Below are 101,267 nucleotides of genomic sequence, written 5' to 3' on the forward strand. Positions count from 1 at the left end.
ACCAACAGAATCAGAGAGCTCTTGGGAAAAGTGTTTATAATCCCTGCTGAATGGAATGGCTGAGTTCCCCTAACTTGTGATGCCATAATAATATCAGGTCTGGTGTCTCTAGTTCCCATAAGCAATTTTAACTGGATTCTTAAAAATGTCAGAACAGCAGGTTGGCCTCAAACATATGAGCTGATTTTCAGTTGCTCTGGGATGCACAAATCCTGTTGAGGGCAATGGAAGCTGCACCTTTGAAAACCAGACCAATGAGCACACAGAACAGCTGCAGACATAGGACCAATTAAAGCACAGAGTCACTGTCCTGCCTTGAGGCAGACCCGTTCCATCCCTTGTTCTACTGGTTCACAAAGACTATCATAGCATCCAACCCACGGATTGGTGTTGTTGGGAGGAGGCACCCTAAGTACTGATCAGGCATAATTTGGCTCATAGTCACTCTCAGTAGCCTCCTGTCCTGGTGCCCTTTTTCAGTATGGGTGGCTAGTGACATTTCACAGTCCTGGAAATGTTCCACTTGGAAGTAACAATTATTGGGAGTCAGATGTTTTCTCTGATGTGACCTTGTTTATGTACAAGGCACGTACAAATCCTGCTTCTCCAAATGCAAGAGGAACCCAAAACAAAAGGGGCAGTTTCTTAGTTTCCTGTCCAAAATCTCTTTAACCAACAGATACAAAAGCTTTTCCCCAGAGTCACTCTATGCTCACAGGCTACTGCTTGGCTTTCTTGCTTTTTTTCTCTGCCTCTATCTCTATTTTTATTTGTTGTCTCATAAACACACACATGTACACCTGGTCCCAATACCCGGTGGAAACCTCTCTGCACCCGGTACTAGTTTCTGGAGAGGTTCTACTAGGCCTTTTTTTAGGTAGGACTCCCAAAGCACGTCTTACAACTATCATAGATGAACAGCATGCTCACACAGTGGTTTGAATGAGGTTTTTAACTCTGCCCATAACAACTTTTCATCCAGCTGAGAACAGTTTGTAAAAATACCACATAGACAAACCAGTGACAGAGGTTATAACATCTGCACTGGTTTGGACACAAGTATTAATGAGAGCCTGCAACCTGAAAAGGCTGATTAACAAGTTTAACCTGAGATGCAGTAAGTGCTTTGGTTAATGAAAATCAGGAGACGGATACTGTCAATGGCAATATTGAAACTATCTGGTTTTGGTGCCATCTCGGTCTCCCTGATCGCCAATGTAAGGGACTTCCCCACACCAGCTAACAATGGGGATTGAATTCAAGGCCTTAAGAGTTAAAGCGTGAGCCTCTACTGCTTTGAGCTGCGGCTGCAGTTCTCAAACTGTGGGTAGAACCCTCAAACTATGGGTTGGAGCCCCATTTTAATGAGGTCATCTCAACCGGCTTAGATTTGCTAGGGCCTGCCAGGGCTGAAGTTCGAGCTCCACCAGCCTGGGCCAAACCCAAACCCTGAGGACTTCAGTCCTGGGCAGCAGAGCTCAGGTTACAAGCCCTGTGTTTGGGTCTGAAGCCATTGAGCTTCAGCTTTGCCCCATCCTCTTTTCCTTCCCTCCCCTCCCTCCATCCTGGGCAGTGAGCTCGGGCTTTGTCTTTAGCTGCCCCAACCCCAGGCAGCAGAATTCGGGCAGCTCAGGCTTTAGTCCCCTCTTGGGGTCCTGCAGTAATTTTTTGTGTCAGAAGTGGGTCACAGTACAATGAAGTTTGAGAACCCCAGAGCTAAAGGATTAAGTTATCTACATGGCAACCGCAGTGGCCTTACAAACCTCTAATGTGGACCAACCACTAGAGGGAGACAAAGAGCCACAGTCTCTTAGTCCAACTTGGCCTGAGTCACCCTACTTCTAATGTCTGCGCTTCTAAAAAGCCTGAAGTCCACTTCTGCCACTTTGCTTTCCAGCCATAACTCATCTCTTTCTTCCGGCCTCCTCCTTTTTACTCCAGCATCTCCTTCCTACTTCATGCCTCCATTGACCCATACCCCTCCTTTGCTCCTCTGTGCTGTCCTTCCTTCCTCCTCTCCTCATTCCTTCACTCTCATAAACCTTCATATCATCTCCACTTCATTCCTCACCACCTATGCAACTGTGGGGAGACCTCTCTTAGCCCTGGTCCACCCTGCAGTCCCATCATCTCTTTCCCCCCACACCACCTTCCCTGCCCATTGCAGTCTGATCCCGCCAACTTTGTATTAACCCTGTTGTACCCATTCTCCTTCCTGATTCCCTGAAACCCTCCCACCACTCCATGACTTCTTTGTCTCCTGCTATCCTCCTTCCCCTCATGCAACCCTAGGTCTCTCCATCTGACTCAGCAACTGTCACTGCATTTTCCTTGGGTGCCTCTTCATCTTAAACTGCCCTGGCCAATGCCACTGGGTTCTTCCTGTCATCCCCCTGCCACTCTTAACCCTTCTCTTTTTCATTCTTCCTTCCTTCCTCACTGGCCATCCCACCATGCAACTCTTCCCTGTCCTCCCCCTCACTCAGGCATTATCTGCCTCTCCACTTAACTCTTCTTCCTCTGTTTTTCTGCCATCTTTGCTGCCTGACTGATCCACTTTCTTCTTCTCACCTCTGTCCCCCTCCTTATCTGTGGAACTTCATTTTCTACCTTGACAACTTTCCTGGTCCCACTGCTTCTCCATTCCATGTGCTAGTGTCCTCATCATCTCTCTCTACAGCCTTGATTTGACTCCTCCACTTCTGGTCTCAAGTCCTCCCATGACTCTCTCCTGATCTCTGAACTCCCCTGTTGAGATCCAGGGTTTGAATTCAGCCCGTCTTTGCCAACCGTAACCTTGAGATCCAGATCTGAGCTGCCTCAGAGTTTATTCATCTCCTGGCATTTATGGCTCAGGCCTAACTAGAATTGAAATATCTCTTCTGAAAATAAAGCTACATAACAACGGGAGTCCTTTGCTTGTGCTAGTTCAGTTAAATCATGCAGTTGAAAGAAGTAGAAGGATAAGTTCCCTTACTCAAAGCATTCCCCACTGACCTCCAAATATTCTTGAGAAGAAAGCAAGGCAACTCATTATACATATGAGCTGATACACGCTGTCTGGGTGATACTTCAGTATGAGAGTGTAACAGTGTAACAGTTCATGATGCATAGAGTGATGGCGCACACGTAAAGAAATAATTCCATGGTGGTGAAATAAATCTTATCCTTCATTATCAGTAGAATTTCGGTCTACAAGATGGATGGCCCATACTCTACAACTTGCCCATCCTTCTTGCGTGGACTATGAGCAGTGAGCTGCATATCACTGACAGCATTTTTTCCACTCAAGTGCTGAGAAAATTTTTCCGTCAGGCTATTATGAGGCAATGATTCTCCAGGGTTGGCATTTAGTGTTTTATCTGCAGGGTACTCAAAAATATTGATCAATGTGTAAGTTGAAGTTTGACATCTTCAAAGAGTTGGGTGTACTTTGGCATCGTGCAGTGATTCTCAAAACTCATTCATCATGTGGAACAGGTTTACCAGACAGATCTTTCCACAGACTGCTTCCCATCTCATTTACAGTCCCACAGGCTGCCATCTGGGATCCCCTAACATCCATGTGGCAACTATGGTTATTAAAAATATCAGTAGTAATGCAATTAATAAGCTTTCTTCTAATGCAATGCAGCAGCCAGAATCCACAGTAGGCCAGTACCACGTCCAGACTAGCATTTGGAACCACTGCCCTAGCTACACACTGATCCACAGCTTGCTAATGGAAAAGTTGAATATTGCATGCACACACACAACCATCATCAGTAGGAATCAAATCTGGGATCAAGATCACCAAAGTCACATGCCTGGAACTAAAAAATGCCTTTGGCTGTGAGACAGCTGTAGACACTGATGGCGAATAAAACCCGCCACTAGGGGGAGACACAATCACATGCCCTAGGGTGGTTTAGTCTACTATGTTAGCATTAATTCTAACCGCACTGGGAGATTGGAAGGAATTGGGAGGTTTAAAGCAAAACTCTCAGGGGTTCTAGTTCTAGGGCAAACAATAAAGTGATATGGGACATACTTGACACATGCCATATGTTAACAGGAAAGGATAACCAAAGGTCCATCTAGCCTGTCTTCTGACAGTGGCCAATGCAAGGTGCCCCACTGGGAATGAACATAACAGGGAATCACAAAGTGGTCCATCCCCTGTTGCCCATTCCCAGCTTCTGGCAAACAGAGGCTAGGGTCACCCTCCCTGGCTAATGGCCATTGATGGACCTATCCTCCAAGAACTTTATTAGTTCTTTTTTGAAAACTTATTCTGTTATAGTCATAGCCTTCACTATGTCTTCTGACAAGGAGTTCCAGACTGTGCATTGTGTGAAAAAATACCTCCATTTGATTTAAATCTAGGGCCTGTTGAAGATGGTGGCAAACCTCCCATGCATGCTGGGTGTCACAGCATAAAGCCAGCTGCTTCTGGCTAACAATCATCAAAATCTATTTTTTCTAAGGAGGTGTGGCAGAGACTTGTGGGTGTCAAAAGTCAAAATGACTGTGCTCCATATCTTGTGTACTCACTTGGATGTTACACAGCCCACGATCTTCCAAGGCCTACTGACCTCAGCAAGTTAATGAAGTGTATGGCTACCCTGCCATTTTGTTGCAGAAGAGGATATGCAAATCTCGCTCTCATTTCAATATCTTCTTCCAATTCTTTTTGCGGAAGAGGTTTTGCCAATAAAAAGCCCCATGTAGACAGGGCCATTTATCGGGAAAAAATCTTTTTCACAAGATCCCTTATTCCTCAAAAATCGAGGTTTACAGGATCGTGCAAAAAAGGGTTTTTTTTACAACAAATGACCCCATCTACATGGGACTTTTCATCAGCAAAACCTCTTCTGCAAAAAGAATTGGAAAAAGATATGCAAATGCGAGTGTGCTTTGCATAGCCTCTTCTGCAAAAAAGTGGCAGTATAGCCATAGCCTTAAGGAGCCAGTTAGTCAATAGGATTTGCGTCCATATACCTGGCATAGTGGAATGAAAATGGGTTGGACCTGACTTAAGCCCATGACGTGCACAATGTTCTCTAACTCCCACCTTCAGGCCCTGGAGGGGAAGAATGTTCAGGGGCCCAAAATCTCCCACACTTATATCAGTCAAACTCTGTTGAAATCAGTGGAGATGCATCAGAGGAAGATTTGTGCCAATGGATGGAATTTGTATTTAGTCCTATTGGTGACTCCCGCTGTCAATAGCAGAGCACAATGCTGGCTGCATCCTGCTACGGTTGTAAGCTCTCCAAGGCAGGGACCACCCACCAAAATGGGGGTTGTGCCTCTGGCCACTACTGTGATGCAAAAAATACATTCTTATTTTGCATGCCAGGTGCCTGACCTCTGTGCCATATTTGCCAGATATTCCAACGCTGGCCCCATTACCCACAGAGCTGGACCTTTCCACTCCAGTTCAGTTGATTACATCAAGCGAAGCAGGAAGGGGATGATGGAAGAGATTGTGATCAAGGCCAAGCAAAGGTTTGGACAAGCTTAGGTAGGCCAGGACAAGCCGCCCTACAATTCACTGACTAGTCCTGTCACTGAATGCAACGGTCTCATTTTGGCAAGCTCTATTTTCCATGCAGATGAGCCAGGATGGATTTGATTTAAATCAAATTGAATTCAATCGTGATTTAAATCACTAGTCAGGAAAACTCGACTTAATCATGGTCTTCTACATAAAAGTGCCTTCTAGTAAGAGAAGGGTACGGTAGATTTCAAATCAATGAAGGCTACACTCAGAAATAACCCCAAGACTTCTGGAATATGCTGCTCAAACAGTTTCACTTTTATTTCTACTGCCTGTCCCTCCCTTCTCACATTTATCTCCAGATTTCTTCTCCTTGTCCAGATGTATTCCACCCCCCACCAATCTTCTATTCATTCAACTTTTTGAAACTTTGCACTTTTAGAGAGGTAAGGGATTGACTCTGTGTACACAAGTTTGCAAAGGGACAATACGGTTGAGGTCTGTTATTTCTCACCTCTATATATTCATTTATTTATTTTTATAAAAAATCTGATTTAAATTTAAAAAATCCATTTTAAAAAAAAATTGATTTTTATATACCCTGCGCTAATTCTGAGTTTGGTTTGCCAAAACTTGGTCCCAGTCATTGATCCTAGGCAATAGCTGAGCTCGCTTCGCCCCAGTAGTGCAGGCGGGAATCCTATATACCTTGCTGTGCCACTGGGGGCCTGTGTGGCAGGTGGCACTTGTGCTGCAGTAGGTTCCACCAGGCAAGGGCAGTTTGGAAATGGGGATCACTGCACCCATCCACCTTTGGGAAGTCTACAGATGAAGAGAGCTAAGAATCAAGTATTATCTCTACATCATCTGGGTTGCTACCTAAGCTTCATAGGAGCCCAGCAAGTGGAGACTGCTGAGGAGATGCATCGAGTCAGATTATCCCTCATCTGCCATAAACACTCCCCCACCCCAACCAGGGCCTGTGCTGGCTCATAGCAGGGTTCGTTCTACAGAACACTGGCAGATTTGCCCAGCATTGCCTGGGTGCATCAGGGAAGAGGCCTGGCCGTGTGAGGGGGTGTAGGAGTCAGGACAGGGCCTTGGAGATGTAGGGGGGAGGGAATGCAGGATGCTGGGGGAGGATGCAAGAGTGAGGGTTAGGGATGAGGAGGGGCTCAGGACGGGGGTTCCATCAGGCATGAGCCTTTTCTCTCCAGCCTCTCCCCAGCTGCCAGGAGTGTTTTCTCTTCCCTAGTTCAGCTATGGCCACCAGGAGCATTTTCTCTCTCCCTATTCCTCCCCCCCCCCCCGCACCCTGTGGCAACCAGGGGTCTTTTTTTCCCCACCCCTCTGGCACTGTAGCCAAGGGCCAGAAGGGGGGGAAGGGTTTGGGGCAGGGGGCCTACTTACCCAATGTGCTGGCAGGCAAGATGGCAGAGCCCCAGCTCTACTGACCACTCCCTTGGTGGTGCGGCTACCCCCAGTGGACACTCTGAAGAATAGCTTTCCTTGCAAGCTGGCTGCCTCCAGTGGCCACTCTCATATCACGTCCCTCCGAACAACAGGCCCTCCCTTTGCACGTTATGGAAAACCATGCGCACTAACTAAACGTGTGTTGCGGACCCATAACTGGACCCGTAACGTGTTGCAGACACGTACGTCTATTTCAGTCCAAGCCTAACAGTCCAATCCCCTGGAGCCTGGCCCCATGACTTAGGACCCTCCTGGCTCGAAATGCCACTGCAGGTTGGAAACACTGCAGAGAGGAGCTTGGCAGGACACACGCCTTCCTCATGCTCCTGTTGAGAAGGGTTTTTGTCTGTACCCTCTCTGAAGAGCTGATGTGCACAAAAGCAAATAAAGCAGGAAACGCTCACCCAAGTGTGGACTTTGCATCTAACACCTGATCTCAATTTTTTTAGAATCAGGCTCTAAGAGACTCTAATGTGGCAACCTGCTGCCACATGGCCAGGAGATGCTTTCGGAGCTGTAGGCAGGACCCTGGCCTTTCAGCAATACAGGTTCAAATGGCACCAGGGAAGTGTTGATCTCTAATGATCACTAGGCTCTCTGGGACAGCTTCTGGTCTCACTCAGATTAACGTGAACTCACTCGCTTGCCCAACACCAGTCCTGATTTACAGGCATTACTCAGACCAGAACATGCTCCAAGTGTCCATTCTGTGCTGTCTCTTTTAAGCTCTTCAGGGCAGCGGCTTTGTTCTTCCCTTGCCGCTGCTTTCTCTGTTCTTAAGCACGAGGCACGCCTCCAGCACTATAGATACTGGGCCAAATCCCAAGGCCTTATTCTGTTTTGACTTGGGCAAGTCCCACTGCACTGAAATCAATGGGAGTTGCAAGGGCTTGCAGAAGGGCTGGCGGTGGCCTCAGGAATGCTGAGGATGCTGTGATGTAAGCTTTAGTTCACATCCTTCTCTTAGTGGCTTTTCCTGTTAGACTCCACCCCCTCCCCATAGTAGAAGTGACACTCACGGAATGACGATGTGCTGAAAATTACCCTACTCTGCAGCTTACACCCACCGTGGAATTTGTATCATCGTTTACATCGCCTCTGCCCTGAGATACTGAGGCAGATTCTAATCTAGTTTCACAGCTGCAAATCTGGAATAACCCCACTGACTTCAGTGAAATGGGCACTGGCATGAGTAGAGCAGGCTGAACTGTTCACAGCAAACAGCTTATTAAAGAGACAGCGTCTTTGTTCTGGCTGTGTGGGGATGTTATCTTGGGATCCTCAAACAATTTGATCAAGACTTTTTGCATGTTCTCTGCTCTGATACTATGTCTTATAGCAGTGGTTCTCAACCAGAGGTCCAGGGGCTCAAAGTGAGGCTGGAGATGACAGTATCATGAAACAATCCCAAAAAGCTCATATTCATATGGGACCCATCCTAGGAGTGACATCCCTGTTAGCTGGCAATAGCCAGAAGACTGCCATCTTTTCGTTATGGTCCAGCACTCTCAGCTGTAAACTGCCTTCACTCCTGTTTTCCGTCTTTTCTTAATTGTTAGTGTGTTTTTAATTCTTTCCTCTCTTGATCTGCACATATGTATAATTGTGTGTTTTAGTGCACACACCACTTTCTGCTTCATGAGCATTCAGGCTTTACATGATTGAGTTTGCAGGTGATCATCTACTGGACGTGAATTAAATGGATTTTGTTGGCTTCTGGACATCAGTTTCAGGAACTGTCACTGTATTTTTGAAGTGTGGCAAAAGAAAAATCGTCACAACTCTTTGATTTGAAGCGAAAATTAAATCAGAATAAACGTTTGTAAATAAATGTTATTGATAGCCTACATAATCTTAGTATTTCCTTAACTTTTTTCATTTATTGATATGAAAAGAAAGCTGCTTTTCCTATTCATGGTGTAATATACATAATCTTCACTTGTTTTCCTGTGAGAATATAAAGTTTTGGTATTTATATAGGCCACGTCCTTTCTGTGAAAATAATAAATTCATTTTTATAGTATGTGGCCTCTTATATTTGACATAGCTTAAGGCCTCGGAATGTCATAATCCAGCCCTGCTACATACTGTTTTTAGCGCACTAATTTGATGAGAGCTAGTATGAGTAAGTCTGTAGCTGGAAATCACAAACCTCCCACTCAAAGTATAGACATACCCTTAGTCCCACTCATCAACCATGGTCACTGAACCTTTCCAAATAGGCATAATAATGCATGAGCATATTCTCCATCAAGACCTGCTTGGGTCAGCCTAAGAAACATCCTGACACATCAGCTATTGCATGTTCTTATATCAACTTGTTTCAGTTAATAAACCTGGTGTCATCTACCCCTTGTCCCATCCCAGGTTAATTTCAAAAGTCTCTTTTGAAGTGTCGACTAATAATGGACTTCCTCTCTCTTTGCTCAGATAAGTTCCAAGTAAAGATAAGTACTAATTTGTGGGCACCTGTTCTTGGCAGAAGCTAATGGCCTCTTCCCCTGCTTCCTTCTTAGGCATCCCTGACTGTCTCAGCTGAAATCCTTTGGATGTAAATTAGGCTTCCATTGCCTTGGCGGAGATGTTACCTGGCATCCAGGGTTCAAAGATAAGAAGGGAGAATGCTAGGACAATGCAACATTCTGATTTTATTCCTTCCTCCACAAACACTGCACACACTGAGCAAGTATTTTGGAAAGTAGAGGTCGCTATGTTCCTAGATAGTTCCCTGTACATCCACATAATACTGCAGTGGACACTGTCATACCATCCCTTTCAGCACATTTAAGATAAAAAACTAAATATGAATATCCCAGCCTGCTGCTGCACTGAATGTTCTATGACATGGCCTTAAAATCTCTCTCTTTGCGTATAATGGGAAGCCTTCCTTTTGCCTACTCACAGATATTCAGCCAGTTGTTTCAGGGGAGAAGACAGAGATGCCTGGATAGACGGTATCTAGTCCTCCACAGAAGACAATTCTCAAATATACTTCAGCTTTTAGCAATGTCTTTGTTTAGTCAAATGATTTCCCAATGCTCTGTGCAAGCAGATTTCAGCCCATGGCACCAGGCTCAAAGGGTGCTGCAGTGGGGACAGAGCACTAGGTGCTGGGGACTTGGGTTTCCTGGGTGAAATTGACCAAGTCATGCTTTCTGTTCCTCAGCTTCTCAACCTGTAAAATGGGGCTAATAGCTCAGCCCAGCCTGTCTCAGGGTGTTGTAAGGACAAATAGTGTTCTGCTGGGAGAGGCTAGTAACTGCTAAGATCACAAAAATCTCTTTGAGCCTGGGAATGAATGCACCCTGAAATTAACATAATGGTCAGGAGTTAATCCGACATTCCACCACCACCAGTGGAGATAAATGGGAGTTGTGTGAACCTGCTCAGAAGAAGCAACAGAGAGCCCGCATGAGGCTGTTGGCCAAAGAGGTTTGGAGTGCTCCTCCTTTTGTTCTTGGTTCTTCCTGCACTCAGAGAAGCAGGACTTCATACATTGATTCCTTGTCAATAAACAAGATCATCTGCACTATCTCTGTGGATGCTCTGGGGCCAGAGCACTCAAGTTAAAAAAAATAGAACTGCAGCATTCCCTCTGTTTTTCCATCTGTGTGCAGAATAATTTTTGTCACGTGCACAGAGGCATGTGTGGATGTGCACCACCAATAGAGATACGTGCTGCTGGTTGTGGGTGCTCTGTCAATCAGCTGGGTGGTACCTAAATCGCTATTGGGTGCCCAGAGCTCAGGTTACAGGGAACAATGGTGCTCAGCGCCCATTGGCAGCCCTGCGAATCAGCTCCTCTCTTCCTATCCACTCCCAGCATCTCCCACGTGCCAGTGGGCCCTGCTGATCAACTCCTCCCCCTCCTTCTCAGCACCTCCTGTGATCAGCTGTTTTGAGGTGTGCTGGTAAGCAGAGGAAGAGCATGAGCAGGACAAGGCAGGGTGAGAATAGGGTAGAAGTGGGGTTTGGGGTGGGGACCCTGCACCCCTGAGGAAATCACAAAGTCTGTGCCTCTTAACCAGACTGCACCAAAGAAAATACCAGACTCCACCCATTTCAACTTCCAGCTAGAATGTCTCCAGGGCCAGGGCCATCCTTAGGATTTATGGGGCCCTGTGCAGTACTAGTAAACTGGTACCCTTATGCCCGATGGCAGCCCAGGGTGGGGGAATGACAGTTTTTTTAGAGATGTGATTTTATAATATTCAGCAACACACTAATGAAATATTTGTAAAAACAAATGTTAAACTAAGGTCCTGTCACTCACACAGTCAATTCAGAAACTGACAACATAGACCTGGGGTTGGCAAATGTCTGTTAAATAGCTTCATTGCCACTCAAATGGCTCTTTCACAGGTTCTGCTAATTGGTCTGTCAGGCTTTTCCACTTTTAAATTAATTAGATCCTCTCCAAAGGAAACAACCACAGAACAGGGATAGGAAGAGGCGGGTGGGTGGACATTAAGACCCAGTGGTGTTCCAAATTTCCAAGTGCCCTACGCAGCTGCATATTTTGCATATGGCTAAGGATGGCTCCTTCCAGGGCCCTGAATTTTGACTGGCTGCTCAGGCCAAAAATGGGCAACAGTGTGTAAAAGACTGCGAGAGGCTCTGTTATCACCTTAGCGGGCAATGTATGAAGTCCTGCTTCTGCAAACATTCTCGCAAACACAGACTTGCATGTCTGAAAGTTCACAGAGAGCGAACAAGAGGGGTGGTGAGGACTTGTCTTAAAGCAAATCGGCGTTTTTCCTTTTGCACGTCAATGTTTGTGCATACCTTTCGCCACTGTTTGCCCAGCTCTAGGTGGCACAGATAAGCCCACCAGGAGCTGCTATATGTGTGGCTTCTCTTTATGGCTGAGTCATCACTGCAAGGTTAAAAACAAACTAAAGAGAGACAAGGGGGATGAGGTCATACCTTTTATTGGATCAACTTCTCTTGGCACCAGAGACACATTTTCCACTTAATACAAAGCTCTTCTGCAGTTCTCTCTCACCAACAGAAGTTGGGCTCCTTTGTCAAGAACAGAGAGGCCATTGTTCAGAGGCAAAGCTCACAGGGCTCCCACAAAGAAGTAGGCGGAAGCCAGCTCTCCCCGCTTTTGTCTCTGTGATGTGTTCTCATTTTCCCAACAGTGGCCCCATTCTTCCATTCGCTCCCTGCACGGCCGGGACAGCGCAGCCTTGGACAACAGGCAGCCTGGCCTAAGCTCACAGCAGAAAAAGCAGCTCCTCACTGCCCTGCCAGCTGCACAGCAGGACCCCTGTGATCTGAATCCTGCATATCCCCTCTCCCAGGGCCATGGACCTGGAAGGGTTTAGACAAGTGTGGCTGAGAGAGACAGCCTGCTGGCTCAGCTCCTTAGCACTGGGCCGAAACTGTGCCCCGAGGCCGGAGCCAGGAGCTTGGTGGCAGCCCCCTGGCCAGGAGTAAACAGGAGAACAGGGGTGGAAAACCAGTGCACTGAGCCATTCTTCTGGTTGTTGCTAAGAAGCCACGCTCCGCATCCAGAATCCTGGCCTCTACCCCAATTCTTGTCTATGTCATGTGACCAGCACCTACAGGTGGGACCTCACTGGTCTGGCACCCTGGGGACCTAACTGGTCCCAAAAGAGGGGATTTGCCAGACCAGGGAAGGTCCTTCCCCTCCTGAATGTGTTGTTACCAGGCTAGGGCTCCAGCCTGGCCGTGCTGCCGTCTCAGCCCTCTGCCAGTACCATGGCTAGAGCTGTGCAGCCACCTGGCCCCATAGCTGGGGCCAGAGTTCTGAGGCCAGGGTGGAGGGACGGGAACGGAGCTCCGCAGCCCAGGCCAGAGCTCCCTGACTGCCGCTGGTGCTGGAGCACCCCAGCCACTGAAGCCAGAATGAAACCGGAACTCAGTGGCCAGGGGATGGGGCCAGAGCTCCCTGGCTGCCGCTGGGGTTGGAGCTCCCTGGCCGGGCAGGAGGTCCACGACTGCGGCCAAGTTAGAGCTTCCTGGTCACTGGGACTAGGGAGCTCTGCTGGGGCCAGAACTCCCTGCCATGCCATCCATCCTCTTCCCCAACACATACGTGAGGCTCCCAGCTGAGTTGCCGGTGCCCCTTACAGTGCTCCTGCCCCGCCACCAGACCTCCCTCCTCCTGGGCTCTGTGGTCCAGGAACATGCACGGACGTTGCTGGAGCAGGGAGGTAGAACCTGTAACTTGCTGCCATTCCCTGCAGATCAGAAAATGGCGGCCTCCCTTCTCTCATTTTCCAGGGCTCCCTCCTCCCAAGCTTACCAGCTTCTCTGCCTCCCTTCACCAAGATCTTCCTTCTCTAGGCTTCCCAAGAACTCCGGTGCTCGCAGTCTCTCTCCACTGACACTGGAGCCCAGCTGGGATCCACTGATGCTCTTTTGTCAATGGCTCCATCCCACCGCACAGCGGCACATTTTGGAAGCTGGAAAGGAAATGGGATAAGCTGCCATTTTGGCAACCATCTCTCGTCTCTCATCATGCACTCAGACTATAAGCTCCATGGGGTAGGGACCATCTTTTTTTTATGTGTGTACAGCACTTAGCCTGATGGGGCCCTGAGCTGTGACTGGGGTAGTTCTAGAGCAGGGCTACTCAACACACGGCCCGTGGGCCACATGCAGCCCACAGTCCATTTGTTTGTAGCCCACAGGTGGGAGCCAAAACAAAAAACTTGTCAATATAATGTTGAGATGTGGTTTAGTAGTTAAATTCTTGGACTGTCATTGCTCATTAAAAGTGCTGTCATATGAGTGGAAATGGGGTAAATATTGCATTTTATAATATCAGCAGAACTGACTTAAATAAGGCATGCATGTTGTGTAGTCTTGCCTTAACCTTTGTATTCATGCCCGTCAGTGTGAAAGAAGCTATTTGCATATATTTGTATATTTATTCGTATGTATATGCAACCATACTTAAGTTGCAGCCCTCAGCATGTGCTGTGAGTATCATTGTGGCCCCTGAGGCTTCCAAAGTTAAGTAGTCAGGTTCTAAAGACTACTGCAATTCCTACCTCCACATTTTTTTTAAAATTGCACTTTTTACACGAAAGCTTAGATGAGCACTGACAACAAAACGGTTATCTGACAAGTCATCAAGCAGCTGTTTTACCAGCACAGCCAGGCTCACGGAACCAGTTAGTCTGCAAGATCAGAAAACTGATCAGCCCTGTTCAGGGCTGTTCCGTTCAGAACTCCCCTCTGCCCGGGAGAGACTAAGCGCAGGAGGGCTGGAAAAGGCCAAAGACTTAATTTGGTGCTTAATTTGGGCTAAGGCTTGCCCCAGCACCTCAGGGTTTGGTAGGTCAGAGCCCTGGTACATCTGGGCTTGGTGCATCAGTTGTGAAAGTATAAAAAACTGCTCGAGCCCCAGTGCTTCTTTCGTTACAAATAACACTGCCAAGCAGGCTTTCCCCACTGCGCCTCCCTCCAGCCCTGGCATCTTCAGAGAGCCTCCTGGTCCCACTGCTCCACCTAGTCATCCCAGTCCCGCTGACCGCACACAAGCTGAAGACCACCAGGAAGACCTCCGTAGGGTCCCCGATAGGCCATGGACCACACTGGGACAGCCACCAGTTTTGCGATATGTTAACCTTTGACAAAGCTGACACACAAAAGCACCTGAGTTTTCTTCAAACTCCCGCACCCCTGTCAAAGGCCTTATCAAGACGGAATTAGCCCCAATATCAGGACCTGACAGCCCGTGTGGGCCTCAGCCAATGCTCAAGCAGACGTTCCACTGATTTGGAATAATGGCTCAGAACCCAGCTGCTGAGATGAGGGTGATCAAGTCTGCTTACCTGAGTTTGCATGGGGTAGGTAGGTGGGCAAAGTTGGACTAAGACAGTGGTCACCAACCAGTAGATCAGGATCTATCAGTGGATGTTGGAGCCTCTGACAGGTGATCCTGACTAGTTTGGCCAGGAAGCTATCAAGTGCTGACACTTCAGTTGCCTCTCCACCTTCCGTCATGCTGCTCCTGCCCTCTGCCTTGGAGCTGCTCCTTGGGAGCCTCCTGCTTGCTGTGCAGAGTATGGGAGGGAGAAGAGCGGGGTGCTGATGTCAGGGTGTCCCTCCTCCCCCCATTCCTGTACCACATCTCCACACAGAGAGAAGGGGACGGAGGGAGCTTGGCAATGCAAATCTCTGTCACTGTCACACACTGTGTGTGTGTCTGTCATTCTCACAAACACGCACTGTCCTTCCCGCTCATCTCCCAACCCAACACATACATGGGGGGTTGTTACCACTTTTACTGCTTGCAAAGTGGGTTGTTTTTAGTTTTTGACTGGTCTGTGCATTTCATAAATTGCTGTCTTATGCTTAAATTTAATTCTTTGAGTAGTGAGTTCTAAAATGTCTAACCTGTCATGTCTGGAGTATCTGGAGTAATTATCCCTATGGCAATTGTGTTCCTGGAAGTGGATGGCATGTCCCTGCAGCCCCTGAGAAAGTCAGATGGAGGGCTCATGGGGAAGGAGCAGGGGATGCAGAAGTCAAGGCAGGTGGGAGGTGCAGGACTCAGGGCAGGGAGGGGGCTCAGGACAGGATGCTGGGAGCTGGGTGGGGACTTACCAGGGCTGCCTGTGGCAGGAAGGGTGGCGATGCTCTGGTGACAACTCCTCCCAAGGGGCTTGGGCTACGCTCCCTGGAGAATGGATCCTCCTGGGAGGGCAGGTTCCAGGTTTGTGCACTTGTCATGTGAGGGCTGGGGCTCTATGGGCCAACCCCGACCGCCAGTTGCCCCCTTTCCCCCAGCCTGGAGCCTGTTTGGGAGGGGCAGCCTTTGGCCTGCAGCTGCTCCAGGGGTCTATGCTTGGGGCAGTGTGCACCCTGTCCTGCAGCCTCTCGGGGAGGGCAGCACCCTGCCAGCTGGCCCCACCCTCCAATGCCCCTCCATGGCCTGCAGACTGTCAGGGGTGGGGAGTGGAGGCTCCATGGTCTGCCCTGTCCTCCAGCCCCCACCACTAGAGCCAGCCAGCTGTCTGGGGCAGGCCAGACTCTCCGACCACTGCCTCCCTCCAGCAGACCCCTGAAGGCTTCCTGGGGGGGGGGAGGCTCTGGGGGCTCCCTCTGGCTTCTAGTGGCCTCCTGCAGTCTAAATGGGGAGGGACCAGGCTCTGGGAGCTTCCCCCTCCCTCACAAGTCACCCCACCACATCCTGCTGGCTCTTCTGTGGGTCTGGTGGCAGGCAAGATGGCAGAGCCCCAGCCTTGCTGGCCACTCTCTTTGTGCTGCAGCTGCCCCCAGTGGCCATTCTCAGTATCGCGTCCGTCCTCTCTGTGCCCCTCCCTTTCACATCACACCACTCTCTGCCCCCTCCCTCTCCATGCTATAGAAAACAGTCCCATTCCCAGTACGTCCTATTTTCCAGGCACAACCAAACCACAGAATCACAGAACACTAGAACTGGAAAGTTCCTTGAGAGTTCATCAAGTCCAGTCCCCTGGCAGAGCCAAGCACCATCTAGATCATTCCTGAGAGATGTCTGTCTAACCTGCTCTTAAATATCCCCAGAGATGGAGACTCCACAACCTCCCTAGGCAACTTATTCCAGTGTTTAACCACTCTGACAGGAAGTTTTTCCTAATGTCCAACCTAAACCTCTCATGCTGCAGTTTAAGTCCATTGATTCTTGTCCATGGCCTTCATTTAAGTTAGGGTAAGAGAAAGCTGCATACCAAATTTGGTGGTCCTAGCTCTTACAGTTTAGGAGGAGTTCTTGAACAAAAAATAATTGACTACCCTTTGACTAGAGCTTATAGCGGATGAACAAGTCATGCGGAGAACTGCTGTGATGGGAGCATTAGGCATGCACATGATAAGGCAGATGCCTGACCTCAGAGAACTCATTTAACCTCTGTCTAAGCCTCAGTTTCCCATCCATAAAGCAGGGATCTAATACTCACCTGCTCCTGTGGAGAGGCTTAATTAATGTTTACACAGCCCTGTGAGACGGTTATAGAGAAGTTCTATGGCCCTGCAGAGGGCTGTTATTAAAATAATATACCACACAGGGCCAGTCTCTGATCTCCTCTGAGAATGGACAAGAAGCACCTGTGGGAGGCGCCAATCTGTCAGCCAAGCCACCAGAACACAACACATATCACAGGAGCAAAAGGGAGCCTTGTGCTAGCTCACGTGTTGCACGGGCCTAGCACGGGCTGTGTGGTAACACAGCCATATGCCCAGCTGGCTTTACAGGCCCAAAGAAATGCGGCCACCTAGCATCACAGTTCAGCAGAGTCCCAAGGGAATTTCTTCAGAGCCTGCTCTTAAGTCCTTATTGATTTTATGATGGACCAGTTTCTCTCTCGCTCATGATGAAGAATGCACACAACAACAACTGAGCACAGCAGTGCTGCCGCCTGCAATAAGGGTGTATGTAGCCCGGGGCTGCAGAGATGGAGTACCCACTGAGTCCCATTTCCCTGTCAGACCAGTTTCCTATGAGTTATGCTTGGATAGGGCCTGATATCTCAGGAACTGATTTTTGGAACCAGCGATAACCTTGGACTCTTTAGAGGAGAAGGGACTGAAACAGCCTCAGGATTTCAGGGGATTGCTTGCTTGCGCTATTCTGTCTTCACTCTTCGCTCTGTGCGTGTTTCTGCAGTTCACTGCACGTCTATACATCCCAATACCTTCCCCAAAATGCCTGGCATAGGCTTTGGCAGGAAGGTGGCATGTTACCCCATAAGGCCCATTACCAAAGATCTACGAACACCGTGCCAAGCGTTTATTGAAATAACTCTGAGACCCAGTTCTGAAAACATGCTGCCACTCCGTACGAAGCGGTGGCTGGAGCCCTGGGCCCTTCTGTGTGGCTCTGAGGGCTGCAAGGAGCACTCTGGGTGGCGCTAAGGACTGACTGCCTTTGGTCCTGCCCCTTCTGCCTGAGTCCCCGCCCCTTCTGGGGTACAGAGCTGCCCCCTCCCACCTTGCCCCACTGCCCTTTCCAGTCCTGTTAGAAACAGGGAGTGAAATCCTGACCCCACTGACATCAAGGACAAGACTCCCTGGGGCTTCAGTGGGCTCCAAATGTCATCAAGGGTCTCAGAGCTATGAGAAAAGTGTGACCTACACAAATCCCTTCAAATAATTCTTTAGGAACTCAAGAGCTCCTCCTTGGCCCCTGGGATCATGTGGCCCCCTGAAGTCTGGACAGGGGATGCGGGAAGCTATAAAGGGGCACAACCCCCGTGCATAAAATAAGGATGCTTGTTTCCTTCACTGCTCCAGAGGCATAGATAACAAATCCCATTAGAATGGCAACCAATTCTCTCTTCCCTTGCTACCCAGGTTGTAAAGGCCTGATTGCTAGAGGCCCCATAATTCCAGAGCAAGTCAGCAGGATTAGCAGGCATGCAGCTATGCAGGAAATCCAGCCCAGCATGCTCAAAAAGCACATTTTAAATTGCAATCAACATGGGCAGCAGGTAATGTAGGCAAGGGAAGGCATTGCCTTCCCAAAACTGACTACCTTCCCTGGCTGCTGGGGAAGGCTGGGACCGCAGGACGGCAGCCCTGGCCCTCCAGGTGGCCAGGAAGGATCGGACTTGAGGGCTGGGGTTGGGCGGGGTTTGGCTGGGGGGAAGGTTGTTGAAGGGGTGTTGTCTTGGCAGAAGGGGTGTGGCTTCAGGCAGAAGGAGTGGAGCTTGGGCTTGCTGGGTCTTCCCCCACCGCCCATGGCCATCAACCCTCTGGACAGCTGTGGGGCCTCCCAAATCCATTTTCTTCTTGCTAGGGTGACATTAGGAGGGAAATTCTGACCGGGTATGTCTACACTACCCTCCTAGTTCGAACTAGTGGGGTAATGTAGGCATACCGCACTTGCAAATGAAGCCCGGGATTTGAATTTCCTGGGCTTCATTTGCATAAACTGGGCGCCGCCATTTTTAAATCCCTGCTCGTTCGAACCCCGTGCCGCACGGCTACACACGGCACGAACTAGGTAGTTCGGACTAGGCTTCCTAGTCCGAACTACCGTTACTCCTCGTGGAATGAGGAGTAACGGTAGTTCGGACTAGGAAGCCTAGTCCGAACTACCTAGTTCGTGCCGCGTGTAGCCGCGCGGCACGGGGTTCGAACGAGCAGGGATTTAAAAATGGCGGCGCCCAGTTTATGCAAATGAAGCCCGGGAAATTCAAATCCCGGGCTTCATTTGCAAGTGTGGTATGCCTACATTACCCTCCTAGTTCGAACTAGTGGGGTAGTGTAGACATACCCACCTAGAGTAAGAGAAGAGAGTAAAACAGACCAGGCACCCTCCTGCCGCGCAGCATTCTCATCACCCACATGCCCCGAGTAAGTCGTGTCTGGATGGCTAAGTCAATGCCTGGCTGTTTTTTTCATTATAGCACCTGGGTAAATGTGGGTGAGTCTATATTGCTCCTTACCTGATTTAATTCTGCATGACTGCTTCAACCTAACAGCTCCCCGGCCCATGCCGCTATGTCATTGGCACTGAGCTCCGGTTGAACTGCTTGCCTTGCGGCACACCTGAGGAGCACACCAACACACGAGGGGCCCATGCCCTTTGGCGGGGTTTATTCCTCACACAGGTATGCACAGCGCCGGAGGATATCACTCCGTTTGTTACCCAAGGAGTCATCCTGCTGTGGTATCAAAGCCCTGGCCACAAACACTAGGGCCAGGCTGCTAATCACCCAGGATGGCTTGACATTGCTCTAGCCAGGTTATATAACCCTCTTACGTAAGCCCGCTGTTGTGCTGCTGCAGTGGGAGGAGAACTTACAGCTCTCTCATTCAGGTTTGGTTTCACGCCCTGGGCAGTCCAGGGAAATATACCACACGGGTCTGTCCAGTGTGCATAGCAAAGGCAGCTCCTCCCACTAGCCTCGGCAGCGGAAGGAATTCAAGAGCGGAAAGTCCTTCACTTCCCCTGGGGCATGGATAAGCAGCCCTCTGCTCAGACACAAGCTCTTCGGGTCAGTGGTTGATACTTTGGCAACCCCTGGTCCTTTCGTGCTTGGGGAGAGAGCAGAGGAGGTGGGTACAGGCAAAACAATCTTCCCTAGGCCATGCCTTGCTCAGCGAAAGGGCATAAAGGAACAAGACGGAGCAGGCTCCTTCCCCGGCAGCGGTTTGCAGGATGCTGTAGCAGAATCCTACAGGACTGGATGGAGTTTTCAAGTTTAACCCTCTCCTCCTAACCTGTCTATCTCTCCCTTTCTTCCCCCCCGATGCATGCCCTAGCTGCTCACTTCCCATGCAAGATGCCATCCTAATCACTGTGCTGAGGTGGTCAGAGCAGAGCGCCCATCTATGCATCTCTCCTGCTGCGGCTCTCTGCAGGCTGGTCATTTAGCTTCTTGCCCCACCATGGAATGCATCATTATTATTTTTAACCCCTTGAGTACCGAGGGGGAGGCTGCCCTTACATTTGTGGTCCATTACGGGCTGCTCGGCTGCTACTGTCCCCCGTTACCCTCTCCCAGCCATCTGTCTTGTGGCTGCCAACAAGAATGAAATAAAAAGCTTTTCTTTTAAACTGAGCAGTAGGGACACATTGGAACCATGTTGACATCTCCCAGCAGCTGGAGCGGTTCTGAATTTTGCAGCTTACGTCTCTGTTGGGGACAAGCATCTGAGGTGGCTCAGCTCTCAGTCTGTTTTCACTGAAGGGGCAAAAAGCCTTCAAAGCAGGGTCAAAATACTCCACACTCCTAGTCACCTCCTCCACCTTTCCAGGGGTCAAAACCTCCAGCATCCTTCCCTGAGCCACTTTGGAGACCGTCATGGGCCTCCACCATAGAACTAGGCAGCACATTGAAAAGGGAAAGGTGGCAAACAGCCTGAACTAGCTTGTCTGCCAAACTCAATAGCACGAGAGGCACCGTGCAGAGGATATCAGTCACTCCCATGTTTCATAGAATCATAGAGCTGGAAGGGACCTCAGGAGGTCATCAAGTCCAGCCCTCTGCCCAAGGCAGGACCAATCCCAACTAAATCAACCCAGCCAGGGCTTTGTCAAGCCAAGACTTAAACACCTCTAAGGATGGAGATTCCACCACCTCCCTAGGTAACCTATTCGAGTGCTTCACCACCCTCCTAGGGAAATAGTTTTTCCCAATATCCAACCTAGACCTCTCCCACTGTAACTTGAAATGATTGCTCCTTGTTCTGCCATCCCTCACTACTGTGAACAGCCTTTCTCCATCCTCTTTGGAACCTCCCTTCAGGAAGTTGAAGGCTGCTATCAAATCCCCCCTCACTCTTCTCTTCTGCAGACTAAACAAACCCAGATCCCTCAGCCTCTCCTTGTAGGTCATGCACTCCAGCCCCCTTATCATTTTGGTCCCCCTCCACTGGACCCTCTCCTTCTCTGGATCTGCTGGCAATGCGCCTCCTAATGCACCCTAATATGCCATTAGCCCTCTTGGCTACAAGGGCACACTGTTGACTCATATCCAGCTTCTCATCCACTGTTAATCCCAGGTCCTTTTCTGCTGAACTGCTACTTAGCCATTCAGTCCCCAGCATGTAACAATGCTTGGGATTCTTCCGTCCCAAGTGCAGGACTCTATACTTGTCCTTGTTGAACCTCATCAGATTTCTTGTGGCCCAATCCTCTAATCTGTCCAGGTCACTCTGGTAGATCCCTGCCCTCCAGCGTATCTACCCCTTCCCTCTAGCGTAGTGTCATCTGCAGACTTGCTGAGGGTGGGATCCATCCCTTCGGCCAGGTCATTAATAAAGATGTTGAACTCAGCACGTTACCTCAGACAACAATTTAATGCGTAAAAATCCAGCTGCCGTGGAATTCCCCATCTGCAGCAAAAGCCAGGGGGTCTGGCTGCAGCATTTTGGCCCATTGTAGATTCCAATTGGATGCCACCTTACCAGAAACAGAGGCAGGAGCCCCCCAATGGAAGGACAGATGCATCATGGGCAGAGCTCCAGGACCACTCAAGCAAAACACTAAGGTCACTTCCTGGATGGAGAGGGGTCCACGTCCCCCTCATTTCCCATTGCTTTCCTCACCATTTGGCTTGCCCACTACCAGATTAAGGGCAGACCAATGGGTCTTGTTGAGATTACAACCCCCCACCCCACTCTTGTGCATTGCAAATCAAACACCATGGTAGCAAGTCAGACATCTCTGAGACTTAGCCACCCCCAGGCTCTGGGCACAACCGTGGGAATCTACATCCTATGATGCTGCCAATTGTGGCCACATGACGTAAGGCCCGAGCAGTATCAGGAAGAGGAGGTACGTGCAGCAAGACAAAATTACATCAGAGCCCGGATTCCGTCTGAGCAAGTCATTGTCTCTTTATCCTTCTTCCCGTGCTGATTTCCAAGTCTCTTCTGGGGTAGATGGGGGGAAAGTCCCTAAAGGAACAATATCCCTTGGTCTTGCCTAATTTTTTCTTCCTCTTTCCTCCATTCCCTTGCTATTCCTCACTAGCTCCCTCCCCTCATCCTGCACTTCTAGCAAATCCTTCCCCGCTCCCAGTTTTGCTCTCTCATTCCTCCCTCCCCCCACAGTCCCAGTTCTCACACTCCCTATGCCTCTAGGTTCGGGTAACAAATGTAGGTACTTCCCATCCACCGGGAGTCTGGGGGTTCCTTATTCCCCTGGCTTTGCTGCTCCATTCGGCTGCCTGAAGTGCAACAAAGCAGGAGGGGATGGAAGTTCGGGGGGTAGGGGAGAACCCACCTGAGAAAGGCTTTAGATCTTCCAGATCTCAGTGTACAAAGTGCCGCACTGGGGCACGGGGCCGGCAGGTCTTTGGGCTCTAGCTTCTTGGCAGGCAAAGGCAGCATGAGGTAAGGAATCACTGAAACACACAGGGAAAGAGGAAGGCCAGTGCCAACAGCAGCATGACTGGAGAGCACTTTCTCCCTTTATGATTATGGCACATACATGCAAAACACGTTAGCAGAGGGGACGCCTTTTTGCTCACCAGCCTACAGGCAAAACAAGCCAGTTTTGTCAATGTGTTCATAGATGGTGGCCAACTGCCAGATGACGCAAACCACACAGAAACCTATGATTTCGTGAACGAGAGCCTGAGATTCACAAAGGCTCACTGAATCCCTGCAATCCAGGCTCCCAAATCTGTTATACTGAGCACGCGGTTGCCTTAACACGTGTGTGCCCGGTGAACAAACATGAATGAACACCGGGCCAAATTCTATTCTCAGCAACCCCGAGCTGTAGTGTTTTTATAGCACTTCTGAAAAATCCCAAGAGCCAAATTCTGCCCTCAGTTACACCATGCAGGTCCACTGGGGCTAATGGAGCATACACAAGAGCAGAAGCAAGTTCCCCGCTCTTTGCAAAATACTGTAAAAAATAGCAAATTGTACAGTACCCCAGAAGGTAAAACCTATTCTCCATTTTGCAGATGGGGAAATCAAGGTACCGGGAGGTTAGGGGACTTGCCCAAGGTCACAGAGTGAGTCAGTGGCAGAGCGATGGATTAGTGCTCCTGCAACAGGCATTATTCACACACTAGGGGGTGGAGCCAGGCATCAGAGGGAGGCAGGGATCTTAGTAAAGAGCAAGGGTGATAAAGCTGCATCTGTCAAAGCTAACTCTCTTCTGGGTCCCTTTGCTCTACCTGCCTGGTGCTTCACCACAACTCCTCAAGCAGGTTTCTGGAGCTTCTGGTCGGCAGGGCATGAAGGCTGACACCCATTCCTCCTCCTTATTCCCTGGCTGTATCTGAACCACTGGCCACCGCAGTTCTTCACAGTCGTAGCCACTGCGCCACAGCACACCTGGGAAGCCAGTGATGGAGCAAGGTCAGTGAATAGGAGGTTTCTCCTACTTACTCTCTTTATTGTTGTTGTTGTCCTTTCTTAACGCAGTCGGGGAGGTTGCAGACTCACTGACAGGTGCAGTCACTAGGTCTGTCATGCAACAGGACATGCTAAAATGATCTGCTATGCTTCTTGTTTACACCAGTGCTGGGGTAATTGCACAGCCTGCAGTGGAGTTCCTCCTGACTTACACCAGAATGAGGTGAGAATCAGGGTCTCCGGCACTGATTTGCCATTGCCCTACACCACCTGTAGCTGTTTACAGGTGCACTGTGCGTTTAAAGCTCTGCCAGGGATGTGAGGATTCTGACTTACGAGTGTTTCGCAACCATTTTGCTCAGGTGTTAACAACTCCACAAGGTGCATGTCAAAGGGGACGCAGGGCCCCACTGTCATTCTATTATTGATCTTTCCAGGAGTTTGCAAAGTTTGTCAGTTTCATCCAGAGACTCCCCACATGGGGGCGCTCTGCTCAAGAACATGGCCACCTGGCCTGCCATTATCTATCTGACATGCTGTGTGGAGAAAGGAGCAGTAACCGGGAAAGGTTAATATAAAAAAGTTAAGTTGCCATATTTGATCAGGATAAACAAAAACTCATTGAGCCAGAATCTGATCTCAGTCATGCACGAGGAAATTCAGAGAAACTCATTCCAGGGTGGGGGCATTGTTCCCTTTTCCACTGACTGAAATTCCTGCTCCTCCCACGAAGGGCTGAGTCCGCTGGATTTACCGTAGTGGCTGACATCACCCTCTGGCTCAGTGGCAGGCCTGGGGTTTGTATGGCTCAGTGTTGGGGGGCCTCCAGGCTGTTTGGCTCAGGGTTTTATCTAGGAGCTTTCCCCTCAGCACCGAGGAGCACTGGCTGTTCCTCTAGGTCAGAGGTTCTCAAACTGTGGGTCAGGAGCACCCCAAAGTGGGTCACAACTCCATTTTAATGGGGTCACCAGGGCTGGCCTCAGACTTGCTGGGGCCCTAGGACAAAGCCTGAACCCCACCTCCTGAGGCAAAGCCCCACTGCCAGGGGTTGAAGCCCGGGGGCTTCAACTGTGCCCCACCCCGCCCAGAGTGATGAGACTCAGGCTCTCCCCGCACACCCGCAGCGTGTAGGCAGGCTCGGGCTTTGATCCAACTTCCTGGGGTCGTGCTGTGATTTTGGTTGTCAGAAGAGGGGAGAGGGGTCGAAATGCAGTGAAGTTGAAAAACCCTGCTCTAGCATAAGCAGTGACTGAAGGGAGACCCAGCCACCTGCCAGAACTTAATGAGTGTGAACACCAGAGGCAGAGGGGAGCCACTGAGGGTGGCAGCATACGTAAGAGTGGAAGGGAATTAACAGAGAAGTTGAGGCCGACTGTCAGGAAGCGAGGTGGATCAAGCTGGGAAATGGTATCCAAGGAGAAGAGGGGAAAGCTCCAGGCATTAAAAAGGTGGACTGGACAGAGCACTTGACAAGTCCTGTACTGAAAGGCAGAGGTTTGTCACACACAGATCACAGCTTCGCTCCGTGGCACTCATTAAAGTCAGGCTCCGCTACGCAAAAACAATAAGGTCAATGGACTAGAACCAAAGCAATGTGGTACATGCCCAGATTAGCAGTGGGCGGCTCTCTGAAGGCCTGGAGGCTGCGCGCTCCGGTTGGGCGAGCGCTCTTGTTATTCAAATGCCAGCACCCGTGGGCACTCTGGCAGAGGCCAGGGACAGATCTCCATCTGTGGTCACATTGTCAGCGATCTGCTGCAGTCTGTGGAGCTGTGACAGTTCACATGGACCCCAAGGATCCTATGGTCTGAGGCAACATCCTGCAGCATGCTCCCTGCGCCCATGTGGAGCCCCCATATTTGAATGGGGGGTCTGTCTGGGTTTGGGGTGCATCCGCCTGGAACTCTTTGCAGGATCAGGGCTTAAGAAACAAAACCAGGGACGACAGGATACAGGGGAAGGCCAGGATCCTTATCCCAGTTAGCAAATGCTTTTGAGCACCCTGCAAAGCCCTCCTCTCGCATCCTCAGCCCATCCCTCCCTCTCTCTAGCTGGTAGAAGGTTTGCTTGGTATCAGGCTGCTAGAGCTACTCCTCCACACAAGAGCCAAGGATCTTTAGTGGGCAAATCCCCAGATCTCTCCAGGAACTGGCTGGCTCCCTTATCTCCCTGCAAAGGTGATCAACTGCCACTCGCAGCGAGACATGCAGAGAGAGCGTTGCCTGGCTCCTCACAATGCAGGAGTTCAGGTTCCAGGCCTGGAATGGAAAACATCATCACTGGGACGTGTAGGGCAAAGGATGGGCCCAGCCGCAGCTGAGATACAAGGGAAGGAAGGTCTCATGAATGAACTGGAGGGGCCGAGGGTTCTTTCCTAACTCCCAGTCTGTCTGTTTGGTCAAAGAGGCTCCCACATTGCAGCCAACGTGAAGCAAATCCTTCTGGATGCCGTGGCAGGTGATTAACCTGTGGTACTCACTGCTGCAGGGCGATTAGCCAGGGTTTTGTAGGAAGGCGGAAGCAGGGAAATGAATAAGAGTAGCATGTGCAATGGCATTACAATGGCTATTAATCCCACCTGCTGCAGGGCAAGAGCCCCTGGTTCCCAGCCATTTTCTATGCATGGCTATTTGCTTTTCGCTCCTTCCTTCTCTGTGCTATATCCTTCGCACCAGGGGCATTGTCTTCACATAGGTCACTGTTCCAAGCACAAACAATAACAGCTTGAAGACAATGTAGGGCAGGGTGATTAGGTCAGGAATCATGGCTCACCCTGCCTAGGGCCGGCCCATTCTCACCACACCCTGCCTCTGTTTGTGATAAACTAAGGCTGGAGTGAGACTCAGGTATTCTCTGTGCAGGGTCAGGTTAGCTTTAGAGCCTCAGACTCCTCTTCTCTGCTGGCCGCCTGTGTGAGCAGCTCCCTGTGCAACGTGAGCATTCATCCACAAGGAGCTTAGTCCACACACACTACCCGAGCTATCCGGATATTGTACTTGTGTGAGCCCGCCCCTGCAGTACCCAAACACATCACGTGCATCAGAGAATGGTTACAAGAAGGGAAACTGAGGCACTGAGCGATTAAATGACTCATGCAAGGTCACACTGGGAGACAAGAAACAAGAATTGACTCCAGCTGTCCCAAGTCTCAGTCCAATGTCTTCACTACATGACTGTCAAACAGCTGTTAGACTGTAACAACTACCGTTCCACAGGGGGACACAGAAGCAGACAGTATGGGTGCGTCTAGACTGGCAAGTTTTTGCACAAAAGCGGCTGCTTATGCGCAAAAACTTGCCAGCTGTCTACACTGGCTGCTTGAATTTGCGCAAGAGTACTGACTTTGTATTGTACAAAATCAGTGCTTCTTGCGCAAATGTTTTCATGCTCCCACTCAGGAAAAAGCCCTCTTGTGCAAGAATACTTGCGCAAGAGGGCCAGTGTAGACAGGGAAGAACTGTTTTGCGCAAAAAAGCCCCGATGGCTAAAATGGCAATCGGGGCTTTCTTGCACAAAATTGCGTCTAGACTGGCCATGGATGCTTTTGTGCAAAAGCAAATCTTTTGCGCAAAGGCACTTGCCAGGCTAGATGTGCTTTTGCGGAAATACTTTTAATGGAAAAAATTTTCCGTTAAAAGTATTTCCGCAAAATCATGCCAGTCTAGACGCAGCCTATTTGTGCACATAGATTCGGATGCCTCAATATTATCAGCCACTAGGGCCCTGTTATTACCTCTACGATGGGTGTTGCTAATTGGCCTGATTTAGATCGCTTGTCAGTGAAAGACAGGATGTGTCTCTTACAGACCTGCCGTAGCAAGACACGCTTCCTGCACCACAAATTATCCTCAATTCTTTGTGCCTCTCCGCAGATATATTAACCACCCTAAAACACAGCCAGCGTTGGCTTAATCCCCCATGCCATCTGCTCTAGCAGCTCCCCTTCACGCAGTGCTGCTCCTGCCTTTGCCCACCCTGTTTTGGGGTCCTCATTCAAATGCCAGCATTGGCTTAATCCCCCACACCATCTGCTCTAGCAGTTCCCCTCCACACAGTGCTGCTCCTGCCTTTGCCCACCCTGTTTTGGGGTCCTCACTCAAATGCCAGCCTTGCCCAGCCGGTAATTGTAAGCTAACTAGATCAATGACTCAGTGCCCAAGCGGTTACATTACTAGGAAGCTCTGCACACACCTGCTGAAGTTGCACCACACAGGAAGATCCATGCGCTGGAATCTTTTTTTAATTCCATTTCCAAGTGATATCGTACATGATGCGTTTGGTGACGAACGTAGCCAGGGGATTAGTAGCCACAGCACGTTGGGCTGCCGGCGCCACCCAGCAGGCCTTGAACCCTTGGCATTAGTGCTCAGCCAGGGCACTATGAGACACATGCTGCACCCAACTGTGCAGATGCATAAACCTCACTAAGCAGCATCGGTGGGGGGGGATGGAGGGAGGGATTGGAGAATGGGAGTGCAAGGGACTCCCAGCCCCCATGCAGCATGTGGAGCGGTACTGGGGACAGGGATGCAGAAGAGACACAGCCAAGTAGGGCATCATCTCTGCAGATTCAGTGACCAAATTCTCGTATGGGGATGGGGCTCAGCAGGCGTCGGGGTGGGGGTGGGGGTGGAGGGGGTGACACTGAAGCTCCACCCTTAGCTTTGGTGGTGGAAATCAGGGCCCTGCTCCAGCAAAGCACTTAAGCACATACTTAACTTGAAGTCCACATGCCCCATTGAAGTCAATGGGACTATTCACCTGCCTACGTGCCTGGCAGGACTGGAACACAGGTGTAAGGGACCAGGATTTGGCTCAAATGTCATTAAGTCAAATATGTGAACCAGTGTCAACAGTTTAAAAGCTTCCTCCTCCACCCACCCTCCCCCGATTTATTAGAACAATCGCTGGGAACCTGCTGAACATTTGAAAAGCACAGTCCTATTTTCAATGAACTAGTTGAGCAAACTGCACCATATAATCAACCCGGACTTCCCTGACTACCCACTGGCTGCAGCAGGGCTCCATAGATTGTAATGTAAACACAGTTATCACTGTAATGTCTAAGGGGTTTCCTATTCCTGTTTGCCAGCTAGTCTGCATTGGAATCAGAGAGATAACCCAGAGCAAGGTGGGAGGAGTTGTGCTTCTCTGTTGTAGGGTGCAGCCTGCTTTGTCTCTCTCTGGTTTCTTTTTATTCTTGCGTGTTATCACTCTGAATTCTAAGTTATAGAGTCATGTTCTGCTTCAATTACCCATCCAAGCATTTTATGCTTTCATCAGACTTCTCTCTCAGCATGCCAAGAAAATACCACATGGGCCTGCGATCCCACAGCATGGTGCACGCTGTGCTGTTACAGCCCCAAAAGAGCCTGTAATAAGGACGTTGCAGGGAGATCTGAGCTATTAGAAGTGTAAAAGGCATTGTGCATCCTCCTAGCCCTGTCCCTGGAGGTGAAGGGAGTAACATCTGTGGTGTATGGGACCAAGCAATGTCCCTGTCACAACACAAGCTCCCCACCCCCTTCACTATGGCACAAAGTATACAGGGCAGGAGCTCCACTCTCCTCTCCCTCCACCCTTTCACCCCCTCCCGACCCTACCCCAGAAAACACTCCCGACAGCCTGTGGGCTGTGCTTGCCCTTGAGTGCCTGCAAGCAGCTACAGGATAGAGCTAGAGACAGTTTTCTGACCAAAACGAAAGTCTTACCAGAACTGTTGACTTTGAGATCAACCTTGTCCACTGACAGGGCATGTTTGTTGGAGGCATCAGCCCAGCAGCATAGGGTTAGTAAAACACATGACTAGACTCTCTGTCTGGGGATGCCAACGGTGCTCTTACAGTCATCTCTGTCGGAGAGACCAGACCCCATCCAGCAGTCATGGCACAAAGCAGAGCCCTTTGTCTGCCAAGGTCACTGTGGGAACACACCCAGGAGAGTGCTGCTAAGTAATTCGTTGACTGCAAACTGCAGTAACCATGGAGCACTGAAATGGGGCCCTAGCTCTGCACTAAAGGAGAATCTCTGTTGTTGGCAGTCTGTGCCCTATGACACAGCACTGGTGGGACGATCTCCAGCAGAGGGCAGCGACAGGAGTTCTAAGCTAAAGCTATAGTTAATGTGGATCTGGACTTCTAACACTCCTATCATCTGAAGAAGTGGGTTGCGCCCACCAAAGCTCATGATACCAGCTACCTGTTTTGTTAGTCTTTAAGGTGCTACTCGTCTACTGTTGTTTTTTTAAGTTTTTCCTCAGTGAACTTGTTATCAGAGATTTGCAGGCATGCTCTAAAACAAATTTACAAACCCTGGAGACCTCTACTAGGTGAGGTGCCCCTTGTGCCAGGCACTATACAGACACAGAAAGAAGGACAGCCCCTGCCCGTCAGGAGCTCAAAAAGGCACTGATGCCCACTCCCACAGTAACAGTTTTAAAGCAGGCAGCGATTCAGTGCAGAGACTATTATACACAGTTCTCCCAGCTGAAGCCAACACTGCTTTGTCAATTACAGGGGAACAACCTAAAGAGAAAATAAAACATCTCCTGCCCTGGACTGGCCTAGACTAGCACACAACTGATCCTCAGGAGCCATCTCCTGTCACTTACAAATCAATCAGTGGCTTCTGACTACAGGCAGCCAAGCAAGCACTGCCATTCTAGCCCCCCTGAACTCTGGGAGTGGTTGTGGAGCCCGGCTCTTTGTGGCCAATTGGCCACAGCTGCTGCTGGGCAGCTTTCTGGCTGGGAGCAGCAGTTGGGAACACCTGGAAGCAAGCAGGCCAAACTCTTCCAAAGGTACATTGGGAACTGCTCTGGGCTAATTGTGGTCTTGACTCATACCAGGGTAACATCATAGAATCATAGAACTGGAAGGGACCTTGATAGGTCAAGTCCAGTTCCCTGCCCTTATGGCAGGACCAAGCACCGTCTAGACCATCCCTGATAGATGTCTATCTAACCTGCTCTTAAATATCTCCACGGATGGAGATTCCACAACCTCCCTAGGCAATTTATTCCAGTGTTTAACCACCCTGACGGTTAGGAAGTTTTTCCTAATGTCCAACCTAACCTTCCCTTACTTCAATTTAAGCCCATTGCTTCTTGTCCTAGCCTCAGAGGCCAAGGAGAACAATGTTTCTCCCTCCTCCTTGTGACACTCTTTTAGATAGTGGAAAACAGCTATCATGTCCCCTTCTCAGTTTTCTCTTTTCTAAATTAAACAAGCCCAATTATTTCAGTCTTCCCTCATCGTTCATGTTTTTTAGACCTTTATTCATCATCACAGGCATTGGTCCAGATCTACATCAATGTGAGATCAGAATCAAGTTTTGATCATGCAAAGTCCACTGATAACTTAACTGGGTTAAACTCAGCCTGGAGTGAGTGGGTGAAACTCCAGCCACTGCAGGTTGTAAGCCAGAGCTGGATTTGGCCCAAGGAATTCAGTCACCCACGTACCTCTGTGGAATTCCTCTTACGGCAATACAGAAGATAAAGTTGTCTGGTGAAACATGCCCAGCACCTCCATGCCGGCTGCCCTAGAGCAGGACTTGACACATTCCAATCATTGTCCACCAGGTCAGCCAACGTGGCGGGAAAGGGGGTAGCTGCCCTGGGGCCCAGTGATTGAAAAGATCTTGGAGCTCCTGGCTGCTGCTGCTGGAGCCCCAGGTGATGCTGCAGGGATAGCTGAAGGAGGCTGGTACCAGCCCCACTGCTTATAAGGGCCCAGAGCTGCCCCCCCCACACACACACACATTGCCCAGGGCCCGTGAAGTCTGTCTGCTGCCTTGTTGTTCACCTCCATTCATGATCTTCCAGAAAGATGTCTGCACTCTGAGTGAACAGAGGAACGAATAGATTTGTGGGAAGTCTTTAAAATTCCTCGGGATGCTGTGTGTTCTTATAGGGCACTGCCTCCCAAAGCATTTCGACTCCAGGCTCTTCCCCCACTGCTAAAATGCAGCAATCTCTGGGGGTGGACTGCACCTGCCCTTGGCAATAGACCCGCATTGAGCAACACACAACAGGTTAGAACAGGAAGCGAACCCCCAGCTGAATCTGCAGGGAGGGGGACAGTTAAGTAGGCAGCCCGGATTTCCCTAAGTCAATAGCTAAGCGGTAGGAAGTAAAAGAAACTGCAGATAAGGCCCAGGTGATTTGACATAAACCTGTGTTAAAATAACGGCTGGGGACTGGTGAGAAGGATTCCCTGGCATTTGGCCAGGACACAAAAAGTGCCATGATGTCTCCAATGAGCACAAGTTGTTAGGACCCCAGTTTTACATCTCATTTCAAAGGCGGCACTTCCAGCAACAGTGCAGATGCTGTCTCAGAGCTGCAGGAGGTCCAGAATTTCTCTACAGATCTCCAGGGTGGGCAAATCATCCCCCCACTGAGACAGAAGCACACCACCTTCCAGGAACCCAACAGGCTTGCTGCAGTAAGTTTTGCCCTTTCAGCAACAGGGGATACTCTGATCAGGTTCCTATTTTCCCTGGGAAAGTCTCCCAAGTACTGGCCAGCCCCCATCCCACTTAGCTTAGGCAGCTCAATGCTGCACAAATGCACAGTTTTGAAACTGGCGCTGTGGCAGGTATCCTACCAGAGCCTGCCCAGTGGGGATGCCCACATGATATTGTGGCTGTGTGGTTTGGCAAAGATGAATATAATCCTCTGGGAAAACCAAGGAGCCAACTTTCCCACAGACCGCCAGGCCTCATGTCAGGCCCACCTCAGCATCTCTCCCTTAAACAATCCCATTTCACCGCCTAGGAGCTAGTGCAGCAAAACCAGAAACTCCACTCGGCTCCCTGACAGGCCTCCACAGCAGCAGACACCTTGGTGGATGACAGGGCTGTTGGTGCTCCCAGTCCACTGCATGCTGGGATGGCTCTGCACCAGTGGGAAGTCAGTAGCTAAGCAGTAGGAAGTAAAAGAAACTTCAGATAAGGCCCAGGTGATTTGACGTAAACCTGTGTTAAAATAATGGCTGGGGACTGGCAAGAAGGAGGGGGGGTCGTGTGGAGCAAGGAGAAGCAGATCAGGAAGTGCAGCTCTGTGGGCAAAGCTTGGTTCCTTTTTTAACCCTGACGTTTAACATTTCCCACCGCACATGGCAGCGGCCCTCCGGGTTGTGACAGTCCCCAGGAGGGGCCATCTTGCAAGGGAATCTCAGTGAAGATTTCCTCACAGCATTTACCTCAGTCCTGAGGCTCTGGCCCCTGGCAAAGCCCTCCCCAGAGGCTTGAGTCCAACATGGCCACACCACTGAGGGACCCGCACAGGCTGCAGCCGCACTAGGCATTGCTGGGAAAGTTAAACAGGATTATCCTTCATTTACACTGGCTTGTACCCACAGGATTACGCACGATCAGTGTAGGAGCTCAGCTGCTCAGGCCCAGGGAAAGCATTTGAGCCTTGCATTGAGCTTTGAGTCCCACAGCAGGGCACCAGTAGAAGAAGGTGCAGGTGGTTTTATTATTTTTTTTATTATTGGGCTCAAGGACACAGCTGGAATTGGTTTCTGTCTGGAAGGGCAGTTCATTTACAGGTGTTCCCAGGGGTGTGCCCACAGCTGGCCTACACACTGCTTTCACAAGCAGCCTCTCCAACAGGACTTCATTGTTCCTGGTAGGCAGCATCTGACATGCAATTAGCTCACATGAACACTCCAGCTGACTTACAAGCCACACATACAAATCAAAGGAGGCAGCATTGCCTAATGAATAGAGTGCAGCTGAGGGACCTGGGGTCTGTCCCCATCTTTGCTATTGGATTGCTGCATGACTTCACTGCCCTCTGCCTCACTTTCCCCGCCTGAAGATAAAGTTGCTTCCCACCTTTGGAAAGTGTTTTGAACATCCCAGATCAAGAGTGCTAGGTAAGAGCTAGGAATTATTAGGAGTCATTGGTGCTTCCTTGGAGTCAGGGTGTCTGTCTACTCTAGCAAGTGTATAATTAGCTAGCAGTTAGGAACCCCCCCGCCACACACGCACACACACACATCCCCCAATCTCCTCCTGTGAGCTAAACCAGGGACTGGCTTTAAATTGCATTGGCAACAGAATCTTTTTTACTGGGGGGGAGGGGTTATGGGCAATGCCCCCGAAGCAACAATTCCTAGAGGAACTTAAAAAACAACACTGGTCCTGTAGCACCTTAGAGACTATTATATGTATATATATAGCTAGTATCATGAGCTTTTGTGGGCACAACCCACTTCTTCAGATAACAAATATGGAGCCAAAGATATGTCATCTGAAGAAGTGGATTGTGCCCACGAAAGCTCATGATACTATATATATATTTTGGTTAGTCTCTAAGGTGCTACAGGACCATTGTTATTTAAGTTGTTTTAGTTACAGACTAACATGACTACCCCTCAGAGTTCCTAGAGGGACAGAGATAATAAGCTGTTCAGTTCATGGAAACTTCAGGACCAAATCCCGCTGGTTTCACTGCGTATGTCTACACTACACACTTAGCCCAGGTGCTAATTCAGAGTTGAGTCCAGATCATCCCCCCCCTCCCCTTCTCCACTTCTGTCCACACACATATCAGTCCAAATTGGTCCACAAGCACTCAGGGCCAGATCCTAAGACCCTGCTGAGGACGTGGGTCAGAGCCTGAGTCCCACTGTGACTTGGGTCTGTCATTTTGCAGTGTGGATGCAGCTCAGGCTGCAGACCAGAGTCAGAAGGGCTGAATAGTGTAGTATATGGATGTTAGCATAGTTGTAATACCCACATCCAGCAATTGTAAACCTGTTGTACAATGTAGTGGGGACGCTCAAGTGCAGACTTGGAAACACCTAGTCCATGAGCTCAGGTCCCACAGACCCAGGACTACCATGCAGCATAGGCATAACTCTGCTCTCTCCCTCCTGGCCTTCAAGAGAAGTAGAGATGGGCAGCAGGGTTTGTCCCTAGCCACTCCAGTGTGTGCATGAAGCTCAGAGGGTTGAGCATCATAAAAATCCAGATTCCAGAATAAATCCGAAGTGGCTGGTGCTTGCTGAAGGCTGGAATGACACTGACCCCATGTAGGGTCCTGCATTGCACGAGGCTGCTCAAAGCTGTTGGCTGGCACAGATCATCCCCCCTCACTCCCTGGCGCCTGTGCTCCAGACTGTTGGATCCCCTAGTGCTGAGACTCCATGGAAAAGTCCAACATTATGTGGTTTGGGACTTAGGTCAGGCCCATAACAGTGCTCGGGAACATGTGGGTCTCACACACATTGCACAGACTCTTGCTTGGCTCTCTTGATTCCTCCCCCGGTACGTGAACAAAGGACACCAGGGATTTGCTGGGTTCCTGGACACTCACCCCATTATGGGCTACTGTCTTCTCCCCATCTCATGATTGCTCTGCTTATTGCAGCCTGTCTGGGGAGCCCTGAAATGCTTCCCCACCAGCAGGTCCCCCCAGTGGGTGGAAACACTGAGACCATTTAGCTCCTACACTTGCACAAAGACACTAAGTCCCAAGCTGTTGTGGGCTGGGCCTGACGAGGGACTCAGCCTGAAGGTTCCCTCCCCTGTCGGTTTTCACACTCTGGGCCTTTCTGCCGCAGCTGGGAAAGCAATTTCTGAACCATGTTTTGGAAAGCAGGGGAGTGTCATCTCGCCCTCAAGCAGTGTTTTTTTCAACTGGAGGTCCATGGGCTATGGCTAAGATTTCCAAAGGGGTCTGCAAATTCAAAGAGGCTGGGAAGCTCTTGAACAGTCTCAGACTGTTAGTGGAGCAGCAAAGCTTAGGCAAAACTCCCAGAGGCCTGAGAGAAGAGTCTGGTCACTGCTATGGACCAGCTCTCGGAAGAGCAGGAAATCTCCAGCTGGCATGGGAAGGAAGTTTCTTGGCCGGAGCGAAGCGTATTTGTCCTGGTGGAGGCTACCCCTCTTGTTTCCTTTGCTTCTTTCCCAGGAATCTGCTGCATTGTTACTTGAAAGATCTCAGTGTTCATTGGCACCGTTGTGTTCCTGGCAGGCCACTGGCCTTTCTGGCAGCTCCTAGCCCCTCAGTTCTGTGCCATCCTTCCCAGGACCCTGCTGCTGCCCTGCTCTCTGGGACCGAGATATCCCATTAGCTCTGCAGCGCCTCCCAACTGACAACCTCTACTCCTTTGCCCTCTAAGCTGTTTTACTTTTGCAACCACAACAAAAAGCTTTTTCTCTCATAAAATCCACAGGGAACTTAGCAACAAGGCTCAGCTTATGTGATCAGCAGCTAAGTACAATTTAAAGCCACAGCATCTGGGTATGTCCCAAGGGTGGTATTCGTGTTTTTACATTGCCTAGGTCACTGGTGGTAGGCTATCTTGAATAGTGCCAAGTACTACTGTCCTTAGGGTATTATTTGTGGTGTGTTTTTTAGGTAATTAAGGGCACCTAGAGTGTATTTATAGTGGCTATAGGTACTACTTGTGTAAATCGAAATGAACAGAGACAGGCCCAAATCAAACTCCAGGTCTGAACACCCCTGAATTTACGAGAGTCCCAAATCCTCCCTTCAGTTCCAGACAGGACAAGAGCTAAACCCAACACCCTCCAGATCTAGCCTGGCATTTGACATCCTGAGCCATGTGCCATGCCAGCTCTCTGCTGTGACTCAGTGGGAGTGATCACACTGTGCGAAGCGCTCACAGACCAGAGGACAAACAGGCGTCGGCGCGAGGGGAGGGTTGGAATCCAGCAGCAGAGTTGTCCAGGTGAGGCTCAGCCACATCCTGGCAGAAGAAGAGCTCAAGAGGCCTTCGCTTCAGGGAGGCTGGAGGTCTGTCTTGCAGAGGGACCTACTGCAGCACATGCACATCTCAAGGATTTTACATGGCACAAGCGTTTCATGTGCCAGGGCCGTGTGGAAGAAGCCGCGGGGACACAGGGCAGTCAGCTCCACAGTGGAGGGGCATGAGTACAGCATTGTCCAGGTCCCATTGTCTCAAGATTACAACTGGGATTTACTACATAATCACCCATTTTCTGTCTCAGTGGGCTGGAAAGGGCATGGTGACCAAAGGAGCAAACGCATTGTTTTAAAGGGTTACTCCTATCCTTTGCCATCCAGCGACTCATGGACAAGCAGGCTGGGTTAACCAACATGGGAAGGGAATCTCATTGAGGCATAGGTGTATGTTCACAGCTTGCATTCACGCTGACACCCCCCCCACACACCCCCTCCCTAGCTTCCATTCTGCAGAGGTTTGTCTGGTTTTAAATGCCAGTGTAGCTGTCAGTGTCTGCCAGCAGGGGGAGCGGTTGCATTACTTGTATGTAAATCTAGAGCAGTGGTCCCCAACCATTTGAGGTTGCCGGGCACCAGGGGGCGTGGCCGTTAGCCTGCCGGGCGCGCCCCCCCTCCCCATAACCGCATGCCCAGGGGCGGGGGGGCGGTGCCCCCCCATAACCACACGTCCCCCCCAATAACCACGCACCCCCCCCATAGCCACGTGCCCGGGGCTGGCGCCCCCTCCAAGTGCCGTGCGCCCGGGGCCGGCACTCCTCCAGCCAAGCGCAACGCGCCCGGGGCCAGCACCCCCCCCTCCAAGCACCGCGCGCCCAGAGCACGGGCGGCCAATCCACGGCGCTCCTGGGGCCGGCGCTCACCGTGCGCCATGTGCCCGGGCCGGCTCCGGCACCATGCATGCGCCACTTGCCCGGGGCCAGGCCAGCCCCGAGCACTTGACGGGCGCACACAAATGCCCCGCGGACACCGTGTTGGGAACCACGGATCTAGAGCTTCAGGGGGTAGCCAAGTTAGTCTGTACAGGATAAATTTAAAAAACAACAAATAGTCTGGTAGCACTTTAAAGACTAACAAAACATGTAGATGCTATCATGAACTTCTTCAGATGACCAGAGTGTTGGATGTCCAGAACTAAAATAAATATGGGAGAAGGGCAAGGGGAGGGTGGGAGGAAGAAGAGGCAGTGTGTACAAAAATATCAAGGGGAAAGCTGAGCTGGAATGGAACAGGAAAAACAAATAGTCTATAAGCACCTAAAGACTGTAAAGTTTTGTAAATCTAGCCTGCTGTTTGAGGGAGAAAGACGCTAACACAATCTTGTAGCTGCTTGAAAAGACCAGTTCTTGGAACTCAGTACAGGCCCAAATGCAGGAATTTCTGTGGGTGGGGGGGGGTGCTTTTTTTGAAAATGTGGATGGCAAGGGTGTGAATGCACACACACACACACACACACACCCATAACCCCCCAAGTAAGTGGGGAAATCATCCCCAGCCGTCCCCTGGCTGGTCAGAGCATGCTTACTTGGGAGACCAAGGGGAGGTGCTTTTGGACTCTTTGCACCCCCCTGCATACGGGCCTGCAGTAGTCATTGTCTGTCAGCTGGGAACTTACTCAGTGCATCTTATTTCAGTGCCTATGTCCTGGACTGTCCAGGAGTTCTACAAGGGGGGCAGGGACCATTGCTTTCAGACAGCGTAAATAATAATAGATACATAAAGGAATACATACTTAAAGCACCTTTCACCTAGCTGAGCACATTACAAATATTCAGTGATTAAAGCTTTTCAGCACTCTGGAGCTATTATCCCCATTTTCTGGATGGACAAGGAAGATTCAGAGTATGTTTACCCCACCAGAACAAGAAGTTAAAGTTGCAGACATACCCTAAAAGAGAGTCCGTGGCTTGCTCAAGGTCACAAAGCAAATCACTGGCACAACCACGACCAATCCCCTGCAGTCCTGACTTCATTGCCTCTATCTAAGCACCCAATCACATGTATTGGCTCCTAATTTGGAGCTGCTGTGTAGATTTGAACCTGAGACCCCTGGAGCTTAATGTAGGAGCCTGTACTGCTTGAACTAGAAGCCTATTAGATTTTGTGTGTTCCAGTCCTGCAGTGGAGGAACTGGAGCACCAGCACAGGTTCTGCAGTGTTGGGAAGAGCCCTGATCCTCAGGGGCATCCAGCACCCAGGCCTGAGGTTCCCCACACTTATGGTAAAGGTTGATCCTTACTAACTCCCTCCAGCTTCAGTGGGGAGCACAGGGCCAAACCCCTTTTCAAATCTTTCCCCGTGCACAAGGAGGAATTGCTCCCCCTCCCCTCCAAAAAAAACACCCTCCACGTTTTATTAACCACACAACTTTGCAAGCAGCAGGGCTAGGGTTCTACCCTCTTCCTTGTCCCAGAACAACACACACCGCACTAGGAGGAGGCAGTGACAGCAGGTGCAACTGAGAATTAGAGGAGCTGGAATGACCCAAGCCCAGCTGCTCCAAACAGCTCCCTCCATGCAGTCACCTTCCTCCAGACCCAGGCAGACACAGCAAATGTCACACGTCAGACAGGTAATCCAGGTTGCTCCAGGAAAACCATGAATCAGACACAACACCATACAGCAGGGAGTGTTATTTGTAATGTGAACTATACAGGGATTACACGTGCTTTCCAGCCAGAGTCAGAGGGCCACAGGCTTTCAAGCAACTAAACAGGACCTGAAAAAACAACTTTTAAAAAAACAAGTAGCCCTGTGCCAGCTCAGAGACTAACTCTAAGGTGCCACAGGACTACTCATTTTTTTAAAAGTTGCTTTTTAAGTTACAGACTAACACAGCTACTCCTCTGAGACTTTTAAACAGGATCTGATTAACTGAGTGGGGCAGGAAGCGAGTTTACTGCCCCAGCAACATTTCTGAGCTATTGAAACATTTTCCTGACCTAAATTGGGAGAAAAAGTCAATATATTTAAAATTTTCATGAACCAAAGAAAAATTGGTTGGGGTCAATCAAATGATTTCATTTCAATTTTCACTTTAAGAAAAAAAGGTTTTACTTTGATGAGTTGGTTTCTAAATGATAGTTCATTTCCAACAAAAAAAACCCCAGAATTGTTCATTTTGAAAATATCAACTTTTTTTTAATTGAAACTTTTGCTTTCAAAATTAACCCTTTCCCACCAGCAGCTTCACGTTTTAATGAATCATCATTTTCGGATGAAACCGTTTCCTTGAGAAAATCCTGACTAGCTTCATTCACTAATACTGGAATGAAGGGTATAATTCAAACATAGGCTGTATGGATCAGAACCAAAACACCACAGCAGAGCACCCCTGAACTTGAAAGAAATGTGGATCTTAACTTTGAGATGGAGACCCATAACAAAATGGATATTAAAATATTTTGGTTACTAAGCCCAACCCTCAGGGTATCATCTCATTGTTACTATCTCCAACTTTTCTTCAGCCGATCATGGTGCCCTCACATTCAGCCATTCTTGAGTTTATTTACTTCCCATCATCCTTCCTCTTCTGTGAGAAAGGGCTGCTCAAATCCAATACACACCTGGGTTATGGGAAACTAGAAAGCAAAGAGAAGAGTGAGGGGGGATTTGATAGCAGCCTTCAACTTCCTGAAGGGAGGTTCCAAAGAGGATGGGGAGAGGCTGTTCTCAGTAGTGAGGGATGGCAGAACAAGGAGCAATGGTCTCAAGTTGGGGTGGGTGAGGTCTAGGTTGAATATTAGGAAAAACTATTTCACTGGGAGGGTGGTGAAGCACTGAAATGGGTTACCTAGGGAGGTGGTGGAATCTCCGTCCCTAGAGGTTATTAAGTCCCGGCTTGACAAAGCCCTGGCTGGGATGATTGTTGGTCCTTCTTTGGGCAGGGGACTGGACTCGATGACCTCCTGAGGTCTCTTCCAGCCTTAGGATTCTCTGACTGTATGAAAGCAAACCCTCTCTTGATGGTCTTTATCCATGTAGGGTGATGTTCTTTCACTTTACTAGAACATCCAGCATTACATGCTCCAAGAAGAGCCAACTGGCGCTTCATCCCTCTCTCCTACCGCCAGAGTTGTTCTTGGAGGTTATGTCCGAGTCACAATATTCAAAAGACACTAGAGCTCATGGCTGGGATTCAGAACTGCCTGAGGGAAGTTGATGCAGAATCCGAGTTTGGTTTGCAGGTGATGGGCTCACCATTCAGCTAGTCGCTAAAGCCCTGTGTAATGTATAGAAGAAGATGAGAGAGCTCATGGTACAAATGTGACTAATAAATGGCCACTGGGAGATCCCTTTTCCCTGGCAATCCCACCCTGCTTGTAGCTCCTTCTCTAGAAGTTCCCAAGGGAGTTCCGTCTGTCCATTAGGAATACCGGAGCCACAAACCCAAGGGAACAGGCAGATCACACCAGGATCGCAGCACAGGCTTGGAAAAAGAATTGGGAGGGGGTTTTCCTTGGAATATGGGGGGTATTTTGGCCATTCATTTTCAGTCCTGCTGTCATCAGTTCCTGGAAATGCCACATGCACAGAGATGGTACTTTCAGGCACATCCACAGACAGCAATGGGCAAGTTGGAAGAAGGGTAGTGTCCTTTTTAAACAGTCTGTGAGACATCACTGGGTTCTGGATTTTAGAAGCCATGGAAAATAAACCAGAACTGCATGTCTCTAGACCAGTGTTTCTTAAACTTTTTAAGACTGAGGAACACCAAACAATAATTTTTTTTATGAGGAACACCAAGGATTTTTGGTTGAGTGAAAAAAAAAAAAAGGTCGGGGAGGGAGTTATTGAGCAAAAAAATAGACACCTGCCCCTCTAAGGGCAGCCATTTTTAATTCTGTTGTTCTCCACGGTACACCTCCAACTGGTGTGCCACGGAACACTGTTTAAGAAACACTGCTCTAGACTGCATTTTTTAAGGCCAGCAGGGAAATTTGCCATAGCACAAGGCACTTGCTTAAATGTCTGGATAAATTTTCCCCCGACCCATTAGTGGCAGGATGCTAAGGAGTTGTGGTAACATTTCTTTGATATCAGTTGACACTCTGTGGTGCTCACAAATTACTTAAAAGGATACTAACCTATTCCTATACACTCCAAGTCAGGTATGAGCATCCTCATCTTCCATCCTAAGGGTGAACTATCCCCATGTATTGCTCAGGAGCAGTGTTTGGAAGCCCCATCTTTGGGGGCAAGTTCATGTGTTCAAAAGAAACTAAGCTCAAGCTGTACCGGTTGTAGGTTGTAGTTCAGGAGAGTTCAGGTGAAGGCATTTGGTTAGGCCTATTCCAAAAATAGTGATGGGAATTCGGTCCTGGGCTGGGATTTTGAGCACCCAAGTTTCAGTGGTGCCTCGAGGCAGGTTTTTGTTTTGGATCCAGCTCTATTAAAAATAATAATTGTGCTTTGCACTTGTGGAGTGTTTTCCACACAAGGATCTCAGTGCACCTTACAGATATTAACTTATTGAGCATCACAGCACCCTTGTAAAGGTAGGACAAGATTATTCTCGAGAGAGAGCATTCTCTCCATTTTACAGAATGGGAAACTGAGGCACAGAGCCATAAAGACCAATATGTTTAGAAGTGGCCATTGATTTGGGGTGCCGTTGTTTCTGGATGCTCAGTCTGAGACATCTATGGCCTGATTTTCAGAGGTATTGAACCCCCCCAAGCCTACATGAAATCAGAGCTGTGGTGTTATGAGACTCACACCTCAGGAGGTCTCAAGCTGGGAACCCAAACCCTGAGGCACCAAAACCCAGCAATGATTTTTGAAAGGGTGGCTGCAAATGACTTTTCCAAAGCCACACCCTGAGTGAATAAGAGAACCACAGATGCCAGGTGCCCTGATTCCCATTCCAGCAAACCACGCCGCCTTCAAAAGAAGGTTATGGATATAATTATTTATTTGTTGGTCCAGCTCAAGGTATCGCACTGTTCTCTTTGTCCATGGCTTCCTGTGCTTTATCAAACTGTGATCACCTGGCATTTCACCTATCCGCTTCATCGTGTAGCAAAATCTTGTCACCCCCTCCAGCAGGCAGGCTAGGGAGTTCTAGTCAGCAAAGATGGAGGCCATATCTCAAAGAACCCTCTCAGAAGCAGGTTCCTGTCAGGCAGAGTCCCCCAGGCTGGAAACTGAATGGGGAAGGAGGCAGTCTGTCAGAAGGGACTGGCCTACACTGTGGCTTTCAGTTGTCCTAATGGAGGAGTCACTGAGTTGGGTTTTCTGGCAACTTAGAACTGGCTTTGTTTCTTGTTCATAAAAATTGCTATCTGTAGAGAAAAAGAGAAAACCTGTTAGCAAGCTCGCACTGGGGCCAAACACTGAGCTGATGGCCCAGACCAACAATGAATAACGGTGAAAGAGGGAATGCGTCAGAGAATTCATGTGGTCCCACAATGAAGGACTCTAGGGGATTAAGACTCAGGCCCTCCGTTAATCTTAATGGAGGATGTGTTTAAATCCCCCCAACAACTCTGAAAATCTGAACCAGCATTAGCCAAACCGCTGAAGCTGGCTGGGTTAACTGGAGCATGGACATACTGTATAGCAGACATGGAACAGATGCCAAAGATTAAAAAATGTTCCCAGTTCTGGACTTGTCATTATTGAGGGCACAAAGGTTACCATGTAGACACCTACTGATTGTACCCCCCCCCCCCTCAAGCTGGATCATTAGGTTGGAATCTTTCCACTGGGAATTAAATGCAGGCACAAAACTGCACCCGCAGTTACAAAGGCCAGACTCATATCATTTTTAGAAATCTAGGTCCCAGCCTGTGAACTTAGCTTCCATTTAGGCACCTTCCAGTATGGATGTGCAAATAGATTGAACACAAATATTCCCCCAGAACTGGAACCAAACCTGTCTTAATGTATCAAGGCAAATCCAGAGACTCATACACAAAGCGGGGTGCATCTAAGCCTCCCTCCTAGGGGACAGGGTACTCACTAGGCCTCTGATCTCAGAAGGGGCTGAGTTTCTTCCTGTTATGGAGCAGCCAGAACTTATCTCCCACCTGGTCAACATTAGAAATGCCGAGAAATTAACTAACCTGAGCAACTCTGCGACCACCCAAGACCTCCACGTCTCTATCTGAAATACTGATCTTAGCTGGACTCCTGCTCCTCAGATGGGCAATACATTGAGCACATATTCAAGCTCTTCAATTCCCCGTCTCCCCATACTGAGGGATACATGGCTCTCAGGCTAGAGAGTGAGGGACACCTCCTACTTACAGCTCAGTGTCTGAAATAACATCAGGCCTCTCCAGAGTCTGCTTCCTCCTCTGAATGGCATCCAATATCTTTTTCCTAGGCCCCAGTGGGATGTTGATGCTCTTCAGGTCATTATCTGAGCACAGCATGAGGGCCTCCAGGTCAATCTTCTCCTTCTTCAGGATAGAAATGAACTCGAACATGTACAGGGAAGCCAAGAAGACCTCCAGGGGAGTGGTATCGGGTTCGTTGTCATCATCCAGTCCCACCTCCACATCCTCCCACGGCAGTTCCTCCGTGTTCCGCTCCTGCAGGCTGTTGGCACTGCCGATGCTGTCATTGAGACTTGGCGAGCGCTGCAGGCGGCTCCGCAGTTTGACACCTACCCCATCCAGGCTGCCCTCACCCAGCGCGCTGGCATCCTCCTGGCCGATCCCAAAGAGCCCACTGCTGATGTAGCTCCTTCGGAACACCATGGTGCCAAGCCCAGGCCGGTTAAACAACGAGTCGTGGCCAGAATCCGTGCTGACCTCGGAGTGGGCCGAGTCTATGTGCAAACCTGGGTCGCTTATGGCACGGGAGACGGTATCTTCGTCGGTTAAAAACATGTCCCTGATGTTGCGCCGGGTCCACTCCTTCGGGCTGGCGTAGGTGCCTTGCTTCACAAACATGACGTCATTCCCCAGCTGTAGCCCTGACAGAGACCTCACGCTTTTCCTCCCATCCTCGTAGATCTTAAACGTCCCCTCCACCTGCTTCTTCTTCTCCAGCTTCTTCTGCATTTTGGTCTTGCCCTTGGCTGTGCCGTGGAGAGTGGCTTGGGAATATGGCAGGGAAGTCACCATGGACATGTGCTGGAACTTCCTGCTCAGAGTGCTGCTGGAGTAGCTAGAGAAGCTCATAGTGTCGGAGTTGTCGGACATCTCCTTCTTGTACCTCTTCTCCATCCGCTCGTGGTGTTTTTTCTGCATCTTCACGCAGTCCTTGATCCTCCTCTCTGCGTCTCTGAAAGCCTTGTCCTTCAGCTTGCTCACCAGCTTGGGGTTGAGGCTGCTCTGCTTGGCTGCAATGGAGTCTAAGTACCGCACACACTCCATGTGCCCCTTCATGGCAGACATGTCCAGTGGCGTATGGTAGTCATTGTCCAGACACCAGATGTTGGCCCCAAATGACACCAGGAAGGAGAGGCAGTTCAGATGGCCATTGGCTGCTGCTAGGTGAAGAGGTGTGTTCCCCCAGATGTCACATTTGTCTGGATCACCCCTAAAACAACGTTTGGAACAACTCATTAATGCACAGTTCTGTTGGGCTGACCTTACCATGCAGCTATGAAATGGGGTTTAGAGGAGACTTACTAGACAATAAGCTCATGCAATGGATGAGCCTACCATACAAGCTGTTTCTTCCCCAATATAAGCAACATGTTCCTTAGCAGAGGCACAACACCCCAGCCCACAAGTTCTCTGAAGAAGTGTCAGGCAATCACACACTGGCAGGTCCATGACAACTTTTGCTACCCACATTTAGCCCCAAAGGTGACATTCATATACCTGTGCCCAATTCACTATCCGCTCTCCATGCTGGAGAGCTACCTGAGCTGCAAAACAGGGATCCAGATCCTGGACATCCCAGAGTTGGTGGGAGAGGAGGGACTGGATCTGGGATATTTGGATGCCCATTTATAAAGGGAGAGACTATTTGCAAAATTCAGATGCAGGCTCAGAGCTCCATCATCTCCAAAATGGGACGGTGTTCAGACTCAAGCTCTTCACTAGATTATAGAAGGTGGAGCAATCTCCCAAAATAAGCCCTCTACTGTATGTGCACTTCTACAGATCCTCCCTGGGGTGCCCCCCTGCTGGAGATGCTGGGATAAACAGTCATCTCAAGCCCTTGGCCTAAATGGCATTGGCTGTTTCACCTTTTCACCTTCAGGTGCTCATCATATGAACTGCATCCTGGACTCACAGCTGTGTCTTGGGCACCATTCAACTGATAAGACTGGTGGTTTTTTTTCTTTCCTTAATAAGTTTGGTTTTCAATTGCACAGCTCAGTGCAAGTTGGTATTAGCACATCCTGAGAATCCGGTTTCAAAGGAAGTAGAGATTAGGTTTCCACCCTTCTCAAAAGCCACAGACTCACCTAATGTGATTAGCAGACTCTCTAGTGATGTCAGCCCCTGATCACCAGGGAGTGGCCCAGTTTTGCAGCCTCCCATGATAAAAAAAGTATGCAAAGCAGGACTTGGCCATAGAGAAAGTGCACTTGAGAATACTTGGGTGAACATCTGAGCTCCTAACATCCCCCTCTGTTTGTAATCTGCTGAAATGAGACATGACTGCTCTGCTTCCAACATCAACTGTGCCCTTGTGCATAGGAGTCAATGCACAATCAGAATCGCAGAACTACCAGATTACACTGCTCCACCATTCCGTACAGCAACTCTCCTTGGGAGAGCGTGGGCGTAGGACAGCTCGGTGTTCTGCCGTCACAGCATTCCTTCACCTTCATCCCTACAGGCGTGCCATGGCTGCCATTAGAGGAAGTAGGTGCTTTCCCGTGACCACTGATCCACCCTTTCCAAAACTCGCTCTTGCTGGGAGCGACTGACGCAGGAGCTGAGCCACCACACAGCCAGTTCTCCCCCAGCACCTGCGAAGGAACAGAATGTCCTCCAGGCCTGTTAGGAAAGAACAGGTTGGTGGGAAGGAAGAGGTAGACTGGCATTGGAGAGGCTGAGAGCTCTTTCCCATCCCACACTGGTGGCCTGTCCTTGAAACAGGCTGGGATGGAGGCACCATATCTCCCTCACTGGCCATGGGGTAAGGGTAAGCTCCAGCCAGTGGTGCTGAAAGTGGCTAATATGACACCTGCTACAGGAGGCTAATTGGGCAAATGGTGTGAGCTCTCCAGCTGGCTGTGCCATCTTACCACAAGGACTGGGACTGGCAGGAGATGAGCTCTCCCCCTGCCAGCCCAGCCTGCACCATTCCCAACTTTGTCTCCATTAGCCCTATTCTCACTGATTTCCCTTCCACCTCCCACTCTCCCCTTCAAACACTGGGAGCTTGGACCAACACAGCCTTGACCAGAGCCACTCCTGCTTTCAAGTCTGTAAAACTAAATCCTAAGCAACGAGCCACCTGGACCCATCCAATCCCTATTGGAACAGAGACACAGGGCCCAGTCCTGCATCCAGCCCTGTCATTGGCTTCAGAGGGAGTGCTGTGCTCAAAAAGTTACAAGGATCATGCCCAGACAGATGGCAGAGAGAAAAGAAAGGCAAAGGAGCAATGAACATCAAGGACCCATTCACCCATCAGCAGGACAGGGGAGGATTATTTTGGCTGCTGGCATCCTGCCTACTCTGGCTATGCTGAGCTCTGGTGACAGATATACTTCCTAGTTCCTGTGTTAGCTCCGCCCTGCTCCCTCCACCCTAGTAATGACATGTCAAGGCTGGGAAATTCATGGGGAGAATAAATATTTGATGAATTGCAAGGGAGGAGTAAATTATTTATCCAGCTGGATTAAAGAGCCAGCAACACTGTGACAGCAGGTGCTGGCAGTGGGCTTATAGGGGGGTGAACTGTTGTTTGTTTACGTTTGCTTTGAGCAGCCCCACGTGTGTCGGAGTTGGCATGATCCTCTGTGCATGGGCTGGCGTGTGCAGGGGGGAGAGGGGCATGATGAACCAGCATGTTCACATATTAGGCATGACTTAGGGGTGGACCTGGAGCAAAGTCTGGTTCCAAACCTAGCCAGTGGACTTTGTGCCAGATATGCCATTTTTCCTTGGGTATTCCTTGTGCATCTGCATGACATAGGAGATAATGAAACTGGCCTCTTCTGTAAACTGCTCTTCGATCTACTGTTGAAAGTGCTATACAAAGAGCTAGGGATTATGAGGAAGATGCTTTCCATGTGCTATTTGTCGCTTCAGGGAGACATTGGCCAGGAAGAAATAACATGAGCTCCAGCTGTTTCAGTCTATATCCCTCATCATGGACCCACAACATAACAAGTCTAGATCTCTGCTTATTGTGTAAATGACTCCTTGAGGCACTAAAGGTGTCCATGAAAAACAAGCAAGTGCAACTTCTTGTGAAGTGGGCATGTCTGATCCAGAATCAGGCACAGATAATAAACATGAGGTTACCCCGGCTTGCTGGTTTTAGAATCCCTTTCCACACTTCAAGGGCATTGCCATTGTTAATTGCAAGGTCTAAGAAGTGGGAACATATTTTAACAACAGTTAATGCACCGTATATACAGTGGAATGCTTTTCAGAGTCAAAGCATTTGCAAGCGCTGAATCAACACTCATAGCAATTAATATTACTTTTAAAATATTTTAACTGCCCCCCCCAGGTATCTGCAAACCTACACTGAATCACCATGCTATCTTATCACTGTAACGCTCACCCTTCCTCATTCCAGCACATTCCTCATGTTTGTTTTGCTCCACTTGAGCCACTGCAGCTAAAATTCGGCTTCAATCCTGCAAACATTTACTCACGTCCTGTTAAAAGCATGGGTTCCCAAACTGGGGGGCATGCCCCCCTGGGGGTGTGTGTGAAGAAATTCCAGGGGGGCGAGAGGCAACCCAGCCACACACACCCCCCGTCAATCCCACCCCAAGTTTTGCTGCTATTTTTTGAGAGGGGGGTGAGGATTTCTCAAAAATCAAAAGGGGGAGCGTGATGCCAAAAAGTTTGGGAACCACTGTGTTAAAGCATGTGCTTTCAAAATCCATGGGACTGCTTGTGTAATGCTGTCAGACCCCAGTTGTCTGCAGACGGAACTGAACCTAAGACTTCTGGAGCTTAGTGCATGAGCGCCTATTGCAGGAGCTAAGGCTGTAGAGCAGACTCATTATTCTCTCTGCTCTCAGTGCACTAGATGAGCCAGCGCTCCACACCCAGAAGGTGTGAGGTTTACAGTTGCACACCTAATGTCAATTGCAGGCATGAACCGCGGATATACCTGGACCACGGAGACTAGGAACAGGGAGCTCTGGTGGGGGGCAGGAGCACTATAGGGGGCACTGGTGACTCAGCGGGGAGCCTCGTTTGGGGGGGCACCAGGCGGCGTGGCGGGTAGTTCTGGCCCCAGTGGATAGGGTTGCCAGGTGTCCGGTTTTGAACTGGACAGTCTGATATTTGAAGTTTCTGTCTGGGAAATAAATTGAGAAAATACCAGACATAGAAATGTCCGGTATTTTCTAATTAGGTTAGTTTTATTATTATGAGTGTTAGTACATAGTTTCTGTCTGGGAAAAATCCTGGGGTGCTGCCCCCCATCTCCCCCAGCCAGCTCCGCTCCCCCCCGACCTCCTCCCAGCCAGCCCCGCTCCCCGCCAGCCAACCCCGCTCCCCTTGACCCCGTCCTGGCCAGCTCTGCTTCCCGCCGTCCGGTTCTCCCCCAGCCAGCCCCGCTCCCCCCGACCTCCTTCCAGCCAGCCCTGCTCCCCGCCAGCCAACCTCCGCTCCCCCGACCCTGTCCCAGCCAACTCTGCTTCCCACCGGCTGGTTCTCCCCCGGCCAGCTCCGCTCCCCCCGACCCCATCCTGGCCAGCCCTGCTTCCCACCAGCCAGTTCTCTCCCCCCCCATCTCCCCCAGACAGCCCCGCATCCCACCGGCCGGTTGTCTCCCAGCCAGCCCTGCTCCCCCCAGCCCCCTCCCGCCCAGCCCTGCTTCGCGCCGGCTGTTCCCCCCCACCCCTGATTTCCCCTGGCCAGCCCTGCTCCCCCCAATCTCCCCCAGGCCAGCCCCACTCCCCTGACCCTCTCCTGCCAGCCCTGCTTCCTGCCAGCCAGTTCTCCCCCCTGCATCTCCCCTGGCCAGCCCTGCTCCCCCGGCCAGCCCCGCTCCCCCCAATACCCTTCCAGCCAGCCCTGCTTCCTGCCGGCCAGTTCTTCCCTCTGCCCCCCCATCTCCTCTGTCCAGCCCCGCTCCCCCCGACCTCCTGTGGGCCAGCCCCGCTCCCCTCCCAGCTGGTCCTCCTCCTCCCCTTCCCCCCCACCTCTGAGATCAAGTGTGTCTGGTATTTTTTTTGAAGCCATCTGGTAACCCTGTGGAGCTCCCTGGCCCTTGCAGCTGCAGAACTCTAGCCAGGCAGCGGCTATGGACCTCCGAACTCAGTGGCAGTCAGGGAACTCTGGCCATGGAGCTCCGGCCCCGTTCTGGCTCCAGAGGCTGGGGAGCTCCAGCAGCGGCCAGGGAGCTCTGGCTCAGGCTATGAAGTTCCAGCCCCATCCCTCTGCCCCAGCCACAGAGCTCCGGCCCCAGCTGCAGAGCCAGCTGACTGTGGACCTATGTCCCAGGTTGCATAGCTCTGACCGTAGCGCTCCAGCCCCAGCAGTAGCATTGCCAGTGGCATCTAGAGAGCTCTGGGGGAAAGGGGGGTTCAGGCAGCAGCGGGGCAGGCCAGAGCTCTTCCCTGGTACAGCAAATCCCCTCGTTTGGGACCAGTGAGGTCCCGAGGGTGCTGGACGTGCGAGGTCCAACCACTACATGTGTTTTCAGGGTTGGGTCCTGGGACTGTAAACTCTTTGGGCCAGCGAGTGTCTTTTTCTATCTGTTCTGTCATTTGCAATAATTCTTCTTTTTTGCCTGAAAAAGCAAAACCGTTTCTAAGAAAGGGTAGATTCGGCTTATTAGCAACCTCTGGGTTGCCAGCAAAAGGATGCCATTATTCAGCCATAGCCAATAAGCAGCAGGCAAGTTCATGAGGCTGCAGCCAGGGAAGGTAGTGTACTGGGACAGGCAGGTTTGTGGGGCTACAGACAGGGAAAGCACGTCCCAGTACTTCCTTCCGTGCCGGTAGCCTCTCAAACATGCCTTTAGCTGCGGCCTTTCTTCCAAAAAAACATTCTTTGGCTATATCCAAATCCCATTAACCTTCTAGTCAACAGGACAGAGATGGTTCCCAGCAAAATATGGCAATTAACTGGAAGTTGTTAATATTTGGCTTGTTATTAAGCTGAAGCTACTGTCAGTGGAATTGCCCTCAGGGGATTTCACTCCCTCAGAAAAGGTCAGATAAAATTGGGATCCACAGCAGGCATGTGAAAACTGGAGCCCGGGTTTGGTCCTGTCCATGACAAACGTAGGTTTGGATCTGGATCACGCTGTGGCTGTTGATCATCTGGGCGTTCTGGGGCATTTGAAATCGAGAACGGGATTCAGTAGCTCAAGCCCATGTCAAGGCTTTGCCGAGGGAACAGATTTTTCTTGTACTGGTCAGTACTGTGTTTTATTAGACTACTGGGATGTTATTATTTATGATTATGTATGATTTCTAATGTGGTAATGGCTAAGAGCCTTAGTCATGGACCAGAAGCCCAATGCAATAGCTTCCGTACAGACAGAGAACAAAAAGGCAGCCTGCGCGCTTGTCTATTACTAGTCAGCAACAGTGCGGTCTAGTTGACTGAGGAGTTGGGAACTAGGAATTCCTGAGATCAAATTCTGACTTTGTCACTAGTGCTGGTGCTGTCTGTAAACTGAGCTGGACATAAATTCCACAAATTAAAACTTTACTGGGAGCAAATATCTCAGGGGATCATACCAACTCCTTCACCTCTACGTTACCAGTTTGATTCTGGCCCCGTCAATAGCACTTAGGCTCCTGAATGCCTAAAAGTACATCTACGCTGGCAATAAATAAACCAATACAACACAGCACCAACGCTCAGAGCCAGGGTCCATTGACTTGGGCTGGGAGACTTCGGGCTGTGGGGCTAAACACTACAGTGTAGACATTCTGGTTCAGACCAAATCCCAGACTCTGAGATCTTCCCCCCGACAGGGTCTCAGAACCGGGGCTCCAGCCCACGTTTGAATGTCTACATTGCAATTCCTGCTGTGTGTGAGATATGGGAGCACCTGTCTCCTGCCCTTTCCATCCAGCACCTTCCAGGAGAACCAAATTCATACTCTCCCTGCCTGTACATCTGAGGTGAATCCCTGTGACGAGTCAGTACAGGCCCCCTCAGCAAAGGGCCAAAGGCTGTCAATGCGGGTTTCTCATTTATACTAACATTTTGTCCTTACTTCATACCTGATTCTGCAGCTTCCCTCAGGCAAGGCAGCTCTTGCTCACACGAGCAGTCCCACCAAGGTTAGCAGTAGGGCTGTAAAGGGTTAACCGGTTACCCAGAAAGCATTGCCTTACCAGCATCCTTACCAGGGTAATCGTTAACCAGTACCATGCCCAGCTGGAGCAGCCCCCAGCCCATGCTGCATTGTGGTGGGCTGCTCGAGCCTGGCTGAGCCCACCACGCTATGCCACGGGTGGAGGGGGCTGCTCCAGCAACCCCTGCCCCCATGGTGCAAGGCTGGTTAACTGGTTAAACATATCGTTTAAGTGGTTAACATTTTAAATGAGATTTTACATCCCTAGTCAGCAGCACCTGTCCCCAGCCAGCCCCAGTATCCTCTAGGATCAAATTCATCTTAGATGTAAGAGGGTGTGACTCTCTTGATCTGCCTGCACCAGAGCTGAAGGCATCCTTTGCCTGTACAATTCGCTTTCCACAAGTGTCTTATCACCCCATTTTACAGCTAGGGGAAACTGAGGCACTGACCACTGACATGACAGCCACACACAGTAACAGAGCTGGGGACAGAACCCAGCCCCTCCCCTCCCTTCCCAGGGCCTTGTGCTCAGATGAGGGACAAGTGGGAAGGACAGAAAACAGAACAAAAAGTCCTGCTGTCCAGGCCATTCTCCCCTCCATAGGGCACAAGGACAAATCTTCCCCCAGCCCACCCTGTGACCCCTCATTGCCTCGCCCGTCTCCTCCCGGCCAATCAGGAGCTGGCCTGACTTCCCTCCCTGTCATCCCTTTCGTAAGAATGCCCCGCCCCAGGGAAGGGTTATTGTCGCCTCCATTCAAAGCTGTGACACTAAACGCCACTTCCCCTCCTCTTTCTCAGCCGGCCCGTTAATTGGGTTCCTGTCCCTCCCCAAGTCCAGCCAGGGGCATGAAAGAGGCTTTTTGTGTAACTAACGAGCAGGAGCAGAGCCACAGTCGGGTTTGTTATGAAACCTCCTCCTCTCCCCACCACCACCCTGGCCATCAGCCTGCTTCCTTAGCCCCTCTCCAGGGGCCGAGGTCAGCCATGTAACTCAGCACAGCCAGCAGGACTGGCTGCTAGCACAGCCATGTAAAGTGACTGACGGCTCTTGGCTCCACAGTCACATCCCCAACTTATCTCCTACTCCATAAGTGTTCCTCCCCGTCTCCTCCCTCCCCCCGCTCATTCCCTTCTCTGTGGCTCTAAGCTAGGGATGTGAACGGTTAACCAGTTAACTGATTAATGCGTGAGGCTTACTGATTCCGGTTAACTGGCTGGCTGGAACAACCCCCTCCATGGCAGGCCCATTCTGTCCCCCCCACCCCTCCGCTGCTGGCCAGAGCAGCCCTTATCTGTGGCGTGGAGGCCACTCTTGACCAGGGCTGGAGTGGCTCCCTCCTACTTAATTGGTTAAGTGGGTTAACTAATTAAACTAGTTAACTAATTAAACAGGATTTTACATTCCTAGTCCAAGCCCCTCATGGGCATTAATGAAGGTAGCATAACAGCCCTGTCAGGTGGGTAAGTATTATTCCCAGGTGTCAGAAAAGGAAACTGAGGCACAGAGGTTAATGTAACCAGCTGAGGACTAATAGCCAGGACTATAATCCTGATCTCCCGAGTCACTAAGCAAGGCCTGCACCCTGCAGAGCTTCTATGGGATATCAAAGTCCCTGTGGGAGACACTGGCCTCTATGACATGCAGAGATCCAGTAACTGGAGATGGATACGGTGGGGACATGAACATGGCCAGGCCTTGCCTACACCATCAAAACTACTGTGTTGTGGCAGCAGGCCATATGACCTTGTTAAGAGACCCACTCCACAACTCTGGCCTCTAGCAGAGCTCCCAGAAGGTCCTTATAACATGGCCTGTTCCCATCCACCCTCGCAAAAAGCAAACCCCATTGCAAGACTGTCAGGACACAGACAAACTGGCTGTCCTGAAACTGTCACCGTAGTACAAACGGAAGCCGCATCGTGAGGGCACTCCAAATTCCGAGGGGACTGGCAGATTCATTCCAGGGCATTGGTACAGCTTAGCTAGCGCTGAGACTGATCTGCTAGGAGGCCGTGGACTTGTTTTAAAAGAAGCAACTGCGCTGCATTTCTAATAAACTATCTCCCTTAACTGCCTCCTCCACCCCCATACACACACTGTATGTGTAGGACAGTTCAGGTGAACTGTCGGCTTTCCTCCTTATCTATGCTCATTGAGTAGAACATTGCATAACAGCCTGTTCCCAGCGCCCACTTCACTGGACACAGACAGAGAAAGGACAATTTACTGGGCTTGTCTGTCTGCCAGTACCCTAGCTCCAAGTTGCTTATCTGGCACTGACAAACAGCCAGGACTCCTTTGTGATACATTTCCAGCTGCTCCTGAGACCACAGGCTCTGGCTAGTTCCCTAGTCATACCATCTCTTATCACCCCACAAAGGACCACAGGCGAGTGTCCTATGGGCCAGAAGTTCTAATTTCTACTTGCTCAAGCAGGGTCGGTGAGACCCCAGAAAGAGACTGTAAAGACACTGAAGCATTTGAACATAGCTCCATATTTATCGTTATTCCTAAAAATTGTGCCTGAGGTAAACTTTTCAAAAGTATATTAGTGACTTACGAGTTAGTGACTTAAACAGGTTTGAAAAATTCACCCTGGAGTGGATGGGCAAATGAAATACATTCCAAAAAAATTGACACTTCAAACTGTTTTCTATTCCACGGATTCCAAATGGACCCCTTTTTCATTCTTTTCAAACTGTCCAGCAAACCTTTTATTGATTTTTTCTCCCCAAAGCCACAATTGAAACTTTTCAGTCTTTGAAAATTGGATGACAACAACATTTTTATTTTAAACATTCTATACAAAATATCACCAAAACATTTGCAAAAAGGTTTTAAAACAATCAATAATTTTTCATTTTCCATAAAATGCCATGTTTTACCAGAAAAACCACTTTAAAAAAAAACCCTTCAAAAAATTCTGATCGGCCTCTAACTGTAATATTTCCACACACCTTGGAGAGGAATTTCAGTGACCAAGAACTGAAGCTCCCATCCATATAGGCACCAGAACAACTCTTGCAGCTAGCTGCATTCCAGGATAGTGTCCTTGAACAGACTAGGGATGTAAAATCCTGCTTAATGGGTTAACCAGTTAAACGATAAAAGGGAGGCAGGTGGGCTGCAGTGGTGCCATCTCCCCCACTCCCTCCGCCACGGGCAGGGGCTGCTCCATACGTCCAGAGTAGCCCCTGCCTGCAATGTGCTGCAATGGCCTGCTATGGACAGGGGCACTACAATTAGAACCAAGCCAGAGGCCGACTGCAATACAGCTCTTGTTTGAAGACTCATAAGTGAATCCAAGGTGTTAGCATGGTTCAGGGCCATGCCAAAAAGCTGGAGATGGGATGGGAAGTGACCACCTATGGAGCCCCCTGCACCACACACACTTCAGCTCCTCTAAGAAACCTAAGCTATGCGTGACACATTGCCAACAGCATCAGAGATGGGACTGTGTCCTGTACTAAAGAATAAATTCATGGGTGAAACCCACTTGAACTGGTCACAATTTATGAGCCCTTAGTCTATATCCCAGGGTCCATTCTCTTTGCAGGGACAGGGGGCAAAGGAGAGAATTAATGTGAGTTACTCAATAAGGGCTTTCAAAGAGACCAAGCCCAGCTGAACTACTAGAAAACCTACCAACACAGAGTGATGTGGATTGAGGAGATCTTACAACAGAAGCTGTGTCTACACTGGCAAGTTTTTTCCGGAAAATCATCTGATTTTCCGGAAAAACTTGCCAGCTGTCTACACTGGCCGCTTGAATTTTCGGCAAAGCATTGACGATCTAATGTAAAATCATCAGTGCTTTTCCGGAAAAACTATGCTGCTCCCGTTCGGGCAAAAGTCTTTTTCCGAAAGACTTTTGCCCGAAAGGGCCAGCGTAGACAGCATAGTTCTGTTTTCCGCAAAAAAACCCCGATCGCGAAAATGGCGATCGGGGCTTTTTTGCGGAAAAGTGCGTCTAGATTGGCCATGGATGCTTTTCTGCAAAAAGTGCTTTTCCGGAAAAGCATCCTGCCAATCTAGACGCGCTTTTCCAAAAATGCTTTTAACGGAAAACTTTTCCCTTAAAAGCATTTCTGGAAAATCATGCCAGTGTAGACATAGCCAAGAAGTTAGAGAAGCCATCTGTAAACTAGCTCCTGGAGAGGGCAATGTTATTGGAGAGATGCTAGAAGTAAGTGACGAAACAGCCCTCCAGGCTTCCCTGGAGTTATGGACAGAATATGGAGTGAAGACAAGAACCCAATGCAGCAGAAGAGAGGCCTTTGTATTTGCATTGTCAGAGAAAGGTGACCAATCGCAACAACTGAAGCGGAATCACATCATCTCGGTGCCTAGGGAAATAACGTGCAACATCATCCTCGAACGCATCAAGCAACAAATAGATCTCCAACGTAGAGAGGAACAAGCAGGTGTAGATCACTAAGATCATGTAGACAGACCACATTGTTACTCTAAACATGATAGAACAAATGTGGCATGACAAGCACCTCCCGTGACACCCTGTATGGCTTTTCCAGGAAGTCTGTTGATAGCATACATAGAAAGTCTTTGGAAAATGATGGTGTACCACAGAATACCAGCAAAAAGAATTACAGTCCTTAAGGCCCTGGATCAGAATTCTGCATGTGCAGTGAAAGATGGGAACACCATCAGCCAATGGTTTGCAGTGATGACTGCAGTAAGGCAAGGGAGGGGCATTACATCCCCACTTTGCACTGGTCACTATGTCAGGAGGAAAGTAACTACGGAGGGCAACCGAGGAATTTTATAGACAAATGATAAGGCACAATCAGATGAGTTCGCCTTTGCTGGTGACATTATCTCGCTTAGTTCAAAGCTTAAGAAAGAAAAGTACCAGCTTCTGGCAGTTGCAGCAGAACAGGCTGCATCAACCAGGAGAAAAACAAAATATATGGCTAGCAGTATCTCAGAAGCAATCATCAGAATAGACTAACACTAACAGAAGTAAGTACGGTTGCCACCTTTCCCAACCGGATGCCATGCGCGGAATAGCGTCCAGTCTGTCCAAACAGGAAAGTTGGCAACCCTTGAAGGAAGTCATTTTTCCTATCTAGTGAAAGAGCTCTGCAGTGTTAACAGCACCATGCTAGATGCTAATCAATCATTATCAAAAGCCGCAAACAACTGTGAAACTTGGGGTGGGGGGAACCCTGCAAAAGTAGCGGGATTGGCACTGACACAAAAATACACATTTTTAAACACTGGCATCATGTCATCCCTCTTCACGAGCAGAGTTGTGGAAACCTGCAACAGAAATTGATCAACTTATTCCAAAGTAAATGCCTGCAAAAGATCTTCCGAGTTCATTGGAAGGAGTTTCTTGCAACATCAGAAATTCTACAGAGGGCACACCAATCTAAGGCATCAATCACGGGAAGGAGATAACGATGGATGTATTTAGGGCATGTTTTAAGGATGCCACCAATCCGTTTTCCACATCAGGTGATAATATGGACCCCACCTGGGAAAAGAAACAAGGAAGCAACCTAGAGACAATAGAGAAAGAAGCCAAATCCATCAACCTGACACCCAAAGGCCTGAACAGACCAGCACGACACTGAAGTAATGGTGGCCACTGGTGGACTCCCTAAGTACCTGAGGGTGGGGGAGGATACAGAAGGAAAGATGCCTCAGTAGAATATTCCCCCAATAGGGCATGGATCAGATCCTGTTGCCAGTTCCACAGTAGGAATCCCACTGGACACAGTGGCCTTCTACTGACATAACTGATAGCCACATTGGGCCCTGTGTTTAGAACACTCCTCTCTTTCCAACAGCCCAGTTGCTAATGGGTGCTTCCCTCCCTCTGGGTGTGCCTGCACTGCAATTACAAACCTGCAGCCGACCCTCGCCCCTTGCGGGATCTCAGCACCTGGGCGTCCACCTTGAGCTCAAACATCTACACCACCATTTTACAGCCCCACAGTCCAACCCCAAATGCCCAAGTCAGCTGCCATGGGCCATGCAATGGGCCTTTTGTTGCATTATCGACATACCCTCAGTCTCTCCCTAGCTCTGAGCCTGATTGGTTGCTCTGTGAGTCTCCCCGTCTCTAACACCCAGAGCAGCAGCAGGTCACAGACCTCAGGAGAAAGCACCATTCGGGAGCAGGAAGGGAAGAAAGGGCTTTGCTAATCTCAGCCCTCAGGTCGCTTGCAAGGCATAATGAGGCCACTTCTGTAACGTCTCTGAACTCTGCACTGGTTTAGTTAAGCATCTGGGCATATTTCATCCCTCCCTGACAAAGTGTGACTGATACACAGATGAAAACGCATTCGAAGCACCACTGACAAAGGTTCCGCGTGCACCATTAATCACCAAAAGGGCACTGGCCCTTCCTCCTGCTGTTTTCCCTGTCAACAGTCAATGTATTTTATGCTGTTAATTAAGCACCAGCCTAGCTACATAGCAGGGTTTCAACTGGGATCTTCCATTCCAATTAGAATTTATAAAAGAGCCCGTCTTCAGAAACCTGCCTTCAGATTCATGGGCAGGCTGCAGGCTAGGCTGGGCTGCCTTGGCAGAACTCTGTGGGATCTGAAGGTGACATGGCAGAGGGAGCTTTTGGGGGAGCTGTGTGGCACTGACAGACCCAGGGACAGGGGCAGAACTGGGTGCAGGGGAGGAACGAGGTGCAGCACTGTAACTAGGTATTTTAGCACCTGGGGCAAAATAATTATGCACCCCCTGATTATGACAATATGATGTGCCTGGGGTGAGTGCCCCGCTTGCCCCGCCCTTGTTAGGGTCCTGACGAGGTGCATTGGCACAGCTGGAATCTCAGTGCACCTCACAGGGATCGGTTGGCACCACTGCGAGAGTCTTCTGCTCCTAAACCCAGGCAGCTGCCCAGAAGTCACTAGGGGGTTGTACTGTGGGTAAAAGGGAGGCAGAAAGCACACATCCCCTACATCTAATTCCCCCACCCTTGCAGGCCTTCCCCTTCCGCTCCCCAAAACACTGTGGCACAGATGAGCAAAACGAGCAGCCTCTATGTGAGAAGCAGCCAGGCCTGGAAAGAGTCAGGGAGCAGCAGAGTGAATGTCAGGACTGTGGTGTGTTGGTGAAGCTTTGGTGTGGGGACGCGTGGCTGGAATATCGGGGGCATCTCAGATCAGGAATTGAGGGGCTCCAACAGAGCAGTGTGAGGACTCCAAGGTGGAGCAGAGGGGTGCTTGTGGCCAGGACAGGTGCATTAGCACCGCTAAGGGGGCAGCAGAGGAGAATACGTCCATCTTCAGCCTGTGCTGAGAATTGACCCAAGCAGCAAGCTCATCACCAAAATGATTAGGGGGCTGGAGCATATGACCTGTGAGGAGAGGCTGAGGGAGTTGGGTCTGTTTAGTCTGCAGAAGAGAAGAGTGAGGGGGGATTTGATAGCAGCATTCAACTTCCTGAAGGGAGGTTCCAAAGAGGATGGAGAGAGGCTGTTCTCAGTAGTGACAAATGGCAGAACAAGGAGCAATGGTCTCAAGTTGTGGTGGGAGAGGTCCAGGTTGGATATTAGGAAAAACAATTTCACTAGGAGGGTGGTGAAGCACTGGAATGGGTTACCTAGGGAAGTAGTGGAGTCTCCATCCCTAGAGGTATTTAAGTCTCAGCTTGACAAAGCCCTGGCCGGGTTGATTTAGTTGGGATTGGTCCTGCCTAGAGCAAGGGGCTGGACTTGACGACCTTCTGAGATCTCTTCCAGCTCTATGGTTCTATGGTTTTATGATTCTATCACACACTCACAAATGACAGACATTAATGACACTTGCAAAAAGGCTCCTTCCCTCCCTGACCAGGGGTTCTCGGGGCAATACAGGGGGCTCCCCCATCTGTACTGAACTCCACCTCACATCTCCGTCACAAAATTGCTCCTTTAGAACTCCAGCTAAGACGCTCCCTTCTCTGGAAGGCGCTTGCGTTCCTTTGGCAGAGTTCTGCCAGAGAGACACTTTGAGCAAAGAAATGATTCTGCTGCTGCTTCCTCTGCACGCATCTCTCACCCCCTGACTCCAGCGCTCCACCTCTCCTTCACCTGCAATCTTTTCCTTTACCAGATTTAAAGCTAGCCTGCGCATCCAGGACACCTGCTGCCCAGTTCCCACTCTCCCAAGTGCATCTGGCTGGCAACTCCAATGCCCCTTTCAAACTGAGACAAGGAGGCAGAGACAATCACTAACAAACGCCCACCTCTGGGGAATATGGTGACAAAAGCAATCTGCTGTCCAGAAAGGTTGGAGGCTTGGAACTGCCCTGACTTCAGAATCCAGGAGCAGCTGCTTGCAAGATAGATCACATATTTAGGGATGGGACGGGACATGCATGACTCACTCAAAAGCTGTCACTGCCCCATGTCCAAGCATTTCTCTTTGACCTGAGAGAGAGATGATTTTTTCATTTAAAGTGTCAGAGAGAGAGAGCAAGGGAGAAAGAGACTCAAGGCCTGGGAAGTGGCACTCAACATTGCCGGACTCCAGTACCCCTTTTCGGAGCCTGATTTGTCTTGCGTACCCCTCCCACAGCCCCCCATGTTTCGCCTCACTGAAAAATGACTTGCTTACAAAATCAGAGATAAAGGGACAAATGTGTCCCAGCACACTGTTACTGACCAATGCCTCACTTTCCCATTTTGATCATATCATTATAAAATGATTCAGCTGGAATATAACTTTTGTACTTACATTTCAGTACATAGTATATAGAGCAACATAAACAACTCATGGTTCTGTGTAATAGTTTAGTTTGTACTGACTTCGCTAGTGCTTTTTATGTAGCCTGTGATAAAACTACACTAGATGAGCTGATCTATTCCCAGGAACTAGATGAGCTGATGTACCCCTGGAAGACCTCTGCGTACCCCCCTGGATACACATGTTCCTGCTGAGAACCACTGATCTGATGCACTAGCCTTTCGTCTCTGCAGCTCTGCATTCAAATCCTGCTCTTTAGGAGGGGGCCAGGAGTGCAGAGTATTTGAGGAGTTGAAGGTCCCTGCTGGAAAGCAGGAGACGATGCCTGTCGGGAATGGGAGACACTGGCAGTGCTGTGGGGGGACACAGGCCTAGCCTAGCAAGTGTGTTTGCAAAGCAAGTCCAAGGTGCATTGGGACAGATGGGAGAGCAGCAGAATAGCAGTGGAGTTGCAGCTTTGGAGATTTAACGGCAGAGCGATATGGTGGCAAGTCAGGAATGAATGGCCCCAACAGAGCTAAGTGAGTGTGAAGTTTGCCTGACCCCTGCTCACACTACTGTTGAGATTAGCCAGGGTTATCCATCTCTCACTTCCCAGGGGCCTAGACACTATGGGGATGGGCTTATTAGAAGCATAGTGGCTTGGCTTAGACAGACTGCACACTCTATCTGGAAACAAAATAGCTCAGGGGAGGCAGAAATGGCAGCCTCTGCACGGGGCAAAGGATGGTGGCCGGGGGCTTCCCAGCCCCGACAGCTCTCCTGAGCACTGAGCAGGAGGAAGATGGGTTTCACTGAGCCACTCCATCCAGGCTTTTAGAAAGGGATCAGGGCAGACATCAGCACTTACCCTCTGCTAACGATCAGCCTCAGCGCTTCCAAGTTGCCATGGTAAGCGGCCCAGAGGGTCGGGGTCATGCCATCCTCGTCGGGTGAGTTTAGGTCCTTCTTGGTGGCTTCCTTTAGCAGGTCCAGGTAGCCATCCCGGGCTGCTCGGTGGTACTGGTCGTTCATGATGCTAAGCAGTCCCCTGGCCAGTTCATCGGGGAGGGAGGCAGGCAGGGGTATCTTAAAGGATGGGCATTGGCTCGGGGAGGAGTTCCACGCCAGCAACTTCCTGAGAGCGGAGGGAGCTGACAGCAGTGGTTACCAGGACACCTGAGAAGTCCTGAGCAGTGAAGGGAGGAACTCCTTGAAATGAATGCAGGAGAAGCCTCTTCCAACACTCCCCCTGGGTCCTAAGAATCCTCCGCTCCCACCACTGCAGGCCTCCTGGCAAGGAGAAAGCACCGTTCAGCCCAGCACATGCCCAGTTTGACGGTACTTTAAAAAGCACCTTTTATCTTTCCGGCCTCTCTCCTGGGGCCAGCTACATCTGCTTGAGAGCCCTCCTGAAGGGAATTCATTCTGCAGGCACAGAATAGGTCACGGCAGGTCAGCACAGTAACTCCCTTCAGGCTCTTTCATCCCCAGGGACCTTTCTAAAGGAGGAAGCCAGACGAAATACCAGTCAGCATCATTGGCTGTTTCCTGCCAGGCACAACCAGTCTCCCAATGCACCAGCACTCTTGGCAACAGCAGCCTGGGTCCATGCCAGGGGCCCAGGATGTTACCAAGTGACATGTCAGCCATTAGACCTGCCACTGCCTAAGACATAGGGTGACCGGATGTCCCAAATTTACAGGGACAGTCCCGATATTTGGGGGTTTGTTTCATATAGAAGCCTATCACCCCCATCCCGACTTTTCACACTTGCTATCTGGTCAGGTCACCCTCCGAAGAAAGCCCATTCCAGCTTGTCTAACAGCATAGGAACCACTCCCGACTTGCCCGGCTGTAGTCGAGAGCAGCATTGGAGGGATGGCCCAGCATTTGGAAGAGTGCAGGAGGGTTGATTGATTTCCGAGGGTTATTTTTACAGGAACACGTGGCTCAGTTTTTCACAGTTAGAGGCACATTGCCAGTTGGGCCTGGGTGCAGGCAGGCTACTACCCAGCAGGAGCGGCATCGGCTGCAGCCCAGCCCTCCACCCACCTGCACCCTGCTGTCCATAGATGCATACATGGCACCCAGAGAACTGAAACCTCAGCCAGCTCAGGGTGTGGGCTCCCCAAAAGGGCTCACTCCCCCCCCCCCCCCCGTCAGCAGAGAAGCCCCTGGTCCATTGGAGGCCCTCCCTTAGGAGGGGGCAGGATTTGGCCTGTGGGTAAAATGGCAGCACCTCCCCTACTTCTGTTCCCTGCTGGGGGTGACCCCACTCCAGCCTCTGCAGGGAGTTCAGACCCTGCCAGGCTGCTCCAGGCTCCCTCTGCCAGAGCTGACAGGCTGCACGGTCCTCTGGCGCCCTCTGCTGCACAGCGAGGCCAAACACAACAAGCCTGTCTGCCAAGCCAGCCACATGGCTATCCTAGTGCGTGGCTGGGTCTTTGATTTTCCTTCCTGGAGTGCACTAGGCTGCCCGGCAGGGTAATATGCAGGGAATTTCCTGTTGCTTCTTTGATATCAATGGAAGCCATGCCACAAAAGATCCCTAGGTACCAGGCCTACAGCACATCCTTGTGGCATGGCAAAGGCTGAGCCCACCTATATATAATATGGAGATATACCATCTTATAGAGCTGGAAGGGATCTTGAGAGGTCATCAAGTCCAGTTCCCTGCCATTCCAGCAGGGCCAAGTACTCTCCCTGAGAGATTTGCCTCAGATCCCTAAATGGCCTCCTCAAAGATTGAACTCACAGCCCTGGGTTTAGGAGGCCAATACTCAAACCACTGAGCTATCCCAGGGGAGGTGGTGGTAGGGTTGCCCAGCAGTGCAGGTTGACCCCAGAAGAGAGGCATAAAACAGAGGACTGGGACGGGAGGAGGGAAACAGAGAGAACAGAAAGGGGGCTGAAAATGGAGACAAAGTGTCACTGACAGGAAGGAAGGGGAGGGCTATAGAGAGGGAGAAAGAGGCTAAAAGGAGAAAGGTACAGAAAGAAGGAAGAGAAGAACAGTGACTAACATGGCTTAGAACTGCATTTGGGACTGGGTTTAAGATAATAAAATGGCACTTAGCCCATCTCTCCAGCATTTTGGAAACCCTAACCGGTCAGCTCTCTCAACCCCCTAGCCTAGGGACACAGGTAAGTATCCTAGAGCCAGAGCCAAATTCAGCTGTGTGGGTCCCAGGATAGTGCGTTTGCAGACATTCATATTACATCATGTCTGAGCTTGGCCCGGAGAGGTTAAGAGACGGATAGATGCTATTTTTAAGGCCCATATGGTAAACACACTATTCATTATATTAATTACTCTCATATTGTTATTAATATGCCTGTTCTTGTAACTCCTGGGATTCTCAGAGAAGGGCTCCGTGAAGAAAACATTCTCGCCTCAGCTTTGTCTAGTAAGGGGGGAAAGAGAAACGTGTTGGGGAGGTGAACAAATAAGCAGAAAAAGACACAGCAGTCACCATCCCAGCCAACAGAGGGCAGGGCAGGGAAATGAGATGAAGCTGGTCAGGGCCAATGTTGCAAAAAGAAGGGACATTGTAGGTAATGAGAGAAATGAGGTCCATGCTATCCCAACCCCGGGAGAGGGAATGACTGGAAAGAAAACAGAGACAGAGCCTATTTCTGCCATAGATAGAACAGTCCTCTAAAGGGGAAACACAAGGAAGAGGTGAAGTTAGAGTGAAGCCATAAAAGGCCCCATTCTTAGGCAGCTTCCTGTCTTAACTGACCATTGCCAAAGCCATACAACTCAACCCTGCCCTACGAAGATCATCTCTGTAAGCCTCCGGCTTTGGGCAGCCACGGGAGAACAGTGCATCTCCTACTTGTGTGGGTCCTGGCAATGGCAAATCAGCTTGTCAGCTGAAGAAAGAATATAGGGAAATTTATCAGTGGCAACAGGGAAGGGCAGCCACAGCAGAGCAAGTCTGGGCTTCTACACAAGGTTCCTGGGCTCGTGCTTGGGTGAAGGAGGGCATGAAAATAGCAAGTCCTACTCAGTGCCTGCAGTATATCTCTCCAAGCAGAGAACACCTGAGCCGCACTGAGGACTGAACGGATGTAGGAGTGGATTCCTTTCTTTCCCTCAAGATAGGGTAGAGTTGAAGTAAGTTGGTAGAGCAATATGGGATGGTCCAGTGCCCATGCCTGGGGTATTGCCCATCCTTTGTAATAGGACAGAGTTGCCCATCAGCTAAGGTCAAATGTAGTGTCAGCGTAGCATATAACACATCATTTGTCAGGACACTCCAGCTTGGCCTTGCAGGGATAGGGACTTGATCTAATGGATCTTTGATCACAGATCTTGTTCTGTGACTAGAGGTGTGGTTCATGCCATGCTCAGTAATGTTCTTGCTTTGTGCCCTTTGAAGGCAAATAACTCACCTCCCTGTCCCGCTCTTCCCTAAATCCAGCCCACTGCACACAATGGATCATGTGAGCTTCACTGGGACGTTTATGAAGTGGCACTGTCAGCCCCACAGAAGGTGTAAATCAAGAAGATGTCCAAATAGGTATAAATTCCTCGGCTGTCCAGATTTGTGGGAAGAGGAACCTTGTGTAGAAGCCCAGGTTGGATCGGGAGAGCAGTCACAGACGCAAAAGCAGGTTGGTGGAACAGCTTTCGGCTTTAATAATAGTTTTGCTCTCATAGATACTTCACCCCAGGTTGATCCAGTGATAAATTCAAAGTTTTATAAAGTATTAATAAAGCACTGAGTTTAACCTATTTGTACCAGGATTTTGAGGAACTGGAAAGCTAGAGAAGATCACTAAGCTAGAGAAGATGACTAAGCTTGCTGGAAACTATACTGTGTCCTTATAATAGACTCCTGTTCTCTCAGGTTTAGCACTGTAATAGGTCTGTTTCTTTGCAGGAAGCATGACATTTTATCTGCACGTTTTGTGGCTGGCATTTAAATCCAGCCATGTTTGCCATTTGCCCTGAGACCTTTGATCTTGCCTACATTCTGGTGCTTTCCAAAAGTTCATATCGATATACACTGAAATGTTATATTATATATTAGCTTTGTGTGATGCTGGAGAGTGAATATTGATGTTAAACTGACATTTAATTCGCTCTAGCAAGCATTGATTGGAGATTGCAAAACTGACAAAACAGTGTGTGCAGCCCTTAGAGTCTCAGGGACCAAATGCTACTGATGAAGGGTCTTGCTACCCTTTTAATCAGGCTGCCTCAGCTCTCACAATTCCCCTTAGCAGAGACAGATATTGGATGTCATTCCACTAACAACAGAAGCCAGGCATGCACGTATTGCACAAAAGCTGCAGCCCCGTAAGAAAATAAGTTGGGGCCGAGAGTCCACTCACTTTGCACCGTGGGAAAATGTCCCTTCGAGTGTCTCCTCCTGGTAGTTGCATTCGTTTGCACTACTGAACATTTTCTAGGTAACCATAGTGGCTCCTCACCAGATATTATCCCCAGAGTGACCTGGCTGGCAAAGGTACTTCAGAGAAATGCAGCTGCAGTAGGTGTTTGTCTGAATATGTGGGAATTTGGTGGGAGAAATGTCAGAAGTCAGCTCAGCCTAGTTTTGATGGGTGCTGGATTCTGCCTCTTCTCTCACCATTCCACCTCCTTTGAATCCCCCCACCATCCCTTTGGGGTCAGCCTTTAATCTCGTTCCAACAATAGCAGGGCATGCACATACAGCACAAAAGAATGAGATAATAGAAGCAAGTAGATGTCTAACATAGAGAATGCTGTTGAAAATGGGGTCGGATCAGAGGCTAAAATACAAAAAGAACAAGTTAAAAATTATTTGGATAATTAGATGTCTTCAAGTCACAGGAGCCTAATGAAATACATACTAAGATACTCAAGGAGCTGACTAAGGAGATAGAGTCATTAGCAATTATCTTCAAAAAGCCAGAGAAAGTGTGAGAGATTCCAGAAGACTGGGAAAAGGGCAAATATAGTGGCCATCTATAAAAAGGGAATAAGGACAACCCAGGAAACACAGACCAGTCAGCTTAACTTCTGTACCCAGAACGATAATGGAGTAAATAATTAAGCAGTTTGCAAAAACCTGGAAGATAATAAAGTGCTAAGTTACAGTCCGCCTGGATTTGTCGAGCACAATGTCAAACCAACCTATCAGTGTTTTTTGACAAGGGAAAAGCAGTAGATGTGATATATTGTGACCTTAGTAAGGCTTTTGATACCATCTCACATAACCTTCTCATAAACAAATCACTGGATGGAAAGCCAGAGAGTAGTCGTCAGTGGTTCATAGTCAAACTGGAATGGCATATCAATTGGGGTCCTGCAAGGATCAGTGCTGGGTCCGATTCCGTTCAATATCTTCATCAATGATTTAGATAATAGCATAGAGCATACATTTACAGAGTTTGTGGATGGTATCAAGCTGGAAGGGATTGCAAGAGTTTTGGAGGATAGGATTAAAATTCAAAATGATCTGGACAAACTGGAGAAATGGTCTGTAGTAAATAGGATGGAATTCAATAAGGACAAATGCAATTACTCCACTTAGGAAGGAGCAGTCAGGTACACACATACAAAATGAGAAATGCCTGCCTAGGAAGCAGAAAGGAATTGGGGGTTGTAGCAGATCATAGGCTAAATATAAGTCAACAACAACAAAACTAAAAAAAATTGACTAGAATTCTGGGCTGTGTTATCAGGAGTGTTTTAAGCTAGACACAAGAAGCAATTCTGCTCTACTCCATGCTGATTGGGCCTCAACGGGAGTGCTGTGTCCATTTCTGGGTGTGTGAACCACATCTCAAGGAAAATGTGGACAAATTGGAGACAGTCCAGAGAAGAACAACAAAAATGATTAAAGGTCAAGAGAACATGACCTTCAAAGAAAGATTGAAAAAATGGATTTGTTTAGTCTGGAGAAAAGAAGACCAAGCGGGGACATGACAACAGTTTTCCAGTGCCTAAATGGCCATTACAAGGAGAAGGGAGGTCAATTTGTTCTCATTAAATTCTGAGGCCAGGACAAGAAGCAATGGGCTTAAGTTGCAGGAAAGATTTAGGTTGGACATTGGGAAAAACTCCCTAACTGACAGGGTGGTTAAGCACAGGAATAATTGCCTAGTGAGGTTGTGAACTCTCTGTCATTGGGAACTCTCTAACACTTGTCAGGGATGGTCTAGAAGATAATACTTAGTCTTGCAGTGAGCGCAGGAGACTGGACGAGACGACCTCTCGAGGTCCCTTCCAGTCCTACCATTCTATGATTCAGCTGGAGTGATCCATTTATTTCTGGGCTTCTGTTCCTCCCAGCAGCAACACGTGGCTTCAGCATTAGTTGAATCATGACAGAGGAGTCTGCACAGCCAGACAGCGAGATCAGACGCGAAGACTCTATCATGGGCTCCGGTCAGAGGGAAGATAGGGCCAGCGTGGCCTCCAGCCCAACAGGCACCTTGAGCCACCGCCCGCACTCACCCCCCATGGCACACAGCCCCAAGGAGGTCTGGAAGAAAGGAGGCCGCATGTTCTCAGTTCTGCTGGCCATCAATTTGGTGCTACTGGCCTGCACTCTAGTGAGCAGTGCAGCCTTCAACGAGGTAGCTGTGCACGACTACGATGTGTTTTTCTTGTTGACAATCATGATGCTGGTCTGCATTGCCTGGATCCTCTTCTACCTCATCGTTACTGCCAAACGCCAAGATGCCATCCTCTGCAAGGACACCCACGCGGGCCCTGTCTGGCTGAGAGGTAGGAAGCTACCACGGGTGATGCCCTGGGGCGGTGGGGTAATGGGAAGGGAGAGATGCACAGTGAGTAAGCACTCTGGGTATGTCTACACTACCCCGCTAGTTCGAACTAGCGGGGTAATGTATGCATACCGCACTTGCTAATGAAGCCCGGGATTTGAATTTCCCGGGCTTCATTAGCATAAGCGGGGAGCCGCCATTTTTAAATCCCCGCTGCTTCGAACCCCGTGTAGCGCGGCTACACGGGGCTCGAACTAGGTAGTTCGGACTAGGGTCCTATTCCGAACTACCGTTACTCCTCGTGAAACGAGGAGTAACGGTAGTTCGGAATAGGCACCCTAGTCCGAACTACCTAGTTCGAGCCCCGTGTAGCCGCGCTACACGGGGTTCGAAGCAGCGGGGATTTAAAAATGGCGGCTCCCCGCTTATGCTAATGAAGCCCGGGAAATTCAAATCCCGGGCTTCATTAGCAAGTGCGGTATGCATACATTACCCCGCTAGTTCGAACTAGCGGGGTAGTGTAGACATACCCTCTGAGAGCAAAGCATTATCCATATGGCCTCAGAGGGGCCCTATGGTCTCTTTTCATTTCCAAACATCACTTCCAGAAAACTTCAGAAGATTCCTCTCCTTAGTGATCTGGGTCTGACAGTTGGAGTCTCCAATAATCAATCTCATTAACTGTGTCCCACTGGCTCTGGTCCTTATGTGGGAAGGTCCTCTGAAGCACTTGGTTATTTTCCAGCCTCCTCATTCTCCATTCCAAGGGCTGTTGGTGCAAAGAATTTTGTAGGTGTTGGGATGAGAGGAAAACTGGGGGTCACTATAAAGGAGAAGCCCAAAACACCCTCTGCACTGTGATACCATTTCTCTCCCTCCTCCATCCATCCAGCCGAACGTGGGCTCCCCTCCCTGTACCTGTCCACCCCCAATACGCACACACCCTCTCTAACTGCCTTTGCTTCCTCGACAGGAGGCCTGGTTTTGTTTGCCATTTTCTCCCTTGTGATGGACGTGTTTAAAACTGGGTATTTTGCCAGCTTCTACAACTGCCTGTCCACCATCAAAATCATCTACCCTATCGTGCAGTTTGTGTTTGTGATCGTCCAGGTGAGCTTTGCCTCTTTCAGTGTTGGGAGGGGGGGGGGGTGGAAGTGCTCAGGGATGAAGTTTAACCTTCATGGGGTGCTGATTGCTCTCTGACCGCTCTCTGCCCTGCAAGCTTAGTTCACTCCTTGATCCATTGTTACCTAGAAGAGCCAATTCAGGTGCACTCTGACTGACCTCCTCTCCCCCAGGCGCACGCTTTGCCATAGGCCAGGAGTTTGAGCCACACTGACTTGCTCAAGGTCAAAGTTCACCACTCTTTTCCATGCTATGACTGGCTGTGGCATAACAGGACTGCTCATCTGAACCCCAGCTAGGTTCCAAGGGGGGCGTCTCGCTCATTTAGCAGCCAGGAACCCGATATCTGTTTATGATCGGCCATGGGGTCTCAGCCTCCAGGCCGGAAACCCAATGGATGTCAGCACTGTGGAGCAGAGAGGGCTGGAGGGGAGCAAGGGAGAAGCAGGAGCAGCGGTGATGTGCAGCAGCATGGGGAAGATGCAGCGAGGGGGCTGCAAAGGGAAGCAGCAGAAAGAGCTGCAGAGGCAGAGAGGAGAGGATGTGAGGGCTACAGCACCAGGCAAAGCAAATGGGGTAAGAGTGTGGGGACATTTTTAAGAGTCAGGGTGCTGAAAACTCACCCCCTCCCCCCCCCACTCCCTGGTATGCAGGGCTGGCTGCAAAACCCCCAGCGTATAGAGGCAGCAACCAGGACCCCGGGTGCTAAGCCAAGAGCCAGGGGTGCTGCACCATACACACCCCCCGCGCCTACTGGCATAGATGAGATAGGTGCAGCAGAGAATGGGGCAGGAGCTTTCATTCTGAAGAGCCTTGAAGTGGCTGGGGCACTTTCTAGTCTGACACTGCAGCTTTAAGGGCCAGTCTTCATAAATACTTTTATTTCTTCCAGACGTACTTTCTGTGGGTTTCTGCCAAAGACTGCATTCACGTGCACCTGGACGTCACGAGGCAAGTAGTCCTCCCTGCTCGGCACATTCCCGTCTGTGCCAGTTTTCATTCCTCTGCCAGATTACCTAGGCGGCCTTGCACATTAGCTGTAGCGAGGAAGGGAACATTCCTGCAATGGGTCTGTGGCAGGATTCCTGCCAGGCACACACAAGACGTGGCCTTGCAGTGGAAAGCTGAGAGCTGCTGCGTGGAGCCCAACTGCCCTGAAGTGCTAAGCGGGGAGGGATCCAGTCTTAGTTTGAGTTCAGTAAGGTGTAGACACGGGGGCCAGCTGCAGAATGGAAAGGCAGCCCCAGGGTTTTGGGGTGAGCCCCTGTCCAGTGTAATCCCAGCCCACTCCGTGTGACATTCTGTCGCCCTCGAGGGGGGGCTGAGCCATAGACAAATTACTGCACCTTCTCCGGTGCTAGCACTCACACATTAAGCTCCAAAAGTGGGAAGACTCATCCCCTCCCAAGAGCACAGCCTTACGCTAGCCAATAATATTTCAATTTTTAAAAAACTCCTGGCCACTTCCCTGGCCCTAGGAAGGAAGGCGGAGCCCTGCAGAGGAGCACTAGGAAGATCAAAAGACTGATGAAATGAGAAACCAGCCCTCAGATCATCATATTCACTTTCACAAGGCTGGCTCTTCCGTCTTCCGAGACAGTCCAGCCCTGCCCAATTACTCTCCCTACTTCCAGCCACACCTATGAGAGGCTGAGCCAGAAAGCGTGAGGGATGAGATGTAGCTGGTGCTTTGTGGGCAGGATGGATGCTATGAAGAGTGAAGGGAGTGAGAGACAGGAGGAGTTAGGGCAGCAGACAGGGAATCAGGACACCTGGATTCTCTTCCTGACACTGCCACAGGCTCCCTGTGTGACCAGGAGCAAGTCACTTCCCTGCCCCGTGCCTCAGTTTCTCCATGTATAAAATGGGGATATTGATACTTGCCTGCCTCATAGAGGGGAGGCTTAATTCACTAAGGGTATGTCTACACTACCCCGCTAGTTCGAACTAGGAGGGTAATGTATGCATACCGCACTTGCAAATGAAGCCCGGGATTTGAATTTCCCGGGCTTCATTTGCATAAGCAGGGAGCCGCCATTTTTAAAACCCCGCTGGTTCGAACCCCGTGCAGCGCGGCTACACGGGGCTCGAACTAGGTAGTTTGGACTAGGCTTCCTATTCCGAACTACCGGTACACCTTGTCCGAACTACCTAGTTCGAGCCCCGTGTAGCCGCGCTGCACGGGGTTCGAACCAGCGGGGTTTTAAAAATGGCGGCTCCCCGCTTATGCAAATGAAGCCTGGGAAATTCAAATCCCGGGCTTCATTTGCAAGTGCGGTATGCCTACATTACCCTCCTAGTTCGAACTAGGAGGGTAGTGTAGACATACCCTAATGTTCAAAGTGTAAATGGAGGCCTAGGAAGGAAAGGTGCCAGAGAAGCAGACTTTGCCTTGATCCTAAGCATCTTCTCTCTCGTACAGGTGTGGCTTGATGCTTACTTTGACCACTAACCTTGCCGTGTGGATGTCAGCCGTCACGGATGAGTCTGTGCACAAATCACACTCAAAATTACAGAACAGAACCGACGAAACTCACAAATTGTTCATGAAAGGTAATTTGCCCATTAGGAAAGCCACCTACTCCTGAAGCTGAGCCTATGGAGGAGAAGCCCTTCTCCAGATCAGATTCCAGTGCCTTCATTCAGGCAGAATAGCAGTTTCACAGATGAGGGAACGCAAGGGGACTGCTCGACGTAAAATGCTAGCTAGTGTCGGTGGCATTCCAGTCTGGATCTTAGCACTCGTGGTTTGCTTTGTATCCAGCAGGAGTCACAGGGATGGAGGGAGAACATGACCAGAGGAGGCAGCAGAGGTGGAGGAAAACAAAGGGAAAGAAAGAAAGAAAGAAAGAAAGAAAGAAAGAAAGAAAGAAAGAAAGAAAGAAAGAAAGAAAGAAAGAAAGAAAGAAAGAAAGAAAGAAAGAAAGAAAGAAAGAAAGAAAGAAAGAAAGAAAGAAAGAAAGAAAGAAAGAAAGAAAGAACCAACCAGGGCGGGAGAGGAGAAGAGAGGGAAGAATAAGGAATTCTAGACAGACACCAAGGAGAGACTTATGTTCACTAAAGAAATTTCTTGACAAAGGGGAAAGCAATTCAGAAAGGCAGGACACAAAGGGAGGCTGAGGTTTCAATGGCTGGACTCTCAGTGTCAAAGCAACCCTGCCTCCTGTCCTCAAGAGAGCCATGGATTTTAGAAATTTGGTCATGGATTTTAGATTTTATTCTCCAAACGGAGGCTCTTCAGGACAGTTAACAAGCACGTGCTCCCTGCAATACCCCTGTAACCTGTGTGTGTTTTTCCTGTTCCAGCTGCACCAGCGAGTGGCACAACAGAAGGCTGCAGCTGCACCAGCCAAATTTGCCAGATCTTCCAGAATGGCTCTTTTTGGTTATATCCCTTCAACATCGAGTACAGTCTCTTTGCCTCTGCCATGCTGTACGTGATGTGGAAGAACGTCGGACGCCTCATAGACCACCATGCCGAGCACATCCACCACTTGAAATTCAGACTTTTCAGAAAGTCCTTCTTTGTGGGCATCATTTTGGGGCTGGTCATACTAGTAAGCGGCCTGGCGGTCCTTATCGTTTATGAAGTTCAGGTGAATAACACCAGCCAGCCGGACAAGAAGGACCAAGCGCTCATTATGTATTACACCTTCAATATAGCTTGCCTGAGCCTGATGTCTCTTGTCTGCATTGGAGGCTCCATTGTTTACAGGTTTGACAAGAGAGACATGGACCACCACAAGAATCCAACCAGGACTTTGGATGTGGCCTTATTGATGGGGTCTGCGTTGGGGCAATATGCTATCTCCTACTACTCCATTGTGGCTGTAGTGGCCAGCACGCCGCGGGATGCCATAAGCGCCCTCAACTTGACCTACTCGCTGATGATGATTGCCCAGCACACTTTCCAGAACATCTTCATCATCGAAGGCCTTCATCGGCAGCCTCCAGAAGAAGAGCACAAAATTCATCCTCACCAGAAGAGTACATATGGACTCACCTTTGTCAACATCAATGCCGTCTCCCTCCGTGTCCCCGATAGCAGCACCGCCTTGCCATCCCCGGCACCCCACAGTCCGGGAGCAGTAGCAATCCAGACCTCAGAGGTACCGCAGTCCATAAGGGTCCCCAAACAGGTGAAATGGAGGAGGAAGTTCCTAAAGGAGATCTCCTTCTTCCTGCTCCTGTGCAACGTAATTGTAAGTGAGACTCACAAAGGGATTTGTTTTCCTGGGTGGGTGAAGGTCCAAGGAAAATGTGCCTTTTTCTTACTCTAATACTGTGCAGCACCCCTGTGGGAGAGTTTCTGAGATCCCCTTCTGAAACAAAAAATACAATGGGCCTGATTTCCCACCCACTTAAACCAGAAGTAGCTGCACTGAAGTCAGTGAAGTTACTTTGATGTCAGTGGCGTTTTGCCCACTGATGCCAGCAGACAACTGAGCCCCCAATGCTGTTAAATTGGAGTGAAATAGAGGAGAATCAGGCCCAATAGCTCTCATTAAGCTTAACCCATTGGTACCACCTTTATAATGTAGGAAAAGGGCATCTACAGCCTGATCTAAGCTCTTTTTCTTATATGTTAGACATCAAAAGACATGAGGTGAAGTGATCGATAGTTATGTAGCTTGGGTGAAATACTGGCTCCATTAAAAGCCCAATGGCCAGGGCTGCGGACAGACTTTGCCAGGCCCAGAAGGGGCTCTGGGCTTCTGGGGCCTAGGGCAAAAGGGGCAGGCCTGGGGTCTAGCCCTCTGCAGCCAACCCTTCAGCGCCACCATAGGGGACTCATTTGCTTCTGCTGCCAAGGTAGCAGCAGCTGGGAACCTCGGCCCTTTTAAATTACCAGACCTGGGCCTGTGACCCCCTTTGCACCCTCTCCCCATTTCCCCCATCAGCGTCCCTGCCATTAACCTCTGTGGAGCCGGGATTTCACCGTATGGATTGAATGGTACTTTTAGTATGTCTATTGCCAGGTGTATCAGAGCAAAATCTGGCCCCGAATAGCTTCACCTGCATCAGCAATTACCCCCAATTAGCAGACACACTTTTCATTGCAAGCCATAAGGGAAGCCAGTTAAATGTAGCATGAGCCTCTCATGTTTTGAAGCCACTTTTGATTGACAGGGAAGCTGTGGCGGAAAATCACCCGTTTCATAGGCGCTGCAGTTTGTTTCTGAACAACCGAGGCACAGATGGTTCAGTTAAAGCTCCTCCAATCCCATTGGTCCTTTTCTGTCACCAAAATGAAAAAGTGAAAGTTAAACCATTTCCCTTCACTCTGACTCATCTGCCCTGGGGTTGTAATTGCTCACCACATCCCAAAAGTTTCAGAGGGGGAGCTGTGTTAGTCTGTAATTGACAAAACTTAAAAAACAGCGAATGGTCCTGCAGCACCTTAGCGACTGACAAAACATGTAGATGGTCTCATGAGCTTTCATGGGCACAACCCACTTCCTCGGATGAATGAAGTCCAGTTTCCAAATAAATAACAGAGAAAGAGCGGGGGTGGGGAAGGAAAGGGAAGGAGAAAAAATGGGAAAAAAATAGTCAACGTGAGTGTCCATGCTAAATGAAGCCGATAGAGTGGGTTTTAAGTACTCTTCAGGGCTACATCCCACCCCTGTCACAGAGCCTGTCTCATTTCTTTCCCTCCTCCAAACAGCTCTGGATCATGCCAGCGTTCGGCGCCCGGCCGCAGTTTGACAACAAGAAGGAACTCAACTTCTACGGCTACTTGATGTGGGCCGCCATTGTGGACATATGCTTGCCCTTTGGGATCTTCTACCGGATGCACGCGGTGGCCAGCCTGCTGGAGGTCTACATCATGTCCTAAAGGGAAGAACGCTTGCTCTATCAACCCACCTTTCTCACCCCAGGACTGAAAGTCTGCGTGACTGTACTGAAGGGCTCAGGGGTTGCATGATCTCCTGCCCTAGCGATGACAGGGCATTACTGCACCGCAGTGGAAGTAATCCACTCATTGTCACAGTGTGTTTGATTTCAATTACTGCTTTGTAGTCTAAGGCTTTTTGAAAAGTGGAATGTTTACAAAGTGGGACAATGAAAGCCACAGGTAGCTCACTTCAGTTGACACTCCTTACTAGTAAGGGCCTGATCCTACCAAGGAGTCCCAATGCCACTGACTTTCTTCTCTCAGCACTTTGTAGGGCCAAAGCCCATCTATGGGCAGGCTGAATCCCGTTGGCCAGAAGAGATCCAGTGACTCCAGTGAGAAAACTGAGGTGTGTTAGGCAAATGGGACACAATGCTACATCCCACCTCTGGGAACTGCCACCTCGGTGGCAAAGGAAAAGAATCCAGTGCACAGATGTGCAAAGTGAACTGGTGAATCATGAAGGCTTTTGCAATCGCGTTAGACTGCTCTTCCGCCCACCGCCCGACCGTGGTCCTGACGGCTTCGCAATATGGCCCTCAGTCACATCCCCTGCCTTCTCCTCAAGACGGGATAGCTGCTGATCAGCCAAGGCCCAGAATGACAGAAAGCATCCTTATTCAGGACAGCACCCACACATGTGCTGAATTTCCACTGATGTCCAGGGGCCCTTAGCACATGCTGAAGCGCTGTCCTGAATAGGAACAGGCTTAAGCACATGCTTATGGTCTTTCCTGAATCAAGGCCAATGGTTAATTCTATTATGAGAATTATAAGGATTTTTTAAAATAGTTTAATGATTTTTTTAAATTATGAATGTATTTTGTATAAAAAATTATTTATTGATTTTCAGCATAACAATGAATAGCTAAAGATTCACAGTGCCACCCAATGCAGGCATTGGAGATACAATTCATTCTACAGGCCAGGTATACTGACTTTACATGTACACACTGTGCTACCATGGATTTCCTTAGGAGACCCATGTATCAGCGAATGTAACTGGAAGTAAGCCGCAAGACCTCTAGGCCATGCTCCATTTGGCTGGTGCAAATATGTACAGTAAAAGCTTTGTTAATTGGCATGTTGGGGGAATGTGAGGTGTCAGTAAATCATCAATTCTGGATAATGAAGAGGGAGGGATTTTGGGTGCAGAGGGTGTTCAGGGTTGGGGCATGGGAGGTGGTGTGGAGTACAACATCTGGGAGGGTGTTTGGGTGCAGGGGGGTTGGAGTGCGGGAGAGGCTTGGGGTGCCAGATCCAGGCAGCCCATACCTCGGGTTGCTCCCTGTAAGCAGCAACATATCCCTGCCGTTCATAGACAGAGGCACAGCCAAACAGCTCTGTGCACTGCCTCCACCCACAGGTTCCACCCCTACAGCTCCCATTGGCCACAATACCTGGCCAATGGGAGCTGCAGAGCCAATGCTCACAGTGGAGCAGGTCGGGGGCAGCACAGGAGTCCTCATGGCTATTCCTGCACCTAAGAGCCGCAGGGACATGTTGCCACTTCTGGGGAGCCAGGTAGGGAGCCTGCTGGCTCCACACCAAGCCGCCTATAAACCAAACTTTCAATGAAGATCAGAAATGCCACTTTATGGAGCTTTCCAGTTGCTGAAGTGCCGTCTAACACCACTTTTACTGTATCAGCAAATGAGTCAACATGGCACAGCTCAGTGTCGGTCTCGCAAAGTTATGTTTACATGAGAAAGAAATTTCATTGTATTGAAGAGGAAAATGACAGAGGTGATAAACATTTACAATCATTTCCCAAGACTATTTGTATATTTCTCAAATAAAGAATAAATGAAAATCATGCTCCTGTATTGAGCAGAATTGGTTTTTTTTACCAGCCAGCTGCAGTCATAGGTAGGTTTGATCCATGGAATACCAGAATGAGAGGGAAGATCAAAGATTTTGAGGTGGTAGAAATATTTTGAATCCTTCTCTCCCCCCCAAAAGTTCACATTTCAAACATTCATAGATTTTAAGACCCGAAGGAACAATTGGAGGATCTAAACTGACCTCCTGTATATCACAGGCTATAGACCTTCTCCAGTCATCTCTGTGAAGAAAAGTGTGCAGTCTTCATCTGAAGACATCTAGAGAGAGTTCACGACTCTCCTTCAGACTTTATTCCAATGGTTAATCCCCCTCTCTGGTTAACTGTGTCTCATTTCAAATTTGAATGTGTTTGGCTTTAACTTCCAGCCATTGGTTGCTTTTCATCCAGCCTGACTCAATTAACTTCATTAACACTGATTCTACACTTGACAGGTAACTAACTGCTTTTGCTGTTATATATAACCTGGTTTCTGTAATTTCCACTCCAACTCATCTGATGAAGTGGGTTTTACCCATAAAAGCTCATGATATATTTGTTAGTCTCTCGGGTGCCACAGGACTTCTTGTTTTTAAAGTTACAGACTAACACAGCTATCTACACCTCTGAGACCTTTTGTTGTTGTTAAGACAAAATTACACTCAAATGTTAGTCTATAGGTTGAACCTCTCTAATCCAGCAGTCTCAGGGTGGGCAACATACATAATCCGGCATGAGTTTAGTTAGTCAGTTATCCGCTTATTGCAGGTTTCCCGCAGTTCTATAAAGTTTGTTTACAGCCCCCAGTCCTGGCTTTCAGTGTTCTGTGTTCTCTTTAGCTCCTAAATTTCTTCTAAGAGCCCAGCTAGCAGTGGAAGTATTAGTAATGCCGCTAAACATAAGTATTTTTTTATGCTTTATCTAGTTATTTCCTTGTGCCAATACAATAAAATTGTGTAACAATGCTCACACTTTGTTATAAAGAGAGCTGATAAGCTAGGGTTAAGTATAGGCTATTATAGGGTGTATCACTACAGTCGTACACTATTAAGCAGTATTGCAAGATTTTTCTGTTTATTCAGCTCAGTGAAAAATAAAATAAAAAGAGACCCACTCACTGCAATATTGACCTCTCATGATTCAGCAAATTCTCTGGTTTGGCACTCATCAGGTTCCAAGGGTGCCGGACCAGAGAGGTTCAATCTGTGCTACTTCCATCGTACATTACTTATTCGGATCAGGCTAATATTCAAAGAACCTGGCTAAACATTCCGGTTTGCTGGCTGGGGAGCTCCCTTCCACTGGAGTTTTTTAGGAATGGTGACCAAATTTCTGACTATTCTTCCTCTTTTGGGCACCTCTCTTGTGTATGTCCAGACTCTATACAATGCGATATCACAGTTCCCTGGGGGGTAGGGGTGCCATATTTTCCCAGCGACTTGCAACATGGAACCTACCTGCTCACAGTGAAAATAAATTCATTGGTCACTCTGTTTTCAATGCAGATCCTTTACTAGATCATTAAGCTAGCAGGCTAGCGGGGGATCTCCCCATCATTAGTCCATTAATAGTTTTTTTTAAGACCAGCTCATCAGAAATTAAACCTGCAAGAGGAACAAGTGAATGAATTGTGAACTAGCTGGACTAAAAAATCAAGACAGACTCTTAAGTTACTCCCGCTGGCAAATTTTACTTTCCTGATTGTATATACTTTCCTTCTTGTGTTACCTTTTGTTATGGCTACAGGACTACCTACAACTCTGATCTCTCTTAGTCCATCCCTACATGTATCAGGCCTTCCCCTCTCTTTGGGTTACAGAACCCTGTATATCAACCGCACATACCCAACAGGTCCAACTGAGTTAGGCACTTGCATTTCTTCCCTTCAGAAAGTCGCCCTCAATGGGGTATAGCCTTAAAACAAATGTATTGATTTTTAACCACACGTTCAAAGTTGAATGTAAGAAAAAAGGGGTTTTAAAACAACAGAAGATCTACACGTCTATCTTAGTTACAGTCGTAGGCACTTGGCAGCCTATCTTACACCAGAATCTCTGGGCACCTGGGTCACAACTGCGCTCACAACTGTCCTATGCCTTGACCAAGTGTCTTGTCTTTTTAAACCTTATTGACTATGTTTCTGAAGTTTCCCAGGCTTGGACTGCTGCACAGAACCTGGTTAGTCTGCAGAGGTTCAAGCCAGAGCATCAGAACTCTAACCAATGGCTCTTGAATGAGCTTTCTTGAATGAGCTGGGCAAAATGTTTCCCACACATCTTGATTTTCTACCAAAAATGCAGGGTTGGGTTGCCCAAAACATTTTCATGAATGTGTGTCGAATTTGTCAGATTCTTTCAGCAGGAAAAAAAAAAAATCTGAAAAAGTTAAAACATTTCATTCTGACAGTTTTGAAATGAAACAGTGTGGCTTTCTGATTTGTTTCTTTCTTCTCAGGCCATAGCTGTGAAGTAAAGCAATACTACTAACATTATTTTACAGAAGGGAAACTGAGGCACAAAGAGGTTAAGAGACTGTGACGGCACGTTGGGGGTTCCCCGTCTCCTGCAGCCCGAAATGGCACAAACAGACTGTACCAGCCAGTGGAATTGAGGGTGGTTTATTGCTCCTCCAGCACAGCGCAGCACAGGTGTAATCTGGTTACAGGAACTGGGCTAGGATGCCTCAGGCCCCCTTGAGATGGGGGAGACTGGGCCCCTAAACTCCAGCTCCTCTCCCTAGGCTGTCTCATCCATCCTTACAGACAGCCACCAACCAACTAACCCACTTCCAGCCCTGCCCCCCAGCCAGGGCCGCATTCACCTTCCTTTGTTCCTCTCCATGGGGGGTGTCTGGCCACTGGTTCCACAAGTTTGGCCTTACCTCTGCCTAGTGAGGTTTTCCCTGCTGGGTCTTGCTCCAGACAGCAGGGGTCACCACAGCCCAGCAAGTACCCCCACTACGTCACAGAGACCAATTAAGATCACACAGGAAGTCTGTGGCAGGGCAGAGAATTAAACCTAGGTCTCCTGACCAGCATCATAACCTCTGGTCCAGTGTTCCCTGTAAGCCGAGCACTTGGGTGGCCACGCGGGAGAGATTCAAATACCACCCAGCTGATTTAGCAGAGAACCCACAACTGGCAGCACATGTGTCTATAACAGGTGCACATCCACACATGCCTGAGTGTAAATTACAAAATTTATTCTGCACATGGACCAGCCTCTCTTTCATGATATCTCAAATTACAGTCATTTGGAAAGGAACAGAAATCAGATCAGCATGAGAGGCTGCTGCTCCTGGAGGCACAGAGAGGCAATAACTGAACATCTGCAAGGGACGCAAACCAAGCCACTTGAGAGCTGCCTGAGAACAGGAACACTGCTGGAACCTCACTCCTATAGCTTGGTTCCTAACTGCAGAGTTAGGAACCTACATAAAAGGAGCCTGGTTTTCAGTGCTGCTGAGCATTGGTGTCAGGAGGATTTGGGGAAGCTCAGCGCCACTGAGAAGGAGGCCACAATTTAGCCTGAATCTGGATTGAGGAGCATGTACGTTTTGGTGATATTTGGATCTAGATTTCACAGCTGGATCCTTGCCCATCCACAAGCCAAACCAAGCTCCAAGCACCCGTGAACGCCCTGTCCCGACATTGAGTTGGGTTTTTGCTTCAGCCTAACTCTACCCCAATCTGAAAGGGCCACCTGGGCCTAATCCAAATCCAGGTGTCAAGAGAGGACTGAGTCTCTTGGGCCTGAGTAGGGTTGCCAGGTGTCCGGTTTTGAACTGGACAGACCAGTATTTGAGCTTTCTGTTCGGGAAACAAATTATTAATGAGAAAACATAATTGTCCAGTATTTTCTAAATAAGATGTAACGTAGATTGTGATGTACTGTCAAGTGTGTCCAGTATTTTTGTTGAAACCATCTGGCAACCCGAGGCCTGAGCCATCCAACGCCCAAAAGCCAGGACCTTTCACCATTTAAGAACATGGGAAGGGAACTAATCAAACAAACAGCTGGAGATAAGAAATCACTTTATGGAAGGTGAACAACAGGGAAAGGAAAAGTTGCAATTAGGGCTGGTCCTGAGTCATGGTGCTGTGGATACAGAGAAACTGCCCCTCTTCCCTGACCCGTGCCCTGGATTTGATTTGGTCAAAGCGGTGGCAGGGAAGGGGCGACAATCACCTGGCGACACAGCAGCCAGGTGGGAGATGTGCCCAGGGAAGTCTGTGGCTGTGGGAGAGGGCTGAGGTCGGCTGCTCATTGTGAGCAAGGAGAGGGGGGCTGTCAGGCTGGAAGGCAGGGAGACGGGGGTCATGGCAGGGTGTTTGTGGAGGGCTGAGGGTGGAGGGGTTGGATGTTTGCTGAGAGGGGAGTTCACCGGTGGCTGGGCAAGGGTGGATTCAGCTGCAGGTGCTGGGAGAGAGATCAGGTTGGGTCTTTGCTGAGGGGTGGGGAAAGCAGGTTGGCTGCTTGCTTGTGGGCAGATGGGGCAGGAGGTGTTGGGTAGAGCTTGGTTCTTGTTAAGGGCCAGCTGGGAGGGAAGAAGGGCAACTCCATCACCTTATCATACTACCACTGAAACTGCCAGCTAGTTCCACACTGCGACATCACCCTAGGATGTTATCTGTGGTGCGGAAGGGTGCGGACCTGTACTCTGGAGTGTGGCATGCCGCAGAACCCTCCTGGACAAACACAAGAGCTTGGCCTCCTACCCCAGTGCCCCTGATTTATGGTTGGCCTGTGCAGATACTCACGCTGAGTGCACCAATAAAGCTGTGAATCAGGATGCTGCAGATAAGAAAACTGCACATTTAAACACACAGTGATTTAAAAACGGAACGAGTTAATCCGGCATAAACCCCAGGATTGACTTACATTGGTTTAACCTTGGTTTGTATCTATTGAACTTGAATCAATGTGCTAGAAATCTAGAAGGGATATAGTTGAAGGGATGTGCTTTTCTGAAATGTTTATAGTATGGGAGAATTCTGCAGTTTTGTTGCATTTGGAGCAATAGTAAAATTGCAGAATTCCCCCAGGCCCGCATATACCATCCCAGAATCTCAGGGTTAAGCAAAGAGAAACAAGCAAAGTTTGTAAACTCCCTGCACTTCAGTTTCTTGAAACTCTTTTGAATAACGTAGATTTTTTTTTAACTTCAAATGATTATTCCTCAGAGGAATAATAATAATAAATGATAATAATAATATTTATTTTCCTTCCCTGAAGCAGGCTCAGATCTGGGGAGCTGATCTGGTCTTTTTGAGCTGCTGACTCCACCCCTCTCCCCCCAGTTCAGATCCCTATTAAGATTTCCCCAAAGCTGCAGGCAGGCTGGGATTTGGATCTCTGATGGTAGAATCTAGGATTGCAGTAAACCCACTTCCCCTCTCCCTGCTCAAGAGAGACCAGACTCAGGTACAGAAACCCTAAGCCTGTGGTTTTAAATTCCACAGGAGGGCAGGTCTCCCAGTTTTGCACCAAATGCTCCGGGAAGAAGGTTCCAGGTTAGTTATCCTAAATAGACAGGCTACCAAATAGCATCCTGGGGTAGCCCGGTGGCCTGCTCTGCTCTAAAATGGCCATTAGGAAAGAAGTTTGATTTCCTGTCTAAAAGTGTGACTGCCCACACACATAAGACATGTCAGACCAAGCCAGCCAGCGGTCCATGTAGCCCTATACCCTGCCCTGGCCGTGGCCAGTACCAGATGCTTCAGGGGTAGATGTAGGAAACTGTGTAGTAGATAGATATGAAATAATCTGTTGATAGGGGACATTTCCCTCCCACCCCCCCATTAGTTACTGGCTTATGCTGTGAACCATGATGCTTTAGAACATGCAATATCCTCTTAAATTCTCTCCTAGGACCAAACTTCGGGACACTTTCCACTCTTGACTTTTTGACAAATAAATAATGCCTGCTACCTGCATTCTGGGCCTGAGCCTGTGTCTGATCCAGGGCAGTCCTCTGCATCTCACACCTCCCCTCCCCCTGGCCCTTCCTTCCTTTCCTTATCAGGTTTTTGCCAGGGACACTGTGACTCAAGCAGACAGTAAAAGCGACAACCCAAGAGATGCAGTGCTTGACGTTTCGATTCTTGATGGCATCTCTCCGCAAGTCTCACCCCTGCCTCTGCACCCCATGCCTCAGCCTGGGCGTTTCAGAGAACACAAACTCAGCTAAGACGCGTAGCACATTGGCCCTGGCTTCCAACTCCCCTCCCCCCAAAATGGGAGTGGGGTGCAAAGAGATCCAGTCTTTGTTCTGAACGTCCAAACCAGGCCAGCTGAGTTCCTTCTGAGAGCAGGGTGAAAGTTCAGGTTGTTTTAGCCAATCCAGCTCGCCCGTCATCCCCCGCCTGGGGCTGCCTCGAGTGCACCGGAGAGGGGGGAAGTGGCTTTCAGACACCGCAGCCCTTCAAAAGGCATTAGTCACTATGGCTTGCCTGCGGTTTCCACCAGTCAGCACATCCTGGGCAGAGAACTGACAAGCTGTTAACATGGGCTGGCCAGGCAGGTGTGCAAGAGGGTTGCTTTCCATTGGCTGCCATCTGCTGAGCTAATGAGCCTCTCAGCGAGGTCATTAATATAATGACAATAATATTCCAAAAGTAAACAGGCAAAAATCAATGCGCCGTGAGAGCCCAGGTTACACTTTCCCGTTGGCAGCTCTTGTCTGCCTGCCACGGCTCTTCAGAGACTCCTGGAGAGAGCCAGGCCCGAACGACTGTCATCCACGGGGGGGATTTTAGCATTGCGCACCTGGACAGCGTAAAACGGGCCCCACCAGTTGCTGTTCCCACCCCACGGATCTGAGGGGCCCAAGTGGAGGTAAGGAGGGTTCAGGGAGCTCTGGCTGGTACAGACGCCTCTTCTCGGCTTCTCTTGGCTCTGGGTCACTCCTGGGGATGGGGGAAAGGCTGGGCATGGCCCTATGCTTCCTGCAGGGTCCCTTTCCAGCTGGCTTTGGGATTCCCTCCAACAGGGTGAATGGATTTTGTTACTGTTATTCTGGAAGTAGCTGCAGTTCGGAAGCAACTCTGCCCTGACTCTCTCTAATACTGCCCCCCCCCCCCCCAACCTAGACCCCTTGCTCTCTGATCATCCCCCAAAGGAGCCAAGATGGGATTAGCACCAGCTGCTGAAACTGGGCTCTTCTAGAGGCGGCCTGGGTCTGGCACCACGTCCGCCCCAAAGCTGGGGGATTTATCGCCACGCTGACAAAGTGGGGACTGGGAGGTTCTGGGATTTTCACCCCCTGAAAAAGTGAGGGGTTGGGTTTTTCTTTCTAAAGCTGTGGATCCCTTTCAACCAGAATGGGATTTGCCTAGTGAGCAACCTCCTGCCCTTTCCTCTGGTGTCGTCAAACCTCCCAGAACCGTGGAATGAATCAGCTTTGGCCCATTGCTTGGAAGAGATTTTTCACATGTATTGTCCCACTCACAGGGCAAGACATGCTGGGTCTGGCAGCATCGCTCAAGGCTTTGAACAGCACATTTTCTTAGCCCTCGAGAGCTAAGATCCCTATTAAACCCAAATCCTATTTACTGACTGCACTGTCCCTGCCCCAGGGTCCTTACTGCAAACTACAGCTAGGTCCAAAGTGAAAAGCACCCCAAAGTCAGGGTGCGCTCACACCTGCAGGGGCTAATCTGGCCCCGTCTCTTTAAAATCTACCATCTCCTAGGGACAAGCTCCAGGTATTTGCTCTACCATTTCCCACTGCCCTTTGTGGAAAGAGTAAATAGAGCTTTCCAGCTCTGCCCCCTTTTTGACACATCACCTGGCAGTGGGACTGGGGAGAGGACTGTCAGGAGGAGCCTTTGCTGACAAACTGGAGCAGGCTGGGGCCAGTCTCACACGTCTTTGGAAGTCCCAGTTCCAAGAAGAGGATGGTGCAATTGTTAGTAGAGACAGGCCTCCACCGAAATCGAACAACCCTGAACGTTAGAAGGGGAGCTCGGATTCAGATCCAGATCCGGATGTTGTAGCCGATCTAGATGATTATCGTGAGACATGCTGGAAACCTGGATGCAGAGCTGGATGAAGAAGAAGGGAGGAGAGCAGGATGGGAACGTCAGCCGGCCTTACAAGTCTTCCACACACACCTGATGGTCACGTGAGAGCACCCAGCCATGACACAAGGCCTGGATCATGTACACAGACTGTAACGGATAACGTGAGACACACGCCAAAGTGTTTTTAACCAGGCATCTGTTTTCAGCTCCTTCCAGCATTCTGGGGGGATCTTTGCTGGTAAGGATGAGGCCACTTTTAGCATCTGACCCTATTATAGCTGAGGGGGGTTTGGCAGTGAGCCATTTCCTTCTCTGATCCAGCTGCCGGAGAGGAAAGATGAAATCCACCTGCGACTACACAGCATGTACAACAGGTGGAGGCCCCAAAGGAGCAGGGTCCCCAGGGACACTTGTTTTTCTGGTGCTCAAGGCTTGTCCTGGGAGGGTTTATGGAGAGCAATTGTGCCAGGGACTAAGCTGAGACCACCAAACTCATCTCACACGTAGCTTTAGCTCCATGTGAAGCCACGTGGCTCAGTGTGTAAATCCTCGCACCCTTTCCAGGTGATCTTATTAATTAATCCCCATTTGTTCAGTGTCACAGGGGGTTCCAGCGTGGATTCCTCTTCCCACCAGACAGCAGGAAAGGCTGGCCGCTGAGACATGGCTGGCAAGGAAGCCGCCCGGCAGAGGCACCTTAACCAGGACACAGAGGGTGAAGAGGCAGCGTCTGCAGCGCCCAAATCCTGGAAGATCCGCTACGAGAAGTCCTGGCTGCATCGGCGCTGCTCCTCGCTCCTGCACAGTGACAGGCAGGCTCGGAAGGGCGGACAGCTGTTCTCGGGGCTGCTGGCCATGAACGTGGTGTTTCTGGGCTGCGCCTTCATAAGCAGCATGATTTTTAACAGGGTGGCGATTACCTTGCGTGACGTCTGTATCCTCCTCTCCATCCTCAAGATCCTGTCTCTCTGCTGGATGGTCTACTACTTGCTGTGTACCAGCAGGAAGCCCCATGCGGTGCTGTACAGGGACTCCCATGCTGGGCCCCTCTGGGTGCAGGGTGAGTGCTGCATGCGTCTGCTTTCCCTTGCTCAGTGCCTGGCACACAAACCACTTTGCACACACGTTTTCAAACGGTCTGGGCTGTGGGATGTTGGGCCCTGGGTCTCATTGCTGTGGGAGGATCAAGTCGCCAGTGGGAATGCTAAGGCAGCTTGTCCTGTACCACAGACTGCACTGGGCCCCAGAAGCAGCCAGCAATAGGCCTGCTTCCTGGGAGGTGGGGGGAAGCGCTCAGGGCTCCGTGCACTGCCCCTGCCCCGAGCACTAGCTCCACACTCCCATTGGGAACTTGCTTCTGGGGTGCAGCATGGTCTGTGGTGCCAGAGGAGGCAGGAAGCTGCATTAGCTCCCCCACTGCACCACTGACTGGGAGCCACTCAAGTTAAGCCCCTCCTGCCTCAGCCCCAAAGCCGGAGTCCCCTCCTGCCTTCTAAAGCTCTTACCCCTGGAGCCCACACTCCAGTCAAATGATGTTGGGTTGTGGGTGTGGCAGCGTGTCGGGGTTCCCCCAATGCCTGCACCCCCGTAATGGCACGAACAGACTCCACCAGCCAGTGGGGGTCACCCACAGCCCCAGCCTAGCAACCAGCAAGGCACCAATACTACATCACAGTGGGCATCATCAATTTTCTGTTTGGCCCCAGTATCTTTAATTAGAGACGGAGCCAGCACTGACACACCCAAATGGTCTAAAACTGTGACTCAGGGCTCTCCTCCCCACTCCCCAAACAATCATGAGGTTCCCAGATTCTCCCAAATTTCAGGGCACCGGGTTCCAGGATTTGAATTCAGCTCCCTCCACCCGAAACCACAGAGCGCAGGAAGCACAGAAGCAGGAGACATGTGATGTTTACTAAACTTTCACCAGTTTCGGTTCACTCCATGCAGGCTTCTCTAGAGCCAGATCCTGGCTTGCTGGATTCACTGATGGTTTTGCTCTTTGGACAGGGTCGCTAGTGTTATTTGGTGCCTGCAGCATCCTCCTCAGTGTGTTCTGGATCGGATACGACGGCAGCCGCAGACACTGCAAATCCCAGCTGGAAATCCTGTTCCCATGCATAGATATCATCTTCATTTGCATTCAGGTATGGAATGTCATCGGCTCTGGAACCCAGGCCGCCCTGGCCACCACATGCAGGGAGGGAGGGGAGAGAGGAAGAGCAGAGGCAGGGGGTGCTCATTAAAGATATTTTTAGTAGCAGTTACTGTTTTAAATACCAAACCAAAATTCACCACAAACAGGACACGAAGACATAAATGTAAAAAGGACATTGCTACTGCGATAAAAGACAGTAAATCTGTCAGGAATGATGCAGAAGTTCCCCTGCTTCCTTCTGCGAAGTCAATAAAGCTCCAGAGACAAGTGAAAAGCTGTTTTACCCCAACCCCCTACCCCGTCAGCAGCTTCATCTCTGTACCGATGTCCTGCAGGAAGCTTTTGTTGAAATGGGGATTTCTCTCCATTTGCAATTGTCTGACCCCAATGGCAACACCAGTGGCATGGTTACATGATTTAAAACGCTTTGCAACCAGAAGTTCTGTAAAGTTGGACTCGATGGCTCCTGAGGTCTCTTCCAGCCCTAGGATTCTATGAGTCTATGAAAGTAGGACATCCCTCTGACCCTGGGCCAGTCCTCAGAGCCTTCTGGTGGGTCAGTGGGCACCCCCCTCTGGAAGGGCCCAGCGGGGATGGGGGGTGGGCAGGGATTTCTGTGCATTCCCTCCTCCCATATGTCTCCTGACTCCCCCTGCTGGAATGCATCTCCCCCTCCCACAGCCTTGCTTGCCACCCTGGGGGCCGCCACTCTCAAGAGTGCGGCAAAGCTAGAGCAGCTTCCAACTGCGGTGCAGTGTGGAGAAAGGCTCTGGTGGTGGGGTAAGGCTCTGACCGGTTGCTTCACCTTGCCAGAGCTCTCCCGCACCACAATGCAGACTCTGAGAGCAGGGAGCTGCCGAACCTTTTTTCCCCACTGTTCCCCCCCGTTCTCCCGCCAGAGTGTTCCATGAACAAGTGTAGCTACGCACTAGTGTAGACGCAGCCCGGCTTTCACCGGCGTATAGTGTAGAGCAGGGGTGGGGAACCTTGTTTGGGTCGGGGGCCACTGACTCAGAAAAATAGGTGAGGGGCCATGAAAAAGTAAGAAGCAAAAATCCCAAAAACCAAAAAAATTCACCGACGTGGCCCCCAGCTGAGACGCAGACTCTCCCCACATTCCCCTCGCACAGCAGAGCCTGGGGGGCCCAGGGGAGTAGATTTTGTGGGGCTCCCTGGGCTCTGGACTCAGGCCAAAAACAAGGGGTTCAGTGTGGGGGAGAGGGCTGCCAGGAAGCAGGCTTGGAGTGTGGGGACTGGTGGATCTGGGAAGATGGGAGGGTGCAGGAGTGGGCTGGGGGTGGGAGGGGCCACAGGGTGGGAGTGCCAGCACCCAGTTTCCCAATGCTGGGGGGGAGCCCTGAGCCTCAGGGGCTAGATCCAGACAAGCCAGGGATTGGATCCAGATCCCGGGCCATAGGCTCCCCAACCCTGTTGTAGAGGGAGCCATACGTGTTTCTCCTACACGTTAAACAGGTATTATGCACATGGCATTTATATGGCACATCATATTAAATGCTAATGTTGGGTAGTTCTGCTCTCTGACTCTCATTCTCATCACTTCTGTCATGGTATCTCTCCGTCCCACTATACACTGCTAATCTACGCAGCCCCTTTGGCTCCCACGGATAGGAAACCTGTGAAAGACAAGCTGTCCGAACGGCACGTCCTAGTACAGGCGGTGTTGTGAGTTCATGGCCCCTCCCAGCATTTGGAATGTGGGATCCTATACAAAAGATAAGGCAGGAACAAATTAAAACAGAACAACAAGCTGATTAAATACGTCACCCAAATCTGCCAAAGTGCTTTTAGCTTGTAAACCACCATACGGTGAGCACGGCCGATTTCAATGCCAACTTCAGAGCACCCCTTCTGTGTAAGGGGAGCTGCAGGCTGCTAGAGAGGTGCCTTCTGGAGAGAGCAGGCAGAAGGTGCGCCGCCTTCTCGGACTGCTGCTCTGTCCAGGCACGTTCCATGGCTACACTTGGCTATCCAAGAGACCGGAGATTATTTTCCATATCAAACCGCAAATGTCAAGCAGCTGGCTGCACTTTAGACAGTACAGGTTTGCCCACACGCAGGTGCTGCTAAACGGATGCACATGCACCCCTAAACTCAAGGACGCCTGCATCCATTCCCAGAGTGGCACGTGCTGCCCCTCGACGACTGCATTCGCACAGGCTGTGCACGCGCGTGCACACGTGCACACACCCTTGACCGGGTTTGCAATAGATTCATGTGATTGTTCTGTTGCACACACACACACACACACACACACACACACACACACCTGTGAGCAGTTTGCAATAGGGTCACGTGATTGTTTCTGTTGCTTTCAGACGTACCTTATATGGCGCCACTGTAAGGACTGTACCCAAGTCCAGCACAACCTGACCAGGTAGGATGAGAGAAGGAGGAGCCTTATTTAAGAACCCTTCACGTTGCTTTGAACACTCCCATGCCAGACCTTTCCGACTCCACTTTCCCTTCCTCGGCAGCCTTCCACCAGGCTCCTTCTAACACACATTTCAGCTTTAAAGATCTTTGTAGGTTGAAATAGAAGGGTTTTATATTTAACGCAGGGCAGATCAATCAGTCCCCTTTCAAACAGACTTCAGATGGGATTTGCCTTCTCTGAGCCAACTTCCTGTTTGGTCCGTGTGGCATCAACCGTTTCATTTCCTAATCCCATCTCCGGGCCTCTTGATTGTCCTCAGTGGAGGATAGTGACCTAGTCAGCGTGAAGGTTTCAGATTATGATAGAGCAGGGGTGGGCTAAAGGGCCTCTGGCTGGATCCGGCCCGCCAAGTGGGTTGATCCAGCCCATGGAGGCCCTGCCACTCCCCCCGCCCTGGCCAATCAGGGACTGGGGGGAAGCACATGAAGTTTCCTCTGCTCTGCTCCTGCCCTGAAAGGTGGGTGCGGTGCTTAGAAACACCATGTGCTCCTGGCAGGGCGGGAGGAGACTTCACGTGCTCCCCCGCCCCCAAACCCTGATTGACCTGGGTGCAGAATGGGGCGCACACAAAATCTCCTCCCACCTCCAGGGACATGGGTGCCGAGGGGGAACCTCTGGGCAGGGGCAAAGATTTCATTGGCTGCCCCACCGCGAGATCAAACATGGTCTGTGGGTGGAGAAGCAGGGCAACCCGGGGCCACTTAAAAAATTTCTGAAGTGGCCCCCAGTAAAAAATTATTGCCCACCCCTGCGATATCCATGCCATCGCTGCGGGTCAGTGGAGTTCTTGTCAATTCCCCTGAGCAGGAAAATTCATCTTTAAAGGATGTGAGATTTTACAAACCAATTCCCAGCCTTGAGAATCTTCCTACTGCATGAAGTTGCTGAGGCACGAAGTTTTGACTTGTCCATTCTCTTTACGTCAACATGATTTAGCTAGCTTTCTCCTGGCCACGACACACTCCTAGGACACCTCCAAGCCTGAATGGGCCTGTTGCCCGGCTGTACACTAGTTTCTGAGTTCTGCTACAAATCTAGTTCTCATGCAAGTGGGAACGGATATCACTGTGCAGGAACGGGTGTGCTTGTGTGTGCAAATACATAAGTGTGCATGCACAAAGGTAGGCATAAGCACAGGTGTGCATGCACACCCCCATGAGAGTCCAGGTGGCATCATACAAGTTGAAGAATGTGTGGGCTCCAGATAGCCAAACAGCTGAGGGCTCTCTTGAGTGACACGTTGTAAAACTGTTCTTCCCCTTTTACAGATGTGGGCTGATGCTGACCATGGCCACGGATCTCCTCCTTTGGCTGTTAGCCGTGACCAATGACTCTGTTCACAGGGAAATTGAATCTGCACTCAAAGGTCTCGTGCAGAATTTTCTAGGTACGGCTCATTCTTCAACTGCGTCTTAATAGCAACAAGTAGACAGAGCCCGTGAGGTCAGCAATGGCCTGTGGCCACAGGCATGCAGGTTTCTGAATCATCCCCACTGGGATGTGTGGCTTCACTAAAGCACAAGGAGCAGATACCTGTTTTTTCTGGGGAAAGAGGAAGTTTTGCTGAATTGCAGGTTGGTGGAAATCTAGGGGGGTTTTTTTTGGATGATCCATAAAGCAGTTTGGATTGTTTGGAATGAGCTGATTTACCTGGAAAGGTATATAGCCACTAAACTTTGGAGTTAAAGAGCTCTCCTGGGAAGCTAGGGAAGGAAAAAGAACATGTATTACACACACGTCAAGATCTACACGTAGTCATGGTCAGGGACCAGGTCCGGTCTCCCCTTCCAGAAAGAGAGAGAATATCCCCATTGGTTCCCGTCATGACTATAGGCTTGTCTCCACTATGCCGGGGATTGATGCTGCAGCAATCAATCCACTGGCCATCGATTTATCATGCCTGCTTAGACACAATAAATCAATTTCCAACTGCTATCCCGTTGACATCGGTATTCCACTAGGATGAGAAGAGTAGCCGACATTGACAGGAGAGCAGCCCCTGCCAACCTTACTGGACACAAAACACGACAGACAGTACGTCGACTTCAGCTATTCTATTTGTGAAGCTGAAGGGACATAGGTTAGATCAATGGCAGCAGTTAGTGTGGACGAGGCCTAAATTCAACATGACATCAGAAACTTCAACCCCTCTGGCAGATGTTTTAGACCTTTACCAGTGGTCTTAGTCTCCCCGATGCATGTAAAGAGAATTTAGTGGATTGAGCAGGAAAGTCTTAGCACTGACCCTGGCTTTGCCATTGGCAGGCTGCGTGGCCTTGACATCACCTGTCTGTGTAATGTAGAAATGGAAAGATTAATAATAGGTGGCAGGTTTAAAACAAACAAAAGGAAGTTTTTCTTCACCCAGCGCATAGTCAACCTGTGGAACTCCTTGCCAGAGGATGTTGTGAAGACTAGGATTTTAACAGGGGTCAAAAAAGAGCTACATAAATTCAGGGAGGTTAGGTCCATCAATGGCTATTAGCTAGGATGGGTAGGAATGGTATCCTTAGCCTCTGTTTGCCTGGAAATGGATGACAGGAGAGGGATCATGTCAGAATTACCTGTTGTATTCATTCCGTCTGGGGCATCTGGCATTGGCCACTGTCAGAAGACAGGATACTGGGCTAGATGGACCTTTGGTCTGACCCAGTATGGCCGTTCTTATGTTCTTATAACTTACCCCTTCTTGGGTGGACTGAGAGTGATGCTTAATTAGCGTTTGTAGAGCACTTAGAACATGGGAAGGGCTATGTATTATTATTATGACACCACCCCCTCCTTGCCCAGTCTTGAGGCTCACTTGGCTTTATGCCTATCATTGGCCTTTCAGGGGCAGGCAGGTACATAGGACTTCAGAGCAGGTAGCCAGGAAATACTTAAAAAACCCTCCCCGGCTGCTTGTGGCTCCCAAGTGACTCCCTCTCCTCTCCTCCCACTACAGGCAACGAGACCAGCCCATGCAGGTGCCCAAACACAACAGCCTGCTTCATCTTCCAGAAAGGCTACATCTTGCTGTACCCCTTCAACCCGGAATACTGCCTCATCAGCAGCTCCATGCTGTACGTCATGTGGAAGAACGTGGGCAGGCGCATCCCTCCCCACCAGACCATTCATGCTAGGCCCAAGTTCAAGCTCCGGGGAGTCATCGTTGGGCTGGTGCTGGGCATAGCTGCCATGTTCATTGGGATCTGTGTCTTCATGGCCTACCAGATCCAGGTCACCAGCTCAGGGCCGAGGCAGGTCTTTGTGCTGTATTACTCCTACTACATCGCGCTGCTGCCGTTGATGAGCATGGGGGCCTTGGCTGGGACAGTCATCCATGGCTTGGAAGAGCGCGAACTAGACACTGTGAAAAACCCAACCCGAAGCCTGGACGTGGTCCTGCTGATGGGAGCAGCCCTGGGCCAGATTGGCATTTCTTACTTCTCCATTGTTGCCATTGTGGCCACCAACAGAAGAGGTCTGGTGGACAGACTCATCCTGACCTATGGAGTCAGCCTCATCATTCAGCACATCACCCAGAACATCTTCATTATCGAGGGGCTTCACAGGCAGCCTTTGGTGGAGAAGCCTGAGGTCAGCCCTGCTGAGGCTCCCCCACAGGACTCAGACCCACCCAGTGAAGAGGCAACCATGTCACACACCAGCCAGGAGCCCACACTGCCCCCTGGTGACAAAGAGACTGAGGCAAAAGAAGGTGAGAAGTGTGAAGACGGTGACCCCAGAAGAGTTTACCCTCTAGAGATAGGACAGGAGATCAGGAGGGTTTCGCAAACCTACATCAATACCTACAGCCACCTGAACTGGAAGAGGAAAGCCCTGAAGGAGATCTCCATCTTCTTGGTCTTGTGCAACATCATAGTGAGTATCTCTCTTGAGCTTCCTTCCCTACATCCCAAGCCCAATGAGAATGGGTATAAACAGAGAACACCTTGGCTCTACCTTGGCTCTCTCACCCCTGCCCACTCCTTTTTCTTTTTCCTTTGAGCTATCCATCCTTCCAAAGACCATTAAAATCAACATTTCCTTGGCCTGATAGTCAGCTCTTACTAGTAAGCCAGCTCTGAGGCCTGTGCTACAACGCAGACAAGGTGTCCAGTTAACATCTTGCTCCTTGACCCTAAAATATATTTTTAAAGCTAATCATGACTAAATAATGAGTGGCTGCATTTTCTGCACTGGGCAGGAACGGGGGTCATGGAACATAGGCAGCTAAAAAACCCTCAAATGCCCCGACTTTAGGTAGATTAGAAGTTATTAGACACATTAGGTGTTGTGACAGAGCAGGTTAAAGGACTTGGGGGAAGGGGAGAAAGGCTGCTCTAGCAGAGGAAACAGCAGCAATCCTGGCTAATTAGGGGCAGCTGAGAAGGGGCAGCTGCAAATCAATTAAGGGCCAGATGAAGCTGATTGGGGCTCTGCCCTGAGGGAGGGTGGAGAGAGAGAAGGGAGCCCGGAGAGGAGGAAAACCACCCAGTGTTATGGAGACTCAAGTGTGGAGGAGCAGGAGGAGGACACCATGCAACAGGGAAATGGAGACATGCAAAATAGCCATGAAAAATGCCACATTTTCCAAGTTCCTCCCACCAGCCACATGACAAAAGCTGAACCCAGCTATGGGGGCAACTCTGTTGTTACAGGGTCTCCAGATGGGGTTCTATTAGAGACAGGGTTTTATTGGCAGAGACTGCAGGAATGTAAAGGGAGGAAACATCCCTCCAAGATGTCATCAGCTAGTGACTTGCTCCCATTCACCAGAGGTACCCAATGGTTACCTCAGCCAGCCCTGCATCCATTCAGCACCACAGGCTTTTGAGGATACCTAGTGCCATGGAATATGCTGAATATATAGGGAGCGAGACAGTGGTTCTCAACTAGGGAAACATGTGCCAGTGGGAGTATTCGGGACTTCTAGAGGGCAAGCCCAGATTAACTCCTTTGGGGATGAGGTATTTTGGATCAAGGGGGCTCTAGGCTGCAGACGAGGGATTTGGAGTGTGGGAGGGGAGGCTCAGTGCAAGAGATTGGGGTAGGGATCTGGCCAGGAACTTGGGTGCCAGAGTGGGCTCAGGGTTAGGGTGTGGGGTCTGGGAGGGATTTAGGGTGCAGAAGGGGCCTGGGGCAAGGAGTTAAGGTACAGAGTTCCTCCTTGGGGCAGCTCCTGTTTGGGTGGGGTGGACAAGTGGCTCCATGCAGCCTGCACTCACTTGCAAGCACTGCCCCACAAAGCTTCCATTGGTCACCAAACATCGCCAATGGGAGCTGCAGGAGGGAGAGGTGGAGCCTGCAGGTGCAGTCAGTGCTGGGACATGGCTCCGGGGAGGGGTGGAACATACACATCCGCTGCCAAGCAGAGCTGTCCCAGAATACAGCACATAGAGGCATTAGTGTCCTTCCCACCCTAGCACCTGGGCTGCAGCACCCTAAAGCCCCTTTCTTCACCCGGCCCTGCTTGGGGTTACCTCAGCTCATCTAGAGATTCGCCTAGTTTTACAACAGGCCACATAAAAATCACTGGCAAAGTCAGCATAAACTAAAATTTAATACAGTGACTCGTTTATCTTCCTCTATATGCTATACACTAATAAGTACAATACAGCCAGTCCCCGAGTTACAAATGGTCGATTTATGACCATTCACATTTATGACCAAACCTCCCATTAAGCGGTCGTAAAGGCGGTCCCCGAGTTATGAATGCGACCCGTGCTTACGAACAGAGTGGTCGCAATGTAACTCGATGGGGTCCGACTTATGAACAAGCGTTTAGTCCGTAACCCATTCGTAACTTGGGGACCAGCTGTAATTCTATTCCAGTTAATTTATTTTATAATTCTATAGTAGCAAGGACAAAGTCAGCCATTTGTGAGTAGCAGTGTGTGCTGACTCTTCTGTATTGTTAGGTCTGGTTTTGTAAGCAGAGTCTTTAAGTGGGGTGACACTTGTTGGGGACGGGACGTTCACAAGACAAATCAGACTGCTGATAAGGGAACAGCAGTCTGGAGAGGTTGAGGTTGAAAGCCCCCTGCTATAGTACTCCCTAACCTCCTCTGACTTCTGCTCTTTACTCCTACCCTTCTAGCTGTGGCTCATGCCCGCGTTCGGGATGCACCCCACCTTTGAGAACGGGCTGGAGAAGTCGTTTTACGGTTACTCCACCTGGTTTGCCATCGTGAACTTCAGCATGCCCCTTGGTGTGTTCTACAGGATGCACTCTGTCGGGGGGCTCCTGGAGGTTTACATGTCATCCTGATCCAGGTCCACCCCTCCCTCACCCGGTGGCAGAAGCGAAATAGGAAATGGAGCTGCACACAGCAGTAGCCAGATGGAGACGTGGGAACCAAGACTCTTATACTTCCAGCTCATGTTCATTTGGATTTTTGCTTTGGCTCCTCTAAGCTCTGTTTCTCTAGGAGTTTTGGATGAAAAGGGATTTTAACATGCTGGTATCTAGCACCTTTCTCCCCAAAAATCAAAACAATCTAGACCAGTCTGTAAAATATCTTATTGTGCAATGAAACAAACTAGGGGGAGAATAATAGGTATAACATGGTTACTGCCTTCAGGACATTGTATGGTGAGTAATGGGACTTCAAACAGCACCACCTTCAATCCTTTGAACATAAGAGGAGCAACAAGATGCACAGACTCAAATACTTCTGAAATCATTACCCTCCATGTGTCAGTCAGCGACAAGGGTCAGGTACCCTAATAGCAGTCTAAGAATGATGTCACAGAAGTACCTGAAGTAGGTGCCCCATGGTTGAACAAAAATGCCCATAAGATCATATAAGGTTCATAAGAGCATCTATGAGGTGCAGTGTAGCGGCAAGAGCAAATCTAGGAGCATTCGACTCCTGATTTTGACACTCGCTCAGTATGTACCTTGGGCCAGATGCTCAGATATTTAGTTCTTTAAGGGCTTGTCTATGCCTGAAATGCTGCACTGCTGCATCTGTGCTGCTGAATAGACAGTACCTGTGCTGGCAGGAAGGATTTTCCTATCGGCCTAGGTAATCCACTTCCCTGAGAGGCAACAGCAAAGTTGCTAGAATTCTTCTCCCAGCCTACCGCTGTCTATACCAGGGGTTACACTGATTTAAGTGTGTCACTCGGGGGGTGGACTTTTCACACCCTTGAGTGTTTGTAGCTGGGTTGAACTAACTTGTTAGTGTAGACCTGTCCTTACTGTCATTGAATTCAATGAAAATTAAGGCTGATCAACACAGAAGACATACAGCAGCACAGATTTTTCACACCCCTGGGAGACGTTACGCCATCCTCACCCTGGCGTGGGCTGAGGGAAGAATTCTTCTGTTGATCCAGCTACCTCCTCTCTGGCAGGCAGATTAATTACAGCGGCTGGTAAACCTCTCCCGCCACTGATCCAAGTGTCAGCTGGGCCACTGTAGTGTTTTAAGTGTGGACACAGCCTAAGGTACCTAAATACCCTGGAGGATCGGGGTCTTTGGGATTAATTTTCAAAAATGCTGGGCACCCACAACTTCAATTGATGTCAAGAGGGGCTATGGGCACTCAGTGTCTCTCAATGGCAGGTCATAAACAGCTCAGTGCCCCTCAGTGAATGGTCTGGCAGGCATTTGGAGCACCACTGAGTGAAAAACACTTGGGGGGGAGGTGTCTACATAGCAGGGCTTAACTCAAAATAAGCTACACTTAACTCAAAATAAACAGCAATTGTGTAGCTTACTGGGAGCATCTACACAGCCCTTATTTCGAAACAGAGCACTCTTCCTCCTCGTACAATGAGGGTTACAGGAGTCGGAGTAAGTCGTCCTCCAGCTTGACAGTATTTCGATATTACTTGGAAATAGCTGCCTGCCAGGTAGAGGCGGACTAAGTTATTTTGAAATAATGTTGCTGTGTAGACGTACCCCCAGAGAAGCACAGTAATTACCACTTAGCTTAAAATTTGACAATCCTCGGTCCTCCTTTTTATCGAGTGCACTGCTTGCTCTCTGAGGAAATGGAATCAGCTCGTCTGTTTGTACCTGCGACAGGCACTCCACTGCATGCTGTTTCGATAGCCGAGGGAGGGAAGTTTCTAGTCTGTGAGATACAGGGGGGGTCAAACTAGATGGACACACTGGTCCTTCTGGCCTTGGAATTTGCGGAAGCTCTAAAATAAGCTTCTAATAAATCAACTGGGAACCCCCCCCCCCCCAATCACCAGCATCCTTCCCTTGTGCTTGCCACAGTCTGTCTGCACTAATGGGCATTAACCTGTGTGCAAATGAGGGAGTAAAAATGCACCACACGGTGTTTGATGAGAAACACATTGGGTGTTTGATTTAAGAGGGGAAACTGGGACGCACAAAGGCCAGCGCTGGGCCTCAAGCACTGAGCTCAGTGGATTGAAATAAAGACAGTTTGAATGGCCACATTTCGCTGGTGCAGCCTTTGTTTCACCCTTTGCTCACAGAACCTGATTGAAAGCCCACTAGAGTCAACAAAAAGACCCCCATTCATTGCAACAGGCCTTGGATCCAGCCCTTCCCAAGTACAAAGATTAAATGAAAATTTGAGGGCAGGTCCCAATTTTACAACCAATCCATCTTTTCTTGCTATCAAAATCCTCCGTGTCATTTAACCAAGGCTGTAGGATGAAAGGGCAAATACCTTTATTGCTCCCATCCAACATAAATCAGTCTAGAGAAGGGCTTGGCTCCGTTCCCAGCTTGGAGTCTCAGAGCTGTGGTGTAACAACAAATTGTCTACAAGTCATAATCAGGGGGCGGAGCACTAATGGAACTCAGAAACGCCTCTCTAAAGAATCCCTAATCCCGGCATCCCACTGGGTCCAGATCACAATTACTGTAACTGGCCTGAAAGTTACAAGTGAGACAGGTCAAAGTGAGCATGGACTTTGCTTCTCTAATACCCTTTCTAAGACTTATGTCAACAAGAAGTGTCAGGAGAAATTACAACTGAATAAATCAGGCACCAATAAAGTTAATTATTACTTCCATTTCAGATTGTACCAGTGTTCTCACCAAAGGACCACACCAAGGTCTTTTCCTTTCAAATGAAAACAGCTCTCAAGCCTTCCCCCTTGTTTGCAACCATAGTGGACCAGAGAATGATGTACACGCATGGAAGAGGATCATTACTTGGGTTTGAGCTGTTGTAGCCAATTGAGATGATAGGGCCCAACTGATCAGAGAGTGCTGGAGGCCAGAACCAAACCAAGATACAAATACTAGCATTCGGCAGGCATATCTACCCAGCAAGAACATCTGTGGCAGTGAGTTTCAGAGCACAGGTCCACAGACTCAGACTTGTGGGGCTCACTACGTCGCATAGATGTTCCTGTCTCAGGTAGATGCTCCTGAGAGATGTCCCCCTTACTGGGTTCCCAAACCCTCGTGGGAACTTCTGAGTGGCAATTTTTAGCGTCATAGCAAAAGCCCCATAAGCCAAGTCTGTAGTCCCAGATTCTGAGAGCCACTGTCATAAAGGAGTTCACAGCACAGATGTACTGTATGTACAATTTGCACGCAGTATGAGAAGGAAACTGGGATATGGTCTCTTGTGGCAACATCATGAGCTTACCTATGAAATCTCATTGACCAGTGATAAACAGGACAATTGCTTCTCAGCTCTGGAATGAGGGACCTGCCATATCAAACTGCATATGGCTCAGCTGCATCAGTATCTGGCATGTGACAGTGGGCAGTCTTAGCTGCTTCAGGAAGTGTAAGAAATCCCGTAAAGGATAATGCTGGAATCCCCTGTCCTGAGGACAGGTTTCTCTCTAACCGTAAGTTTCAGAGGGGTAGCCAGGTTAGTCTGTTTCAGCAAAAACAATGAGGAGCCTTGGGGCACCTTAAAAACTAAAACATTTATTTGGGCATAAGCTTTCGTGGGCTGGAGCCCATCAGACCAAGAAAGCTTATGCCCAAATAAATGTGTTAGTCTTTAAGGTGCCTCAGGACCAATGTTCCCTCTATTTTTTTCTATCCATGTGCAGAATAAATTTTATGTGCACCAAAGCATGTGTGGGTATGCACCATCAGTAGAAATACATGTTGTCTGCTGTGGGCACTCTGCTAATCAGCTGGACGACATTTGAATCTCTCTGGGGTGGCCACGCAAGGACACAGCTTACAGGGAACACTGCATAGGACTTCTCGTTTTTTCTCTAACTATAGGTACATTGTCACACCCTGAGGCACAGAATTTATATCCCCCAAATTAGATAGGACAACAAAAATCAAAAGTTTAGCTGGAGCAGATCCGGGGTAGTATAGTGGATCACTAAGTGAATATGAGTCAACAAAGATGCGATTGTGAAAAAGGCTTGTATCTTCTGGAAAGTATTAAAAGGAGCATTGTGGGTAAGACACAGGAGGTAACTGTGTCAGTCTAATGGTACTGCATGAGGCCTGTGTTGGAGTCCAGAGTCCAGGTCTGGGTGCCACTTTTTAAGAAAAGACAGAAGGTTTTAAAAACCTGACCTCTAAAGAATGGTTTAAAAACCTGGGCATTTTTATTTCTGAGAAAAGAAACAAAGAGGGGACTGGATAAGTCTTCAAATATGTAAAGGATTATTTCAAAGAATACAGTGATCAATTGTTCTCCATGTCCACTTAATGTAGGTCAAAAAGAATTAATCTGCATCCAAGGAAATTTAGGTTAATCCTTAAAAAATTCTCTAACTATAAGGATCATTAAGCTCTGGAACAGGCTTCCAAGGAAGTTGTGGAATCCCCATCAGTGGAGGTATTTAAGAACAGGTTGGCTAAACACCTGTCAAGGTTGGTCCAGGTTTACTTGGTCCTGGCTCAGTACGGTGGGTGGACTTTAGGACATCTCAAGGTCTTTTCTAACCCTACATTTCTATGATTCTATATACTTATCTACTGTATATTTTAGAGAATTTGTCTGCTTGTCTGTGTATCAGTCTGTCTGTGAGCCCATTTGTTCAAGAATGCCTCCTAAATGGTAAGCGCTAGAACCACCAAATTTGGTATGCAGATTCCTCTTTTTGTAACTTAAAACAAAACAAGGGATTGACTGTGCCAGAACAATGGGATATGCCTGGAATGTGACTGTTTCTCAAAAAATGGAAAGGGAGGGGATCTGATAGGAGGGACAGTTATACTGTAGAATGACCAATGGGGGCAGCAAAGGGTTAAAGATGGGGACAGGAACAGCTGCAACCCCATTGGGCCAGCAGGGGGAAAGAGTGGAGAAAGCGAGAGCTATCTACTATATATTTCAGAGAGTCTGTCTGAGTGTTTGTGTGTCCATTTGTCCCCAGCTGGGAGACATGCACCCCTCCCTGCAGTGTACCTACTACAGCTACAGTGGCCATGGAGAGGTGCTTCTGGCCCCAAGCTACTGTGGTGAGAGAAGGCGGGGGTAGTCCTCTCTCCCAGGGGCAGCCTGCATACTGAACCCCTCATCACCAGCCCCATTCCAGAACAATGATTTAAATGAAGAAAAACAAGACTTATTTGAGTTAAGGACTTGAGAAATT

General features: G+C 49.5%; 3 protein-coding genes across 4 annotated transcripts; 2 read left to right on the top strand and 1 right to left on the bottom strand.

The window, feature by feature from the left end:
• The first annotated feature begins 23,487 nt into the window (after positions 1-23,487).
• OTOP2 (otopetrin 2) lies at positions 23,488-77,117 on the top strand. The gene is made up of 8 exons (XM_025178132.3): positions 23,488-23,743; positions 64,985-65,177; positions 67,846-68,283; positions 69,256-69,392; positions 70,300-70,358; positions 71,830-71,960; positions 72,714-73,609; positions 75,076-77,117. The coding sequence occupies exons 3-8, from the start codon at positions 67,878-67,880 to the stop codon at positions 75,244-75,246; spliced, it is 1,800 nt and encodes a 599-aa protein (XP_025033917.3). The 5' UTR covers positions 23,488-23,743; positions 64,985-65,177; positions 67,846-67,877; the 3' UTR covers positions 75,247-77,117.
• On the bottom strand, positions 39,466-62,694 carry USH1G (USH1 protein network component sans). Of its 2 annotated transcripts, XM_006136405.5 has the most exons (3): positions 61,426-62,693; positions 43,737-44,978; positions 39,466-42,769 (listed from the first exon to the last, which is right to left on the bottom strand). In XM_006136405.5, exons 1-3 carry the CDS (start codon positions 61,587-61,589, stop codon positions 42,766-42,768), a joined length of 1,410 nt encoding a protein of 469 aa, XP_006136467.1. In that variant the 5' UTR covers positions 61,590-62,693; the 3' UTR covers positions 39,466-42,765. The 2 variants fall into 2 exon arrangements, with proteins under 2 accessions (XP_006136467.1, XP_006136468.1); XM_006136406.5 differs by lacking the exon at positions 39,466-42,769 and having other exon boundaries at positions 43,733-44,978; positions 61,426-62,694.
• Positions 77,118-85,814: 8,697 nt separating the features above from the next.
• OTOP3 (otopetrin 3) lies at positions 85,815-96,168 on the top strand. Its single transcript, XM_089772035.1, has 6 exons — positions 85,815-86,211; positions 87,162-87,298; positions 89,646-89,704; positions 91,033-91,151; positions 92,709-93,628; positions 95,847-96,168. Exons 1-6 carry the CDS (start codon positions 85,815-85,817, stop codon positions 96,015-96,017), a joined length of 1,803 nt encoding a protein of 600 aa, XP_089628161.1. The 3' UTR covers positions 96,018-96,168.
• Positions 96,169-101,267: the final 5,099 nt, after the last annotated feature.

This window comes from Pelodiscus sinensis, chromosome 20, assembly GCF_052426305.1.
Source record: "Pelodiscus sinensis isolate ZL-2025 chromosome 20, ASM5242630v1, whole genome shotgun sequence".
In the NCBI taxonomy this organism is placed as follows: domain Eukaryota; kingdom Metazoa; phylum Chordata; order Testudines; family Trionychidae; genus Pelodiscus; species Pelodiscus sinensis.

Bases quoted from the DNA above. Each gene is read 5' to 3' on its own strand.
- USH1G (XM_006136405.5), bottom strand. From the start codon at position 61,589: ATGAACGACCAGTACCACCGAGCAGCCCGGGATGGCTACCTGGACCTG. The intron at 44,979-61,425 runs GTAAGTGCTGAT...ACGTTGTTTTAG, and splicing joins AGGCTGATCGTTAGCAGAGG to GGGTGATCCAGACAAATGTG.
- OTOP2 (XM_025178132.3), top strand. From the start codon at position 67,878: ATGACAGAGGAGTCTGCACAGCCAGACAGCGAGATCAGACGCGAAGAC. The intron at 68,284-69,255 runs GTAGGAAGCTAC...CTTCCTCGACAG, and splicing joins GGGCCCTGTCTGGCTGAGAG to GAGGCCTGGTTTTGTTTGCC. The intron at 73,610-75,075 runs GTAAGTGAGACT...TCCTCCAAACAG, and splicing joins TGCTCCTGTGCAACGTAATT to CTCTGGATCATGCCAGCGTT.
- OTOP3 (XM_089772035.1), top strand. From the start codon at position 85,815: ATGGCTGGCAAGGAAGCCGCCCGGCAGAGGCACCTTAACCAGGACACA. The intron at 89,705-91,032 runs GTAGGATGAGAG...CCCCTTTTACAG, and splicing joins GTCCAGCACAACCTGACCAG to ATGTGGGCTGATGCTGACCA. The intron at 93,629-95,846 runs GTGAGTATCTCT...CTACCCTTCTAG, and splicing joins TGGTCTTGTGCAACATCATA to CTGTGGCTCATGCCCGCGTT.